The 144,179-nt window shown below is 41.1% G+C and overlaps 1 protein-coding gene across 4 annotated transcripts; it reads left to right on the top strand.

Moving 5' to 3' along the window:
• Positions 1 to 25,657: 25,657 nt before the first annotated feature.
• LOC126259621 (protein maelstrom homolog) lies at positions 25,658 to 126,417 on the top strand. Of its 4 annotated transcripts, none has more exons than XM_049956536.1 (14): positions 25,658 to 25,793; positions 44,487 to 44,625; positions 44,700 to 44,898; positions 55,440 to 55,586; positions 55,663 to 55,796; positions 57,447 to 57,549; positions 76,021 to 76,214; positions 87,951 to 88,118; positions 88,306 to 88,404; positions 89,046 to 89,162; positions 97,097 to 97,178; positions 97,286 to 97,351; positions 108,593 to 108,751; positions 125,324 to 126,417. In XM_049956536.1, exons 2-14 carry the CDS (start codon positions 44,491 to 44,493, stop codon positions 125,353 to 125,355), a joined length of 1,635 nt encoding a protein of 544 aa, XP_049812493.1. In that variant the 5' UTR covers positions 25,658 to 25,793; positions 44,487 to 44,490; the 3' UTR covers positions 125,356 to 126,417. The 4 variants fall into 4 exon arrangements, with proteins under 4 accessions (XP_049812493.1, XP_049812492.1, XP_049812496.1 ...); XM_049956535.1 differs by having other exon boundaries at positions 25,658 to 25,821; XM_049956539.1 differs by lacking the exon at positions 125,324 to 126,417 and adding an exon at positions 108,923 to 109,053 and having other exon boundaries at positions 25,658 to 25,821.
• The last annotated feature ends 17,762 nt before the right edge of the window (positions 126,418 to 144,179 follow it).

Here is a 144,179-nt window from a genome sequence, read left to right as displayed (position 1 = left end):
AGTGATTTATATCGTTATATTCCTGCCTTTGCTTGAACATTTTTGTACTCTTTTCTTTCGTCAATCATTTGATGTATTTCTTCTGTTACCCTAGGTTTCCTCAGAGTTACCTTTCTTGTACCTATCTTACTTTGTCCAATATCTGTGAGTGCTTTTTTTAGAGATCTTCACTCCTTTTTAACTATCCTGCCTACTGTGGTATTCCTTATCGTTATATTCACATCCTTAGCGAACTTCAAACGTGTGTTCCACTGGAATCTTCCTGTGTTCCTGGGCCTTTTCCAAGTATATCTCCTCCTCTTGTGATTCTTGAACAGAGTATTCGCTGTTACCATCTGAAATTAATTGTAGACCTCAGTCTTTTTCCTCTCTCATTCATGTTGTGAAGCCCATATTCTCCCGTAACCCTTTCTTCTGTTCCTTCCTCTACAACCGCTTTGCAATTCTCCAAGATTATTAGATTTTCATCTCCCATTCCATACTGAATTATCCGTTCAATAGCCTCATGTACTTTCTCCATCTCTTCATCAACTGCATCAAATCCCTTAGCATCCGCAAGAGCCGCTTGTGTTTCCCGGCTTCGCTCCTGTTATACGCCGCGAGGTTCCGGATGTACCGGTTTCAAGAGTTCAACACGAAAGGTAAAAGTCGATTGCCAGCGTCTCGTGTTCTTGAAAGAAGGGTGGGATACCCGCTTTGCGACCAACTCAGCAAATTAATGAAAGGCTATGTTCCTGTAGCATTTGCGGCTTCTAGTATATCTTGCATGAAGCAGCGTGGGCCCAATCGGGACACGCTTATCGAAAATGGGACCATATGACTTGAAAGTATTATTCTTAGTTACTTCACAACATAATTTCAGAAAACTGTTGCTACGTGCGTTCAACAAAGTTTTCACTGCAGTGAAAGTAAATTTCAACTTTACAGAGTTGAATGTAATGACCTGTGTTTTTTTCCAGACTGTTAATTTAAATACAACTGCGTCTACAGCACAAGCAGTGATTACTATATATCAAAATTTGTTTTCAAGTTCTCCAATAATTTTTAATGTCAGAAAAACAATTAATTGACGAAATAAGTCGTATGATGGAAACCAACTGAAAATAATATAAATGATGGAAAAACGATAAATGTGGGAATGTAAAAACAGGTTTTATTAATATACAAGGTGGTCAGTAACAGTCTGAAAAGCTTGCAAGGGTGTTGCAGGGTAGGTTATGCTGAGAAATAACTGTTAAGAAAAAAATCAATACTTTGCCCCGTTTCTAGTTAATTGGTATTAAAGTTAGACAATCGGGTCGTTGCGCAAGCAAATTCTAGCGGCCAGCCAGATACAGTTAGTGTCAAAGTTCTCATAGCTTAGGTGATCTCTTGTTTGGTTTTAGGAAACTAAACGAAATGTAAGTTTGACGACACTGTCTCTGGCGGACCGCTTGAATTTGCACTCGCAACGGCCCATTTGGCTAAATTCAATGGTAATCAACTGGGAAATGGTGCTACGTATCAATTTCTTTCTTAACATTTAGCTCTCAGCACAACCTACTGCTGTACCCACGCTCTCATTCTTGTTATACACAACTTTACAATATGATTAGCCACAGCCATTGAAATTAATGGTAAATTCAACTTGAATAAACCGCAAACAGCTGTTTGAAACGTCCCCTTTTGAACAAATTTACAAGACTGTGCTTAACCTGACACACAATATTTTTTAGCGCAACGCAATCTGACTTTCACAAAATCCCTACAAAAGAATGGCCCTGACTAACATTAAACTATACCTTTCACAAATCACTAAATCACTTACCTCACAATAATCTTCGTTTCTCCCACTACTGCAATACAGCAAGCGCCACTACTGCCAGCTAAATAAAAGATTCAAACTATGGAAGGCACTAACTACTGATAGGGATAGTTAGCAAATGAAAGATATTAATAGAGAACAAACAATGTATTTACCTTGATATCATCATAGAGCAGTTTATCACAAATTTCAAAACTCCGCCATCTCTCTCTCCACATCCACCACTGCTGGCGGCTCACCTCCAACTGCGCAACGCTACGCTGTTCACAGCCAGCTGCCTAACACTACAATGGCGAGTATTACAACAATGCAAAGCAGCCACAGACTGCACACAGCACAGCCAGTGATTTTCATACAGAGGTGGCGTTACCAATAAAAAAACCTAAACAGCCTACTTACATAGCCCCCATGCTCCCCACAAAAAATTTTACAAATTGGTTTGGGCAGTGCCCAATACAGATTTGAAAAAATTTTTCATAATTACAATAACAAAGAAATCAAATGCACACACTTATTGATACAATGTTGGTCAAAAGCTAAACTTTCTCACAGTCCATAAAGACAGTCCTAATCGTTCATCACAGTAAAATATCAGTGTTTTTCTCAAAGTCTGAGCAGTAAAAGAAAATGCACACGGAAGTAGTGGATTTCCATGCAGTCTTGAAGAAGTAGTGTTGTCCTTCCAACAGAAAGACAGTGCTGACTCTTGACATGCAGACAGGTAATGGGCCACAACAGAGCAAACCCACAACAGAGTCAGTCGAAGTTTTGAAGAGTATTGGTGGGTAGGTCATCACAGAGCAGACCCACTGTAGTCCTGGTAGAGATTACGGTATTGGTGGGCCACCAGAAGCGCAGACCCACTGCAGTCCTTGCAGAAATAATGGTACTGGTGGGTCATCAAAGATGCAGACCCACTGTAGTCCTTGTAGAGATGGCCAGCAGCCATCTGTTGTGACTGTGCAGGTGCACAATCACCATTGAAGAGTCTTGCGGATAATTTAGCAAGTCCATAACCACCACCTGTGCACTCACAAAGTTTTTGGAATTGTCCTCAGAACCAGCAATGCTGTTATCCAGTCCCTTGCTGAATTATTAACACACATGCAAACACTATCAGTCCCTACTTCTCACATATTGTGCATATACTATGACCAACAGAAACGTGTGCAGTGAAAATATACTTAATTTGAAGACCTGGTGTCAATTACAATTTTATAACATAACAATACAATTACAAAGATACAAAATACATCATTAAAGAACATAACAATACAGATAACATTTGTAGTAAAACAGGCTTTACAAAAGAATAAAAATATATACATCAGTGTTACAGGAATTATGACATAAGTAAACACACAAAGATCAGAAGAACTTCTGAAACATCACCTTCACATGTGAGCAACAAACCAGAATAAATAATGTCTATAAACATTTTTACAAAGAAAATAACATATTATTAATGCAAATTATATTTGAGGATAACAGTATTCCTCGTCATAGTGAATGTAGCTTAGTACTAGAACAGAAAAAAATTTCTATGAAACAGTACACAGAGACAGGAAGAAAAGAAATACACAAGGGTACACAAACACATAGCATAATAACACAGGGGGAAAGGACAGGGTTTGTTTTCAATATAACATTTGGTACTGCAGTATTTTGCGAACAAAACCTTTTTTGTTCTTGGAGATCTCCCTTCATTCATCATTATTCCCAAAAAGTTCTATCTGTACCTCTTTTCTGTATTCTAACCGTATTTCTTTCAAAATAAATATGGCTCATTGTACAATACTCATTTGGCCCAAATCTTTTTCATATAACTTTGAATGCATTCTTTCCATATTCTCCATAGTTAGGTTCTTATATAGTGTACCCCCTCTTAAGCTAACTTAAATCTACTGAGCTCAGATGCTAAACTAAGGGACGAGGCAATGCAGCAGAACAAATCAAGTAACACAAACATCAATGACAAAAATTTCAAGCTGGCAAAGCAAGCTACAGTAAATCTAAATTACCAAGCAATTCAACATTACAACTAATATGAGGCAATGCGCAGCAAACAAGAAAAATAAATCTGGCTTAGCAGAGTAACACAAATTAAAATTCAGTAGCACTATGCCTGGCAAACAGCATAACTTATACCTAAACATGACAAAGTTCAAGCAGAAAAAGTATTACACTAAAAATGGCCAAGTCTAATACCTATGTCACATCTTAACACTAGAGTGATGCATCACGAGAACTTACACCAGCAGATAAGTTACCAAATCGTAAAGAAATTGTTTATGCAATTCCTGTGAAGGGAAATGTCTTTTTATGCTCCCTCATTTTTTTGGAAATATATCACAAAACTATTATTTACTGGATCTGGAGACAGAAAATATTTATATTAGTACATCTATAAAATTTTATTTTAACCAGTGCTGCAGTGCAGCTAGAAACTAGATAATAAACAAAATGAGTAAATAAATACATAAAGCAAGCCATATGGCATTTCTCTCAATTCTCGTAGATAGACACTTGTCCTAATCAGGTGTGCAGATGTAAGAATGTTTCCAAGTTATTATTAGCGTGTCGTATTTACGATGCTTTCTACAAACGAATGTCAATAGCGAGGATAATGGCCTCCCTTTTTTTTTTTTTTACCTGTGCTTCCGGAAAGGCACACCCTAATGGCTTTTTCTCCAGGCGTCGGACACAGCTGTGTGCCCGCGACGCATTACGTGCAGGTGGTCACTTAACTTTCGTACGGAAATATTTACGACAGCAGTTTCCGCTACAGTGGCAGTCTCATATAAAAATATCTCACAGGTCAAGAATTAGCGTTGCAAATCTGTAGAAACAAAATCCTATAAATATAACAGTGTCCAAGAAATTTTCGCCGTCATTGTGATACATTCACGCATTTACACACATTTCATAACTCTTAAAGTACGATTCTTGGTTTCCAACATCCTTTTTTACAAGTCAGAGTCCCTAATTTCTATCCATTATTCATATACATATAAACACGTAATCACATTCCTTATATAGCATCAGCTTATTGATCACAAACGTACCTCAACAGCATAATACACATCGTCGTCGTAAAAATAACATCATAACACCTCAGTCAACTCTCAAAATCGTCGTAGCTTCCTCCAATAATTTCAAAACCTAAAAAAATTCTCTGCTCATTTCAAAGTGTCATCTACCTCAAACGTACCTTAAAAATCATGATCTCATACCAAATACATCATTCAAAGCTCTCATAGTATCACAATGGTTCTGAAAAAATATGAACAGTTCACAAAGTACTGACAAAATACAATTTCATAAGTGTGAAATTATTCAACTGTGTAATTACGTAAACATCTGTCACTAATATAGTAAAAAAATGTTTGTTTCTCTCAGGTAAATAATCAGATAGCTGTGTAATTTGTGTGTTAGAGAAATATGGTACCGATGTGTAAAGTTGTATAAGCAAATACCACATTAGCTAGGGTTCCTTGTGCTTGCCAAACACATGGTACACAAAGTAAGCGTGTACCCCCCTGAGGATAAATGAATAATACCCTCAGGTGCTACAGATTAAAGCAATGGAATGAAATGTATCGCGAAATACCTTTGTATCATTGTACTTCAAATATCTTTAAAAATAAATGTTTTAAGTACAAAATTAATCACTCAAATACGTGTACTGTAGCGCTAAACTGTGCGTCTTGTTGTAAGATAATCTCTGTGGAAGTGTCATAGTTATCGTCCTCCGAAAGCTAAGTTCTGCAGAAGTCAATGTACTTACCTCACGATACACAAAAATGAAATGCTTTGTGAATAGATATCTTAGTTATTACGCTTATTGTTGTGATGAAGAAAGTACTGTACTGTAACGTATTGTTATGCCACGAAAAAGGCTGTCTCATTGTTGCTATACCACAAAAGTTACTACTAAAACATGTTTTACTTTCCAGAATAATACAGAAACACTGTGCAGAAATAAAACAGAAACACTGTGCAGAAATAAAACAGAAACACTGCAAAAGCAACATTGTAAATTGTCACTCATTAGTAGCGTCGTGATAAAATCGTGTAGCTGTCACATAAACTAACCTCTGTGTCATCTGGTATCTCTCAGAAAGCACTTTAATTTCAGAATGTATTTTCAAGTAAACCAAAACGTTGCATTAAAATCTCATTAGCAGTACCGGTATATGTTCTAAGTATGTAAGCCTTATAGGCGTTACGTAATCGTGCAACTAACAAGCAAGAATGTACACACGCAATAACACTGTGTCGTCTGTTCACAATAACAATGCATTAGTAATCTCTGTTTAAAAATGTTTCCTAGGTTCTAAGGTGGGTAGTTAACTTCAAAACATTATTGCATGTTAACAGTTTCTCAGTGTGACAAATTGTACTAGTAGCGTGAAGTGAAAAGTTTTATGGCAAAGACTAAGTTAAAAAACAGATTATCTTTCAATAAACGGTTTTACATGTGAAATGTGGTGTAAACCTTTACTCTTCCTAGTACTCAGAGTTTGAACTTGAATGCAATTGTCATGCGGTGTACGTCGGTAAAGAATACTGGAATTTTTCTCAAGGTTAGCGTCTATGTTATTTTTCTCTGAGCCAGCCGGCGCACGTGGCAGCCTGCGGTGCGAGTCATTGTCTGTCTCTTTGTTGGCGCGCGCTGTTATTGGGATTAGGAGACCTAACTTCTACATATTCACTCTGACGAGAAGGCCCTGCCCTGTTTAAATCCCGCCAGTTCTGATGCAATTCAGGTCTGTCGTTACGAATATCTCGTCTGTCGTCATGTCGGTAGATTTCATAATTTCTTTCTTGTCGGTCATGTGGTGGAGAATTTCTCCCTGAATCGTAACTGCGCGCTGAACTGTTGCGTCTGAAAGTATTCTGTCTCCCTTGATAATAATAGTTCTGGTTACCATATTGTCTGTTTCTCTGGTAGTCTCTGTGATAGTCATTACTATAGAAATGCGATCTTTCTCTGTAATTATTTTTACTCTGCCAACGGTTGTCATACGGGTGGTGTCTGTTTTGGTCACGATTTGCGTTGTAAGAATAGCCTTGTCGTGTCCAGTTATTATTTCTTTCATCGCGGAATTCCGACGGATGTGACCTGTAGTGATTGTTTTCCTGTTTTCGCATCCCGCGACTGTCTGTGTCGATTTCTAGTTCTTGTAACAGTCCCTGAAAAGCTTCAATGTCGTCTTTGCAACGTCCTGCCAAAATAATATGTCGTAAATGTTCAGGCAATTTCATTAAGCAAATGCGGATGAGTTCTGAGGGGCTGTATGGGTTTGACAGGTACTGATTCTTGTGCAACATGTCTTCAAAATATTTCACAAGACTGGAGAATTCAGATTGTTCGAAATGTTTCATCATTATGATGCCATGTTTTACTCGGTCTTGTGTGGCTTGAGACCAATATGCTGAGAGGAAGGCATGGTAAAATTCTCCTTCACTATGACAATCGTGAATGACCGAACGCATTCTTACAGCTGGTTCATTCTCTAAATAGCCACACATAAATTCTAATCTGTGTTCTAACGACCAGTTGGGAGGAAAACAATGAGAGAATTGATGAAGCCACGCTTGTGGATGAATGTCGTTGGCAGAATTCTTAAAAGTTTTGAATTTACGTGTAGTAATGAACAGCTTATAGTCAAAATCATCGTGTCGGCGAGTAGCATATCGGTCATTGTTACGTCGTGTCGGCGGTTCCATCTCAAAATTCGGTGCACATTGCCAATTTCTTTCATAATTTCCGAAGTGCCCTGTGTTATTATTTTGTGGTTGTTCCGTATTTCTATTTCCCTCTTCCCGTGTTGGAGCGCGAGTGTCCTCTGAAATACGTAATTCTTGTATTACCTGTGTCAGCTGATCTTGTACTTCCCGGATTTCTCTTTGGTGTTGATTCAGATTTTGTTTCAGTTTCCTAATTTGTTCGCACTCTTCTGTGTCATTAAAGACTACCGGTGTTGTGTCGTTCAGATTATCATCTACCTTCGTAGATAAATTAGTGAACTGATCCGAAAGTTCGGCTACTTTCTCCGATAGTGTACTTATTTCCTCAGTGTATTTTTCTGAACCAAGTTTCAGAGTATCTACTGTGTCCTTTAAGTTTTCTTGAGTTTTTGCAAGTTGCGTAACCGAATCGGTAGATGCCACTGAGTCAATTTTAGCCGACAAGGTGTCATGATTTTCATGAACAATGGTTTGCAGTTCTTTTATGGCTGCTTCGTGATTCTGTAATACATTTTCATGCCGCGAAAAAATAGGTTGAAAATGCTCACAAATTTGTGTTTTTACATCATTACAGACTTTTTGACATTTCGAGTCAATATTATGTAACTCGGTAGTTAAATCTTCACGTGTTTGTTCAAGCTTATTTTCCACTGAGTCTAACTTTTGAAGCTTTTGTTCCATTGCGTCTAACTGTTGCTGTGTTTGTCTCTGGTGTTGTTCCATTGTGTCTAACTTTTGAAGCTTTTGCTGTGTTTCTCTCTGGTGTTGTTCCATTGTGTCTAACTTTTGTAGCTTTTGCTGTGTTTGACTCTGATTTTGTTCCATTTGTTTCTGATTTTGTTCAAGCGTTGTGTCTAACTTTTGAAGATTTTGTTCCATTGTGTCTAATTTTTCAAGCTTTTGTCCCATTTGTTGCATTAATTGTAATAACAATGCACTGGTGTCTGAAACACGTTCCTCAGTGCTTTTCGGCAGTGAAGTTGCACCGGCAACATTCACATTTTGACAAGCAGAAAATGTGTCTTGACTTATTTGAGAAAACGGTGAGGACCCAAATCCTGAATCCACAGCATTTCCGAGATTGTTTCCTGTCATTTCGGATTCCTGAGGCGAGCTGTCGCCGACCGATCGATCGATAATGCTTCCCTGCTCACTATTTGTTTCACTGTCTACGCCATTGTTTACCGCCCGCTCCATTTCCCTATGCACAGTTATCAAATTACTACTTTGAATATTAATTAATTCATTACACGGTGGCGCTAACACACTGCTTTCGTCTTCGCTGTCATTTCTTAATTTACTTTGGGGCCTAGTGTTACGTTTTTCACACGCCATTATTGTCACAGTATTTCACACGACAACACAGAAAAACACAATTTGAAGAGCAAAAATAAGAGAACACATTAACATAACACTGAAAATAATATCTAGTTAATTGCAGCTGCGAAATACTTGGTGCAAATCTACATGCATGCCACAACTGTTTTACTGTACAACAATGAAAAACTACAACTACAAAGGAGATTCTCTCTACAATTACGCGCTAGCAATAAACAAAATCTACACTAATTACACAAACTATAAGAAAAAATCAGAAGATTCCAGTGAGGTATCCTAGGCTAAGGGTCGACATATGAAACGTCCCCTTTTGAACAAATTTACAAGACTGTGCTTAACCTGACACACAATATTTTTTAGCGCAACGCAATCTGACTTTCACAAAATCCCTACAAAAGAATGGCCCTGACTATACCTTTCACAAATCACTAAATCACTTACCTCACAATAATCTTCGTTTCTCCCACTACTGCAATACAGCAAGCGCCACTACTGCCAGCTAAATAAAAGATTCAAACTATGGAAGGCACTAACTACTGATAGGGATAGTTAGCAAATGAAAGATATTAATAGAGAACAAACAATGTATTTACCTTGATATCATCATAGAGCAGTTTATCACAAATTTCAAAACTCCGCCATCTCTCTCTCCACATCCACCACTGCTGGCGGCTCACCTCCAACTGCGCAACGCTACGCTGTTCACAGCCAGCTGCCTAACACTACAATGGCGAGTATTACAACAATGCAAAGCAGCCACAGACTGCACACAGCACAGCCAGTGATTTTCATACAGAGGTGGCGTTACCAATAAAAAAGCTAAACAGCCTACTTACATGTTAAGTGATGATTTATCAACGCCAGTTTTGCTGCGTTAATGCAGCATCTTACGGTTAGGAACAAAATCAAAGAATGCCTGGGAAAACGCACTTGCTTCACTGTTATTATCAAAATGACAAGGCATAATTACGCCATAAATATTTAAATCTATAATAGGGGGACTTATTTTAGTTTCTGCAGGTGCCTCAGGAAATTCGTCAAGTAGATCTTTCTCAATCTGCCTGCGGCTGAAAGAGTCGCTTTCAGTTGTAATTCCATTTATACTCAGATTCACAGGGTTATCAGTATTCGCAATTGCAGCTGTCTTTTCTAACCTGTCCAATAATTTGAAATCCAAAAACTTGACGAATTTTGTTTTGTTTACAGTACATCAGCTAAACATTCTGAGCAACGGTATTCCATCGCATCATTGCTATATAAATCATCACCCGTCACTACTTCTCTGGACTAGCTATCTCAGCTCTTACCTTCCTCATCACCTACTAACTCCTCCACATCAGAATTTTGTAATACTGTATCTACTTCCTCCAGGGGAATTTTAGCCTGCAGATTTCCATCATTATTGTAAATGTAAGCATTTACTTCATCTTTGTTACCATCTGTTGCAATTAAGCTATTTGGCTTTTCCCTATTACCTGTAATTTTTTATTTTTCAGGCTTATACCACTTTTCTAACAGCCTATATCCAAAATAATGTCAATTACATAACTAGCATGGTTGAACTAAGTATCTGTACTGGTAGTTGCTACTGAAACATTATCCCTGCCATCGGTCTGTGTGTGTTGGTTTACTATTTTGGAATTTTTGTCAGTTACTAGTCAGTCATTGTATGCGCCTGGTAAGCGCCAGTTTCCTCATAGAGGGGAATGAGTTTCTTTCCTGCTGTCCATCATTTTCAATAACCACCTTCTGCTCTCCGCTCCATCTCAGCGGAACGCTCACTTCAGGTCTGTCTTCGTCATAATTTTGAAAACGTGGTGACTGTCAAGCCCCTCTTCTGCCAGCTCTGACACGAAATTAGAGTTTGTATTTCGAACTTCTAAACTTTTAAGGCTGCGGTTACAGTGGAGCGGTGCGGCATTTCAAAGTAGCGCAGTGCGGCGATGACGAAACAAACCAATACTCGACGCTCACCAGAAAGACAGGCCGCGGCGCGTTCATCACGGAGGTAGGCCTGAACTCGCTTGCTCGCTCAGCTCACCAGACAAAATGCGTTTCTAAATCTGTTACCTCACAGCTGGGCGTCTACGTACTAACGAGAATTGTGTCTTCTATTGAAATCTGCTATTATGAAGTCTTAACTGATTAACGGTACTACAGCAAAATTTAATTTAATATCAGTACTCGATACAAATGGTCTAACGGCTTGTTTATAGCATTTAGTCTTTTCTACTTAACAGTCCTTATTTTATACAAGAAGTGGTGCCTTACGCATTTTGGCATAATTTCAATTTTATTGTACCCCAGTGCACCTGTAAGAAATTTTAAATAGGCCTATGGACTTCCGATCATTGTGGGACTAACGACAGTAAGACCCCATAATATCGAATTCTAGTAGAAGATACAATTCTGTTTGCACGTACCCACCCAGTTACGAGTTAACAGGTGTAGAAACGTATTCTGTCTGCTGAGTTGAGACCGAGCGAGGTGGCGCAGTGGTTAGCACACTGGACTCGCATTCAGGAGGACGACGGTTCAATCCCGTCTCCGGCCATCCTGATTTAGGTTTTCCGTGATTTCCCTAAATCGCTTCAGGCAAATGCCGGGATGGTTCCTTTGAAAGGGCACGGCCGATTTCCTTTCCCATCCTTCCCTCACCCGAGCTTGCGCTCCGTCTCTAATGACCTCGTTGTCGACGGGACGTTAAACACTAATATCCTCCTCCTCTGCTGAGATGAGCGTGCGGAGCGAGGTCAGGCCTACCTTCGTGACGTACGCGCCGCGGCCTGTCTATCTCGTAGGCGCAGCCAGTACTGTGATTATAGTGGCGCTGCAAGCATGGCGGCGCTGAGCGAATCGAACATCTGGGATCACACCTTTCGAGTGACTCCGTTTGCCGTCGGGCAACACTGGCGCATTCGGCTGTCCCTGCGGGTAGCAGCGTCAGTACTGTTGCTGGCTCTTGTGTTTATTTTGTTGTTTTGTGGAGAAAATTGTATCAGCGGAAGCTTTAATAGCAGCTGTGTTTAGTTGACGTCCTTTATGGAACCACCGAAACAACTATAACCTTAACTGTTTCATTTTGGACAAGTTATGTAATGAGGTGGGAGCGGAATTATAAACAAAATGCATCTCATTTATCTCTTCTTATTTCTTTCATTGTCTTAAAACGAGAATCTATAATAAAGATGAAGTAGCATAGCTGAGAAACACATGAAAATTGTGTTTTATTATACGAAAAAATGTTTTCAAAGTTATCTCGTTTGGGCAGCTTCATTTGAAGGTGTGTTAAATTTCTGTCCTTTCTGACAAGTGCCTTGTGTAGAACGGTCGATGTTTTATTCATGTTGCTCATCGACAGTCGGTGATGCTTGTAAGTCATTGAAAGTGCTGCGGAGAACATTTATATTACACAAAATCGTCAGCAAATTCTGGTGAAGCTTCAATTCGCATCCTCCAAAAGCACATTCTGTGATCATTGAGATCTGGAGACGTATTTGTTGAAGTATTCAATCTATGGATCTAAAACGCAAGCCATTGGATCGAAATGTGTTAATGTCAGTTTATCATCTAACAAATACCCGGAAGTCATTGTAGAAAAACAAAGTGTATGGCGGTGTACAAAGTTGTAGTAAACACATTGCTTAGATGTGTTGCAACTGAAAAACAATGTAATAAACTGCTTATGAAAGGACAACATGGGATCCCTCTCTTGTGATTGACAGTCTGTTGGATACGGTCTTCCTCCAAAAAATGGCTCAAATGGCTCTGAGCACTATGGGACTTAACTGCTGAGGTCACCAGTCCCCTAGAACTTAGAACTACTTAAACCTAACTAATCTAAGGACATCACACACATCCACGCCCGAGGCAGGATTCGAACCTGACTGTAGCGCCTAGAACCGCTCTGCCACTTCGGCCGGCGGTCTTCCTCTAGTACAGTCGACAAATCTTTACACAGATCTGTGCAAGCAATTTCGACCACTGACCACCTGCTCCAATGGAGCGATACTTGTATATGCAACATGCTCCATGTGAACATGCAGATGGTATTTGTTTTTCGATATATTGGGAGAGAGAGATGTGATAAAATCTTACAAGAGCTTGGATGTAGATAGTTCTCTCAAAACTATACCGCTTTACTCATAAAACTAAAGGAAAAACGACTGCGCCTATTTTCGTGGCAAAAGGACATTTATTATCACAGCAATTGTGTTTTCCTATTTCATAGATTCTCGCTTATAGGAGGTGCAGTGACGTTAAATACAACTGTGACTGTGAAGTGTTTTTCCCCTCAGAACGGCGCGCGCTTGCGGGTGGAGCTACTGGAGGTGTGGGGGCGTGTTCCATAGGACGTCGGAGCTGTCCGTTTGGCACTTTAGATAAACAACCCACGGTCAGGATGGCTGTCAGTTTTATCGCTTTGTTCTGAGGGATGTTGGTATCCCGGTCTATTGTATATGGGTAGCTTGTATCACTATCAATAGTGCTAACCGCCCAGCCATGTGCTCGTTGGGGACGAATTGTACTGCAGACTCTGCCAGCAGATTTGCGGGAGTCTGGTCTAACCATAGGTGGTTGAAGACTCTGTCCCGAGATAGCTTGGGGGGGAGGGGGGGGGGCTGCAGCTGGCATAGGCGGTGGCAGCTGCCTCTTCAACGCGCAGGAGACGTTTTAAAAAGCAATCTAGAGAGTTATCCAGAATTTCGTTGTTGATGCAGAGGGTCCAGGCTTTCCGAGAAGTACATTTTGTCTATCTGTGACTGGTTTCCGCTGACTGGAGACAGTAATCAATGCCACCAGCAGGATCGTTTTGTGGACCATCAGTGACAAGGCCTTACAGTGAGGAGAGGGACGGTTGACGAGTGGTAGGGGGTGCGGGTAAGACTGCGTCTAAGTTGATTAGTGTGTGACTACTCATCGAGGAGGACACAGGTACAACCGTCGTCCGTCTCCCCTGATGTAATATTCTAGGGTCGATTTTTGCAGTAGTTGTGTTAGTACAATATTTCACAATCCCCAGTACATGTGTTGTTATGGGTGTTGGTTTTTTTCACCGCACTTTCGATGTGTAATGGAACAGTGAAGCATTTTCCATTAGTTATGGTAGCGTTTATTGGCCTTCCAGAATTTCGAGCACCTGGGCTGCAGGTTGATTGTCGAACAGGCATCTTAGCGAACTCTGACTTCAAACAGCGATAGATACTGCTCTCAACTGTATGCTTACAGGTAATACACTTATTCAACTCCTCTCTGTCCAACACCAGCATCTCGTCAGTTGAACACAATTCCCACCAAAAATTAAGACAATACCTCCCATTCCTTCATTTTTCCCACCAGCTCGTAGGTGAATGGTAGAGTTTGAGTACATCTGCCATTAGCTTTGAGTGATACTGGGAAATTTTTTTCCGATCAAGATAACACCAGATGTATGGCATCGTCAAGTTTTTAACTGTATTGCGATTTTAGGCACTCCTTGTGTGGTGATATGCATATAATTGTCTAATTAGGACAGATCTTTATGATTAATTACATAATTAGAACCGATCATTACATTAGTTTCCCAAGCACAATAAAGAAAGTACACTAACCTAACCTTCCTCTCCTGCATCTGGACAGTTCATGTGTTGGGGACTACACTTAGGCTTTCTGTCCAGAAGGACCACAGTTCACGTCCTAAAAAGGGAACCGTAATTTTTAATTTCCCATCAATTCCCAGGTGAGGGCTGGGGTGGGACGTCAGCACAGCCCTGGATCAAAGAAATTCCCGTGAAAATTCGAAAGTCCTGCAAATAGGGTAGGTGGGGGAGGTGGAGGGTTGTGGACCCACGTGTCGGCTGAGGAAATGACATGACGTCATCTGGGGGTAATTAATTGATCGATTTAATTAAGTTTCACGTCAATTTGATTTCAAAAGTGGGTCCGTGCCGCCATGTCCCTACTGGTGTGTTTTTGGAACAGGTGCAGTTCTATTCAGGAAAATGCCACAAATGTGGCAGCTAACGCATCCATAGTACTCTCGAAGTCCAATGGAGAAAGAGTGCTGTATAGTTGTTTGTGCCAACATCAAATTCCTGTCGTATTTATTTGGCGAAGAATTCACTTTTGTGATGGACCACCATTCTCCTACCTGACTTGCCTTAAGGACCTGTCGGTTCAAATGGCGAGATGGACACTGAGGCTTCAGGAGTACGACATCAAATGTCTCTGAGCACTATGGGATTTAACATCTGAAGTCATCAGTCACCTACAACTTAGAACTACTTAAACCTAACTAACCTAAGGACATCACACACATCCATGCCCAAGGCAGTATTCGAACCTGCGACCGTAGCGGTCGCGCGGTTCCAGACGGAAGCGCCTAGAACTGCTCGACCACCCCTGCCGGCAGTATGACATCACAACGGTATACAAAAGCAAACACAAGGATATCGACTGCATTTCAAGGAATCCTTTGGCGGAACATAGTGGAATGGAATGAAATCCCATGCTTCTTTACAGTGCGTAGAGGAACGATGCGGGAGACCCACACCGCTTTACTAGGCAAGGTACTAGTTGAGGTGGTTTGCCATTGCCTTCCTCCAACCGTGATGGGAATGAATGATGATGATGAAGATGACACAACAACACCCAGTCATCTCGAGGCGGGAATCGAACTGAGGACCCCGTGCGAGGAAGCGAGAACGCTACCGCGAGACCACGAGCAGCAGACCGGAACATAGTACTGTGGAGAAAATCTCTGTCATCGCTGCATTAAATGAGATAACTACTAAACAGGGGAAGATCCAGAATTGTTGAAAACCTTAGAAACCTTTAAGAATAAGGAACCCTACAACAGGAGAATTCCAATTAATAATGGAGCATTTTATAAGAAGAACTATGGTCCAACAGCGCAGAAATCGATGCTTTCGTCCCAGCTCATCTACAGACAGCTATCCTGAAATATTTCCATGACGCTCCCAACATCTGGTCACCTTGGATTTGTTGACACTCGAAATAGAATGAGACACAGGTATCACTAGCCAGGTCTCTACCAATTCATTAGATACTATTTGAACCGCTATATGGACTGCCGCCAACGGAAGGATGTACCACAGTTGTGTCCGGGGCATCTGGAACCAATTCCACCTATAGCGCCACCATTCCACCGAATTGGAATCGACCTCTTGGGGAGGATCCCGAAGTCGATGAACAGGAATCGCAGATAATAGTCTGCATTGACTACCTCACCTGCCATGTTGTAACCAAAGCTGCGCCAACTGCTGAAGCTCTGGAAATTGCAAAGCTCCTTGTAGAATATATCATTTTGAAGCACGGAGCAACCTGTGTGATGATCTCTGATAGTGGAAACGTTTTGCATACGAGACTAGTATCTGAAGTAATTTCACTTTGCGACATCACTCACAGGACAAAATAGAATGACCATACGGCATTTCCGGCCGGGACACCCCATCTGGCTTATTCCACCACCTGGCCCAAGTGTTTTTATTTGACGCCGATTCGGTGACTTGCGCGTCGACGATGATGAGGACAACACACCATCCAGTCCCCGAGCGGATTAAACCTCCCACCTGGCCAAGAATCGAACCATGACCATGCTGACTATTCAGCTAGGAGACAGACCTCACAGCATGACAACTGCCTAACATCCACAGGAAAATAGCCTCATAACAAAAAAGCTTTAATAAGATTTTGGGAGATATGCTCTCGATGCACATTGATGCTAAACAAAGAGTTTGCTTATCATGACATTCACATACAGTGAAGCAAGACTACAGGCTTCATACTACTTTTTCTGCTTCATGATTGTGAGGCCAAAACGACAGTTGATATGCTGTTCCCGTTCAGTCTGACGACAGTCAGGAAGACTATGTGAAACATTTCGTCAACAGGACCGAAGAAGCTAGGCGTACACTCACTTATTAATTCTACACACCCAGAAGAAAGACCAACCGAAAGTGCTATAACGCCAAGCACTGGCCAATGAGATACAGTCCAAGAGACTTGATATAGATTTTTGCGTTTTTGCAGAAAGTAGGACCATCGCGAAGGTTACTACAGTGCTACTTTGGGCCGTACCATATCCTTTGTCGCTTGTCGGATGTCTCACATGAAGTCAAGGATTATGGCCCTGCATCAAGAAGAAGCAGTCCGCTATGGCCGAGGGCTCTAGGCGCTTCAGTCTGGAACCACGCGACCAGGTTCGAATCCTGCCTCGGGCATGGGTGTGTGTGATGTTCTTAGGTTAGTTAGGTTTAAGTAGTTCTAAGATCTAGGGGACTGATGACCTCAGATATTAAGTCCCATGGTGCTCAGAGCCATTTGATCCATCAAGAAGACAAAAGCGTAAAAACGTCGTCCACGTCCTCCGTATGAATCACCCACAACCTCCCTGAGGCGCAGATAGACGATGGGTTCGTATTGTTCAAGAAAACTGAAGATATACTTGACGGCCACGAAGCTTCGATGAAAGAAACTGTCTTTGATGCTCATCAAAGATACCGTCCTGAGGCGCATTCATCTCGTTCAAGGAAACTGAAGATACGCTTGACGGCAACGAAGCTTCGATGGGACGTACTGTCTTTGATACTCATCAAAGTTGTCGTTTTAGACCGTGGAATTTGTATCAACGCCCGAGGGAAAGGGGTGGTTTCATTGATACCCCTATCCGGCCCTGGTAGTTGAGTTGTCAGCGTGACGGAATGTCAATCCTAAGGTCCCGGGTTCGATTCCCGGCTGGGTCAGAGATTTTCTCCGCTCAGGGACTGGGTGTTGTGTTGTCCTAATCATCATCATTTCAACCCCACCGCATGGTGGTGAACGGTCTACCCGACAGGAGGCCCTAGCCACACGACATTTCGTTTCATTTCATTGACGCCCCTTTTGCCACCACTTTCGGTCTTTACCTGCCAGTTCTGAGCGGCGATGTATTTGGGATGTTTTCCTCAGCTACTCTTAAGAAAACTGCATAATTTCGACGTTGGGTGTCGCAGTTCTACCTCCATTGCAGAGGCGTCAAAAGAAGTAGTGAAATGCAAGAGGCGGGTGTGGCTGCCTTAAGATCGTGTTACATGTCCACAGCAGCATTGGGCACAATTGTGATGAATATAGGCCGGATTATATGCATTAAAAACCTTAAGGGGCTCCGGAACGCCCTATACTTGCAATGTTAAAATAACGCTTATAAATTACATCTTTCCTCACAAAGTATTTGAGGTAGGAAGTTGAACTTTTTACAGATTATTTATTGGAATATGGGCTACAACTTAACACAGGGATTTTACAAAATTTTAGTTCAGTTATTAAAGATGATTTTTTTTCAATTGTAATGAAAATTCACAACATTTTTTTGCAATTTTTTATTTATATATTCAAAACTATACAGTTTTTTGGAAAAAGGCTGTGTTAAATTATGCAGAAGGTACTGTGTAACATTTACTGAAAGTTTGAAACAAATATGTTTGGAAGATCCTTAGAAAACATGTAATTAGTATGAGAAAATAAAAGTTTTGGGAATCGAGCCACAAAGATTGGATTAAATTTTTAGTGCATTCCAGGTCCATAGGATGGATTATCTTCATCCTCTGCAAACTCCTCCTCCAGCTTCCTCTTGTTCCTCCTCCTGTTTACTCTTGCTTGTATTTCTAGACTCTTTACAGCCCTGTCTGCAGCCCGAAGGCGTTCCTTGTCTAAAGCAAGCATGGCTCGTACCATGTTAGAACCTATCTTCATTCCCATATTTCTAAATACCTTGCACCTTACAATGTTGCCATCATTGAAAGTCGCAACAGCATCATACACACCAAAGTGAAGTGTTTCTATTCCAACAAATACAGTCTTGGGGATTCTCGACCATATAACACTATTTACACTTTCATTGGGGTTTTGAGTTTTTCCGTGAATACACTTTTTCAACGTTCAGGTGCTGCTAAGTCTCTGAAAATAGGTTTTATCACCTCCATTATTGCATGAGGCAGACTATGCTTATGAGTGTACACTTCACCAGTTAGCAATCCTTTGTTATATTTACACCAACTGTCTTCTTCTTTGGGACACAAGCCATGTTGGGGATTTTCATCGGTTGAAGAAGTATGAAAAAAAAAGAGCCCAAACAGCCTTCTTCATTTCGTCGACACTTTGTGTATTTTGCCTAATAGCCATTCCATAATAGCTCTGTATTTTGTCAATTACACTGTCAGTTAACCTTCCCTTCCCATCCAACCCTTTACCATCACTGAGTTTTTGTTTTTTGTACGAACCTTTCAGTCGCCGAAGTCTTGTTCCCATTCGCTTCTGTACATGTCCAATACACTCAAATTTCTGCACTACAACATCATCACCATAGGGCTTCAGTCCTTGAACATGTTTGAAACTTTTAGAATCACCGTCACCAAGGTAATTAACATATCGCACTTTATCACACGCCTCAGAACGCTGGAATATACTGGAAACACCAGCCACTTCCATTCCTCCACTACTGCCACTATAGTTAGCTTTGCAATTATTTTCATGTGTACCTTTACATTTTTGTGGACATCTACAATACTTTGATATTACTGCTACATCTAAAACTTTCCCTGTATACATACTGGTGGCAGATACTACACCATGAAGAGATGTGTGTCCCCGTTTATGCCAGGTACCATCGAACGCTGCAGTCAAATCTCTGTTACCATTATTTTCCATTACTGCTTCTTCCACAGCGTTCTTCATAGATTCTATACAGACATCTTCTACTTTAGACCCTATTAATTTATTATAGGTCGTAAACTTGGTTGGGGGATTTGGAAGATTCATGATGCCACAGAAAATTGCACCTGCAGTAGCACCCTTACCAACTGAACGCAAGGAATAAACAAATCTAATGTTGTGTTCATAGATTTTGCTACCATTTTCTTCAGTTGCAGTTACTGCAACACTGTTCCAAAAGGTGGTCATGTATGAACACTTATCACATTTCAGTTGTATTTCACTAGCAAGTCCTACGTGCTTTATTATGTAGAGTTCCAGACCAACTTCACTACAATGAATACATCTTACACAGTTTGAAAAAATTGCTTTGAAAACCGACATATCAAATATTTCATTCACATCCGATTCGCCCATAAAACATTCATAGTTTTCACTCATTGAACCAAGCTTCTTCTGTGAAGTATTTTCTTTCCCACTTTGACTGCTATGGGCAGGTGTACTTGAGAGGTTAGGTTCACTCACTTGGTTATCGTCTTTATTGTTTACAGTAATAACACATACCTTTGGCTTTCCAACATTTCTCCTTTTCTTAAAAGCCTTCAGAGGATTTCTAACAACTTTACTTTTGCTCATTATTATACTTCAACAAAACAGAGACTCAAGAAACAGAATTAATTACGAATATTTTCGAGATAACGACAGAGTAAATAAACATGAAACAATCGACAATCACACCAGCGATATATATTGAACCATCACAGGTTAGCCACAACATATACTTTATCTCACATCACTAAAATGTATCTGATGAACACGGACGTTAATAATAGCACCACTTGACAGCGGTTTAACAGCGCCACAGTGGGTCACGCCCATGTAGAACACATTTCAAAAAAAATTTAAAAATAGTTGTAGTCTTCGGAATTGAATAAATTATATATCTATTTAAAGGTAATAGTCTGCAGATTCAGAAAACGCAAAAAAGTAAAAATTGAACTTTTCATGATTTTGAGACTTTACGGAGCCCCTTAAAATATGAATGCAAATATGCTTGAAAAACTCTTAAAATGCATGAAACTTGTCGAAATATGAAAGATCAAATAATAAATGAACATGATAGTTACTGCGTGTATTATATATCGAAGTTGAACCTGTGCCTATCAATTACGAGGAAGAGCGCCGGCCACCCGAAAAATCGGTGCATTTAGAACGCTGATGTCATTTTCTGAATACTTTCTGGTAGAGGTTAGGAAGAGGGCCTTTCTGGGACTATATTCTAAAAATTTGCAAATTGGGGATGCATACCGTGTTTCAAGAATTGTTCATTCTATGCTGTTGTTGTTAACAAGCGGATGCGATGCGAATGAGTCGCAGCGAAACAGTCGATACGTAGAGGATCAACTTCGAGATATGTCGCACGCAGAGGGGCATGCTCAAGAACTCCGTAATATTTTATTAAAAATCTACATACAATCATGAATTTTTTGAGCAGCATTAACTTTTAATTAATACTATTGGACGAAGGCATCATTTACAATTTATTTTACATTTTTCTACTGTTGTAGACATAAACGACCAAGTACTGTTTCAAATGTTCGGTAGTAAGATTGTGTCTTCGATCACTCAAAACGCTTTTAGAAGCAGAAAAGGACCGTTCTACACCAACTGAGGTAAGTGGCCAGTATTGGAATTTGGGTGCTATGTTGGCACTTATTGTTTCTGGTAAATGTTCATCTGTCCCACTAATAATAATTAACTATCCATTTGGCACAATGGTTATTTTTCTAATACCCTCATTCACAAATCTGGCGATCATTGAATGATTTACTTTTTCAAGTTATCTGCAGACCACTAAATACGAAGATGAAGGGCCTTCGTTTAAAGTACCAACAATTAAATTTGCAATGTAACGGCCACCAGTGTCTGTAGTTTCGTCAACTGAGCTCCAGATAATGCTGTATTCAAGTTCATTGCGTATTTCTTCCGGAACACTTACGTAAATTGTTGGTATGTAATGTTTACGCAGTGTTGATTCATGTGGTATATTTTGATTTAAGAAATATTTGCGAAGGAAACCTTAGAGGGTAGGGTTTAGTTTGTGAAGAGGAATATTGCTTGCAATGAATGCTTCACATAGATCCATGTTAAACCGAATTTTCTGGCTACAGTTGAACAAATCCCTGCTACTGCAACTTGCTGTTGTCAGAAGTTGTTGTCGTGGTCCATTCTTCTGCATTCCTGCGATATGAAGACTTGTCTTGACAAGCTGGTCTGTTTGAAACTTTTTTTTTTTTTTTTGCGCGGTACGTTTTCCTCGCAAACTCGACAATATAAAACAATTCCGTCATATGGAAATGTTCCAGAATGTTCAGCTATCCACGAAACGACGTTTCATTTTCCGGGCGGCACGGCACACTACACGTCGTAAACACGTTCAACTGTGTACAAGCAAATAGAAAGCTAAACTGAAACAATGGACGTGCGACTAAAAGCTTGCGTAGTTTAATTGTTGCCGGCGTGTACGGTATAACGGGGGTGGGGCATAACGGGGGTGGGGCTTCACCAGGGGGGGGGGGGGGCGCGGGCGCAGGGGCATTGACTACGCTTGCCTGTTCCTGTTCCTCTTCTGTAATGATTTCGCTAGGAAGTGGCCTCTCGGTTAATGATTGCACGCAATTCTAGGTCGCGGTCAATCTGTGAGACATCAAACCTAGATCGATTTAGGGACTGCCCGTCTAAGTTTTTAAAATATTGTAAACATAGAACGGAAATACGCATCGTCACTAGTTTTTAGTTAAAATATGCAACAACCAGTGAAAAAGAGCCAAATATGCAAATGCATATACAGCATGCAAATGCATTAATGCGGTCTCTAGTGATGAAATTTTGGGTCAATGTGACATCATTAACCCTCCTTATGAGTCACATGAACTTCTGAGTTGCGGCCTTTTTTTCGCTTGTGCCGACACTTCGTTGTTCGAAGTGTCGTCGAGCCCTATGCTGACGTCGCAGGGCACCACGCTTTTGCAGGGGAAGGTTGTACACACCTTTGAGACAAATTTCGAACTTAAGCCGTCGCAATAGGTGGGAATTAGGAGGCGTCGAAAAAATGTTCCTTTAATTCTGTTGCGCACAGTAGTCGTTGGAGCAATTTTTAGCCTGGGCGGGAAACCATTGTTATGAGGCCAAGTTGTAGATTGTTGTCATTGCTGAAGTCACAGACAAAAATCACGTAAAGCGAAGTGTCTATTTTCTACCCAGTTCAATAAAATCTATACATATTACGAAAATGGATGCATCCATGTATGCTTTTGTGTGTGTGTGTGTGTGTGTGTGTTCGATACCTAAACCACAGGACCGATTTCAACCAAACTTTTACACATATCCCTTACTGTCCCCTAACAATCGCTGTGGGGGTAAGAACCACCTACCTATCATAGTTCAGGAGGTAATATGACGTCATAAACAATGGGATGCATAAAAACTACTGCATTATACTTGACGTTTAAGTGAACTACTTCTATGCCACAAACTGTATTCGTAATAAATTTCGCAGGCAGTATCCACATATGCCGCTAAATGCACATACAAAATTATATCATGGTACCACACTTCAGGAGACAAGACATGAACAATGAGATGCGTGAAAAACTGCCGAATCTTGTATGACATTTAAATTTATTACTTCTTTGTTACTAATTGTAATCGCACCATATATCGCTGGTAGTGTCCAGATACGCCTCTGAATGTACCTACACAAATATATCACTGTACGACACATAGTTCAAGAGATATGACGTCGTAAACACTGAGATACGTGAAGAAATGTCGCATCAGGCATCAAGTTTTAGTGCGTTTATTCTTTATCACTGAGACGCCCCTACAGTCGAGTCAAGTTGAGGAAATCCCTGACATCTGGCAGCTCTTTTGACGCTTTGCGTCTGCGAAGAGCTAACGGCTGTGGACGAAAACATTAGTAAGCTCTATAGCTATGAAGGGGCGTAGCCACAGAGACGTTTAAAAAATGGCATTGTGGACACGCGAAAGCAGCTGCGCCTAGCGTTTAGTAACTGTTCGGGATCTTTCATTTGGAAACTGTTCTTAAACATTTGTACATTATGCATGTTGCTCTGTACAACTGTTTCATAATTTCCAAGGTGTTTTCAGGAATACATGAAAATGATTTTTTTTTTTCGATACGTGACTACAAACACAGTTAATTTTTGGTATTGGTGACAAAATGAAAGCCCAGGCAATTCTGGGTTTGTCATCACTGCGTTTAGCGGCTTACGTTAATAAAGATGAGTCTTTTTTTACAAAATAAATGGTGGTTGATGGACCATTTCTGAATTCATTTTTGGATTCGGCAGATGCAAGTACACAAGAATCAGCTGGAATTATTTATTTAAAATTTTCATTTTTGACCAGTGCAATTTATTTATATCTTTGTTTCAGCTGTAAGCCTTCAGGCGAAAAGCCACAGAAAGAAAAGCAAATAGTATCTGTTCTTAGTATTTCCCTTTAGCGTAACTTTCAAGAAATTGCGTCTCAGAGAAATGCAGCACTTGAAAATCATTCATTCGAAAACTGAAAAGTATATTTGCCATACGATTGATTTAAGAACTATAACACCAACAAATCATCACAAATTTAATGAAGTGATACTTTACTCAATTTAAAATCGTACAGTGTAGTTACTTTTGCCCAGTATTTCACTTAGCACTATGAGTGTGACAACAGTTCTGCGGACGGTGGCCCAGCGAATGTGTTATGAGGGGAATTCTGATTCTTTGTGTCGCTACCAACTACATTCGCGAAATCAGTTTTTTTAAAAGATCTTTTCTTTTCTATGTTACCCTACTCACCTTCTCACGGTTTGCCAGTTCTACCCATAGATTCACGAAGCATGTCGGATTTTTTTGTTGACCACAGGTACGGTCAACTTGTGAATTTCATTTATTTATATTCACCTTTTCCTGGCTGGAATATTTTCTGCAATGGATCAGACCTTAAGTTCATCCAGATGAGCATTGCATGTACTCATGCGCAAGCAACTGAAGAGTACCTTGTGTTAAACATAGTTTGTAATTTATAGAATCCCTTGCCAGTTACGAATTCTTAGTAATCATGTTACATGAAAGTTAACTGACAAATTTGGAAACAAGTATACTAAAAATATAAACTCCTGTACGACAACATTTTCTTTTCGGGTGTGTGGTCATTTTACTTTCATTCTCTCAGAATGGGCTGTTTTCCTATCACCAGAACTAGTTGGTTCGGTCTTCTCGGGTTTTTCTTCCAGGCCAACTCTACACACTTGCTTTCGTCAGTAAATTGTGCAGCAGGAGGATGGTTTGAGGAGATAGCGAGGGGGGGTGGGCGCATTTCTCATACACTTCTATAAGCAATTGGATAACCTTCAGTTCTCTGGAATATAGTACCGTGGTTTTTTTTTTTGCGTCATCTTTAAATGGCATAACAGGTCTCGAAACTCAGTTGTATAAAAAATTTTAGTCTAGCGGGCTGTTTTCCTATCACCAGAACTAGTTGGTTCGGTCTACTCGGGTTTTTCTTCCAGGCCAACTCTACACACTTGCGTTCGTCAGTAAATTGTGCAGCAGGAGGATGGTTTGAGGAGATAGCGAGGGGGGGTGGGCGCATTTCTCATACACTTCTATAAGCAATTGGATAACCTTCAGTTCTCTGGAATATAGTACCGTGGTTTTTTTTTGCGTCATCTTTAAATGGCATAACAGGTCTCGAAACTCAGTTGTATAAAAAATTTTAGTCTAGCCCCCCCCCCCCCCCCCTCGCCGCGCTCCGCCACACCACAGTCGCACAAGACTTTCCAATCGTGACCTTGCTCCCTAAAAGTTTTCTGTCTGGAATATCAAGTTGTGTTATTCCTGCTTCTCCCAGTTCTTCTGTTACCGTACAGATTCATTTTACGATGTTTCAGTTTAAGCTTATTCTGTGTGGTTTCGGTCAAATGCTCCGCGTTTACCAGATACAAAACTCAAATGTTTAACATCCTGGCCGATTGGCGCGCTGCTGTGCTGCTATCGCAGTGGCTGGCTATGGCTACAAACTGGAGCGTCGAGGAGTAACAGAGCGGGAGCTTAGCTTTTTGTGATCTGCGAAGTGTTTGAGTAAAGTGCGGCCTGTTATTGTAGGTGTTTTGTGCGTACAAGTTCGATCTTATTGAGTGAGTGTTAAATAGTTGGATTATATAGGTAACTAGCTTACTGATGTCATTACGACAATGTTTTTATTGATTGGTGTAGTGTAACAATATATATATTGTAGAATGAAATTTGCTACCGTATGGGAAGTTCGCCCATTGTGTTCAGTTTACAGATTATTTTATTTCGAATGATGCAGTAGCCTGTAAATAATTGAATCGATCATATTTATTTATGTGACGTTTATTTGTTTGTGAGAAAATTAGGTCTACCTGTGGCGTCTTCGCATAGAGTACACTCAAGCCTGATTAATTTAGAGTTAAATTAAGTATTTGGAAGGGTAACTCAGCATACTAGTTCGGTTATAGCTTTTGTCTAATAAGCTATAAGATAAGTTTTTGTTAGACGCACTGTTCTGGTGTTGAGCTTTTCTGCACAATTTATGAAAAAAAAAAAAAAACCTATGACGTCGCAGTTTAGAAATTCCACCCGTAGCCATGGAAAGAAATTATGAATGAATGTCTTTTAGATTTCTTAAAAAGTTGAAGAGAAATGAGAACATGAGACCTTATCTACATTATCACGTTCGTAATTAGACGTTATTCTCATGCAGTGCTTGGGTCTAATTGCGAAGGGCAATCGCTATGTTACATGTCACAGTAAATCATCAGTAGCTGTATCCAGAATAAGGCTTTTATACTAGTTTTATTTCAGACAGGTCGCGCTAACGTAGTCTCAGTAATGATAGGCCAAGTATCAGCACATTACAGTATAGTTCAGGTTAGGAAACCCATCTTTACCACCATGTGGAATTTGTAACAGATGTGGCTTATGTGTTCTCCCAATGTAATTACTTACCCTACCATGATTTAGCATTGTCACTATACATTTCTTGGTACTTCAGAAATGGAAGTTTTTTGTTTCCATTGATGTGATTGCAGGAATCTGCCCCTTCTAACATTTTCAAAATAAGTTACCATTATCTTAATTACCATCCAAACAATATAAAATTGGAAGGTTGTATACAGTACACCAAGGGTTGTAGGAAAAAATCTCAACAATCAAGAGAGGTAAAGATGTATACATGCGTTTGAGTTTTTATTTTGCTAAACAAATGTGGTTCATCATCACAATAAAATCAGTATGTATTTTGCTACGTATTGTTTCTGTAAAAAAATTAATGGTTTTTAAATTTTATCTTGTTTGTATTGGAGGGCAGCATGGAGGTTAAAAATCGTAGAGGGAGACCAAGAGATGAATACACTAAGCAGATTCAAAGGGATGTAGGCTGCAGTACGTACTGGGAGATGAAGCAGCTTGCACAGGATAGAGTAGCATGGAGAGCTGCATCAAACCAGTCTCAGGACTGAAGACAACAACAATAATGTGAAATAAACTGTTGAAATTCCAAGGACACTGAATAATATCCTTTTGACGTACCTTATATTTTAAGTGATTGAACTTGTTAAAATAAACTAGTGTTTGTTAGGATGAGAAATGTATGATTGCATAGCCACAGTCAAGTAGGTAGGGCAGATGGCAGAATTGTGTTCACTGGTAGGTTCAGCTAACAGTATTTGCAAAAAAGAAAAGAAAGTTGATTCAGTTTTGTTTTAAGCAATACTACACATAGTAGACATTATTTATAACAGTAACTTTAGCAGATTGCACAAAATCCCCTGCAAATTTGTTAAGTTCTTCCAGTTGTTTTTGGATTATCAACAACTGCAACATATGGGGCATGGGAACTGGGCAAAAAGCCTCTCATTTTGATGAGTGGAGTGACAGCAAAAGTCTTAAAGGATGCATAAATTGTATAGTAACATCAGTTAGTTCAGTAATTATTTTAGATTGCCACATGTTGGGATATTTCCAAAGCTACAAATGTTGATGTGATGTAGACTTGCTTGTTGATTTCACATGGAAAAGTTTAAACCAATGTAAAAAGAAAATACAAATTCAGCTCCTGACTACCCCCTGGCCACTGAAATGTTCTCAACAAAATATTCAAAATACATTTAAGGCATTTAAATGTTCATCATGGAACCACAGAATCTTTACAAAAGAGAAGTGTTTCATAACAGAACCAAAGCCAAACAGGGAGAACTGAAACTTCATATAACTGATCTAGCAATAAATTTTTACCAAAGTGATGGACAGTTTAGTATCGGTACAGATGTTTTAAGCAGAGGGAGAAAACTGTGTGTAGGAAAAAAGTTGCTTTTTCAACAGGTTATACGAAATGTATTCAAATTTTAAAAGCAAATATCCAGAAATTAAATCAGGATTTTATTTGTTGAGTTTTCATCCTAAATTGTATCAGCAGATGCTATTGATACTCCCGCTGAATCTCTCCACAATTCATCAGAACGTAATTTTGTTAGCGAATATAGTACAGTTTGGAGAAAGTAAGAGGTGTATTATTTAAAATGTTAGGCCCTAGAGTGTGAAAACCCAACCTCTGCCTGTATGTTAAAAAGTTGTAATGAGTGCCGTCTAAAAGCAGCACTGCTGTTTCCTAAAACAAAAAGCTTTTAAAACTGCATTGAAGGTGAAATCAACAAATTTCAGCAGGCAGGACACACATGTACTGGAAACCTTGCTAACTTTATTGAGAATCTGCTATTTAAATTGGGAAAATTTAGCCACATTCTTACATTGCAAAGTCTCATTCAGAATATGACACTTAAAGAATAATCTGATGTAAAGGTTGCTACAATATTAATAGACTTCAATGAAAATAACACTCTTACTATCCATGCCAAAGCCCAACAGACATCTGGCTCTTGCACTGTGCATCCTATTATAATTAATCTAAGGAATACGGAAGGTGACAGATTAATTAAGTCTTTTAATGTGATGACACAAAACGTGTCTGCATAGACCAAAAAAAACTCAAGAAACTGTGGCTGAATTCATGGAAGATGCTAAAAAACTGTTTATTTTAGTGCTAGCCAGTTCAATAAAAAATTAAATTTTATAAACCCATGTCTTGTTCTAAATTGTTGTAATATCAGGGTTGACTGAACATTGTTTTGAACTAGCCGTGTGAAAACAGTGCAGTTTCACAGGAGGGACGGTTAAGAGATTAGCACAACAGAAAATTTTTCAAGGCCCCCTAGGAAATAAAATAGCATGTGCATCATATTAGTTTCAGTTTTGCAGTGTTATAACCAGTGCTAAGTTTGTCCCCCCCCCCCCTCCCCCCGCCTTAAAGACTCTGTAAATCACACACACATTGAACCAGGTAGAACTTCATTTCTGGAAGTTTCTTACATTGGGGAACTTGGAAGCAAGGGGGTCACTAGTGATGGAGCCTACTTTGATATATAATTTAAGGAATATAGTGGCATTATTCAGTGAAGAAAATTTGGTTCCATCAAACGTCACTATTTCCAGTCGGGGGTAGTTGAGGATTTGTAACTCTCTCGCAATGGCTAAATATACCAGTCACGAATCTTGCTGCTCGACCTTCTCAATCTCTTGAATGAGACCCAACTGGTAAGGGTCCCATACAGATGAACAATACTCTAAGACTGGACGAACTAATGTATTGTAAGCTATTTCCTTTGTTGAAGGACTGGGTCGCTTCAGGATTCTACCAATAAACCACAATCTAGAGTTCACCTTACCCATTACTTGTGTAATCTGATCATTCCATTTGAGATCATTTCGAATAGTCACACCCAGATACTTGACTGACGTTACCGCTTACAAAGACTGATCATTTATTTTGTACTTGTACATTAATGGGGATTTTCGCCTTGTTATATGCAGTAGGTTACACTTGCTAATATTGAGAGATAACTGCCAGTCATTACACCACACATTTATTTTCTGCAAATCCTCATTGATTTGTTCATAACTTTCGTGTGATACTACTTTCCTGTAGACTACAGCATCATTGGCAAACAGTATAAGGCCGCTGTCAATACTATCAACAATATCGTTTGTGTAAATCGTAAAAAGCAGAGGACCTATTAAGCTACCCTGGGGCACACCTGAAGTTACTCTTGTTTCTGTTGAAGTTACCCTGTTCAGGACGACATACTGCTCCCTGTCTTTCTATCCAACTGCATATGTCATTGGATAGCGTACGCGCGCACTTTTTGTAGCAAGCGACAGTGCGGAACTGAGTCGAACGCCTTTTGAAAGTCGAGAAATATGGCATCAACCAGCACAAAGAGGGCCAGCTGTGTCTTGCATGACTGCTGTTTCCTAAAACCCGCTGGTTTCTGCAGATGAGCTTCTCATAGTCTAGAAAGGTCATTATGTTTGAACACAAAATATGTTCTATGATTCTACAACAAATCGATGTCAGTGAAATTGGCCGGTAATTATGTGCATCCGATTTTCTACCCTTTTTATAGATTGCTGTGACCTGGGTCTTCTTCCAGTCCTGTGGAACTTTCCGCCGTTCCAATGATTTCTGATAGATGACGGATAAGAATGGTGCTATATTTGTAGCATAGTCAACATATAATCTTACGGGGATACAGTCTGGGCCAGATGCCTTTCTGGCGTCTAAGGATCTTAACTGTTATACAATCCCAGATACACTAAACACTATGTCAGCCATCCTTTCATTTGTTCGATAATTGAAAGGGGGAATGGTGCTGCAGTCCTCTATCATAAACGAGTTTTTGAAATCTAGGTTTAGAATTTCGGCCTTCTGTTTATCATCATCAGTTACATTACCCATACTGTCAGCAAGAAAAGGTATTAAATTATTTGTAGCGTTCATAGATTTTACGTACAACCAAAATTTTTTGGGGTTATTTTTAGAATCTGCAGATAAAATATTGCTTTCAAATTCGTTAAGAGTCTCTCATTGTCCTTCTGACAGCTGCTTTCATTTCGCATAATTTCTTTTTGTCAGCGGGGCAGTGACTGCGTTTAAAACGACTGTGCAAAATTCTCTGCTTTCTCAGCAACTTCCTAATATGTTTATTGTACCAAGGTGGATCCTTTCCCTCCACTTACTTTCACTAGGCACATACTTCTCTAGCTCATTGTGGACAATAACTTTAAATTCCGACCAAAGATGCTCAATATCTTTATGTCCCGTGGTGAATGCTTGAAGTTGAGTATGAAGATATTCATTAATAACACTTTTACTTCCTCAAAAAGATCAAGTCTGTTTGTCGCCAAGATATCTAATACGTTCCCATCTCGAGTTCGTTTTCTAACCAATTGCTCAAGGTTTTATGTTGAGAGTGCTCCTAGAATGACTCCATACGAATCTGTGCTTATGCCCCCTGTGATAAACATGTAATGTTCCCAGTCAATGGATGCTAGATTAAAGTCTCCACCTATAACTAATGGATAATTTGGATATTTGCTTCCTATGTACTCAAGACTTTCCCTGAAATGTTCTGCGACGTTTGTTGCGGATGCTGGTGGTCTATAAAAACATCGTAATACGATGGTCAATCCTTGTCTGATTGACTGCTCTATCCAGACTATTTCACAGTCCGATGCAGTATCGATCTCAACTGCGTTTAAACAGCTTTTAACTTCCTGAACATTGTCCAATCAGAGTTCAAAATTTCACTGCTTTTTATTTCTGGTTTTAACCAGCTTTCAGTACCTAATACAATATTGGCATTGCTACTGTTTATTTCAAAGATTAATTTGGGGATCTTGCTACAGACACTTCGACAATTTACTAACATGAAATTAAGCATATTTAAATCCTTTGGAATGACCTGTTCAGGCGAACTAGCAATTTTTACAGTTGTACCACCCACATCAGTGTCGTGAACTGGTAATTTTTCGAGCCAGTGGTTTGTTTCCCATAGGGAGGAACCTAATCTAAAAAAAAAAACCCATGTGCACGCCACAAGTACTGTGCTACCTATGTAGCTGCTTCCTGTGTGTAGTGCACCCCTGATCGATCGAGGGTCATCTTACAACCTTCCACCCCATAGCGTAGGTCGAGGAATCTACAACCATTTTCGTCACAGAGTCGACATACCCTTTGGTTTAGATTCTCCACTAGACTCCAAACTAGAGGACCCCGGTCCACCCTGGGTACAAGGCTGCAGATCGTCAGCTTGGCTTCCACTCCTCGAGAGATGGAGGCTGTCTTCGCCAATTTAGCCAGCCGTCGAAAGGACCCAAGGATTTCCTCGGAACCCCGACGACAGTTGGTGCCGACATGTGCAACAATCTGCAGCTGGCTGCACCCCGCACGCTCAATAGCTGCCGGAAGAGCTTCTTCCACATCCTGGACAAGGCCCCCAAGCAAGCACACAGAGTGAACATTGGACTTCTTCCCCGCCCTAGCCGCTATGTTCCTGAGGGGCTCCATGACGCGCCAAACATTGGAGCTCCCAATAACTAACAAACCCCTACCCCCACGTGCCTGTCCAGACCTTGCTGAAGGAGCAGCCACTATCCTGGCAGCCTGGCAGAAAGTGCAGTCTGATCCGGCTCAGCCTCCACCCCCCGCCCCTCCCCCCAGCATCAGATAGCACGCTGAATCTATTAGCAAAATGCATGGGATTTGGCAGGAGCCTGCGTCCCTCATGCAGCCTTCGCCTTGAGGCTCGAGATCTCGACACAGTCTGCCACCCGCACTGAGGTGAGAGTGGGCCAGCCGGCTCAGTTGCACCTGAGGTCGGCTCAGTGACATAGAGCTGTGACATACCCCCCCCCCCCCCCCCCCTGCACATCTAGTACAGCAGAGGGTGCGGTGCCCCAGGCACCCCATCCCCACCACACCTCAAGGTGGCACTCTGGAGCTTGTTGATTGTGGCCAACAAGGCTTCCAGCTGCGTTTGGACTTTGGCCAACCTCCTGAATCCGCATACAACAGACACAGTCCCTACCCATGCAGCTAATAACTGATTTACTATAAAAGGAAACCTAGTGTCACACAAGGTTAACAGCTACACTCTAGTTGGCAGAAAGTACACCCAATAATGAAAATAAAAATTTATGGTAGAAGAGATCTGGTGCTTATTTTCCTGCTAGGGGCTATTTAGTGAATACTAAAGAATAAGACAGTGGCCTACAGTAAACCTGCTAGGGGCTATCTAGTGAATATTATAAACGAATTAAACAGTGACGTACGGTAAGCTGCACCTACTGATTATCCTTCGTATTTGTAATTTAAACAAGCGTTTATGTACACGTGAAAGTAACCTAATAAAACTATAAAAAATGCTACCTTAAATGTACCGAGTCTTAACGATCACTAAAGCCCACAACAAGCTAAGGAATTCACTGTCAGTATCACTATTCCTAATAAAACGTATAAAAACTGCTACCTTCAATGTGTCAAGTCTAAATGACACTAATAAACGTGACTACTGAGTATTGTACACTAACTTAAACTGATTAACCCTCGTATTGGTAATGTAAACAAACAGTTATGTTCGCGCAAAAAATAACCTAATAAAACATGTAAAAACTGCTACCTTCAATGTACTGAGCCTAAATGACACTAATAATTGCAAATACTAAGAATGGTGCACTGAACGTATTTAATGTCTGTTAAGAATGTAAACAAACGTTTGCATATGCCCGGAACTGTCCTAAATAGAAACTTAGCTTATCTTATTCAGACAGGAAGTATCACAATACAATGAAAGTAAATCCTTGAAAAATATAAACGCAATTATGCTTTTATGAGAATAGGACAGGTGGTTGGCCATGGCCTTGATAAAGGGAACAGTCCCATCATTTGCGTCAAATAAACCACAGAAAACCTAAATCAGGATAGTTGGACACAGCAGACCCCACCTTCCTGAATATGAGATCATTGTCTTGCTAACTGTACTGCTTCATTTGTCTTAATGCCCTGCCTTCCGTCCACCTGAAAACTGAATAAACATCCCCTGATGATGAGTTAGACATTAGAAGTTGCTATCATGCATATGATTTTCTTGTAAAAGCATTGTAATGTGAAAAGGAGTTGTAGTTACCCCCTTCCATTAATCACCTCTAACATTTGATTGTGCAGTAGGCTTGATTGTGCAGTAGGCTTTGAGAGGAATGTCTTTGATGCTGCTTTTGATTTATTTAACAAAAAGAGAAGTTTATGTGCTTTATTCAGAAAGAAAATATGACTGTTGTAAATTATGTCTACTGTACATGTTGTGTTGTTTAAAAAGATTAAGTTTAGGTTATTGAAGTACTGTTGATAGAGCCTGTTCCTTTTATAAATTCAATCACTTAAAATATCAGTTATGCCTAAAGTATGTTATTCAGACACTTGTAATTTTGGTTATTTATTTTAGGTTCTAAAGATTAAAATAAACCATTTGTTACAAAAACAAAAAGTAACAAAGAAGCAAAAAACAGATTATTTTACAAGCAAATTTTGGGCATTATCCTTTTTCTGTATGTGCTGTTTTATGTAATGGTGAACACATTTTTTTAGCAAAATAGAATACAAAATATAAGTAGACCCCCTACATTTTTCCGTATCTTGATGGTTTTAAGTAAAGGCATGAATTTTTTCCCAACAATTCTCATACTGCAGAGTATAAAACATCCAAATTTCACAGTATTATGAAAAGAATAGTTGCTGCTTGCCATATAGTGGAGATGCTGAGTTGCAGATAGGCACAACAAAAAGACTGTCAGAATGTGAACTTTTGGCCAGCAGGGCCTTAGTTTAAAACAGACAACACACACGTTGTGTACACATGAGAGACCACAGTCTCTGGGTTCAGCTGTCAGAGAGATAGATAGAGAGAGAGAGAGAGAGAGAGAGAGTGTATTTTTTTTCACTTTACGGCATTGTGTCTTTCATGCTATCACAATTTTACAAACAACAGAACTTACTTCGAAATATGATAAAATGCAAACAGAAAGATAAAATGCTGACATAAGGTATGATTACTTACCTCCATAGGAAGAAGAAATGAGCCAAATCTGAGACGATGGGTGAGGAAATCGTTTTTCTTTTTTTTCCCCACTGTGTTAATTGAACACCATCTGATAGTTACATGCATACTGTGTCATTACTATGTATCTGTCTTTCCTTTGTTGGTTAAATTTTTATGCATCTGTATTGCACTTTCAGCCACTGTAGCACAACAAACAGAGAAGGAAAGAACGGCTCTTGGATAGATCTTTAATGCACTGTAGCATTGAAACTACACTCCTGGAAATTGAAATAAGAACACCGTGAATTCATTGTCCCAGGAAGGGGAAACTTTATTGACACATTCCTGGGGTCAGATACATCACATGATCACACAGACAGAGCCACAGGCACATAGACACAGGCAACAGAGCATGCACAATGTCGGCACTAGTACAGTGTATATTCACCTTTTGCAGCAATGCAGGCTGCTATTCTCCCATGGAGACGATCGTAGAGATGCTGGATTGCTGGACGTGCAGACCGCGTGAGACGACGCTTCATCCAGTCCCAAACATGCTCAATGGGGGACAGATCCGGAGATCTTGCTGGCCAGGGTAGTTGACTTACACCTTCTAGAGCACGTTGGGTGGCACGGGATACATGGCGGACGTGCATTGTCCTGTTGGAACAGCAAGTTCCCTTGCCGGTCTAGGAATGGTAGAACGATGGGTTCGATGACGGTTTGGATGTACCGTGCACTATTCAGTGTCCCCTCGACGATCACCAGTGGTGTACGGCCAGTGTAGGAGATCGCTTCCCACACCATGATGCCGGGTGTTGGCCCTGTGTGCCTCGGTCATACGCAGTCCTGATTGTGGCGCTCACCTGCACGGCGCCAAACACGCATACGACCATCATTGGCACCAAGGCAGAAGCGACTCTCATCGCTGAAGACGACACGTCTCCATTCGTCCCTCCATTCACGCCTGTCGCGACACCACTGGAGGCGGGCTGCACGATGTTGGGGCGTGAGCGGAAGACGGCCTAACGGTGTGCGGGACCGTAGCCCAGCTTCATGGAGACGGTTGCGAATGGTCCTTGCCGATACCCCAGGAGCAACAGTGTCCCTAATTTGCTGGGAAGAGGCGGTGCGGTCCCCTACGGCACTGCATAGGATCCTACGGTCTTGGCGTGCATCCGTGCGCCGCTGCGGTCCGGTCCCAGGTCGACGGGCACGTGCACCTTCCGCCGACCACTGGCGACAACATCGATGTACTGTGGAGACCTCATGCCCCACGTGTTGAGCAATTCGGCGGTACGTCCACCCGGCCTCCCGCATGCCCACTATACGCCCTCGCTCAAAGTCCGTCAACTGCACATACGGTTCACGTCCACGCTGTCGCGGCATGCTACCAGTGTTAAAGACTGCGATGGAGCTCCGTATGCCACGGCAAACTGGCTGCCACTGACGGCGGCGGTGCACAAATGTTGTGCAGCTAGCGCCATTCGACGGCCAACACCGCAGTTCCTGGTGTGTCCGCTGTGCCGTGCGTGTGATCATTGCTTGTACAGCCCTCTCGCAGTGTCCGGAGCAAGTATGGTGGGTCTGACACACCGGTGTCAATGTGTTCTTTTTTCCATTTCCAGGAGTGTACATATTTGCAGAATAACAAATAAACCACAGTAGTCATAACATGTAAGCTTTCAAGGCCGGCGTCTTCATTAAGTAAAACTTCCGGGCTGAATTGCGGTGGTCTATATATAAAACTACTACTCCTTCCTGACGTTTCGTTGCCTACTGCGGGCAACATCTTCTGAGGTGAGTCACTCTTGGGTTAAATTGCTGGGAGCGAAGCCGTGACTTTTATATTCTATGTTGTTATGAATACTTGTCTGTTATCCCACGAATAGGTCATGACTTCCAGGAGTGTCGTTAAACTGTTTTCTGCTGCATTTTCCAAGTCTTTTGCAATTTTGTATGATGGTGGAAGGCTGGGACATAAAAGCACAGCTTGGATTGGCAGAAAAAATGTGGTTATGGTGACAGATTTGTCTGTAGCATAGCTAGAAGTCTAGGTTAGGTTGGTAGTAAACAGTTTGGCTGTTGGTCGCCGAAGCCAATGAATGTGAAAGCAAAAAACCTGGTTGTGGTGGCAGACTGATCTGTTGTGTAGTCAGAGGTCTAGATTAAGTTGAAATGCAATAATTTGGTTGAGAGTTGGCAAAGCAAAATTTGGGGAAAGGAAATGCAACAAATGCCATGAAATTGTAAGAATTGGGTGTTCAGTGTAACTCAGCAAGGGTTGAAAAAATTTTTCCTTTAGCCTGTTGAATTTTGGACTAAGGAAGTGTTGGTAAGAATAATAAACAAAAAGAGCCTCCCTGGGATGACGATCATTAGTGATTGGTTCAGCTCACACAACACTCAAGGTACTGAAGGTTTTCAGCACCTTAAAGTGAACCACAATGTGAACTTTGTTGATTTGAAAGATTTTTTTTCCTCACACACAGTATGTGGATGGATAGTGACATGGTGTCAGAGCCCCAGAGGTGCATCCCACGATGTGAGAGAAAGACCAAACATTTTGGGTGTTACTTAGCTGAGTATATGTTCCGTAGAGCACATAGCCAGAAAGAAATTATATCACTTTTTTGTTAAAGCTGGTAAATTTTACCCACCCGGCAGAGTTGTAATGTAATAATTCTTTTGAAGAGTGTTAGCAAGCACGGCTAGTTGACTATAATTCCGTGCCTTTTGGGGAAACCGGCTCCTTCAGTTTCAACGTTACAGGGATGTTACAGCACCACTTTGTGTGGTACTGTACTACTTGTACATCACATTGGAATATCTGCTTCATTTGAGTTTCATTCTTAAATGTTGCTGTTGTTGTTGTTGTTGTTTCTGTATTCGCACATTGAAATTGTGATGATATGATTGGCTGATTACACAACGTCTAATGTGCTAATATTCTGTGTTCTGATTGGCTGAGGAGATAGTGTCCTGTGCCCAATTTGTGTAACAAAACACATCGTCTCCCTTGCAGGTCCGGGGTTTAGAATAAGCCCGAGGTGTTCCTGCCTGTCGTATGAGGCGACTAAAAGGAGTTTCACACGTTTCAGCCTTTGTGATGGTCCGCTGTGGGGTTTGACCTCCATTCTTCAAAATTTTCCCAAAGAACGAGCCAATTGGAGAAGGGAGCCTAACAAGGTGCGTTGTGTCCATCGTGCATTGAGATCTTTAGCCCACTTTCTCATCGTCGCATTGCAGTTCTGCTCATTCTCCATCTCTTGAGCGAGGACACCTTCCAGGGTGTTTTTTTCACCATGCACTATGCAGTGTCGATTCCTGCGTTGACGATGACCATGGACTTCTTTGCACCTGATATCCAGCATGGTAGCCAGTCCGTTGTGGTGGGGCCGCCATGTACCATGTTGCTTGTAGCCCCCTGACCACACAGGGATTGCTCTGCTGAAGCCTGTGCCGATAAACCCCCAAGTATGCCAAGGGGTAAATGCCCATCCCCCTGGGGCATCGGGACTCTCGGTTATGGCCATCCTGCCAGGTGGCCTTTGCTGCGGCTGGGTGGCACCCATGGGGAGGTCCCGTGGTCGGAGTGGGTGGCATCTGGGCGGATGATACGTGATGAAGCATAGTCCAACATCTGAACACCAGCAGTCTCTGATCACGAGCTCAATTCAACGCACAGAAGTACGACCCCAAATCGTTCCCCTCCCCGGCAACACCATGGGAGGAATGCCAGGCTAAGGATGGCAACGGATCTTATTCGCCCCAGTACCTGGTATGTTTGAGAGCTGATGGGGAATCTTTCATGATGATGAAGCCTGAGTTTTTTGTTGAGCATTTAGAGGACAAGTTCAGGGAGGTGGAGGGCTGGACCAAAATGAGATCTGGGTCAGTCTTGATCAAAACAGCATCCTCAGCCCAGTCACGGGAGTTACTCACTTGTGACAAGCTGGGGAATATCTGTAACCATCAAGCCCCTTAAGGCCTTAAATATGGTCCAGGGTATCAATATTTCTCAGAGACCTTCTTTTGCAGTCCGATGATGAGCAGCACGCCAATCTAGAGCGGCTAGGTGTACATTTCGTCCGGTGCATCCACTGGGGTCCGGAGGATAATCAAGTGCCACTGGTGGCTTCATCTTGGCCTTTGAGGGTGATACATTGCCTGAGAAGGTCAAGGTGATGGTCTACCAGTGTGATGTAAAGCTCTATATCCCTCCCCCGATGCAGTGCTTTAAGTGCTGGAATTTTGGCCATATGTCTTCCCACTGTACTTCCAGCGTCACGTGCCCAGATTGCGGACGCCCATCACATCCCAATACTCCATGTACCCCGCCTCCCATCTGTGTCAGCTGCGGAGAGCACCATTCGCCTTGCTCGCCTGACTGCAGGATTCTTCAGAAAGAAAGGAAAATCATGAAGTACAAGACCCTGGACAGACTGACCTACAGTGAGGCTAAGAGAAAATTTGAACACATGCATCCTGTGCGTATGAGATCGTCTTACGCCGCCACTACAACAGTTCTGGCACCATCAGCTCCGCCAACCCAGGTCGCCTCTCGGAGCCGGAAGACTACACCTGCCCCACTGATGATGGGGACATTTCCCTCCCTGTTGCCCATGCACCACCTACTTCAGGAGCAACACCTACCCCCCCCCCCCCCCCCCAAAAAAAAAAAAAAAAAACCATCGGCAATGTCTGTCTCCACTTCTAAGCTGGAGAAACGTAAGTCTTCTTCAGCTTCTCTCACTAGAAGTCCCTTGGGTCATTCCCTTCCCAGGTTTCTTCTAGTGGGAAAGACTAAACCCGCCAGTGGCTGAAGAGCCCAAAAGCAGCTGATCGTAGGGCTTCACTCTCATCCTCAGTCCCGGAAACTGAGCCAGTGAAATCCTCCCAGCCAGGGAAACCCAAGGAGCAGCAAGAGAAATCTGAAAAGAAAACCCCTAAGACCAAGGAAATTGCAGTGGCACACACACCACCACTACCTACAAGCTCTGTGGCTGAGGATGGGGTGGAGATTTTGGCTGCCGCTGAGGTCTAGATTTCGCCAGACTCTCAGACACAATGGCTACAGACTGCTCAGGCAATAAATCGGTGGCAGGAGGTGACTATGAGGTGTAAACTGCCTCATTGAATGTTCCATGCCTTTCCAGTCTCACGATATCATCCTCCAGTGGAATTGCAGCGGTTTTTTCCACCGCCTGGCTGAGCTACGGCAACTGTTAACCTTTACACCTGCTTTCTGAATTGCCCACCAGCAAACCTGGTTCCCAGCAATGCGGGCCCCTGCCCTCCATGGCTTTATGGGATATTACAGGAACTGTAGCGACTATAATCAAGTGTCAGGTGGGGTTTGCGTTTATGTCCTAAACTCGGTCTGTAGTGAATATGTGCCCCTTCAAACCCCTCTTGAAGCTGTGGCTGTCAGAATGACGACACAGGAAATAACTATCTGCAATGTATATCTTCCTCCAGATGGTGCAGTACTCCTGAATGTATTAGCTGCACCGATTGATCAACTCCCTAAACCTTTCCTTCTTCTGCGGGATTTATATGCTTGTGGGGTGGTACCATGCTTACTGGCTGAGGCAGAGATGTTGAAACTTTACTGTTGCAATTCGACCTCTGCCCTTTAAATACTGGGGCCGCTACACATTTCAGTGTGGCCCATGGTAGTGTCTCATCCATTCATTTATGAATTTGTAGCCCAGGACTTTTCCCATCTATCCACTGGAAAGTACATGACGACGTGTGTGGTAGTGACGGCTTCATCTTCCTGTCACTGTTCCTGCGTCAGGCACACAGACGACTGCCCAGATGGGCTTTGAACAAGGCGGACTGGGAAACTTTGACCTCTGCCGGCACCGCTGAATCTCTCCCACAAGTAACATCGATGTCATGGTTGAGTAGGTGACTAGCAGTTTTCTACGGCAGAAAACGAGATCCCTCCTCCTTTAGGGTGCCCGAGGTGTAAGGCAGTCCCTTGGTGGCCACCAGAAGTCGCTGAAGCAATTAAAGAGCGTCGGCGAGCTCTACAGCGGCATAAGTGGCACCCTTCCTTGGAGCATTTCATAGCCTTTAAACGGCTCTGTGCCAGTGTTCGCTACCTTATCAAAAAACGGTAGAAGCAGTGTTGGGAGAGTTTCATCTCCACTATTAATTGCCACGTCACCTTCTCAAGTCTGGGCAAAGATCAAACGTCTTTTCGGGTACCAGGCCCCAACAGCTGTCCCCGGTATTACCATAAATGGCGAATTATGTACCGATGCAAACGTGATTGCCGAGCACTTTGCTTGAGCCTCTGCTTTGGAGATTTACCACCCAGCCTTTCATGCACTCAAACAGCGGCTGGAAGGGAATGTCCTCTCATTCACTACACGCTGCAGTGAATCCTATAATGCCCCATTTACAGAGTGGGAGCTGCTCAGTGTCCTTGCACATTGCCCCGACACAGTTCCTGGGCCTGATCGCATCCACAGCCAGATGATTGAACATATCTCATCTGACTACAAGCAGTATCTTCTCGTCCTCTTCAACCGGATCTGGTGCGATGGCGTCTTTCCATCGCAATGGCGGGAGAGCACCATCATCTCAGTGCTCAAACCCCGTAAAAACCCGCTTGATGTGGATAGCTATCGGCCCATCAGCCTCACAAATGTTCTTTGTAAGCTTATGGTATGTCAGTGGTTGGGTTGGGTCCTGGAATCATGTGGCTTGTTGGCTCCATGTCAGGGCGGCTTCCTCCAGGTTCGCTCTACCACTGATAATCTTGTGTTCATCAAGTGTGCCATCCGAACATTTTTTTCCAGACGGCAACACCTGATTGCCGTCTTTTTTTGACTTACTTATAGCATATACATGACTTGGGGAGGACATCATATCCTTGCCATATTGTATGAGTGAAATCTCCGGGGACCACTCCTAATTTTTATCCAAAACTTCCTGCCACTCCATACTTTTCGTGTCCAAGTTGGTGATTCCCATAGTTCCGTCCATATCTAGGAGAATGTAGTCCCCCAGGGCTCTGTATTGAGTGTGTCTCTATTTTTAGTTGCCATTAACGGTCTATCAGCAGCTGTTGGACCCTCCGTCTCAGCTTCTCTGTATGCAGACAACTTCTGCATTTCATACTGCTGCTCCTGTTGCTGAGCGGTGCCTCCAGGGAGCCATACACAAGGCGCAGTCATGGGCTCTAGCCCACGGCTTCCAGTTTTCAGCTGCAAAGGCGTGTGTCATGCATTTCTGTCGGCATCGTACCATTCATCCGGAACCCGCACTTTACCTTAATGACAATCCACTGACTGTAGTGGAGTCATGTCAATTCCTAGGACTGGTTTTCGACACTTTATTGACTTGGCTCCCCCACCTTCATCAGCTTAAGCAGAAGTGCTTGCAGCACCTCAATGCCCTCCGTTACCTGAGCAACACCAATTGGGATGCAGATCACTGTACGCTGCTGTTGCTCTACAGAGCCCTTGTCCAATCCCGAATTGACTATGGATGGTTTATAGTTTGGCAGCACCTTCAGCTTTGCATTTACTCGACCCTGTGCACCACTGAGGGGTTCGATTAGTGACAGGAGCTTTTAGGATGAGTCCGGTTACCAGGTACTGGTGGAGGCTGGTGTCCCTCCACTGCACATCAGATGTGCACAACTGCTTGCCAGTTACGCAGCACACATTCATAGTTCCCCTCAGCATCAGAATTACCATCTCCTTTTCCTGCCCGCGGCAGTCCATCTCCCGCATCGGTGGCCCAGATCGGGGCTAACGATTGCGGTTCATGTGCGGTCCCTTCTCTCCAAACCGGAGTCCTTTTCTTTACCACCTCTGCTTGCGGTCCATTCACGTACGCCTCCATGGTGTACACCTCGGCTGCGGCTTTGTGTGGACCTTTTTCATGGCCCAAAGGACTGCGTTAACCCGCCGCTCTCAGCTGTCACTGCCTCTTGACTCTTGGCGTATTCCGGGGCTCTGAAGTGGTTTACACTGACAGCTCAATGGCTGATGGTCACGTAGGCTTCGCATATGTTCATGGAGGACATATTGAGCAGCACTCCTTGCCAGTTGGCTGCAGTGTTTTCACTGCAGAGCTGGTGGCCGTATCTTGTGCTCTTGAGTACATCCGCTCATGCCCTGGCGAGTCATTTCTCCTGTGTACTTACTCATTGAGCAGCCTACAAGCCATTGAACAGTGCTACCCTCGCCACCCTCTGGTAGCATCCATTCAGGAGTTCATCTATGCTCTGGAACAGTCCTGCCGTGCCAAGGTGTTTGTGTGGACCCCAGAACACACGGAATCCCCGGCAACGAACTTGCCGACAGGCTGGCCAAACAGGCGACGCGGAAACCGCTTCTGGAGATAGGCATCTCCGAAGCTGACCTGCATTTTATCTTACACCGCAGGGTTTTCCGGCTTTGGGAGACAGAATAGCATAATAACATGCACAACAAACTGCATGTCATTAAGGAGACTATGTATGTGTGGAAGTCTTCCTTGCAGGCCTATCGCAGGGAATCAGTTGTCCTCTGCCGGCTCCACATTGGCCGTATGTGGCTAACGCATGGTTACCTACTTCGTTGCAAGGACCCACCTCAGTGTCACTGTGGCTCCCAAATGACAGTTGTCCACCTCTTGCTGGACTGCCCACTTGTAGCCGACTTCTAACTTTCCCAGCACCCTACCTTCGGTGTTGGGTGACAATGACTCCACAGCAGCTTTAGTTTTACGTTTTATCTGTGAGAGTGGGTTTTATACTTCTATGTAGGTTTTAGCGCATGTCCTTTGGCCATCTGTGTCCTCCACCTTAGTGCTTTTAGGGTTGAGGTTTTAATGTGTTGCAGAGTGGCTGCCTTTCCCTTTTTATTCTCATGGTTGGCCAACCACTGTAATCTACTTTCATGTTTTACTCTCTTCTGTTATTTTCTTGTCCTCTTTTGTTCCTTTTAGTGTTCGTTGCCTTCCCTTCATTCTTGTGGCTTTTCCCTTCTTTCTGTTTAGTGTTATATGTTTCGTCCATTTTATTCTCGCACTTGTGACATTGTTTTATTAGAAACAAGGGACCAATGACCTCATAGTTTAGTCCCTTCTCGCACTTTTAAACCAACCAACCAACCAAAAGCACATAATACAGTGCAGTGTAGATTTCATAGTTTCTTAAGCTGTCGTGCTGTATTTGATAGATTACGTGTTTATGCTTGCTTATTCTGCAAATGTGCGGTTCCAGTGCTACTGTGCATTAGAGATCTATCCAAGAGCTGCCCTTTTTTTCTCGGTTTGTTGTACTACAGTGCTTGGAAGTGTGATACCAATATATAAAAATTCTATGCCTTTGTTTCTTCTCGTGGGAGGTAGCTGCGGGCGTCACATTCAGTGAGGAGTTTTATGTAGAAGCGATGAATTTCAAATTGTTACTGTAGCCAAAGATACAAATGTGACCATGTTTTGTGTATATTGTGGAGTGCATGTATATGTTTCTGATGACACATATAAGATGGACTTGATATTATAGATCAATATGTGAACATAAAGCTTTAAACTGCTGAAATTTAATTATATGTTCTCATAAATATACAAGATTAGAGGTGCCTGTAGGAGAATTACACAGCGGTTGAAACTACATTGAGAATTTGTTGACCTGCAATGTTGATGGTAACTTAACAATACAATACTAGACAAGTGTTCAGACTGATGTGGATTGATTACTAGGGAAATGAAGCACAAGGAAAACTGAGGATAGTTTTGCAAGATGAGCTCAGTTGTTGATAGCAGCTGTGTGGATGGAATACAGTAGTCTTAGATGTCTACTGTAGGATCAAATGATATTTTATTGTGTGCATGTTAATTATTTGAAACTGTTGTTTGTTGTAGCAAGATGGGACCGAAGAAGAAACAGCCAAAGAATGCATTCTATTTTTTTGTTATGGAGTTCAAAGACCAAATGGCAAGGAAGGGTGTCATCTATCCTAATCACAAGGAAGCATTTGATGCTGCTGGTCCTGAGTGGCAGGTGAATACAGCCTACAATATATGGTTTAGAAGCACATATTACATTGTTTTAACTGATATTCATTTTGCTTTCAGCGTCTGAGTAAAGATCAGAGGAACAGGTATGAATCAATTGCAAAGGAATACAAATTAGCTGAACAGCAGACAGTACATAAATATACAACAACGGGGAAAACGTTTGAGCAAGTGGATCAAGAAATACAGGAGAGACAAGCAGCACAAACAAGAATGGAGACAGATATAAAAACAACTGTTGCTGTTTTGGATAAAAAAGGCATGATGTTTGCATTGTATTTGCAGTTTCTTTCTTTGTCTTGTATTGTAACTGAGTGTAGAAACCCAACAGTCAAACAGGTTATTGTACCGTAGACAGCAAATCCAAAAGTAAACAATATGTCGAAAGCTAAGTTAGAATCAGCTCTTTGGTTGCGTTTCTGTCTACTGCTCAGTGCTTTCTGTGTACAATAAGCAAGTGTTCGATATATGGATACATGCTCTGCAAACAACTGTGAATGCACGGTAGAGGATACTTAGAATAATACTACACATTTCGGTCTCTCCCCGTTGCGTTCACGTGTCTAGCATGATGAGGAGACTGCTTAAACACATTACTGTGTGCCGTAGTTAGTTGTAATTTTGTCTCCATCTTCCGTTTATGAGTGATACGTAGAATGCTGATGAATATCTATAAGTTTTTCACTTACTACTGATTCTTCAAGTTTTGTAAGTTTCCATGGGATATTTTGTGTCCATCTTAAAGGGCCTGCCAATTCTAGTTATTCAGTATTTCTGTGACGCCATCCCATGTGTCAAGTGAATTTGAGGCCAATTCTGTTGCCTTCCTTTGTATACGTTTAATGTCCCGTTTTAGTCCTATTTTGTATGGGTTTCTCACTCTATTTTTTATGGCTTCGCTAATTGTAATTGTAAATTATTGATGTTTGAGTTAAAAGGTACTATGTTTTTTTATTTTGTGAAGTGCATAATTTTAAGTTTTTGAACATTTAAAGCAAGTTGTGAAAGTCTGTACCACTTTGAAATCTTATGAAGATATGATGGAATATTTCTGTAGCTATTTTCAGGCAATGCTTAGTTATAATGATAGCCTCAGCAAAAGTTATTACATTGATATTAATATAGTCTACCAGGTAATTAATACAAGGTGCAACAATAAAGTAATGAGACTGAATTTCTTTGCAAGATGTGGCAACCATACTGGCTTGCATAGGCACAATATCTTTGACCTTTGTGTATAAGCTGCTTCTAGCCCAAGCGGCACATCGATGCAACTGCTCAGTTGTGAGTTGTGCTGTAGTAAGTTGGGTGTCTTTGTCACGGAAATGGAACCGCATAATATTGCACAACGGTATGCCATTTTTTTCCGTTAAATTGGATGAAAATGCGACAACTTCCGGTAGGCTTCAGAAGGCTTTTGGAGAGGATGTATGTCAAGAGCTCAAATTTTTCATTGGCATAAAATTTTTAGTGAAGGCAGAATGAATGTTGAAGATGAAGGCCACAGTGGACGACCATCAACCTCAAGGACGGATGTCAACTTGGCCAAGGTGCGTGAACTTGTACGATCTAATCGAAGATTATCCGTGAAAATGATTGCAGAAGAACTGAACATCAATCGAGAAACGGTTCGTCTAATAATAACTGAAGATCTTGGTATGAGAAAGATTTGTGCAAAAATGGTCCCCAAAAATCTTACAGCACAACAGCGAGAAACACGGAAAAATGTGGCAGCCGATCTGTTAGAGCAAACGGAAATCAATCCAGAATTGTTGAGCCGTATTATCACTGGTGATGAAAGTTAGTTTTTTCCAGTATGATCCAGAGACAAAACGCCCAAGTTCACAGTGGGATCACCCAGACCAAAAAAAGCTCGCATGTCAAAGTCAAAAGTGAAATGGGCTTCTTTGATTCCAAGGGAATTGTTCATAAAGAGTGGGTGCCTCTTGGACAAACAGTTAACCTATATTACTACAAAGACATTTTAGAAAGACTTTGTAAAAAGGTTCATCGTGTCCGTACCAACATCGGTGATAATTGGATTGTGCATCATGATGATGCGCCTTCCCATACTGCTCTGTCAGTACAGCAATTTTTAACCTCGAAACAAATTTCAGTACTACCACAGCTACCTTATTCACCAGATATCGCTCTGTGCGACTTTTTTCTATTTTCAAGAGTCAAATTGGCAGTCAAGGGACACCATTTTCAAACGACACAAGATGTCCAACAAGCTGTGATGAGGGTCTTGGAGGATATTACAGGAGAGGAGTTCCAGAAATGTTACGAACAATGGCAGAAGCACTGGAAAAAGTGTGTGCAATCAGAAGGGAACTACTTTGAAGGAGACAACACTAAACTTGACTAAAACGGTAAGCAACATTTTTTTTCACATCAGTCTCATTACTTTATTGTCACATCTCGTATGTGTAATAGCAACAAAGGTCTCTATACATTTTCGTGGGGCACACCTGAAGTTAATTCTGCTTCTGTCGATGAGTCTCCATCCATGATAAAATGCTACATGCCATCTACCAATTCTTTTTGTACAGTTATTTATTGTTGATTTCATTTTGTTGTTAATTACACTTGAATAAATTTGGTGGGACACACAGACACTGTGGAGTGTCTGTGGTATCTCAGTTTTCTACTCAGGTTGGAATAGTCCAATTTAATCAATGTGTTCCCCCTCCGGGTCCGGGGGCTAGAATAGGCCCGAGGTTATCCCTGCCTGTCGTAAGAGGCGAGTAAACGGAGTCTCACACGTTTCAGCCCTATAAGTTCAGGTCCCATTTTATGGTTCGACCTGCCACTTTCAAATTCTGCAGAAGTGCGGGCTAAATTGGGAATGACATCATACGTGTTGCACGAGTTGGATTCGATTTCCTGTCATGGCTTTGCATCTCCACCTCCAATTCAACTATTTGAGCGAGGACACTTTCTGGGGCATGTTATACTCTTCCAGTGTCATGGCTTTGCATCTCCACCTGCAATTCAACTATTTGGGCGAGGACACTTTCTGGGTATGTCATCTTCTCCCGTTGTCTCCTGTCCTCTTTCACCCCCATAACAGTAGATGCCTGTCTTCCTGGGGCATCAGGACTCCCGGCAACAGCCATCATGCCATGTGGCCTGTGCTGTGGCTGGGTGGCACCCATGGGGAGAGCCCCTGATCAGAGTAGGTGGCATCAGGGCAGATGACCCACAATGGAGGGCAAGATAGAGTACAGTGCTTACAGATACTACCCTAAATCGTTTCCCTCCCTTGCTACACCATGGGACGAAGTAGGGCTACAGATAGAAGAGAGCCATATTTCTTTCGTATTTAGTCTGTAGCAAAATGGACAGGGACTCCTTCCTCCCTATGAAGCCTCAGTTTTTTGTTGAACATCTTGAGAATAAGTTTGGGGAAGTCACAGCGTTGTCCAAGATGAGAAGCGATGCATGCTTGGTTCAGACAGCATCCCAGCCCAATCCCGGGCGTTACTCGCTTGTGACTGGCTGGGTGATATTTGTGTTTCCCTCACATCCCATAAAAGCCTCAACATGGTCCGGGGGATTATTTTCCATTGCGACCTCCTCTTGCAGTCTCATGACGAGCTCCGTGCCAATCTAGAACGGCGGGGTGTTCATTTCATCCGGCGCGTTTACACTGTGGGAGCAAGCCCCCCCCCCCCCCCCCCTCAAACGCTGGGGACATCGGTCCCCTCCTCCGGCTCCTCTTGTGCAGAAGGGGTCCCTTAGGACCCTCTCTCCCAAGGTTTCCACTAATGCCTCAGCGTACACTTGCCAGTGGCTAAAGGAGCCAAAAGCTGCTCGACAAAGAGCTTCACGGTCTTCCTCCATGTCTGAAGTTACTTCAGAGAACTCCTCCCAGCAAGCCCCTAAAGAGAAGCAAGAGGGCAAGCAAACAAAGAAGTCCACTAAGAAAAAGGACTCACCACCACCACTTCCTACCAATTCTGCAGTTGCAGATGAGGTGGAGATCTCTGCGTCCCCTGAGGACCTGGATCTCACTGATGCCTCATCCACAATAAGAATGGATACAAATACTCTATCGGTGGCAGTAGGTGACTCTGAGACATAACCTGCCTCCTTGTCTCCTTCATGTCTTCCCAGCCTCACAATAACGTCATCCTCCAGTGGAATTGCTGCAGTTTTTTCCACCACCTGGCTGAGCTACGGTAACTGTTAAGCTTTACACCTGCTTTCTGCATTGCCCCCAGGAAATCTGGTTCCCAGCAATGCGCACCCCTGCCCTTTGTGGCTATAGGGGATATTACAAGAACTGTAGCGACTAAAATAGTGTGTCAGGTGGCATCTATCATAGTGGGGTGGCACTGTGCTTACTGACAGAGGTAGAGATGCCGAAACTTTTCCTGTCTCAACTCGACCTCTGCCTCTTAAATACTTGGGCCCTCACATTTCAGTGTGGCTCATGGCACTTTTTCGACCTTTGATTTATCCCTCTGCAGCCCCATCTGTCCACTCGAGAGCCCACGATGACTTGTGTGGTAGTGACCACATTCCCATCTTCCTGTCCCTCCCCCAGTGCCATTCTCCTGGACGTCTACCAAGATGGGCTTTAAACAAGGCAGACTGGAAAGCTTTCACCTCATCTGTCACCCTTGAATCTCCCCCACATGGTACCTTCAATGTGGTAGTTGAGCAGGTCACTAGAACGATCATTTCTGAGATGGAAAACACGATCCCTTGTTCTTTAGGGTGCCCCTGGCGAAAGTCAGTACCTTGGTGATTGCCGGAAATCGCTGAGACCATTTAAGAGCGTCAGCGAGCTCTACAGCGACATAAGCGGCATGCTTCCCTAGAGCACCTAATAGCTTTGAAACTGCTCCGTGCCTGCATTCGCCAACTTATAAAAAGACTGAAACAGGCATGTTGGGAGAGGTACGTCTCGACCGTTAGGTGCCGTATGTCACCTCCCCAAGTCTGAACGAAAATAAGATATGTTTGTGGGTACCAGACCCCCAGACAGGTGTTACTGGCATTAACATCAATGCAATTGCCGAGCACTTTGCTGAGCCCTATATTCGAGGCTCCGAGTCACAGAATTATCCTCCAGCATTTCGCATCATCAAACGATGGATGGAAAGCAAAGCACTTTCGTTCACTTATTGTCACAGTGAACCCTATGATGCTCCATTTACAGAGTGGGAGCTCCTCACCGTCCTTGCCCATTGCCCTGACATAGCTCCTGGGCCAGATCGGATCCACAGTCAGATGATCAAGCATCGCTTGTCTGACTACAAGCGACATCTCATCATCATCTTCAACCGGATCTGGTGCGATGGTGTCTTTCCATCGCAATGGTGGGAGAGCACCATCATTCCGGTGCTCGAACCCGGTAAAAACCTTGATGTGGATAGCTGTCGGCCCATCAGCCATGTTCTTTGTAAGCTGCTGGAACGTATGGTGTGTCGTCGGTTGTGTTGGGTCCTGGAGTCACGTGGCCTACTGGCGCCATGTCAGGGCGGCTTCTGCCAGTGTTGCTCTACCACTGATAATCTTCTGTCCCTCGAGTCTGCCATCCAAACAGCCTTTTCCAGACGGCAACACCTGGTTGCCGTCTTTTTTTAATTACGAAAAGTGTATGACACCACTTCGTGACATCATATCTTTACCACATTATACGAGTGGGGTTTCAGAGACCCGCTCCAGATTTTTATCCACGACTTCCTGTCGCTTTGTACTTTCTGTGTCCAAGTTGGTACCCCACATAGTTCTCCCGTATCCAGGAGAATGGGGCCCTGCCGGGCTCCATATTGAGTGTATCTATTTTTAGTGGCCATTATTGGTCTTGCAGCAGCAGTAGTGCCGGCCGTCTCACCTTCTCTGTAAGCAGACGACTTCTGCATTTCATACTGCTCCACCAATACTGATGTGGCGTCTACATGGAGCTATCCACAAGGCGCAGACATGCGCTCTAGCCCACGGTTTCCAGTTTTTGGCCGCCAAGTTGTGTTACGCACTTCTGTCGGTGTCATACCGTTCATCCGGAACCAGAACTTTACCTTAATGATGATACTCATCGTAGTGGAGGCATATCGATTCTTAGGACTGGTTTTCGATGCCCAATTGACTTGGCTTCCTCACCTCTGTCAGCTTAAGTGGAAGTGCTGGCAGCAAGTCAATGCCCTCCACTGCCTGAGCAACACCAACTGGGGTGCAGATCGCTCTACACTGCTGCAGCTCTACATAGCCCTCGTTCAATCTCGCCTTGATTATGGGAGTGTGGTTTATGGTTCGGCAGCACCCTCAGCATTGCGTTTACTTGACTTAGTGTATCACTGTGGCGTTCACCTAGCGACAGGAGCTTTTAGGACGAGTTCGGTGACCAGTGTCCTTGTGGAGGCTGGGAATCCTTCCATTACAGGTTAGGCATGCGCAATGGCTCTCCAGTTACTTTGCACATGTTTGTAGTTCTCCTGTGCATTCGAATTACTGTCCCCTTTTCTCGCCTACAGCGGTTCATCTCCCGAATTGCCAGCTCAGGTCATGGGCTTACAGTTGCAGTTCGTGTGCGAACCCTTCTTTCCGAACTGGTGTCCTTGGCCTTTACCACCTATACTTGAGGTTCATTCACAAACACCTCCATGGTGTACACCTAGGCCGCAGCTTCCCCTGTACGTTTCATATGGCCCTAAGTACTCAGTTAACCCTGCGACTCTCCGCTGTCACTTCCTCTCGATTCTCAACATGTACCAGGGCCATGAAGTGGTTTACACTGATGGCTCGATAACTGACGGTCACATTGGCTTTTTCCTGTGTTCATGGAGAACATATAGAACAATACCCCTTAACAGATGGCTGCAGTGTTCTCACTGCAGAACTGGCGGCCATATCTCGTGCTCTTGAACACATCTGCTTGTGCCCAGGTGAGTCATTTCTCCTGTGTACTGACTCCTTGAGCAGCCTACGTGCTATCGACCAGTGCTGTCCTCGTCATCCTTTGGTAGTGACCATCCAGTAGTCCATCTATGCCCTGGAACAGTCCAGTCGTTCAGTTGTATTTGTCTGGATCCCAGGTCACGTTGGAATCCAAGGCAACAAACTCGCCGGCAGGCTGGCCAAACAGGCTACGCGGAAACTTCTTACGGAGATAAGTTTCTCTGAAACTTACCTGCGTTCAGTATTGTGCCACAAGGTTTTGCGGCTTTGGGAGGTGGAATGGCATAACCACAGTATGCACAACAAGCTGCATGCCACTAAAGAAATTACGAATGTGTGGAAGACCTCCGTGCACGCCTCTGGCAGGGACTCAGTGGTTCGCTGTCGGCTCCACATTGACCGTACGTGGCTGACGCATGGTTACCTCCTCCGTCGCGAGGACCCACCTCGGTGTTGCTGTGGATCTCGAATGATGGTCGTCCATCTCTTGCTGGACTGCCCACTTTTAGCCACCCTGCGGTGGACTTTTAACTTTTGAAGCACCATACCTTCGGTGTTGGGCGTCAATGCCTGAACAGCAGATGCGGTTTTTTGTTTTATTCGTGGGGGTGAGTTTTACCATTTGCTCCAAGTTTTAGCACATGTCCTTTGCCCCTGTGTGTCCTCCACCATAGTGCTTTCAGGGTGGAGGTTTTAATGTGTTGCAGAGTGGCTGGCTTTTCCTTTTTATCCTCATGTTCAGCCAGCCATTGTAACCTGCTTTCTTGTGTTAACCTCTTTTACCTGTTCCTTGCGTTTTGTGGCTTTCTTGTCCTGTTTTGTCCATTTCAGTGCTTGTTGTCCTTCTGTTGTTGTAAGTCTCATTATCTTATTCTCACCCTTGTGGCATTGTTTTCTTCGGAATGAAGGACCGATGACCTCGTAGTTTGGTCCCTTCCCCCCCTCTTTTAAACCAACCAACTCCAATTTTTTACATTCTGAAGTCACAAGAACAAACTGCAGAAGTATATGTCAGCAAGAGAACTGTGCAGAGAATAGTAAACGAAAGTGTCAAATCTGTAAAAACATCAGGAAATTTGGTTTCATGTCACCTAGAAAGCCTCAAATTGTCAAGACAGCTGTAACACAAGTGAATGGTTTTGACAATGTTTTAAAGTGCAAAAATCAAACAATGGAAAACGCAGGATGGAATGTGATAATATTATGAAAAGGAAAGTTTCTACTTCGCCATATAGCAGAGATGCTGAGTTGCAGATAGGGACAATAATGACAACGTATTTTAAAGTGTTCCTTGTTTGAAATGTGTAGAAATAGTAGATACCAGGCATCGTAAAAACATGTTACAATTATACTTTAGAAAATAGGCTTGGAAGGTAGTGCTTCATGAGTACAAAGAATTGTAAGAGACATTGGTTTCAGATGTTCAAGAAGAGTTTTTGAAAGAAGTGACATATGTGCAGCACGAACCACATCCCATGTAAAGATGCTCGATACAAGAGGAGGAGTTAGTTAAACAGTATATTACCCTGATTAAATGTGGGTGAATCAGAATCATTACAGGAATACGTGCTGGACAAACGAGTGATGTTACGACAGGTTCTTGGATAATTGTTCTGAATGCTGTCTCCTTCTTCTGATTTTGTTCTTGAGAGTAAACTTATACTTAGGTGTAAGAAATGCAGCATTGACCACCAGTCAGAAATGAAAGTTGTCAGTTTCAAGAATTGGTTCACTGAACAATTCTTGTTATACCGTACTTTGAAGTCTGTCAGTCGTAATTACCATGCAAGTTGCCATCCAGCTGTTACACAGAAAACAAGTGTAGACAGCAAGAAAGTGGATATCATGCTCTGTCTAAAAAATAAATATATTCTGCACAGTATAAGTCAGGCTCGTCTGAATTTCTGTAGCTCTTTAATTTATACAAGTCGCACTACAGAACATACAAATTTGACTTTCTTGCACATGAATGTAGCCCAGTTCTGTGTTTACTTACATACAACTGTCAGTATAATCCCATAGAATTAATTAGGGCACAGGTTAAAGACTATGTGGGGGGAAAAACAAAACATTGTAGATTAGACACTGAATCGTGCATGAAGCAGTAAACAAAACACCCCCCCCCCCTTTCAACCTGGTCATAATGTGCGTGGCATGTTGAAAAGTCTCAGAAAAAAAGACTTTTATAGGGAAGTGAAGATGGGTATAAGCCTTTAACCTATCATCCAATCAGATGATTAGGACAGCCTCAGAAAGCAGTTAAGATGGCATAATGTCAACTTTTGAAATAAAATAATAATATTCATGGTTTTAAGGACTAAAGGTTTAAATAATGTTTGTCGACACATCAATTGCATACGCAGTATAAGAGAGATTCCTAGCCTTTATTGATTAGAAGTTTGTATCCTATGAAGTATGCTGATTATGATGTTCAACACATTACACAAGAAGTAGTTAAGCTTTTCCCACTATATTATATACTCTAAATAATTGCGAGAATGCTGCCGGATAAATTCGTCAGAAACTCCTAATTTCAACATGTAAACCACTGTCATTTTCAGAGCACAAATTGGAAAATTCCAGACAAGATATTGGTAGTTTTCAATGTTATCGATCAGCAGTCACTCGAGTTATTCACAGAAAATTCTTTGCTTGTTTCAATGGATCATAAATGTGGTCTCCTACTGTAATGTCAGATGAGTTACGTTATACATACAATGCCTGTTGATAGCAAAAAATGTGGCAACATATTGATGGTTTTTATGATAACCTTTTGCTTTAGTCTTTGCTACCAATAATTATTTTTTACGCACAGCAATTTACACATAACTAAAGTCATTCATACCCCACATACATTAGTTATACACATTATATATAAATATATATATAAAACAAAGATGATGTGACTTACCAAACGAAAGCGCTGGCACGTCGATAGACACACAAACAAACACAAACATACACACAAAATTCAAGCTTTCGCAACAAACTGTTGCCTCATCAGGAAAGAGGGAAGGAGAGGGAAAGATGAAAGGATGTGGGTTTTAAGGGAGAGGGTAAGGAGTCATTCCAATCCCGGGAGCGGAAAGACTTACCTTAGGGGGAAAACAGGACGGGTATACACTCGCGCACACACACACATATCCATCCACACATATACAGACACAAGCAGACATATTTGAAGACAAAGATATATAATTTTTGTATAGAAGCAGTGTTCCAGTAAATGTAATGATTTTGGTTTGAGTTTGAAGTTCATTTTGTTGTATATTACATTTCTACTTATAATACAGTACAAATTTGCAATAAATAGCAAGTATTGCAACCAGTTTCGATGATCGTGTCAGTAGACAATCGTCATTTTGAGAAGAATTGTACTTGATGTCATCACAAAGTTGCTTCAGCTGTTCTCATCTTCCGGCATCATGTGGACAATTACTGTGGAGCAATGGATGCAACATGAAGTAAGATTTCTCTCATGTAGACGACTGATAAAAATTGGTTTTAAAATATAGTATTCCCCTAATAGATTTGGACATATAATATGATATGCCATAGTCAAATAAACCTCATTGTTGTTCGCAGCAACACAGTTTGGCAATGCAGACTTTGTTTGCCTGCTCTCTGCCATCACACATGTACAGAACTCATCCCCTCCTTGCTTCCCTATCATTCCCCCTCTGTATTTTTCCTCTGCTTCAAGAATTTTCATTTCTGTGCATGCATTTTCCGATCAGCAGACATGTAGAAACTCATTTGCAATTATTATTGAAATGTTATGTTTCTGGATGTAGGTCTTTTTGTTTGCAGCAAATAATTTGAAGAACTAAAATTATGTATTAAATATACTATAATTGTGCACAGTGATAACAAAGCTTTTTAACTTTTCAGGTCTTCAGACAAAGATATTTTACTTTATGCACGTTAATTATTACTGTAGAGTTGAAGAAAAGCAGTTCATACCATGTGAACTCGCAATATGTCAATTTAATTTTGCACTGGGAGCTTTTAATTTCTACCATACACTCATCAATCCAGGCAAGTGTTTTGTTAAATCAGAGCGATATCTGAGCAGTAAATTTGCAAATATTTAAATGTGAATTTTCTCTCATAGGTGAGCTTCCACTGGGCTATGCTTTTGAGGCAAAGAAAAGATCAGATGAAACTCACCAGATTCCACTCCCTCCACCATCATCTGCTGAGAAAAACTATTCAAAAATTCTTCTTAATGTAGTGAAATTTATGAAGGTATCTTAATAGCACAGCTTCTCATTTTGTATTTACTGTATATTTTATTATAAATGCTTAAGGTAGTTCATGTGTGAATATCTGTAGTTTAAATACTTTGGGATGATTGGTTTTATCATTTATGTGTGTGATGATACTAGTTGTGCAGCAGAATTTGAGATAAAAGCTGTTGTCTTATCATTTTGTGTTTGACATGAAATATGAAATGTCGTAATGCAATAGTAATAAATAGTTTTTAACTATCAGTTCAGTGACCAGCTTTATTTTATGAAAATGACTTCGTTGGTGAATTTCACTGAAGTATCTGCTGTCAGATGAATAACAGGGCTTTCTTGAAAAATTATTGATCTCTGGGGTACATCAAGGAGCAACTATGGTTAAGCACACTGGGCATTTACTGTATTGGATGCCAGAAAGGCTGTCAGTACAGTAGCCAGATGCAACAACTGTGCGTGGACTATTTGAGATGTGTTCATCTTGGCCAGAGAGGAAAATATGCTGTAGCATAATGAGAGAGGCAATTAGCAAATACATCAAACTCTTCCGTTACTGTGTGGCATCAGTCACAGCTTAAGAGTAGAGTAACGAGAAACTTGTTTCAAGTAAAAGAGCTCATGAGCGAGGTGACTCCAGCATATTCGTGCTGGGAGGGGAATCGGTGAAGTGTGATAGTGAAAGACCTGCATTGAAAATCACGTACATAACAACTTCATGTTCCATACATTTCTTAATCATGGTATTTATATCTTTTAATTCTCTCTTGACCTCTTATTTCAAAGCATTATAACATTAGAAGTGCTCAAACTTGTGTGTGTGTGTGTGTGTGTGTGTGTGTGTGTGTGTGTGTGTAATCAATTTTGGGGAGAGCATAGGCATTGCACTTTCCACCAAAACAACACATTGCCATGCTTGTTGAGGTACCTCACAAATTCATCTTTGTGTTTATAAGTTGATTAATATGAAGTTGGAAACTGTTTTACACAAGAGAGGATTGGATGTTTTTCTCCTGCCACTATGCAGTACAGCTTCTGATGAACAGTTTGATAAATTTGTTCTTTTTTCCCTCACTCAGAACTGTGATGAATGACAGTCTTGTAGTTCACTAATCAATTTCTTTTTTAGGAAGTCCTTTGCATGTTCTTTCAGTTTCAATATTACATCATCATCTTCACTGTGGCATGTATCTAGTATACTAAATACCCATGGTACTAAAAAAAGGCAAGGTCACTTTTGTTTCACCCTACAGGTTGTTTGTAGCTTCTCTTCATTATAACTGGCTAATACAAATTGTAGAGGATGCTCCATCTAGTCCAATATTTTGATGCAATGATTTTTCTAATTTTATCAACAGACCAAATCATAATGTGTAATGTACTGTTCTATCCTCTATGTGGGTGAAGATATACATCGGATAATCCCTCCCTAAGGAAGGTTTGATGCAATGTATACTGTAATGGTGAATTTATGTGCTGTGGAAGTCTGTGATGATGAGTAGCTTTTTTTATATTTGGTTTCTAATCGGTCAGAAATGTCACTATGTTTGTTCCATAAGTAACTTACAGATATAGAACTGTTATTCAGTTGATCACCTCAGAATAACTCATCAGTTGATTTATTTATTTACATCTGTGTAATTGCTTATTGTTACAGGATGATGTTGAAGATGGGAAATTTCCACCAATTTACACTTACGGTACTGATGGCACTTCCGAAGCAGTGAAAGATGTTTTAGATGCTCTGTGTGAATACGAAGGTATGATGCACATGTGGTGTTTTCTATTTTAGAAGACGCAAGAGCTGTTTTTTATTCTTGTTACTTAAGTTTGTTTTATTACTGCATAATAGTGGTACACACATAAGAAGGCAAAAGTCAATGCGCAGCAGTGTACTGCTTGACACTCCAACCAGTAGGATCGTTCTGCTGCTTCTTCTCTAATTTGCACTTCAGAATGCATATGGTACATTTAGAGTTCACTTTCATGTTACAGGATACATATGGTACATTTAGAGTTCTTTTCATGTTAGTTTAGGTATGCTTGAATTTACTTCATCACTGTATTGTTTCATAATGGGTAGCTTGATGCAAACCCAGTTAGTACTACATTAAGAAATGACAGTGAGAGCTTTGCAGGTATATACTTTCTCTAAATGGAGGCAGAAGCAAAAACAGTGGTCTGATGTGGCGCATACCCTTGTGTTGCTAGTTACCATGGTAGGCAACAGCTGGAGTGTGACGTGTAGGACAATGTGAGAGAGCACACTGGTGACTCAGCAAAGTTTGCTCAGTCTCTGTGCAGAACACATCATGCAGCTGTCTTCTTAGTTGCCCATCACTATAGTCACTGTACCTGTTCATTCTAAAAGTCACATTGATTTTGGAGGGAGGGAAGGGGGTAGAGCTGTCATTTGTTGATAATATCATAAGTGCTACATTGCCATTGGAAGAAAATGTTATGGTTGGAGACAGATTACACTAGGTGCTACAGAGAAACACATAATTAAAATAAAAGTAGTACCTCCAGGATACCCTTAATGAACGACTTTCATCAAACTAGTCATAACATAAGACTCGGAGCACAGTTAATATTCAGACTTCAAGAATGTCATTGAATATCCAATGCTTTTAGGTCCATTTAACTAAACTATGTGATCAAAAGTATCCAGACACCTGGCTGAAAATGACTTAAAAGTTCATGGCGCCCTCCATCGGTGATGTTGGAATTCAATATGGTGTTGGCCTACCCTTAGCCTTGATCGCAGCTTCCACTCTCGTAGACATACATTCAATCTGGTGCTGGAAGGTTTCTTGGGAAATGGCAGCCCATTCTTCATGGAGTGCTGCACTGAGGAGACGTACCAATGTCGGTCGGCGAGACCTGACCTGAAGTCGGTGTTCTGAAACATTCCAAAGGTATTATATAGGATTCAGGTCAGGACTCTGTTCAGGCCAGTCCATTACAGGGCTATTGTTGTGTAACCACTCCGCAACTGCATTGTGAACCGGTGCTCAATTCTGTTGAAAGATGCAACCACCATCCCCGAATTGCTCTTCAACAGTGGGAAGCAAGAAGGTGCTTAAAACATCAATGTAGGCCTGTGCTGTGATAGTGCCACGCAAAACAATGGGTGCAAGCTCCCTCCATGAAAAATGTGACCACTCAATAATGCCACTGCCTCTGAATTTTACTGTAGGCACTACACACACTGGCAGATGATGTTCACCGGACATTCGTCATCCCCACACACTACCATCAGATCGCCACATTGTGTACCATGATTCGCCACTCCACATTACGTTTTTCCACTGATCAGTCATCCAATGTTTACACTCCTAAAAATTGAGGTGTCGTTTGGCATTTACTGACATAGTGTGTGGCTTATGAGCAGCCTCTTGACCGTGAAATCCAAGTTTGCTCACCTCCTGCCTAACTGTCATAGTACTTGCAGTTGATCTTGATGCAGTCTGGAATTCCTGTGTGATGGTCTGGATAGATGTCTGCCTATTACACATTACGACCCTCTTCAACTGTGTGTGGTCTCTGTCAGTCAACAGACAAGGTCGGCCTGTACGCTTTTGTGTTGTACGTGTCCCTTCATGTTTTCACTTCACTATCACATCGGAAACAGTGGACCTAGGGATGTGTAGGAGTGTGGAAATCTTGCATACATACGTATTACACAAGTGACATCCAATCACCTGACCATGTCAAAGTTAGTGAGTCCACAGAGGGCCCCATTTTGCTCTCTCATGATGTCTAATGACTACTGAGGTCGCTGATATGGAGTACCTGGAAGTAGGTGGCAGCACAATGTACCTCTTATGAAAAACATGTTTTTGGGGGTGTCCAGATACTTTAGATCACATTGTGTATGTTTCTTTTCTAGAATTAGATCTGATTACCTTAGAAAATGCCACAAGAGTATAAACAGAAAATATTGTCTTTCCATCGCTTTATTATTCAACATTGAAATAAAACCAGTGCGGAACCAAGCCAAATAGCAAATATGGATGTAGCTCCTCTGACATTTGGTATGCTGAGTAATAGAACTGTTGCAATGAAAGTTGCTAAAACTGTAACTGTAAAAACAAGTGGACATGAAAAAATGCACTACACTGTTGTCCTTTTATGTTACGCTGATGGTACTAAACTTAATCCAGTGGTCATTTTAAAGTGCAAAAAAATGGCAAAACTTTTTGAAATACCACCAGGTGTTGTTCACGTACATGACAACGGTTGGATGGATGAGGCTGTTATGAAATAATGTATTAACAGTGTGTGGGAGAGAAGAGAAAGTGCTTTATTGAAGAAGAATGCTCTTCTTGTGCTACATCAGTTTAGTAGTAATTTGAAAAATTCTTTGAAACAGAAACAGACAGGGAAATACAGAGTTGCTTGTTATTTTGGGAGGACTTGCTTCACAACCTCTTTATGTTTTGATAAATAAACCATTTAAAGTGTTAATGCAAGAGGAGTGCATCAAATGGCTGATTGATGAAACCCAACATGAATTCACATCGAAGAGAGCTTTAAAATGGCCTACAATCAAACAAGTGTGTCAGTGGCTAAAACAGTTGTGGTCTAGAGGGAGAGAAGATATCTTTCAAGAAGTGCAGCACGAGCAAGTGAAGACCATCTTATAGATGATGATGGTGATGATTTAGATCACAATTTTCAGTGATTTTATAGGTCAGCTCGGTTTTGTAAACTAAGAATTTGTTTAGGTGCATCTTAGTCAGTTGCATCTTCAAGACTGTAAAACAGAGTACACCTCTTTTCACTCAGTATTATCCAGGTCTTGAGTTTATTAATCAACTACTTTGACAAGGCTATTTCTTCCTGAAATCATGCCCTGAAATGAGGTCCATTCTGTCCAGCATTTTTCCCCACCACACCTAGAATAGCCTTTCATCACGCTCCCAGCATCCTCAATATCCTTGTTGGACACTATGCTCTTTTTGCACCCATTTCCATTCCCTATGGCTCCTACCGCTGTGACTCTCCCTGATGTAAGATTTGCCATATACACCCTCTTATCACCACCTATACCAGGCCTGTAACTGGCAAAACATATACTATTAAAGAGAGAATCATCTGTGAAATGACATGTAGTGTACCAGCTGTTAAGTAAACACTGTCTTTTACATTGGCGTGACTATCACCAAGTTATCAGTTAAGATGAATGGGCATAGGCAGAGGCTGTATGCTGGTAGCACACAATATTGTGTAGCAAAGCATGCTCTGCAATGTAACAGTGTGACCTCATGCCTATTTCACCACATTTGCCATCTGGTTTCTTCTCCCATATACCAATTTCTCACTACTACTAGTGTGGAACTGGCATTACCATATGCCCGTGGTCCTTGCCATGCGCCTGGCTTAATCTATATTATTTTCTTTGGTGTTAATATTTCTTCACAGTAACTATTCTTTCTTCACTCCATTTTAGTTCTGTGCCTCCTTAATTTTGTGACCTGTCTAAGTTTTGTGTCCCCCCACCACCACCTCTGTCATAAGCAGTGCACTTACCTTGTTATTAGTTTGTTGAAATGCACAATTACCATGAATGGATGCAGGTGATCACACAGGGTGCTTACGTATGTGTCACCTGTCAGTCATATCTAGACATATCGGGGGTCCCATATCACTCCAGCTGCACATACCCAACACCATTACAGAGCCTCCACCTGCTTGAGCAGTCCCCTCCTGACATGCAGGGTCCATGGATTTATGAGGTTATCTCCATACCCATACACATCCATCCGCGAGATAAAATTTGAAACAAGACTTGTCCGACCAAACAACGTGTCTCCAGTTGTTGACAGTTCAGTGTTGGCGCTGACGGGCCCAAGTGAGACGTAAAGCTTTCTGGCATGTGGTCATCAAGGGTACACGAGTGGGCCTTTGCCTCCCGAAATCCCATATCGATGGTGTTTCGTATGCTGACGCTTGTTGATGGCCCAGCACTGAAATCAGCAGCAAAGATCTGCAGGATCTTTTTCCGGCCACAATAATGTCGGGTATATGATATTTTACCAGATTCTTGATATTCACAGTACATTCGTGAAATGGTCGTACGCGAAAATCCACACTAAGCACTACCTTGGAGTTGCTGTGTTCCATTGCTCGTGTGCGGACTATAACACCGTGTTCAAACTCACTTAAATCTTGATAACCTGCGATTTTAACATCAATAACATAACCTGAGATTTTAGCATCAGTAACCAATCTAACAACTGCGATAGACACTTGTTGTCTTATATACCCGTTGCTGATTGCGACACCATATTCTGCCTGTTTACAAATCTGTATTTGAATACGTGTGCCTATACCAGTTTCTTTGGTGCTTCAGTGTAGATTAATATACGGGGTGTCTTGTATTTACAGTTGAGTCTTTGCCAGTTAATGTCATTTGCAGACTTAATTTGAAGAATTGAATGTTTGGATGGAAACAGTGACTCGAGCTTGGCTGAACATCAGGATGGATCTGAGGAGGGGAGTGGTGAGAAACCGAAAAAGGTTGTTGTGATGCCAACTATGGAAATGTATACCACATACCTTGGCTTTTTATGAAAATCTATCATGTTTAAACTTGTTATCCTGAATCGATTTGTAATTGGAATTGAGTTTAATATGTGACAAATACTTGTCAACAGGACACATTTCTACAAGGGACAACTTAATGATAACATGCATTTGCTCAGAACACTTCAGCGCAACACAACAAACGAAATACAAACTCTACAATGGCATTAAACCTACTGCTGCTCAATGGTATTGTTGATTTTTAAAGTTCCTCTACTGCCAAAGTAGTAAGAGTTCTGCCAGCTCTGTTGCAGTGTGTCCAGAGAACAATATATTGGTGTCATTCAGTTTGCTGTAACAACTGTAAATTGTAGCAATTGCTAAGGAATGCAAGTACAGTTGTAACTGTTGAGAAACATGGATGTAAGAGTTATCAGTTCATAATTTTAAGTTAATGGTGATTCGTGAAGCAGAGGCCACAAACAACTGTGCGGCAAGAAGAAAATTCGGTGTTGCAGAATTGTTAAAGTCAGTCAGTTCTACATGCCAAACTTTCAGTAGACTGAAGTGGAAAAGTTTCCACAAATTTTATCAGCAAGTAGTTCGCTACATGAAAGAGAAACTTATTGAAGACTTCCCAATTACTTCAGAAGTTATCCAAATTAAGGCTGTAGAGAGAGAGAGGAATTTTTACAACTGCATACCTCACAGAATTCAAAGCAGTACTGGATGTTGTTCGTTGTTGTTGTGTTGTAGTGCCACAGATGACTTGCTTATGCAATAAGCAGAAAAAGCAAGTGAAGATAAAAATTGCGATCCATTCCTTTTTATTTATTTCTCCCTGTGTTACAAAATGTAGAGAATCAGTTAATGGCATAAGCTTAGAACAGGTATAATGTTAACTCTTTAGGCAGATACTTTGTGTCAGTGGGTTAGTCCATACCAAGTTATCCAATATTATGGGTAAAAAAAAAAAAAAAAAACAGGGTACTGGTCTGAGCACGGGGCTCACAACCTGAACCACACGCCACTGTTAAGCACTAATGAAGTACTGGGTATCTTACTTAGATTGCACATAATTCATTAAGGTCAATCCAACACACTTATTTCAAATAACAAATGAAGTTACATTTGAATCTGTCTGACATTAAACAGGAATTAAAAAAACAATATCAATATCAGCTGATTTAGTGCATGAAGCGCGTGAGTTAAGCCAATAACCAGGTAAACTAATCAATTCACCCTAATTCAAAAGAAAGAGAAAAACAAAATTGGATTAATACACGCCTTTGACAAATATCCAAAAAAACTTACAATACTACTCAGAAGAATACATTGAAGTGGGGAGCTATCATTCACCCGACAGAACACTTCAAAATTGGTTCAATAACACAGCTGAGCCCCAGAAAACAGCAAGACATTAAATACACTTCGTTTGACGATTAACAACACTCATTAACATTACGCCACTCCTGTTTGAACTGCAGTGTCTCAAAGAAACAGGCGCTTATTCTGAAAGAACAATTTTTTTTTATATGTTTAATTTACAGAATTAAGGAATTCCAAATCTTTCCCCTTTCTAGGTGGAGGCTGAGCCAGAAAGACAGTTTTACTGTGAAATCGTACAGGACACCCAGAAGCAGTAACAGACAAGGGGTCGGCACCAACATGTAACACAGGCTAAGAGTCAGGCTGGGAGCACATCCTACGAGAACTTGTTCACACTATGCTCACCATAAACTGTAGACATTCTGGCCGAACATCCGCTTGCGGTGGCTGCCAGGACGAAGCAACCAACAGGCCCACGCCGTGCTTCTCACACAGGCACCTCAATTTGTACAAGCATCTAGGCCAACACCAACTCCGGACTCCCCTCTCACTGCGAGACTTGGCTCAGTTTATATGAAATGCCTTCCAGGCAACCAGTAACCGCCGTAGGAGTTTCACGATTAGCAAACAGCCCCAGCGTAACAGTCATCACACATGTGCTTACGCCCGAGCCACAACTCCGCCAGTCTCACCGGCCGCTCCAATCCGACTGCCTCTCGCCATCCTGCACACCCCAGCTGAAAACGCAAGGATGCTCATGCCCGGGGACGCGCCAATGATAACAAGCCGATCGCTAATGATCGACGAGCGATCTGGCTCGGGTACAGTTCATCAACTTTTGATGTGTTGCAAAGATGAAGATAAACTAGTCAGGTTTTGTGTCATAAGTGACCACTTTGAACACAACACTACAGCACCGCATACTTTTCAACTGCTATTAACAAACTATATAAAACGAACTACTCTACTAATCACAGTTTTGCAAGCAGATGTAAAAGGAAAAAATATTAACATTTCCTTTCATGAAGGAGATTTTGGACTTGCTGTAGAATGGCAGTTTAAGGAGAGCCAGTCTGCAGCGGATGTGTGAGGACGAGATATTAGTACCTCAAGAAATCTTTTAATTTTGTAAAGGACAGGTAAAAGAAATTACCTATGTTTTTGTAAAATGTGATGAAATAGGAGAACTCTACGCCAGTGTGTTGGAGGAAAGATTCAGCTCTTTTCAGAAGGTTAAAGACACTGGTACTTTCGATTTTTTATGCCCTAGTCGCACAACTTGCTCAGGTGAAAGTTCACATCAACATCCCCTGGTCGTGAACTTCATCAGAGTGGAGAACTTGTACCACTGAAACATGAAAATAGAAACATAGTGGCTTGTGTTGACAATGAACTGTAGTGGATTGCTGAAGTTGGTAATATTGATTGTCAGCATCAATATGTGCATGTTATATTTTACCTCCCACCAGGATCCAGGACCTCGTTTAAAAAGTTGAGAAGGATTAAGTTTGGAAGGCCAGTTAAATATGTACGAATTGTTTCTGCTCCCCTAGGTGTAACCAACTCTACTGACATGTACTGTCAACAGCTGAGACATCTTGCAAATGCAGTCCATTAAAAATGACCTGGAAGACTGTCGGAAGTGGTGCTTCCCCATGATGATGCCTACTGCCGTTCTTCTGGACTGACAAAAAAATCACTATAGAGGAGTTGGGTTGGGAAGTCATTGTGCACCCACCTTATTCATCTGTTCTTGCGCTCTCAGATTTTCACCTTTACTGCTTTATCAAACAACTTTCGAAGAACTCCTGCCCTGAATGAAAATGCGATCCAAACATGGCTCGACAAGTTATTGGTCTCAAAATCATTTGATTTCTGCAGTTGCGATATTGAAAAGCTACTGCAGCTTTGGCAGTCTTGTAAATAGAGTAGTACAGTTTATTATTGGTGACTAAAGTCCTGTTATGTGTATATCAAACTTACTGAAAAATGCTACAATCTTACGCAATAACCCAATACTTTATTCCATTAGCCTAATATCGCAGATGTTAAAACTCACATTTGTATTTTTTCAGAACATACAATTTAATCTTAGAGTTGAAATTTATATTGAAGTTTGATGTCATAAAAATCTGTTACGTAAGTAATTTACAGATTTTTTTATCGGGTCCACTTACAAAGATATTACAGGCCAAGAAATGAAAAAAATCAAAAAATACATTTTTTAAAATGGTGTATCTTTTTGAATGTAAGCTACTCACCAGTGTACTCTGTAAAAAGTAACTATGTTGTCTAGTGTAGTAGCACAAAAAATATTAAGGCCGAGAAATTACCCCTTGTTTGAAAAACTAGTGTTCAAAAATTGAGGTTTTTGATTTGAGACCAATAACTTTGAGGGTGTTAAAAATATACCAAGGAATATGTTAAGCTAGGCGGTAATGGTTTTAATTTGTAGGCCAGCTTTTTCTGAAATAATTGTTCTTTATTGCAATTGCCTAAGGCAACATATCACTGAATACTATATTTAGCGGACTATAAGACATACCTTAATTTTTAAGCAATGTTTAAAAAATTTTTTTAAGCATTTTTATTATTAGTTGAAAAGCCAAACTAAAAAAATCTTAGTTTATAAAACTGAACTGTCCTCTAAAATCTCTGAAAATCAACTGAACTTTCTCCTACTTCCTCGTCCTCGTCGTCTTCATATGTAAGATGGTCTTCACTGCAATTGACAGGGATGCCGCAGACCACGTCTGTTTTATCCACTAACATGCTTGTTCAATTGTAGGTGGTTTTAAAGCTCCCTTTGACGCAAGTTCATGTTGGGTTTCATCCATCATCCGTTTGTTGCATTCCTCTGTCATGTACACCTTAAACGGTTTATTTATCAATACATAAAGAGGGTGTGAAATAAGTCCTCCCAAAATAACAAGAAGCTCTGTATTTCCCTGTCTGTTTCTGTTTCGCAGAATTTTCCAAATGACTACTAAACTGATCTAGCACAAGAAGAGAACTCTTCTTCAATAAAGCACCTTTCCTTCTCTCCCGCACTCTGGTAATCCATTATTTCATAACAGCCTTGTCCATCCAACCTTTGTCATGTACATGAACAACACCTGACGGTATTTCAAAAAGTTTTGGAATTGTTTTGCACTTGAAAATGATAATTGGATTAAGTTTAATACCATCAGCACAGCTTGAAAGGACAACAGTGTAGTGTATTTTTTAATGTCCATTTGTTTTCATAGTGACAATTTTAGCACCTTCCATCACAACAGTTCTGTTAATCGGCACATCAAAGTCATAGAGGTTTCATCCATATTTGCTGTTTGACTTGGTTCCACACTGTCTAGCTTTCGATTTTGCATAATAAAGCAATGGAAACATGATAATTTCTGTTCATACTCTTGCGACATTTTTTGAGGTACTTTGGTTTTGGTTTGCATGCTAAGTCCTTGATGCTTCATAAACCTATAGCAACAACCAACTCCACCCTTAGTCTGTTCCACTTCAGAGCTAGCTTATGAGCACGTATTTGAATAATTTTTTCCATTACAAAACTAGCTACTAATAAAAATATTATACTGCTACGGATAACTTAAATCACTTTCAATTAAAGTTCACTGGCACCGTAGACTGCAATGACGCATTGTATGCTAGACAGTTTTCTGGGCTTCTGTGATGCTGGGGCAGGAGGGAGACAGTGTCAGCAAGCTTGTGAATCCCCACAACTCGTGTTCATCGCATCAGTGCACTGCTGCTGCCAGATAGAGATAAGTTACCCAAGGCATCAGGTATATGGCCAGTTTTTAAGACTGGTGGGAATTTTAAATCAAACACTGGAAATTTTTATTTTAATTTTGAGTATAAGATGCACGTGAATTTTGTCGGCAGTTTTTTGAAGGAAAAGTGCGCATCTTATAGTCTGTACAATGCGGTGATTTAAAAAATTGCAGATGCTTGTAAATGCAAAATAACTCTTGTGGCCTGAAACAAAAATGGCTGCCATTTATGAATCATAAACAGTAAACATTTTCTGAAATGAAATGTTTTTGAGCTTTCTAAACATTAGGGAATTCACCCAGCAAAGATAAAGTTTTTCTGAGATAGGAAACAATCATTTTTTTTTACCTGGACCACGTGGTTTGGAATGACTCCAATAAAAAGATTATTAGTTTGATCAGTTAGAATATGTTAAAAATTTCCAAAGGAGTTAGTCTTATGGTCAAATAAATATGATACTTGGTGTGACCAATTAAGAACATATTTAACGTTCTCTCTGTCACAACATCTAGCATAACATTAAAAAAGATTTTAGCACTTAAGTCATGAGGACTAGGAAAAAAAAAGGATTGTATCCTTGTTAGGGTGACTAATATCCTTGAAATTTTATGTTGTGCTTATACATGTTGTGCAATAATGGAAGTCAGGTAATAACTGGATCAGCAGAATATTTTTGTGTGTGTTGTTCAAATGGAGAATAAATCCATCTTCTGTGTTGTCATAAAAAAGTCTTAATTAATTTTCTTCATCAAGGTCTCTATTCTGTAAGCCTCTTCAGAGTGGAGACTGCTTCAGTTGCCATTATCACTTTCTTCTTTCATGTCTCATGTGTGATGATGTACATGGAGGACAACTCGAGTTTGTAATTTTCTTATCATGGTTTTCTCCTGGATATGTTTGTGAGAGGAAGTGCTATGTTGCCTGACTGTTTTTAGAATGTAAGATGTCCAAATTTTAACATTTCACTTTTCCATGATGGACAGTATATCAGCAATATAAATTCATCCTAAATGTATGAGAATGTTGGGAGTGAACTCATTTAAAATTCAAGTTTGGTGATGAGATGGAAAACCTACTACTTAATGGTTAACGGTAGAAAAAAATACCAGCAGTAGCTTCCTCAAGGAATGAGCTTTAAAATTGAAACTGGAAATTTTCACAGTGTTAAAGAAACAAGGTTTTTGACATATTTGAAAGCTAAGCTTCAGGTATACAAAATTCAACCCTTTTGAGACAGCACCTGATGCACGATTGAAACTCTGGTGCCACCTCAAAAGAGTTAAAACAAAACTTTTTCCAAAAGTAAATGAAACAATTCTTTCAAAGTACGGATGGACTTTATAATAAACTGTTGTAATTGTCTCTGGTGTACATTATTCAAAGTTCGACTTAATGCCTGATGCCATGACAAGTATATACTGTAGGAAGTATATCAGAGCATAGAATAGCTGGAAAGATGGATGTAAGTAAAATAGTGCCTGCAGCAGAGAAACAACTAGGCGAAATGACAAAGCCCAATGGATATCTTTGGATAACACACTAAATATAAATCCTATTTGATGTAAGGAGAAGAATAAAAATTACAGTAACTTATGCAGAATCGAGGCTGCAGTGGAAAGAGTTGAACACAAAAAGACGGCATACAGTTAAAGGTGTGTGACGGGGTTTTTGCTTACCCACTCACATTTGTCAGTCTTACATTGTTAAACCACTAAAGAAGATACAGAAATTTAGAAAAGTCACAAGTTCAGAAAAAAAAGAAATGAAAACTTTGAAGATTTTGTGATGTAATTTTGTCAGAGGTGGCAAAGGAATTGGTAGATGAGTTGAATGAACTTGAGAACAAGTTATAAAATGAACATTAACAGAAGTAAAACAAGGGCAATAGAGTGGAGGCAAGTTGAAAGGATACAGAAGTAATTATGTTAAGAAATGAAACTAATAGTAGTAAACAAGTTTTGCTCTTCTGGCAGCAAAACTGATGATAGCAGAAGTAAACAGGATATTAAATGTTAATTCACAGTAACAACTGAATCTTCTGTAGAAGGAGAAATATATTAACATTGAATAGAAATTTAAGTATTTCTTCTTTCCTTTCCTGAAGGTAAAGGGCCTTAAAGTAGTGCACCAGTTTTGAATGAAATAATAATTTTTTATTGTGTGCAATTTTGGTTTACATAAACATTGAGATTGTTGCATCAGTTTGAATTTCTCGTATTTCTTCATTCTGTGTCTTTTGGGAATGAGAAAACCCTTGCATGGTTCAGGAGAGGGAAATAGATCCACAGTAAGTGATGGTTTGGTGTAGTTTTTGGGTTGCTGGCATAATCTGCCCTTAATTCTTTTTTTAATATGAAGATGAGGCAGGACAATCTGTGGCAGTTAATGTAGACATGTACTTTGTGTTGATGAGAGAAATTTTTTGTGTCTCAAGGGCTCAGCATTCGTTTGTTGAGTACAGACTTGACGACCCCGGGGTTCCTGAGCTGGGGTCTGGTAAGCGCCACCAGTCCCGTCACTGTAAGCTCTCGTCATACTTCAGTTGACCACAGTGTGGCGCAGCGGTGGAATGTTGTATCTGGCAACCTCTGGGGCACGTGCTGCCCCCCAGTTGTATAAGGCTTGCTCAGGCATACAGGGCTCCGCCTGGGTCGACGATCGTTTCCCGTGTGTCTCATGAAACAACAACAACAACAACAACAACAACTACTACTACTACTACTACTACTACTGCTACAGTCTGGCAGCATCTATAACCACTCCTCAAAGAGAGATCGGTTGGTCAGTCCTCATGAAAAGAAGTCTCTGAATCATAGTAACAGGGCATTAGTGTGTCATAACACTTTCATTGTAATCAAGTGAAAAAGGGGGAAGCTTTGAGAAGATATCCCCTTTCTATATTCACAAGGCATTGGAAGGTATTGCTGTGTCTGAAAAGTGTCAGATGACTTCGTAATGGAACACTTTAAGTTGAAACTGCTAATTCCAACAAAATATCTAAGCGTCTGGGATGCAAGGCCTTAGGTGACTACCCAGTTGAGGCTGAGTTGCATAACACCCTTAACTTTAGTAAGGGTGTGGTTACCTGCTCCGATATAATGGAGGTGGACCCCGCGGAGTTATGTGAAGAATGGAAAAAGGAAAAATACGGGCGTCACAGAAGTGCAGAATTATATGGGGAAAGTCAAAGGCAAATTGGAAAAATCGGCGACATTAATTCTAATGTATAGTACTCCAGAATTAGCGGAACATATCCTTGTGGGCTATATCTGACTTAACGTTCACCCATATGTTCCTAACCCCATGCACTGCTACAAGTGTCAAAGATTTGGCCATACCACTATGGGATGTAATTGTGTACACTCAGCTCACGAGTCAGGAACTTCTTGTACACTTTCTCTAAAATATGTAAACTCCTCCTGGGATAACCGAGTGTGGAGCAGAAAGTTTGGGGTTCACAATGAGGAAAGGAAAATTCAAGAGTTGAAAGTAAAAGAGAGGCATACCCTATGGTGAAGCTAAAAAAGCTTTCAGAGCTATGCAACCACCGGTTTTTGCTACTAGTTTTCTGTCAGCCCTTAAGACACCATTCCCTAAGTGTGATGCCTCCACACAAACTCAGACCACAGATTCAAGTACGAGCACATGCGCTTGTCGATGTACCTGTGGGGGAAATGCTCCACTTGCAACTGATGTCGTTCGGAAGTCGTCAGCAGTAGGCTTGCCACCTAGGCCACATACCACTCCTCGACATCAGAAGTCAACTAAGCCATCCCCGTAACCCAGACAGCCACCTTCTCCTGTCAGTAAAGAAAAACATCCTTCAAAAAGTAGTTATAAGTCCAAGAAAGTGGTGGTTGAACCTTTGGATCAATGAGCTCTCTCCCTTTCTGGTGGGGACTATGCTCTTCAGGATATGGACTTCCAATCAGAGGAACCAGAGAGCACGGAACCGGCTAACTTTCCTCCTGCCCTCCCCGGTAAATCTCCATCTCCAAGGGAGAAAGGAAAGAACAACCATTGCTGACCAGTAGCAGTGGAATTTGAATGCATATTGCTCACATTTGGAAGAATTGCAGCTGCTGGTCCAGGATGAACCTATCTGCACCTGCTTACAAGAAACACAACTTAGTCACACACACACACACACACACACACACACACCTGCACACACCTGCATTACGGAGCTGCTCTCCTGTCCTCTTACCATGACCATGCAAGCTATTGCTGTGAAAGTTCTCGCACCCTTTAATATCACAGTGTGTTCTTTGTACCTGCCCCCCAATTATGCTTTGGATGCAGACGCACTGGCAGACCTCTTCCAGGCACTCCCACGCCCATTCCTCCGTGTGGGAGACTTCAACGCCCACAATGTGCTGTGTGGCTCGGCTACTACTTGCTTGGTCACATGATCAAGTGACTCATCCATTCTGAGAATATCTGCCTTCTGAACGCGGTCAGGTGACTCACTTTTCCACAGCTACAAGGTCTTTTTCAGCTATTGACCTTTGTTTTTGTTCTCCAGCTATTGCAGACTCAGTTCAGTGTGAAGTGGCTACAGATTTACATTCTAGTGACCACTTCCAAGTGTGGATCCGTCTGTTGACTAGGATCTAGGATGGTGGTCAACAGTAGACCACACAGGTGGATGATGCAAAGGGAAAATTGGTTACAGTACAGTCGACAGGCAATTTTTGAAATAAAGGATTGTGTACAGGAGGTGATGGCCCATATCACTCGTGAGATCCAAAATGCTGCCACAGAATCCATTCCCAGGTCTAGTAACCACCTCAGACGACAGCCTGTACCTTGGTGGAATGACTACTGTCGATTGGCAATCAGGGCCAGACGGACAGCTCTGCAGAGCTTCAAACACTGTCCAACTACAGATAATCTACATGTCTTTAGGTCTGCGAGAGCACATGCGAGGTGAGTGATCAAAGAACGAAAGAGGGCTTCCTTGAGGGAATTCGTGACTTCCATTAATTGGTCCACTTCTGCTGCGCAAGCTTGGGAATCAAAAAGACGGATGTCATGCAAGGGTATTACACATCCCCTCACGACCTTGTCAAATAATGGCATCTTGATGGACACACCAGAAGACATGACTCACATTTTAGCTGAACACTTCTTTTCTGTTACTACATCATCCAGACAAGCATCTGCTGTTTAGGCATTGCATTGGACTGCAGAGATGAGGAAGCTCAATTTCTTCTCACACAATGAGGAAATCTACAACCTTCCATTCTCCATATGGAAAAAAAAGAATCAGCTTTGTCCGCAGCCAGAGACACTGCTCCAGGACCTGATTAAAGGCAGTATGCCATGCTTAGTCATCTGGGCCCTAAAACGAAAGGACAGCTCCTCTCTTGTTTCAGTCAGATCTGGTTTGATGGACAGTACCCCATGACTTGGAAGGAGGCAATATTAATTCCATTCAGGAAACCAGGAAAGGACTGCAGCACCCCAACAGTTACCGGAGTGCTGCCCTTACCAGTTGTATGGGTAAGACTCTTGAACACATGGTCAACCGCTGCCTCGTCTGGCTGCTTGATTCCCAAGGGTGTCCGAGCTGTGCACAGTGCGGTTTCAGGCACTACTGTTCCACCCTTGACAACTTGATTCTACTGGAGACGGTGATGCAGGAGTCCTTCTTAGGCCGAAACCATTTGGTTTGTGTGTTTTTTGACCTCGAAAACATATGACTCTACTTGATAGTACAACATCCTTCGCCAACTTCATGAATGGGAACTACGTTGACACCTGCCGCTTCTGTTCCAGTCCTTTCTTGAGGACCGGCGTTTTCATTATCTAATTGGCAATGCCATGTCTGATTGCTATGATCAGGTGAATGGTTTGCCCCAGGGCAATGTCCTCGGTGTCACATTGTTCGCCATTGCTATCAATGACATTTCCTCCACAGTCAGGAGCCCTGTCAAATGCTCTTTGTTGATGACTTTGCAATCTTCTACTCTGCCTCTGATCTTACGATGATGATGAGGCAGCTACAGCTGACCATTATGAGGTTGGAAACCTGGGCCCAGACAAGTGGTTTCCGTTTCTCACCTGATAAGACCATGTATCAATTTTAACTGTGCTCGTCAAAGTTTAAACCAACCAGTGCTTGCAATGGGGGACCATATTTTAAGTTTTCAAAACACTGTGCAATTTTTGGGTTTATTATTTGACTTCAAATTAACTTGGCTACCACACCTGAAAGACCTACGAACAACGGGCTTCCGGTCGTTGAGTATTTTGAAATGCCTTGTTGGAAAAACATGGGGAGCTGACCAGTCCTGCCTCCTGCAGTGTTACAGGGCATTTGTTCAATTTTGCTTAGACTATGGCAGTGTGGTCTATGGATCGGCCCGTCCTTCCTACCTCCGGACGTTAGATGCTGTCCACTGTGAGGGCATTCGGATATTGCCTGGAGCCGTTCGGACCAGAGAAGTTCAGAGTCTGCATGCAGAGGCTGGTGAACCACCACTCTGGATTCGGCGACATATCCTTTTGGCTTTTGTGGGTACACCTACATATTTCTGAGCTAAGAACTGAATGTATGCTTTCTCTTTCGGGTATTAAGGAAGATGTGTTTTGTGTGCAAAACACAATGGTTCAAATCACAAAGTTCCACAGCCCACACATTGCCAACCAAATTTAATTAATGAGCCCAGCATTGTGTGTGTACTAACCCTTCTGTATCTAAAACCCTAACTGCACTTATACTCTTGCCCATATAATGGGCTGAATCTGAAGTTGTAGAAACTAAATTTCTGTATTGAATTTCAAGTTTCTGTTTTACACTCATAATTGCTTGCGCACGTTCTGTAGCATTTGCAATAACTTTCACTCCTCCGACAAATAATTTCTAAACTGCACCATCACCACAACTAAGTACTTTTATCAGAACCACAAACACACACTGCCCTTTTCTGTCTGTCGTTTCATCACAAAGAATTGAAACTCTTTCGTCTTTCACGGCTCCTTTTAATCTTTCCTCTTCTTCTTTGATGATTCGAGCTATGTAACCTTCCCATAGTCTTCCAGCTGAGGGTAAGTCTCCAGCACCTTAAAAATGTCAATAGTACTGCTATTAGAGTAACGGATTAAATTACCACATTACCCATTTATAAGACTTTTTTAAGAGGGTGCCCGAGGAAAATTTTTTAATATAGGCCTATTCTGACCAACAAAAATTATTGGCTATCGAGATTACCTAATCTTTGTTGTGATTAGCAGACGGTAAATTAATTATTACACAAACCTGGTATGTATTTGTTCATCCATTCTCTCAGCTTCGGATGATCAACTTTTTCCATCAGAATGTTAGCCTCAATGGAAGCTCGAGTAGTCGATAAAATGAATTCTTCTTCATCATTTTTTGCTCGTTTTGCCGCTGCAGTGACTTCCGTGAACGTAGCTTGTTTTTTTTATACCTGTAGTTGTTAGCACCTTCTCCTTGTTCTTCTTATGGGAAGAACTGTTATTAATGTGTTTCAGGCACGTGTCCTTCCTCTGCCACTCAACACACACATTGCAGTATTTGCACATAAGTATCTTCCTACTTTTGTCGAAAACGTAAAATCCTTCTGACGAAAATTCCTTTTCTTGGTCGAAAACTGTCACTACCATATTAATCATCTGTAGCATGAAAACAAAACACAAACTACCACAATCAATGCGCCGACGATCCACAACGATTTCCAACACGAAACACTGAATACACCGCCAGAACATTGTAGAATGTTTTTAGAGTGCTCGATATAATATATATATCGAAATGGTGTACAATAGATACCCGGATTGTATTACCATAACTCCAATCGAATTTCCACAGTTAAGTGCAAATGGCGAGATTTTGCAAAGTTTCATCAATTATTTTTCGATTTGGCTTAAAAGTAAATAGTTTCGCGTTTTCAGCAAAATGTGTAAAATTTCGCGATTTTGCACTTTGCGAAAAACGGGTGCCTCTAGCAATAGGCTATATGATAACATCAGTTTGGTAACTTCAGTTGCTCATAAATTACTAGAAGCTCAGTTTCTTAGAGTTTACGTGATGTATGCCTTTTTATTTTTCTCTCCCTCTTTCCTTTTATAAATGACAAAAATGAAAGCCAAAACTTTATTATTAGGAACAGAAGAAGAGTAACTGTAACTAGGTAGCTGAATCAGGGAGTTATGCATTCATAAACTCTGAAATAACAAAAGCTCCCCAACCTCATGTTTTACTTCCACTCTCTCCTAGAGTATAATGGTATGTTGATTACAAGCAAGTTATAAAGCATTGCCAGACTGAAACTCAAAAAAAATACTTGCCCAAGTCTTGTTACCCTAGCATGGCCTACGGTTTAATGAATGCTTCATTTTTGCCATTTATTTCTCCTGATTCTCTATTATCAGCAAAGCATTTAAAGCATTTTCAGGGAACTACTTACTAGTAATGGATATTTTCATAATGTATTTACATGTATAAAACATATTGTGTTATAAAAGTTTTAAGAAAAGATTTACCCCAATTTTTTATCTTCATCTGGAGAAATGATAATCATGCTTCATGTTTGATTGTGACAACACCTTTTCTTTTCTAGCTATGCAAGAATATCCCAAAGTTCAAGTACCAGAGAATTTCAGAGTTTATCCATTACCAAAACTCTTCTTTGAACTAAGAAACAAAGCAGGAGATTTCGCAAACAGGTCTAGCAAAGCATTTCCTGTTGAGAGCTTGGCAGCCAGAGAGCTTGAGAAAAACTTGTATAGTTTCACACCAGGCATTTGTTGTGAGGTAAGATACAAAATACATATAATGCTGCTTTGACATTGTGTTTAAATATTGCCACACGCCATATTGTAGGCATCTGTCTGTAAAATTTGTGACAGATGTCAGCTATGCCCAGTTGCACAAGTTTTATTTTTGGCTTTGATCATGTAAGTACCAGAAGGATGTGTTGAGAAGTAATGCCTCGATTTTTTTACAGGAAAATTGTTAAAGCTTTCTAAATACAACAGACTTTATTAACATTTTACATTTTTATTCTTCATGTCTACATATTTATTTTTCAGCAGTTACCCTGGTGACAAAACACATTTCTCCCAATGAGAGATCAGTTTGTTGATACTGTCATTACAGAATGTTGGTCCTTGTTGATGGAGCCACCACCCACCTCTGCTTGCACCACTTCATCACTATCAAAGTAGAGTCCTGGGAATTTTTTTTTTTAGTTTGGGAAACAGATGAAATTTGGATGCAGCCAAATTGGGACTGTATGAAGAATGATCAGTGACAGTGATTTCTAGGTGTCAGTGTGGCAGATGTCACAGTGCTTTTTATGGGCCATAATTGCCACACTCCATGTGTGGATGAACTCTTAGAATTCAAAACTGTTAAGCACGCTGTTTCTCTTGCACAAACATAATTACATTGCGCACTGCCATGTAACACGCTACAATTGTGAGACCTCTTAGAGCCGAGGGCTGCAAATATGTAAACCTGAAGCATAAAGATATAGAATGTTAAGAACACTTGTTTTATGTAAAATACTTTGAGCTTTCACATAATAAATTCTGTGGAATTAGTTTCCAGCATCCCCTCATAGAATAATTTAAGCAAAACTGCTCTTGGAAGTTGATCATTCATTACATAAAATATTGGTGAATCCAAAAGAGCATACAGCTGGACTTCTTTACACACAATACTCAACTGGGTGTTTCAGAAGTAATTGTTGTTGTTTGAGAGCGGACCTCACCCTCTCTGGCTCCAACCAAATCTCAGTCCAAACAGGTCCACTGACTGTCAAGAATACATGGATTTTGATATGTCATCCCTTCCACACCAAAGAGCACTTCCATACATAGTCTGGCCACCCATGGACAGTGCACCTGTTTGCCAATATTCTGTAGCTATACTAAGGTCTTCACAAACAGGCCTCCCCTAAACCTAATTCGCAGAGAGGTTTTCCATGCCATATCCACATGCACCGCTAATCTTCCAACCACCCTCAGAAACTGTTGCAAAGGAGCGCCTCCTCTCATCACTCAATATTGTCCTGGAGAGGAACAGCTGAACAGGGCTTCAACTATCATGGTGCCCTGAAATGAAGAACACCCAACTCACAATCTTTCCACCTACCCCAAAGAGGTATTCTGCTGCTCACCCAATTTATGCAGACATCCTCATTTATCCACTTGAACATAATATTTCCTAAACCTCTCGTGTCCTGATTCCTTTTTTTCATTACTCAACTGAACAAAATTTCAGAAGTATCAGTAACAGGCAAGATTGTTACTCTCTCCACAGAGGCAGCTGCATCAGCCTACTATAAGCTTTGTTTGCTGCTTTGTGTCAGTGTGCATGCATGTGTTAACTATGAAAAACTTCCAAGGATAAGTAATATTGCCCAGAGCTGTGCTACGTGCAGCGTGGTATAACAGTTGGCATTGGTGGCTGGGATTCTGCGGGTTGCTGGGTCAACTTGACAACCTGTTGTTACTTATCATTTAGTATTTACCAGTAAACTCCCAACCCAGACTAAAAAAGAACTGAACGCTTCTGTATAAAACAGCTTCAGACGTGTGGATACTTTACAAATAAGTTACTGTGTCAAATATTTGCCTTTAAGCTTGTAGGTGGGTAAAGTTAAGTAAGGGTTGAAAATTGTTTAAAATTTGTTGGTCACTAAGTGTTCTCATTATAAAACACTGGATGAATACATACTGGGTAACTTGTTTAATTTTAAGCAAAAGGTATTTTTTCACGCATGTTAATATAAATGACGTTGTACTGCCTGAACTGTGCTGTGCAACAATAAAATTTTGCATGTACATTGCCATATGGATATACTGTATGCAAAATGTGTTTTAAAGAAGTAATAAGTTAAAATGTTATGCCTGATTCTCAAGTTATGCTGTACGGAAAACAAAATACGATAAGCTATAACTTATTTCCTTTCCTCTTTTTATGGAGGGGTGTAAGCAAGAAAAAGTTTTGTGAAGATTTGAAATTATATGAGTAAACATAGTTGGAAGTTGCTAAGTGCTCTAGATATCAAATACTGGATGATGAAGTCAGTGTATTCGTATGCGGTCAGTTATGCAACTTTAAGACAAATACACATTTCTAATAGTAATATTTGTCGTATTGTGTTAAACTTTTAACGTAAGGTTGTAATTCTCAATGAGTAGATTGACAGCATCCTAAATTTTTAAATTTGGTATATAATTTTGCAAAACATTAAACAAATCTTTGCTGTCCCTACACTGCAACTGGCACTGGATTCCGGGATAGCTTTTTAGTAATACAGATCGGTTCAGGAAGGTTCTTGAAATTCAGTATGTTTGTAGTGTTTGTATATAGTGACAAATTCAATGTAGTTTAAATGGTTGTATTCCCCACACAGGAGTTCAGTTCTATTTTGGCTCTATATTTGTGTTTGTTATAAATCTGCTTCAAGTGCTTAGTGTTGTATTTCATGTATGACTCTACTTTCAGATTTGGACTTGATTGCGATTATGGCATGACATTGTGTGGTAGAGATGGCAGGTCCTTCAAAACATGTGCTACACAGAAGTTACTATTAGGCAACGTAAAAATATGTCACGTATAGGCACTAGAGTACAAACTGTACAGTGGTCCTGTGGTCCATATATTCAGGGGACCAGTGGATTCCAAGCCAGCAGCAACTTGGCTCAAAGGCAGGCATCAATGAGTGTGCTCAGGTCAAAGTAAATTGATGAAAGGATTCGACCAAGTCATGAAATTAAAAAGGTGTGATTGTGGGATGGCAAATATGTACTTCTACGTTGATGCAGCTTTACTGTATGATTAAATGATGGCATCCTCTTGGGTAAAAGATTCCGGAGGTAAAATAGTCCCCCATTCTGATCTCCGGGCGGGGACTACTCAAGAGGACGTTGTTATCAGGAGAAAGAAAACTGACGTTCTACGGATCGGAGCGTGGAATGTCAGATCCCTTAATTGGGCAGGTAGGTTAGGAAATTTAAAAAGGGAAATGGATAGGTTAAAGTTAGATATAGTGGGAATTAGTGAAGTTCAGTGGCAGGAGGAACAAGACTTTTGGTCAGGTGAATACAGGATTATAAATACAAAATCAAATGGGGTAATGCAGGAGTAGGTTTAATAATGAATAAAAAAATAGGAGTGCGGGTTAGCTACTACAAACAGCATAGTGAACGCATTATTGTGGCCAAGATAGACACAAAGCCCATGCCTACTACAGTAGTACAAGTTTATATGCCAACTAGCTCTGCAGATGATGAAGAAATAGATGAAATGTATGACGAGATAAAAGAAATTATTCAGGTATGCCAACTAGCTCTGCAGATGATGAAGAAATAGATGAAATGTATGACGAGATAAAAGAAATTATTCAGGTAGTGAAGGGAGACGAAAATTTAATAGTCATGGGTGACTGGAATTCGTCAGTAGGAAAAGGGAGAGAAGGAAACATAGGAGAATATGGATTGGGGGGAAGAAATGAAAGAGGAAGCCGCCTTGTAGAATTTTGCACAGAGCATGACTTAATCATAGCTAACACTTGGTTCAAGAATCATAAAAGAAGGTTGTATACCTGGAAGAATCCTGGAGATACTAAAAGGTATCAGATAGATTATATAATGGTAAGACAGAGATTTAGGAACCAGGTTTTAAATTGTAAGACATTTCCAGGGGCAGATGTGTGTTCTGACCACAATCTATTGGTTATGAACTGTAGATTGATACTGAAGAAACTGCAAAAGGGTGGGAATTTAAGGAGTTGGGACCTGGATAAACTGAAAGAACCAGAGGTTGTAGAGAGTTTCAGGGAGAGCATAAGGGAACAATTGACAGGAATGGGGGAAAGAAATACAGTAGAAGAAGAATGGGTAGCTCTGAGGGATGAAGTAGTGAAGGCAGCAGACGATCAAGTAGGTAAAAAGACGAGGGCTAGTAGAAATTCTTGGGTAACAGAAGAAATATTGAATTGAATTGATGAAAGGAGAAAATATAAAAATGCAGTAAATGAAGCAGGCAAAAAGGAATACAAACGTCTCAAAAATGAGATCGGCAGGAAGTGCAAAATGGCTAAGTAGGGATGGGTAGAGGACAAATGTAAGGATGTAGAGGCTTATCTCACTAGGGGTAAGATAGATACTGCCTACAGGAAAATTAAAGAGACCTTTGGAGAGAAGAGAACCACTTGTATGAATATCAAGAGCTCAGATGGAAACCCAGTGCTAAGCAAAGGAGGGAAAGCAGAAAGGTGGAAGGAGTATATAGAGAGTCAATACAAGGGCGAAGTACTTGAGGACAATATTATGGAAATGGAAGAGGGTGTAGATGAAGATGAAATGGGAGATACGATACTGCGTGAAGAGTTTGATAGAGCACTGAAAGACCTGAGTCGAAACAAGGCCCCGGGAGTAGACAACATTCCATTAGAACTACTGACGGCCTTGGGAGAGCCAGTCATGACAAAACTCTACCATCTGGTGAGCAAGATGTATGAGACAGGTGAAATACCCTCAGACTTCAAGAAGAATATAATAATTCCAATCCCAAAGAAAGCAGGTGTTGACAGATGTGAAAATTACCGAACTATCAGTTTAATAAGTCACAGCTGCAAAATACTAACGCGAATTCTTTACAGACGAATGGAAAAACTGGTAGAAGCGGGCCTCGGGGAAAATCAGTTCGGATTCCGTAGAAATGTTGGAACACGTGAGGCAATACTAACCTTAAGAATTATCTTAGAAGAAAAATTAAGAAAAGGCAAACCTACATTTCTAGCATTTGTAGAGTTAGAGAAAGCTTTTGACAATGTTAACTGTAACTGGAATACTCTCTTTCAAATTCTTAAGGTGGTAGGGGTAAAATACAGGGAGCGAAAGGCTATTTACAATTTGTACAGAAACCAGATGGCAGTTATAAGAGTCGAGGGGCAGGAAAGGGAAGCAGTGGTTGGGAAAGGAGTGAGACAGGGTTGTAGCCTCTCCCCGATGTTATTTAATCTGTATATTGAGCAAGCAGTAAAGGAAGCAAAAGAAAAATTCCTAGTAGGTATTAAAATTCATGGAGACGAAGTAAAAACTTTGAGGTTCACCGATGACATTGTAATTCTGTCAGAGACAGCAAAGGACTTGGAAGAGCAGTTGAACGGAATGGACAGTGTCTTGAAACGAGGATATCAGATGAACATCAACAAAAGCAAAACGAGGATAATGGACTGTTGTCAAATTAAATCGGGTGATGCTGAGGTAATTAGATTAGGAAATGAGACACTTAAAGTAGTAAAGGAGTTTTGCTATTTAGGGAGTAAAATAACTGATGATGGTCGAAGTAGAGAGGATATAAAATGTAGACTGGCAATGGCAAGGAAATTGTTTCTGAAGAAGAGAAATTTTTTAACGTCGAGTATAGATTTAAGTGTCAGGAGTGTAGCCATGTATGGAAGTGAAACATGGACGATAAATAGTTTGGACAAGAAGAGAATAGAAGCTTTTGAAATGTGGTGCTACAGAAGAATGCTGAAGATTAGATGGGTAGATCACATAACTAATGAGGAGGTGTTGAATAGGATTGGGGAGAAGAGAAGTTTGTGGCACAACTTGACTAGAAGAAGGGATCGGTTGGTAGGACATGTTTTGAGGCATCAAGGGATCACAAATTTAGCATTGGAGGGCAGCGTGGAGGGTAAAAATCGTAGAGGGAGACCAAGAGATGAATACACTAAGCAGATTCAGAAGGATGTAGGTTGCAGTAGGTACTGGGAGATGAAGAAGCTTGCACAGGATAGAGTAGCATGGAGAGCTGCATCAAACCAGTCTCAGGACTGAAGACCACAACAACAACAACAACATCGTTGACACAGACCAGCATTGGTTAGAGAACAACGAAGATAAAACACAGTAGCTGGGATAAATTTTAGGCCAACATGAGGTAGACGTTTGGCATCGTTCAGCAGCAAGTTCACTTACTGGAACGACAATTGAAGAACAGAGCCACGCATTACAGTGTCTACATACTGAATGTTGAACACAATGCCCCATTGTGAATCCAAATATGTTGGACATCGACAAAATTTTGCTGTCGATTAGAGAAGTTACAGAAAATATGTACTTGGCTTTTCTGGCAAACAGTGTCCCAATAGAGGAATTGTAGTGGTGCCTGCACTTTGAGGAAAAGCATCGAAAAGAGTCCTGTGAAAGAGTATTACACTCCAGTGTGTGCTCCCTTTAGCCTTCATGGTAGACCACCATGACCTCATTTCTCTTGTGCACCAGGTTGTAGGAGAAGAGAGAAGGTATTTTATGGCAGTCAGAACTGTCGGACTGAGTGAGAGGTGGCAGCCAATCTTGCGACGCCATACGACATGAGATAATAGAATATTGAAGAAGAGGTGTGTTGAACTTCAGCACTAGTTTGTGCCCCAATCAATGCCCCACAGAACAATACACATTTGGCGGGCCAAGGACAACCTGCTGGTACATTTTTATTGTGGATGCCAAGGACAAGTTGTACACTACTGCAAAGAAAGGAGAAGAGTTTTCAATGCCTAGTACTCGTCAGTTGTTGACTATCACAACTGCTCTGTTCACACATTTCAACTGCCCAGACTATTATAGTAGACGTTTGGAATGATATCCCAACATGCCATAGCCATTTCCGTTGCCCTACAGGGATACCAGTTGCTTTTCTAGACACCAGTTGTACTATCTAGGCTTAAGATTTGGTGTCATGATATGGCAGTACCTTGGAAGATACAGAGCAAACGTCATGTGCATTAATTTCAGCACCAGAACAGTTGAAGAATACACACCATAACTGTCAGTCTGAAATTTCATATTGGTAAATCAGTACATGTTGTGATTTCTTGTGAGCTAAAAGTTGAGAGAGATCTGTTTCACCCACAATTCTAAATAAAGTTTTACAGTGGAAACATTTCACTTATAATACAGAAGAGTTATCCTAAAGGACTGCATCATTTGTTTTTCTTGAATAGATTGGAGCTCTTTTAGCATACACTTCTGCAAAAAGTGAAGTAATCTATTGTTAATAAGATAAGTCTCAGTCTAGTGGCAATGCATAGCAGGACCACTACAGCTAATTAAATCAAGAACAGAGACCACAAGATATTTGTAATGTAAAAGTTGTCAAACGTGTCAGTCAGGTAAAAGATCATATACAGAGTGGAATCCGTCATACCTAAACAGAACTTGTCACACTCTTTAGCATCAACTCTGGAGTCATCTACCAAACTCCTGATGGCCTCTACGTGTTCAAAGTTATGCCATTTGCACTACATAATGCTCCAGCCACCTTTTAGCATAAGGACAATCTGATTCGACACCTTAACTGTGTGACGTGTGAATGAAATTGTTTTTTCAAAGACATTCCAAGAACATCAAAGTCACCTGACAACCATGTTCAAATGTGTTCAGACAAGCAGGACTTTCCCTGAATCCGTAAAACTGCCTCTTCACTGCTCAAGAAATAAAAATCTCAAGGCATCTATTGAACAGTGACAGAGTTTATCCTGATCCAGAGAAAATAAAAGTTCTCAGATTTTCCTCTGCACATTTGTGATGTGAGAAGTTTTCTCGGAATGTACTCGTGCTACCAACGATTCATAAAGAATTTTTACATCAAACATGACCACCGAACTTCGGCAGGGAGATCGCAAAATTTTCGTGGAACGAGGGACAAGAAAGATCCTTCCATGTCCTTAACTAGACACTGACATCTTTTCCAGTCCTACTAGTGTTTGATTAGAATGCCCAGACTGAACTTCACAATGATGCTAGCAGTTGTGGGATAGGTGCTGTAAAGCTGATAGCTTCCAGAGTACACTCAAGTCCAAGAGAACTACTCCACAGCTGAGAGAGAGTATCTTGCAGTTGTTTGGTCCATGGAAAAGTTCCAGTTGTATTTATTTGGCAAACTATTCAGTGTGTCTGACCATCTCTCTCTCTCTCTCTCTCTCTCTCTCTCTCTCTCTCTCTCTCTCTCTCTGTTGACTGAGTAGCCTGAGGGATCCAATGGGTTGCTGAAGAGATGGGCACTTAGGCTTCGGCTTCAAGAATACGTTAGTGATATAGAAAAGCAAAGGATTCCTTTAAACACAGTCAGTATCCCTGTGTTTACAGGGGTGCTGACTGTGTTTCAAGAAATCTTGGGGAGGCACACAGCAGTGTGTATGAAATCTGTCATTGCTGCTGAACAGAGGGAAGATCCAGCATTGCTGGAAACCATAGAAGCCTTGAAGAATGAGGAACGAACCACAGAACTCCAAATAAATCAAACATTGTATAAGATAAACTGTGATCTACATCTACATACTACTATGAAAACCACATATGGTGCATGGCGGAGGGTACTGTATACCACTACTAGTCATTCCCTTTCCTGTTCCATATGCAGATTGAGCGAGGGGAAAAATGATTGTATGTCTCCATATGAACCCTAAATTTCATGATCTTATCTTTGTGATCCTTTCACAAAATGTTTGTTGGCCTCTCAGTAGTGTTCTTTGAAAAGAACATCATCTTCCCTCCAGAGATTCCCATTTGAGTTCCCGAAGCATCACCGTAACACTTGAGTGTTGTTTGAAGCTACTGGTAACAAACCTAGCAACCTGCCTCTGAATTGCTCAGATGTCTTCCTTTAATCCACCTGGTGCGGATCCCAAGCACTTGAGCAGTACTCAAGAATAGGTTGCAGTAGCATTCTACATGCAGTCTCCTTTACAGATGAACCACAATTTCCTAAAGTTCTCCCAATAAATCAACCATTCACCTTCTCTACCACACTCCTCACAATGGTGCTCCATTTCGTGTCACTTTGCAATGGTACACCCAGATATTTAAACTTTGTGACTGTGTCAGGCAGGACACTACTAATGCTGTATCTGAACATTAAAGGTTTGTTTTTCCTACTCATCAGCTTTAATTTATGTTATTCTACATTTAGAGCTAGCTGCCATTCATCACACCAACTATAATTTTTTTTTCAAAATCATCCTGTCGTCATACAGTCACTCATCTTTGACACCTTGCTGTACAACACAGCATCAGCATAAAAAAACTGAGATTGCTGCCCCCCCCCCCCCCCCCCATGACTGCCATATTATTTATGTATAAAGAAAATAATAACAGTCCTATGACACTTCCCTGGGGCACTCCTGACGGTACCCATGTCTCTAACACTCTCAATCAAGGACACCGTACTGGTTTCTATTACTTTAGAAGTCTTCAAGCCGCTTACATATCTGGCAACCTATTCTGTATGACCTTACCTTCATTAACAGTGTGCAATGGAGCAATGTGTCAAATAGTTCTTGGAAATTTAGAGATATGGAATCTTCATGGTGCCCTTCATCCATAGTTTGCAATGTATCTCTTGAGAAAAGGGCACGCTGGATTTCACAAGAGCGATGCTTTCTAAAACCATGCTCATTCGTGGACATAATTTATTATATTCGATCTCAATCATCTGTAATGTTGTGGGTCTGTTCTTTTATTCTTCTTATATACGTGAGTCACCTGCACTTCTTCCCAATCGCTTGCGACTTTGCACTGAGAGAGAGATTCGCGATAAATGCAAGCTAAATAAGGGGCTGTTGGCATAGGGTACTTACTGGGATTCCATCCACACCTGGGGACTTCAGTTGTTTCCCTAAATCAGGGATAGTCTTTAACGTGTTGGCCATAAGGGAGTCTGTGTGCTATTCAAACAACATTGTGTTTGTACGATTCTCCTGCGTGAACGATTTCTCAAACACAGAATTTAAAACTTCAGCTTTCGTTTTGCTGTCTTCAACTTTCACACTAGCCTGGTCAATGATATCATGGTAGTAGTTGTTGTATGTTTTGTGCATAGATATTTTCCTTTGGGGTGGAAATGAGTGCTTCTCATTATGTGTGACCAGTTGTCCTGAAATATTTGCACTATGGTATGTCTGATCACCTGAGATTTGTGAAGATCCAATACGGAATCGGATCTAGTTCCTACTGGCCAGGAATCTACCAATCTGTTAGACAATGTAAGGATTCCCACTGATGAAATCGTGCTGTAATTGTGTCCAGGGTATCTGGTACCAATTACGCTGCAGCAGCACCATTACACCAAATTGAAGTTGACCCCTGGGTGAGATTACCAAAGTGAAAAAATGGGAAATGATGGATTATAGTGTGCACTGACTACCTTTCCTGATATGTTGTTACCAAATTAGTACCAACTGCCAAAGCTCCACAAGTTGCAAGGCTCTTTGTAGGAGAGACAAATCTTCGAAGTGTGGAGCACTCTGTGTGATTGAAATTATCATGGAAAAGTTTTCAGCTGAAACTGGTATAACAAGGTGATTCCATGTTGTGGCATCGCACATAGGATTACAAATGTCACTTCCAAGAGATGAGTGTTCTCACAGAATGCTTTAATAAGACAGTGGCAGCTATGCAGTTACGTACGTTGATGTCGAATGGACAGATTGGGTTACAGTATTGCCAGACATGACATTTGCATTCAACATGGCAGAGCAAGAACAGAAGGCTTCACACTGTTCTTTCTGATCCATCACGCTAGGGTGAAGTGACAATGGTCACACAATACTGGAGCAGATTACGTAAAACATTTCATCACCAGGATTGAAAAAGCAAGATGTTTGGCTCACATATGGGCCTCAGGCACCCAGGAGAAAGACTGAGCGCACTATAATGCCAAGCACCAACCATTGGAGTACTATCAGAGAGAATTGAAATCCATTTTTCTGCCTACGTGGAAAATGGGACTTCAAGGAAAGGTATGAAAGCGTTATTTCGGGCCATATCATGTTTTTCGCCACTTGGCGTAAGTAGCACACTAAGTTGAGGATTTCAATCCTTCATCAAGAAGTCACAAGCACAAAGACATCATCCACGTCTTCCATCCGAAGTGCTAAACAGAGTCCTGGGGTGCAGATAGACAATGGGGCCATCTTGTTTGAGCAGACTGAAGACTTGCTGAACATTTTGTTGGGAGCGGTACCTTCGATGCTTGTCATTATGAGAAGGATGTGACAAAACGCCCAGAACCTGAGGATCCGACAGCACTGCCATGCAGAGGTGCATTGACAAGATCTAGTGCTAGGATGCAGTAGTTGCCTCCAGTGAGAACTTCTGAAACAGTGAGTTGCTTTTTGGCTAGGAGGAGCAATGCTCCAAGGTGTGCAGCAGTTCAGTGTGACATATTGGTTAGTGTCGCTGGATGGTGTGCTGCAGGTACCCAGTTCAAATCCTGACATCTGCAGTTATTTGTAATTTAGTACTTGTCAGTTCTGGAATGTTCTCAAAATTGCTTGCATTTGTAATCTCTGCATCTTCCAGAAAATTTTTTGTTTATAAAAACAGCTGCCCACACTGCCCAGGAGCTCAGCTCATTCCTGTTCTTTCCCTGTGGGCCTGGGGGTTAGAATAGGCGCGAGGTACACGCAAGTTGTACACCTTGTATTTATTATTATTTATTTATTTGTTTATTTATTTTTAATTTCAGATGCATGATGGTACTGATGCCAGCCAGTACTGCAGTCTCTCTCTTGTTCGAAGGTGGAGCTTCATAATTTCAGATCACTGCTGTAAAGATTTAGGTATTGAATTGGCACCAGGACAGCATATTCCACCACCCATTACTCAGCAACAACCACGCCGCACTCAAGCTCAGGTGAGAGCACTGTGCTCAACTCGGGGTGAGAGAGAGAGAGAGAGAGAGAGAGAGAGAGAGAGAGAGAGAGAGAGAGTGTGTGTGTGTGTGTGTGTGTGTGTGTGTGTGTGTGTTTCAGAATATGTTTGCTTTTTCGTTTTATATGTAAGCACTTCCATTTCTATAAATGGATACATCTGTATTGCAGATAATGCCTGAGAAAGATGACAAGAAATCACCGGATCCTATAGTTCCCTCCATCATTGATTACTCAAAAATTAGGTCAAGGTCAAGCTCGTCACGTCAGGTATTGTAACTTTTGAGCCATAAACATTATTATTATTTATATGGAAGGTATATGCAAATTTCTTCAGCCTTTAACTTGATACCATTAAGCATATTAAGAGCAATAAATGTAGCTAGAGTGCCTCATGCTTGAGAAATATGGTATGATGCATGATACATGTAGCATGAATTCTTAATGAGAAAAGGCCTACTGAAGCAGTTGTTCCAGAATCCATCTTAATTAATACTCAAACTAGATTACACTTCTTCCTTTCAGATTATGCCAAAATTGTGTCCATGGTAGTATTAATTGCATACATTAATGACTTAGAGTTGGTAACAATTCATATAGTTACAACTGCATTCAGGAAGGCAAAACTTTTGACAGCAATTGGCTTCGTCTCAACTTAGTGCCCAAGCGACATACCTCCATCATCCCCTTCCAACCTTCCACACCCAATCCCTGCTTCCTCCTTCCCTGAAAATGGAAAGTATAGTTTGTTTTTCAGCAGTAGTATGGATTTTGCCTTGTGAAATGGAGTACTGGCTATCAATTCTTCAACCTCATAATTTTAACAGTTTAATCAGTTGATAAAGTAAACTACATTTTCTAAGATAATGGACGTTGCGGTGACAATGTACTAACATTAATATTTCTTGCAGCTAAGACCAGATGAAGAGGAAAAGCAACTTGTGGAGCCCATTATTCCAACCATCATTGATTACTCTCAATCCAAAATGACTCTTGCTTCTGCTGTTGCCTCTTCTGCTGCTTCAGAGGTATAATATTGATGGTCTTGAACTTCAAAACAATGGTACCAATGAGATTTTCTTGTGATTGACATTTTGGAAAAGATTGTTCAAGTTTTATGTGGTTTGAACATCTTTGTTTTTAATTAATTTATAGTTACCCACAAACAAGAATAAACATGTATATAAATACAGATTCTACTGCATTTGGCTAGGCTCAGAGTATTTTGCAGAGACTGTTACATTTGGTGACGGCAGTGAGGTAGAAAAGAGTTATACTCTCCCATGGGCCTGTAGGAGAAACAGAAAAATTGTAGGAGACTAGAATTAGTGCCTTTGGCAGAAAGTGAGAATGTAAAATCCTCCAAATGACAACATTTAATGGAAAAGGAAAAGGGGAGATAGGATTAAGTAACCAGTAAAGGGTGATGGGGAAGTGGGGGGGGGGGCTCCTTCTGCACCACATTGGAAGACTGATGAAAAGAAGTGCCTTATCCAGTTGGGCCCCCAGGGACTCAGCATTCATTTGCCGGGTACGGGCTTGGCGACCCCGGGATTCCTGAGCTGGGGACTGGTAATCGCTGCCAGTCCCCTGTCACCGTAAGCTCTGGGCATACTTCAGCGACCACTGAGCGGTGCGGTGGTGGAACGTTTTGTGTCCCTGGGGATGGGGATCGGGATCTTGGCTTGACCGCCCGGATCACGAGGATGGCATAAACCTCTCTAAATAACCCCTCAATGTCAAAGTGTGCTGCGTGCTGATGAAATGCATGGCTGTTGAAGTGGAACAGTCATTAGCGGGCAACCTCTGGGGAACCTGCCGCACCTCAGTTGTATAAGGCTTACCTAGGCACGTGGGGCTCTGTCTAGGTGGACTTATAGTTCCCCAGCTGCTCGTGGGACAGAGATGGAACCCTCGAACTTTTATTCTTCTCCTCCCAGCAGAAAGGGTGGGCCGCTGGTAGGTTCTAACACCCTATCCAACAAAAGGGCTTGTGTAGCCAGTCCTCCTGATTCAGTTACTGGTAACAGAATGCAGACTGCTTCGCAGAATGTGTTTCTTATAATTAAAAGAAAAGAGGGGAGTTTCGATAAAGTTTCACCATTTTATGTACAGAAAGGCTTAGAAGGCATTGCTGGCACCTTAAAATCTGTAAAGCGCTTGCGAAATGGAGCCTTGTTGGTTGAAACATCTAGCTTCCAACAACTGAAGAACCTTCAGAAGGCACAGTTCCTTGGGGAGTTTGTGATAGAGTGAATTTCACAACACCTTGAACTACAGCAAGGGTGTTGTGACTTGCAGGGATCTCGTTGATATTCCCTAAGACAAACTGAAGGATGGATGGTCCCGGGAAGGAATTGTCGATGTGCAACACGCTATGAAATGGGTGGATGTTGCTCTCGTGAAGTCCGATTCATTTATTCTTACTTCTAACAGCACCAAATTGCCAGAGCATGTGAAGGCAGGTTTCCAGTGTACGGCCTTATTACCCCAACCCCTTGTGGTGTTTTAAATGCCAGCACTTTGGGCACACTACTCTTGTCTGTAGAGGGGAAGACACTTGCGGGAAATGTGGTAAAGCCACCCATGAGTTGGTTGCTCCTCTCCTCCCAAGTGTGTCAACTGCTCTGGGGATCACCCTGTATGGAGTAGGGAATGCAGAGTTATCCTTGGGGAACGGAAGATCCAGGAACTTAAAACCACAAAACGAATCCCGTATGGTGAGGCGAAGAAACTATCCAAGTCCATGCAGCCGCCCACGATCGCTGCCTCCTTTTCTTCCGTTCTGAAACAGCCAGTCTTGAAAACTGATGCCGCTACACAAACGGAGGTTGCTACTGTCATCACTAGCACCTGCGTTTGTCAATGTACGTGTGCTGCTGCAGTTCTTGTGAAGCCTGCTGCGATCCCCCCCCCCCCCCCCCCCCCCCCGGCCTTGTGACCAGGCTGTGGTAGCTGACATCATGGACCTTCCTGCCCCTCCCCAGGTCAAGTCTTCTGCACTGCCCAGCGCTGCTACACCCCCTACCGCTTCTGAGGTTTTGCCTCCAATGCCACCTCAGACCAAAAAATTTAAGCCAAAGCCAAAGGTAAAGACTCGCCCGCTGAAGGAGACTGAAGGTATACAGTCTGCTGATGTTGATGTCATTCTCTCTGTCAATCTCTCGCGACTCCTCTTCAGAGGCGATGGAGGTTGATGTCAGACTGGGGCAATCATCTCACCCCAAAACTGAGCTTCCACCTGTTGTGGGCTCTCCTCCCCGACAGAAAGTGAGGATGAAGGTACTCCCATCCTGATAGATGGCCCCCATTATACAGTGGAACATGAATGGATTCCAGACACATGTGGAGGAACTGAAACTCCTAGCACAGCAATGCCCCCTGTGCTTGTGTTTACAGGAAACACATTTAAAAACCATCTGATGCTCCTGTACTAAGGGGCTATATGTTAAATCGCAAGGATGACCTGACTGGGGAAAGGGCCAAAGGTGTAGTCACCGTGTTTGTCAGTAAGGGCCACCACTCCTCTGCTCTCTCCCCCTGGATACTAACCTGCAAGCAGTTGCAGTTGAAATTCATTCACGTCGGAGGCTTACTGTTTGCTCCCTTTATTTACCACCTCTGGATGCAGTGAACTTAGAGGCTCTCACAGATCTTATCGAACAACTCCCCTGCCCATTTCTCCTCCTGGGCGACTTCAATGCCCATCATGTCCTGTGGGGCTCAACTTCTCTTTGCGCTTGAGGTCGAGTTTTGGAGAGCCTCCTGACATCCCAAGTGTTGTGCATTCTCAACACTGGTACTCCGACTCATTTCTCTGCTACTACTGGGTCATTCTCAGCCATTGACATACCTTTCTGCTCTCCAACCTCTGTTCGCTGGGAGGTCATTGATGATGACCTTCATTCCAGCGATCACTTCCCCATTCGCATTCATCTCCTGGATGGTGTATTGCTGGAGCAGAGGCCGCCATCGTGGATGATTGGCAGGGCTAACTGACCACTGTTCAGTTGGTTGGCTGTCTTTGAACGCCGCAACAGCGTGATCCATCATGCTGCTGACCTGTCCATGCCAAAGTCTTTTGGCCCTCTTAAGCGGCGCCTTGTACCTTGGTGGACAGAAGAGTGCCATTCAGCCATCCGGGACAGGCATGCGGCTCTTTGACGATTTAAATGCCGCCCAACAGCTGTCAATCTTACCGCCTTTCGAATCGCGAGAGCCAGGACACGCCGGATCATTAAAGAGAGCAAAAGGAGGTCATGGCAGGATTTCCTAGACTCCATCAACCGTTCCACTTGTTCCACAAAAGTATGGGAAGCCATCCAGAGGATTTCTGGTAAACGCAGCCGTTTAGCGATAGCTGCAGTCCTGAACCAGGGGTGCCTCCAAACGATACCCAGAGACTTTGCTCAGATGCTGGCAGAGCATTTTGCACAAAGTACTGCCACTGCAAACCAGGATCCAGCGTTTCGTCGCTACCGTGCGACTGTCGAGAGGGCAAACTTGGACTTTCGGTCGAACAGTTCTGAGACCTACAACTCCCCTTTCTCCATGTGGGAACTCGAATCGGCACTTACTGAGGCTTCTGACACTGCTCCAGATCACGACTGCATCCGGTACTCCATGCTTCAACATCTGCCAGCGGCGTCAAAGGAAATCCTCCTCAAATGTTTTAATTTCGTATGGCAGACAGGAGTGTTCCCCACCTCATGGAGGGAGACAATTCTCATCCCTCTCCTCAAACCAGGAAAGGACCACACATGTCCCAGTAGTTATCGGAGTATTGCCTTGACGAGCTGTGTCGGAAAGACCGTGGAATGGATGGTTAACCATTGTCTGGTCTGGCTGTTAGAGACCAGACAGCTCCTTAGCCGCTCTCAGTGCAGATTCCGAAAATTTCAGTCCACGGTCGACAATCTGATCCTCCTAGAGGCGGCTATTCAGCAGGCTTTCCTCCGTCAGCATCACTGTATCAGTATCTTCTTTGATATCAGTAAGGTAAATAATACTACTTGGAGACACTGTATTCTTGCACAACTGCATCAATGGGGCTTTCGTGGCCGCCTCCCCATTTTCATTCGGTCTTTCCTGTCTCAGCGGTTTTTTCGGACCCGACTTTGTAACATACTGATCACTTTGAGCAAGAGAACAGTGTCCCCGAGGGCAGTGTTTTAAGCGTTACCCTCTTTGCCATAGCCATCAACAGTATAACGTCTACAGTGAGGAGTCCAGTACAGTGCTCCTTATTTGTGGACGACTTTGCTGTTTTCTGTTAATCCTCCAGTGTTGCAACCATGAGCCATCAGTTGCAGCTAACAGTGCAGCAGTTAGAGGAGTGGGCTGCAAAGACGGGTTTTCGGTTATCTGCTGATAAGTGTGTTTGTGTTCATTTTAATCGTTCTCATCGTCTTTTTACTTTGCCTGCCTTGCATATGGAGGATACTATCCTATGTTTTAGAGACACAGTGCGGTTTCTGGGCCTAATTTTTGACTTCAGGTTGTCATGGCTGCCACACCTACGAGACTTGAAAGCCAGAACCCTGAAGGCACTTCAACATCCTCAAGTGCCTCAGCCACAGGTCTTGGGGAGTGGACAGGGCGCATCTCTTCAGTTTTATCGGGCTTTTGTGCATTCACATTTGGACTATGGGTGCACTGTGTGTGTGTCAGCGAGGCTGTCTTATTTGCGGATCCTTGACGCTGTCCACCATGCAGGGATTTGACTGGCCACGGGTGCTTATCGGACCAGTCACATACCCAGCCTTTGTGCTGAGGCTGGGGAACCGCCACTTACCATCCAGCGGCAGCTCCTGCTGGTGCGCCAGTCTTGTAAGTTTCTTGCAGCTCCAACCTCGCCTGCTCACTATATTGTTGCTCATTCACCTCTGGACCGCCTTTTTTCCCACCATCCCCAGGCTACGTTGCCGCTTGGGATCAGTGTGCAATGTGTGCTAGAGTCCCTCGGTGTGGAGTCTGTACAACCCCAAATCCTGGGTTTTAACCGCCTGCCACCCCGGTTACTGGTGAGGCCCAGAGTGATTTTAGATTTGGTGCAGTACAAGAGAGATTGCACTCCTACCACCGTTTTTAATGCAGTATTTTCTGCCATTTTATGTGAGCACCACGACTGTAGCTGTTTTTACGGATGGGTCGAAACGAGGGGATTCCGTTGGTTGCTCTGTTGTTTTTCCGGATCGTGTCTTCAAGGTTCGACTGCTTCAGACTTTTACTGTCTTTGATGCAGAATTGTCTGCGATTTTGCGGGCACTGGAGCAGTTGAAACATTCTTCCTGTCCTAAATTTCTTCTCTGTTCCGATTCACTAAGTGCCCTTCACTCATTGCACCGTTTGTATCCAACAGATAAAATAGTCCAGACCATCCAGGATGCCTTCCTCCAACTTCAGTGACTGGGGAAGGTGGTGGCTTTCTGCTGGGTTCCGGGACACGCCGGCATTGCTGGGAATGAAAGGGCAGATCTCGCAGCCAAGGAGGCGTGTCTCGATCCACAAGTATTACAAGTATTTCAGTGTGCTATCCCCCTGCACGCACCCACCTCGCTGTGGAGCTCCCGAGTCATGCGTCGGTGGTAGGATGAGTGGCTGGAAGTGACTGACAATAAGCTCCGTTTAGTCAAGCCCACAACGCGTGTGTGGTGTACTTCCTTTCAGCCCCCTTGGCGGGACGAGGTTCTCCTCACTCGGCTTCGGATAGGCCACAGCCCTATGACACATGGCTTCCTGCTCCGGCGAGAGGACCCTCCAATTTGTGGTGCATATGGTGTCCCGGTCACTGTGCGCCACGTTTTATTGGATTGAGTTTTATTTTTTGACCAGCAAGCTGCGGCTGACTTGCCAGCGGACCTGCCATCTCTTTTAGGAAACACTCGGACGAATGTGGTTAAATTTTTAACGTTCTGTGCCATCTCAAATGTTTTTACAAAGATTTTAAGGAGAGGGTCTTAATTTGCTCACTGTGTGACAAGCTCTCCCATATTTTATGTAAGTGGCCAGCCAATGACAATTTCCTGTGGCATTTCTTATGTAGCATTTTCCTTCTTTTCCTGCTTTCTTTATGAGTGTGCTTCAGTTTTTTTAGGTCTGTCCACATTCGTTCCTGTGTGTCAGGGCACTGATGACCTCGACGTTGAGTGCCCATAAGCCCCACCATGCACACACTCATCCAGTTAGGGAGAAAACTGCAATGACAGACTATAGCTGCAAAAAAGTTGAGAGTTTGGAGAGAGTGAAAACTAGTAACAGCGAGATTTAGATTGGCCGACTTCCGGCAGAAGTGTAAGTGGTAATCAAGACAGAGTGAAATAAAATTATGCAGGATTCATAATTGACCGCATTTATTGAATTGACTGACTAAAATTCAAATTCCAACTATGTTACAGTCACTCGTTTTTACATTGTTTTGCAGAAAGTTACTGTCTGTAATAATTTCAGCCAATCCATCAGCTGCTAATCAACAAATTGTGAATGTTAAAAGTCCCAGCAAAGATTTTTGACACTTAAATCACAACTATTTTTAAACTGCACTTCAGTTGTCTGCCAACAAGTCTTTCTTTCATCGAGCACTGATAACATTATTGTCCGAGGAGTCTGGCAGCATCTCTAGTGGCAAGACTGTGTGGTGTAAAGTGTTTTTCCACTTCTTCCTTGCAGTCTGATGAAAGATGCTCATGTAAAAATGTTGTTTAGGTAGTTAGCACATAGAAAACTTCCCACAGCTCGCGTGCTGGTTTGGTAAATGTACAGTGTCGGAATGAGATGCACGAACACCGAACGTCAGTAAAATCTGACAGAAATTTAGGCATCTTCACCTGCTGTTAAGGGGTTGCGCACGCTTTGGCATCGTGGCTTGGCAGTGTTTTGGAAGGCAGAGAACAATGACAATGCTCAGAAAAAGTTGATAGACATTGAATAGAGATGTCATTCTATTTCGTCCTCTTCTAAGAGTCACTACAGACAGATGTTGTGGTGTGCAGATGAATAAGAGATCTAGTCACCAAACATTGTAATTGTTATATTGGATCAACAAATTTCAGAAGAGTTATTGAAAGTAGTTTACTTCATTTTGTAGCTTGAATACTTGAAAGCACTGTTCCAGCCTTCGACCCTTTGGAAACGGAGAAGTCACATAGCAAGAGTTGATGGCACTGCATAGCATTTCCACTACATTAAGAAACACTAGGAAAGGCGACCATACAAGCAGATAAGTAAGGTAAAAAGTATCATTGGTGGCATCACTGGGGTTAGTCCAGATGCAGAACCAGCCATCAGAACATCCCAGCCACAAACGTCGCATGTAATAACGATTAGGTTTCTGTCACTCTACAAACAGTATTGAGCTGTTATGTTGAATGATCAAATAATTGAGAAAAATTAATTGCAAATCTTTCACCACAAATATCAATGGGATTAGTTCCCAATTAAAATTGTAAGTCATAATCTCTGTGTGTCACATGCATTTGCAGGATGTTCCTCAATTTTGCCACTGTGAGAGCAATGCTTGGTTAACTAGGTATAGCATAAAGGGAGAGACTAGAGGGAGATACTTTGGGAAGTGTCATATTCTTAGTGTGCAACGAAAGTTTCTTCTCCGACTTAAGTGTGATATTAAACTGGTAAACTGGTTAACTTTACATTATTATGAAGTTTCAGAATTAAGTAACCACACGATACTTAATTTAAAGAGTTTGTCCTGAAAATATATTATCTCCCCCCCCCCCCCCCCCAATGCGCATACATACACACACACACACACACACACACACACACACACACACACACACAAAAGGTGGTGGTGTCGACCGCGTGGAGTATAAGGAAACCTTGTAGTGCCAGTGCAAACTGATTTATATTTGAAACAATCTTCATGAATGAAATTCATATAGCTCACAATTTTTATAATGGGTGTTATGTTTCATATTGACTGAACTTTTTTCCTTAATTTCAGAAGATTGAATCTTGTCCTATTGGCAGAGGAAGAACTATCGCACCAAACTTTAGTGGTGTTGTAAGAAGACCAAAATCTGTTGGTACGTAATTCAGGCTTGTGACACTAAACTGAGTGACACTTCATTAGTTTGACACAATTTTATGGTTTGTGGTATGAATCCTTAAATAAAATAACTGTCATTTTCAGGTCTGGCAATGCAGCACAGCTCACCTCCATCAATTTTGTCTGAGAAAGATTTTCCAGCAATTGGAGGTCAGTTATGTTATTACTTCAATTTCCTTAGGTGTGTGTGTGCGTGCGTGCGCGCGCGCGCGCGCTAAGAAACTGGCAAATGGATATCTATTTTTATTCATATTGTATTGAAGGCTGTATTCAAACACACTTTCTGATATTGGATGGATAACTAGGTTTTGTCTGTCCATGTATGTCAGGGACATGGTTCCAAATTTTTCCGAGGTTTGGGTCTGTGGGGAGATGATCTAGGTACGCATGTGCAGTGTGGTTCTTATTAAAATTTACAAAATCCCAAAGTGATGTAGATGACACAGAGCCAAGTAATTTAATATAAGACAAGGGGCTGCAAATGTCGGAAGTACCCCAAAAGTGGATGACAAATGTTGAAAATGTGACATCACCAGATGACGTACCTCACCAAAACTGCAGCAGTTGCGCTGGTTGATCCTATCCTCACCAATAGGAAAAAGTGCAACACATCGCTCTGCTAAACTACTGTTTCCACACAATTTTTGTAAACGTGATTCGATGTAAATGTAGAAATCACAATTGTTGTCCTTCCCGTAATAACCAAGCAAAAACTGTTCTTACTTTGTGTTTCTTTCCTCCCCTCTTTTTTTGCCATGGACTTTTGTTTATAAAGAACACACAGATTATTTACTGGTACTGATGCATTTTGGATGCCTAAACTAATTTGTGATGCTACAACATAGGTTTTTGTCATACTGTACTTCGCAGTTTACCAGCAAAGACTGCGAGAATGATAAATAAAATAATAAATCTTACCTCAATGTAAACACTTAACTGTCTAATGCAGTGCAAAAAGTAGAGTGTACCAGATGCAAGACTCATACCGTGAGCCCCATGCGCTTCAGTTGCACACAAAAGCCCGGTGACACTGGCGTGAAGACTTTACTTGACTTTGGCTGACATTGTCAGGTGCAACAGACAGTAGATTCCCCTGTGCGGCAAGGCTGCACGTGCAACATGATACATCATCTCGTGATCACAGTTTCAACATTTGTCATCCAATTTTGGGGTATTTCCAGACATTTGCACCCCCATGTGTCTTATGTTAAACTACTTGTCTCAGCGTCATCCAAGCCACTTGAGGGCTTTTAAAACTTTAATGAGAATCGCCCAGTACAATGTGTTAAATGTAATTATAATTTTAAGACCATCTTAAATGATTGTCCCTCAGGTTTGCTGCCAGATCACATTTTGTAAATCTGACCGTTTCTTCTAAACAGTTGCTTGACATCATGAGAAGGCGAGGAGGATTGGTTGCTGGTTACTGGTGGTAAGTAGCAACTGCAGGTGTCAACATTCCAACAGTTTTGTTATAGAGGCCTTCTTTGAAAGTTGTCACAAACTGCCATCATTTGGTCTGGATGAAACTCTTACAGGGCTTCCAGAAGAAGAATGTTACAGTTTGGTTACGAACAGTGGCTACTTGACAGCAGTAACCAAAATCAGACCCTTGGCAGTGTTGAGCTGCTGTCTCAAAGAAATAACGTTGAAAGTGTGAAATACTTAAAGAAAGGAAGAAAACGCAACATGTGGGCGATGAGAATGTTGAAATAAACATCCCAGTTCATGTTCAAGATAATCTGAATGAGTGCTCCCAAATCATAGTACGAAAAACACAATTGAAACAACATGGAACCACCTCCAACCTCAACTACATTTATGCCTTGCATAATTTGAAGAGGTCCAAAAATGTGACTTTCTGGCCAACACTACATTCCGCCAGTTATGTGGTGTCCAGTTTCTATTTTATTTGACCCATTGAAGAAGTGCAGGTTTTTGTAATGCTGTGAGTGATGCCCTTGTGCAAGGTACCAAAGCTAGAAAAGTCCATTGCATGCAGTTGGCTTCAGTGTTTGTTCGGAAACTGGTGCAGGTGAACGCATTCACTGACAGAACTGAATGTCATTGACAGCACATGATAAGTCTCCAGTGCTTGTCGCTTACAATCCTTTCAGGATCACTGTTCTTACAGAGTTCCATGGCTGGGAGTGGTGCAGCTGTCCTTGAAGAGGCATTGAATAGTCAGTGTTGATATACAAACTGGAATCGGGCACCTTTATTTGTGATGGGATCATGGGCATGTCCAAACATGATAGGCCTTTTCTGCCATTCTGTCATACCTCCTTATCGACCCATCGTACTGTGCTAATTCCAAGCAACTGTTCAGCAAGTACACACCACTTCATTGCTATGACATCTGTCAGATGCCAGTAGTTTTACTATTGAATTCAACAATATTTTCCCGTGTTTTTGTTGTTTATTGAACTCAGCTGTTGACAACACATACTTACAAATGACAGCTCTTTGATAATCTGTCATGTGGAGCTCTCTTCACCTCTTGCTTAACTGTGGCAGCCTATATCCATTTGAAACTGCTCGCTATATTAGAGACTTGATCTCCCAGTAAAATTTGTACTTTCCAAACTTCCCTCCACTACCAAATTAACTATTTATTGATGCCTCACAATGTGTCCTACCAACTTATCCTTTCTTTTAGTCAAGTTCTACTATGAAGATCTTTACTCCCTGACTTGACTCAGTAGCTCTGTCCTAACTAACATCATATCTCCACGCATAGTCCATATCAATTCAGGCAGCTTAGGAAAAAATCTTACCTTCATAGTGTCGGATGTTATTGAATTTAGCATATGTTAAAGTGAAGGACTAACTAAGGAACACACATTTTTTTTTGTTTTCTCCAAAAAAAAAAAAAAATTCTGCTAAAAAATACAGCCCTCCAAAGAGGACACTGCGCATAGAATTTTGGAAAAAGTTTAAAATGCTTTATCTCTGGAACAGTTCTAGATATTTTGTTGGGGTTTCTTTTATTTGAAAGATAATTGCTATATGATTACAAAGAAATCCTTTATTTGGACATTTGTCAAAGTTCTTTTACTATAGCGTTCTGAACTTTCTAATAATTTATGGAATTTTTTTCTTCAAAATGCCAATCCATAAAATTTTGATTTCTTTTTCTTTTTTCTGTTGATTAGTGCCATATAGTTCTACATTCGCTGAAAAGGATTGCTTCCACTTTTTGGTTGAACAGGTTATATAAACAGTTGAAATTTTTACTATACATAAAACCTGTTTTATTACCATATTATTGCACAAGAGGCTTGTAAAAATCAAAACCTAGCCTTATTTAACATAATTTTGGTTCTGAAAGATGAGTAAGAGACTACATTTTCAAGTACTTTAAATGGTTCCAGAATATGTGTGAAAGGTCCAAAGACTTACAGGTTTCAGTTTATACAACTTCTGTGCATGCTGTTTTGTTCTGAAATTAGCCAGTCAGTAACTAAAAGTATGTTCCATTGCTTCACTATCGTCCTTTGATATAGAGTGGTGCCTTCCTGTTCAACCAATAGAACTGGTGCACTTACTGTCTTCAAAACATTGTGAATAGGAAGTGAGCACTGATGGCATTGTTGCTGTCCTTCAGCTGGAAATGTATATCCAGCAGCTGGTCCATGTGGTAGCATAAAGTTCACTACAGTTTTGTTTAACTCATACCTGGTGTCTATAATCTCTGCAACACTTGTGGTCTTGTTTTGAAAATATGTCACTTCTGTAAAAATTGAAACCTGGTTATTACTTCAATGATTTCCTTGTACTTCTTGTGGCAGAATTACATACCAGTTCTCAGCAAAATCACGGTGAAGCATTAAACATAGTTCTTCAGCCTGTATATACTCTTTCACTTCTGCAATGTGGTGTTGTTGCAATTTCTTCAGAAGCTGGTGTGTTACTGCTTTCGCTGACCATTTACCAAGTTCATCAATGAAACTGTCAAAGGTCACAGTTTTCTTAATAAGTTTATTTTCCTCCCATGTCACATATGTAATTTCAGTAGAGCTATCTACTATGTCTTCCAGGCCAAGTGTCTGTAAAGACAGTCCTCCCTTTCCAGGGCTGTCACCACATTCTTGAAACAAACAAGTCACTCGCTTTATGTCACAGGCTACTAATGACTTCACACGTCCAACCAAGATGTCTTAAGTCACATGCTCCACTAAGTTCTTCAAAGTTATCACACAAAATTCAACATTCGTGCCGTACACACTCAAACAGGCATCGTTAGGTGGGTGTGTAACTACCCACTTAGGTCGTAGTGCATAAAATTTTGGTCTTCCAATATGTGAAGTTGTATAGTTGCACTTTAAAATTGCAAAAGTTTCTTTAAGATTGTGAGTCATGTGCCTCTTCACTTTCACAACTTTTAGACGTACAGTGTCTTTATTGTTGGCACTCTGGTGAGAACAGTCCCATTTATCTACCAGATAAAATGACAGCACTATTTGAACTTTTAAGTGCTTCTAGAGGATGGCCATAATAGGGATCTGGTCTTCCAAAGACTCCTTTTACAGACCTCGTATTTCTTGATTTGTGTACCATGTACTTTGATACTGATGGAACGTAGTTCAAAATTTTCTTTGAAAATGTCTCTGGAATAATAGTTAAAACTAGCACAGGGTGTATACGACCCAGGAGATCTGGGAAAAATGCGGGAATTTTTTCATCCGGGAGAAAACCGGAAAAAACCTGGTAATTTTTCATTATTTTAGTTTTCAGTTAAATTTTTGTAATTTTGATGGTAATAACCGATACTCTAACAAAGGATATTAACTGTATCCCGCTACTGCAGAATAATACTGCAACAATAAAACATAAACGAGAGAAAAAAATGAAAATAACTTGAATTCCAAAGGAAATGCGCCATATACAGCAACGACACACAGTGCTCATGCAAGCGTCTGCCAACAGCAAAATGTGTCAAAGGCTTTAGGAAGACTGTGCAATGCTTCATAACAACAAATTGCCTCCGATGAGCATGAAGTCTCAACTGTTTACAGTAGATTCGTTTTAGCAGTTATGAGCGGGCTCATGCTTATGTGCAGTTGAGTCGCGTTTGAGTAGTAGATTCTCCCACTTCTGGCTACGGGAATGTGGCTGTTGGCTGTGCAAGCAATCGCAGCAAGCAGCTAGATGCTACCGGGAAAAGGGGACGCCAAATTCATATTTCTGAGGGAAAAAACTTGTTTCACAAAGCGCCTAGCATCCAGCGCACGTTGATCTATCGATCATTCATATTATTTTGAAACGTATCCCTGTTGTTTTTTTTTTAACATTTTTGAAAACATTTTAAGTTGATTTATGAGTGAATCATAAGTTGATTTTTGAACGCGTGCGTAGTGTACGCAATGTCTCTGTCAGGAGACTCCTCGGGGACAGGGCTATATGAGCTGAGCAGAGTTAAAGCGGAATGCATGAGTGCCAATCGCTGTCTTATTGTGTGGTTGATTGGGTGTGCGAATGATCAGTGTTGTTATAATTGCTAGCGAAATCTATAGATTCAGACTACCAGAATGGAAATAAATGACTAACAGGAATAACAGGCGAGAAAGATTACGTATTATCTTCTCGGTGTATCCAATAAAATGAAATTTTGACTAAATGTTTGGCTAGATCGCTACACTAGTAGGGACCAGTTACACAGTCCCTGGGTAGCAGCTGCTTAAGTTCTATTCTGGAAGTAATGCAGAAAACGTGTTGTACGAACATGTAACAACGCCTAACCGGAGAAAAATCGCGGGATAACTAAACCAGTGAGTCTGGCAGGGTTAGTGAAGTTAATTGGCAAATAAATTTTGACAGTGGCAGGAACAGTTACAGAATTGGTGAAGACAAGCTTGTTTGTTAGGACGAGGAAGTAGAAGAAACGGGGACATCACACAACTTACGGAAGAATAAGACGATTTCAAATTTATCTAAAAATTTCGTAATGCTACTTTTTGATCTCATGCTTGAGAAACTGGTGCGTATGAATCACATGTGAAACTATTTCCTAACATAAAGCTTTTTGCTTGTAGTAGGCCTAATAGGCATTCAATATTGGTACTTCGTGAATTATATTTTGTCGTGTTATAAAAATGACCATTTGTGCCGAAACAGTCCCGTTTATTTGGTGTGTGTTACAAAAGTGCTGCAATATTAGAAAGGCCTATTTTGTTTTATCTAGCAGACAGTGACAAAATAGACGTAATCAGGTCGAGAAACCACACCAGTCTTGGGTATTATTTGCATTAACAGCTTTTTCAGTATTAGATAACGACATTTTGATTTTTCATGTAGCAAAACGTTTGACGAACTTTGATGAGGTAATAGATTCTTTCGCAGAAATGAAAGCACGCCATGTAAAGCTGTAGCAAGATTAGAGAGAAACAAGTGCTAGGTGCTAAGGATTGAAGAAATGTGTACTTTCTTGCTTGCCTCTTATCTTTATTGGTTTTTTGTATCGTATATTTAATTTTATGTCACACAAAACAGCATGTTATTAGCTAAAAGGCAATAAAGAGTGCAAATTTTCTGAAGAGTTCTTGTTCTTCCAATTACAATAATCCCATCCACTAATTCTGAGATTTCTTTTTAAGAGGGGCAAGGCTGTCAAACCGGCTGACTGGGAGCAGGAGAGCACCACAGGATATTTCAGTTTCCATTATTCTGAATATAGTTTGATGGTATCCATTACAAAATATACACGTTTCAATTCCACAGAGCAAAATACACTGACGTGCGATAGAAGAATGCTGTATGAAGCTGCGCAAGTGGGGTGTCGCCTGTTATGACTGGCTTCCAAAAGCGCATCGCAATCTCAATTTCAATGATTCGGTAATAAGAAAATATGTAGCGTGCATGTTGCCTGCACATCAAAGATATTTTCAAAACGTGACTTTTTACCTGAGTTTCATTTTCTAAAGTGCCAGGAAATTCTACACCCGTGGCTAAAACCATAACAATTCAAAGGATTGATAAATTTTGCAGTTCCGAGGGAAAATACACTGTCGCTTAACATGGAAAAAGTGTGTTTTCACCCGGGAGAAAGTGTATTTTTAACCAGGAAATCCGGGAAAAACCCGGGATTTTTTTTTTTTTCCTTGTCTGTGTATACACCCTGTAGCACATTTTCACTGTGGGATGCACAATATTCAATAGCTGAATTGATATTTGTGAAAAATTCCTGGAAAGAGGTGCAGGAGTGCTTTGGTTCATTTTTTTCTGAAGATGGAATTTCTACTTTGAAGAGTGTGGTCAGTTTTGGTGTAATGTATTCATCCATAGCTTTGGTAATTTCTCTGTGCCTTCTAGATGCATAGAGCTTATGACTCGACTTCACTGACCACGGTTTCTTAACAGGACTGACACCTACCTCTGTAGTTGACTCATTCAGGGTGTTTAATTCTTCCTCTATTGATGCAAAATCTGCAGCATCTGCACCATGGGAGGCTTCACCTTGTTCAGATACTATCGCTGTTGTTCTGTCAAAACATTTAAAACACAAAAAGTCACCACTGGAAACATCTTCACTTTGAAACAGTCTTGTAATTAGAACACCTATTCCCAACCTGAACAAAGTCTGTTTTTGTGTGTCGCTCTTTTATGTATATGCAAATAGTCAGCACACTTCACTCTCCTGTGGCCCCAGCCAGAAGACATTTAAAACAGTCCTTTTCACAAAACACACTGCAACTGTGTCATTTAGCAAGTTCCTCATGAAAAAACAGAACTCACTGGATGGTCTCAGATTTCTTAGTAGCCTCTTCAGTAAACACATTAGCACTGAACAACTACAGTACAGAAACTGGCAATGAACAACCATGACAAAGAAACTAACAAGGAACATCATCAAAGTGAAAAGAAATATCTACAACAATGAAAGTGAAAAGAAATAACTGCAACAAAGACAATAGAAATAAACATTTGTAGTGCTTCAAGAATTTACACGTAAATTCTGGAACCACTCGACCTTCTGCTGCCTCGAACACACAATATTTTAAAGATATGTGTGAGAGTGAGCCTATTTACTGCGCAACACATGTCTGTGTGTGCAGGATGGACTTTGGTCCTGGGAGGACAGGAGCTGCATCAGATGAGCGATGCTGGCAAGTGTTTGCTGCTCGCGTCATAGAAGCTGTATGTGATGTACAAGGAGCGAGTACGCATTATTCTTTGACAGTGTAATGATTGTAATTGTTATGAATAACTGAAACATGTTTTGTCTAGAGACTTTTTCTTAATGTTGGTGTTAGACTTGCGAGAAGAAAGACCTGTTTTTGAATTTCTGGTGGTTATGAAACCCACCACAATGTAATTATTTTTATAGCATCTAACGGGTATCGTCATAGTTGACTTGCAAGAATTTGTATGTTTATGTGAAACTTGTGGAGATGAAAATATACCTGAACTTAACCGAAAGTATGCGAGTATGGAGTTATTTCAAGTGTGTGTGTGAGAGAGAGAGAGAGAGAGAGAGAGCGAGAGAGAGATATTTTTTAGTTCCTCTAACCTGCACTATTTCTTTGGAGAAAAAGTTGTGGAGATTGACGCAGCCGCATATTCAGAGAAAAAGATCGGCTAAATATTTCAAGTAAGTCAACTGTAATAAGAGAAGTGTGAAGTTCGCAATCTAGTTTTGCGCCGCTTCTCTTGTTGCTGATACTGTTAGACATTGTAACAAAGAAATTGGTAAGAAACCACTTCAGTGAAGACCTAGGTTACCGTTGAAAGTTAAAAAAAAAGATGATTCCTTAAAATAAAACCTGTCCTACTTGAAAGTGGAAGATCTCCTTTACAAGATTACTAAATGGTGCTAATCAACAGAAAAAATGTTAACTTTTCTGGATTGGCATTTCTGGAAAATAAATAAAAAAATAAATTAAAAAATCTGTAAATAAAAAAAAAATTCAAAAGGTGACAGTAAAAGAACTTGGACAGATCTGTTCAAACAGAGGATATCATTTTAATCATAAAGCAGTTCTCTTTGAAATAAAAAAATCTCTAACGAAATATCTAGAACTGCTACAGAAATAAAGCATTTTTAAAAAATTTTCCGAAATTTGCATCTTCGAAATGGTGTTCACAGTGTTATCTTTGGAGGCCTGTATCTCGGGGCAGGAATTTTTTTGGAGGAAACAAAAAAATACATGTTTCTTACTTACTTCTCAATTTTAACATATGCTACATTCGATAACATCCGAGACCATGAAGGTAACCCCCCTGCCAGAAGCGATACAATATGCCTCCAGCAATGTTATGCAGTGCCACATTTCAAAAGCTTCAATACTTTTTTTTTTTTATCTGGGCTGCTTGTTGTCCCAGTTTTACTTTTGTATGATGGGTAGCCAAAAAGTTTATCACATGAACAATGTGATTGTATAGAATCTCTTTTTTTCCAGGTACTCATTGCAGTCCTGATACACATCGAAATCCAGACATCACAGTACTGTAGCACTCCTCCAGAAGAGCTGAAACAAAATAGCATTAGCCATTGATAGTTATTCAGTAATTTGTTTTCTGCGGCAGTGGACATGTTGCTTCTGCGTCAGACCAATCCAAATGACTTCTTTAGCTCTTTGTGTTGTTCTGACGTAGCTGCAACATTTCTGCTGCTGCTGAAAATGTTATTCTGCACTGTAATATCTCAGTTCAACTAGCCTTTAGTGACAGGAATCGATGATGTTTTTTTAATCAGCATTATAATAGAATTTATTTAGTTATCATTGAGAGATGTTCAGTCAGCTGGTCATTCATGTAATTTTTAGCTAGAGGAATAGTAGAACTTTTTCTCTGTGATTGAGAAAAGCAAATGTGTCTGTTGTTGTAGAGAACATTTTGCAAGCAATAATGATAAACAGCTATTTAAAAAGCTCTTGTCAGTCTGTATTTTATTTCCCTTTACTTCTGTCACACTAGTAATTTTTTTTAAATAGTCCCAGAAGGTTGTATGAGTGCGAAACATCATCAGCTCTAGACGAGGGATGTTCGAAGCCCATCATGTTGAGTGCAAGTTCAACAACTATGTGATCCATCTCTCTCTTGGCCACAGTTAGACAATGGCTGTTCATACGGACATGCCGTTGCATCTGTGGTGATGAGCAGTCCCTCTCCAAATATGTGAAGGGTGTCATGGAGACTTCTGCAGACTGAAATTACCTTCCCAATATTGTACATAAGCAGATATGTGCCTTTCTGCCCACTCACCTACCACCTCTCAACCACCACCATTGTCTGACCATAAAGGAGCACTCCTCTCGTGACTCAGTACCATTCAGGACTGGAGGAACTGAATCACATTCTCCGCAATGGTTTTGGCTGCCTGTCTCTATGCCTTGAAATGAGTATAATTTTCCTCACCCATCCCACAGTGGTATTCCGCTGCCCACTGAATCTACACAATATCCTCTTCCATTCCTATTACACCTCTTCTCCTATCCTCTAACCCCTTACTTCATGCTTCGTATCACTGCAATAGACCTAGATGCAAGACCAATCCCATACATTCTCCAATGACCACTTGCTCCAGCCCTTTCACAGGCATCTCCTACCCCATCAGAGGCAAGGTGACCTGTGAAAGCAGCCATTTGATGATACAACTAAGCTGCAACTATATGCCACTTTCTGTGTGGGCATGACAACTACTGTCTGTCTGCATGATTTGCCACTGCCTAGCTGTGACCAAGAGACAGCTGGACCAACCAGTTGCTGAACATTTTGCATGTAATGATATGCTTAACTTCAGCAACTGCTCCACAACCTGTGTCATGTGGCTTCTTCCTATCAACACCAGCTTTTCTGAGTTCCGCACATGAGCATTCAGCCTACAATAATTGTTTCTGTAACCCCTTGATCTAAAACTTTGCTAACGCTTGCCTTTTATCTACCTACCCCTTTTGTGCTCCCGCTCTAGTACTATGTATGTCAGTCATGCCAAAACACCTACAAGTCCTTTCCTCTTCTGTAATTCTCTTTCTTCCCTCCTCCTCACCCTCCCATAGCAGAGCTCCCTGATGCAGCACCTAACAGCCGTATCTCGCCCCAGCGCCCCTACCATACCCATGTCCCTGCATGCTCTGCCAAGCAGCACTAGTATCTTCTGCCAGCTGTACACTGCTACCCTTCTTCTTCCCTGCCTCATGCTACCTCCTTACTCCCACCATCCATACCTGATTGCTGCTCTGTCAGACCAGTGAATAGCAATCTTTTCCATAATGTAGTTATTCCATCTGGGACTTGCCATCTTTTAACAATGGTTGTGGAGTTTTTAACTGTTCATGAATGTACACGAACCTCTTGTGCAAGTAATAGAGACACAATTTTGTTTTGTATCGGAATTCAGTTATTTATTCTTGTATTATGTTACAATAAAACGTGTTGTCTGTTCTTTTCCAGGCAGTTCAAGTAGTATTAGCAAGAGCAACAGCAACAGCAACGACAACAGCAGCAGCAGCAATGTCAGCAGTAGTAGCAGTCTTATTTTAGGACAAACTCCACTGAAAGTTGCTGGTAGAGGCAGTTCTGTTGCAAACTGGGGCAATGTTCCATCAAGAGGTCAGTAAAACAGAATGTTACTTCGTTTCGCATTATTATTGATTTTAAAAATTATATTGCTGCTTTAATATTATATCATGCCACTAAAAGGCATAGTATGTGTTCAGAAGTATCCAAAAATTTCTTAGTGGACATTAATACATTGTCTGATCACCTTCACTTTTATGACAGCATGAACTCTGCTGGGGACTCTTTCGATGAGGTGTCTGAATGTCAGTGAAGGAATCACAACCCATGGTGTTTTGATGTTGGATGCTGGGCTCTGGAGTGAAGATGATGATCTAACTGTTCCCATTTGGGTTCAGGTCAGGACTCGGGGTAATCCAGTCCACTTCATCAATATTATTGTCAATAAACCATTACCTCACAGGATTTGCTTTGACAGAGTGCATTATCGCGCTGATACAGTCACCATCTCTGAACTATTCCTCAGCAGCAAGCGGTACAGAGTGCTATAAAATGTGTTCATATCCTTCCTCATTTAGCATTTTCTTAAGAGTAGTACGGGAACCACATCCTAACCATAAAATAAAACTTACCCCATACTGTGAAACTCTGTACTACACTGATGTCACTCGACATGATGGCAGATAATGTTCTCCTGATATTCGCCAAGCCCAAACCCTCCCATTGGATTGCCACAAGTAGTTGGCACGTGACTGATATGGTATTGCTTTTCTAATTGAAACAGTCATTTGCCATCCACTTCTATATAAAGACCACATCGAGAATTCGCCATGGATTGTGGTCTAGAGTTATTATGTGTCCATAATGTGCCACCACTTTTCTAATGTTGTCTACATATTTTCCACGAGGTATCTACATAGCCATTCGTGGAAACAGAAAAGAACTTCCTTCTTGCATCTGCTATGTATCCACCAAACTATGTATGCTTCACTATAATTGAACCTTACACACTAGCCTGGTCTTGTTCAGTTAGTTTGTTTTCTTCAATTAGGATTCTCAGGAAGCATCTTTCTGTAGCTCACTGAAGAATCCTCAGTTATTTCAATTATTTTTAATAAAAGTTGAGGCCTCACTGTCAGTTTAGTTACGGTTTAGTCCAGGCCATGTTTACTCTTTCATTTACTTATGCGGCAGGTTGTCTTCAGCTGCCCAAGTACAAGAACTTTTCAACTAGTTATATGGCTTAATAATTAACTTGTAAAATTTTCTTCTTTTCAATGTCTTGCTTGTACATTCTTTTTGTTTTGTTACAATTGTTTTTCCAGATCTATTTTCAGCCTGTCTGTTAATTTAGAATGCTGAAAATAGTGTTGGTGGTGTGGAATCTAGTGCCTATTTATATTTTAAATTGTGAACATCCCACTATCCCAGTGACATCTAATGGGTTCTTGAGCAGTGATACATACATTTCTTTTGCACACTAACATACGTGGAATCATATCTTTTTGTCTCAAGGCAGTTAACACATATTTTCTTGAAATTGACTCCTACCTTTCCAAGTAATCATTAATCTCAGCCCAAATGGTGATTCATCAACTTGCAAAATGTTCATTGTACTACATCTACCTTTGAAGCCTGTGTGCTCCTTTGCCTATTTAAAATCCAATATTTTTTAGATAGTTGGTGCTAAATTTATTGAATATCATGTACATAATGAAGAGGTGGTTCATAAGTCTGTAGTTAGTCTTTTTCTGTGTTTTCTCTCCTGTGAAGTAAGACATTTACACAGTTATTCAATTTTACGGAATTGTCTTCCTCCACAATAGTGAATATTTTACTAATTCCTTTTCACTATTTTCCTGGAGTTTTCTTCAGTTATTTTTATTGAAACTCTGTCAACTTGTAGTGCCTTCCCTTTCTTTGTATCTCAAATGGCATTGTATAGATCTTTGACCATTACTGATGTATCAATGACAATTGGTTTGTTAATAGCCTGAGGGCACAAGAAATTTTCACTGTGGAGTTGCAGAACAAAACTTTATTTGCATCCGCTGAAGGAACGAGGTGGCGCACAAGAATTGGTGAATATATGTCGGATAAACAAAAAGTTTTACATAGATAAATGTATCTCCGAGAAGAGCATTATTTTTGCTAGACATAACTACAAGAGATTAATAATTGGCTAGAAATAGCAAAAGAACTATTATATCTCAAAACAATATGTACGCTCATAGGTAGCTGTGAAATGTTCAGTGCTGATTTCAGCGTCCCTCCAGCTGCTAGCACTGAAAGTAAACTGAAAACCACGATTATAGCAAAACTGCACTCATACACATTACATGTAACACTTCACTGCACTGACAGAAAGTGAACTTTGTCGCTGCAGGTCATTAGCTAGCTGCTGTTCTTATTTTTCTTTCAAGCTGTACATACGTTAAAAGAAATCTTGGAATCACTGAACGATTTTCTGATTTTCTGTATGTTGTTATCTGTTGTACAGTCTGCCCTCTTAAGTTGATTTATGTCTACCCAGCATAAATTTCTACTATGTCACCTTTATACTCTTGGTTTTTTCCCTTTGTATGTTTATGCATTCCCTCAATATACATTAATGGTTGATATTGTTTCATTCAGCATATTCTCTAAACAATCTAGGAAAAGATAGATTGCTACTTACCATAAAGAAGACACGTTAAGTTGCAGACAGGCACAATTAAGACACTTACATGGAGGTTTTGGCCACAGCTTTCATCAGTAAACACACACACACACACACACACACACACAGTAAGTACACCTCACATACACATGACTGCAAACTCCAGCAGGATGCTGGCGTTGGCAGTTTGTACACAAAGTAAGTACACCTCACATACACATACACATGACTGCAAACTCCAGCAGTTTTTGTGTGTGTGTGTGTGTGTGTGTGTGTGTGTGTGTGTACACCTGCAACACAGTCTTTAGGTACAAATATTCTGACACACGGGCGGTTGTATATGATTGTACAGTTGCAAAGTATGAAGCTGTTGTATCAGCATACTCTGAAGGGACACAACAGGTATAGAATCTGGACTGGAGGCCTTGCCTTAATTAAGTGATATAAGCTGCTTCGCTACTCCGAGGGTGTCTATGTTGCTAAGTTACTCCTGTTGACTGTAGCTCTCAATTTGAATTCTGGTGTATTTACTTTGCCTTCTTTGGTGAAAGGTGTTTATTGTGCCTTCCTGCTGGTGATTTTACATACAACCAGAATCTTGTTGGGTTTCCTGCTATATTTTGAGACAGTTACATTGTGGAAACTATTAAAACTATCTCACATTGAAGATCACAATAAATTTCGAACTTCTGTAAAATTTTGCCAGTCTGGAAGATTTTATGTCCTTTTTAAATTTGACATGCTTTTTTCATTGCTTGTGCAACAGGTCTCTGACCGGTTTTGTGTACAATGAGGGATCAGTACCATCACTTATTAACCTATTTGGTATACTTGTATACCTTCCAATTGTCATTTCTTTGTGTTTTAAACATATCTGGTCTTCACTTAAATAATCAGATTGGAAGAAGTGGAGACTGCCTCTTAGGGAGGTGCCAAGCAATTATCCTTTTTTTTTTTTTTTTTTTTTTTAAAAAAAAAGGTAGCAACACCAGTGAGAAGTTGTGCAACATAAATGAGAGTTGATAGGCATGTTTCTACATGTGGAAGATTCTATTCATATTCCACAGTAGTCACATTAGAGTGGCGCTAATAGTGCCACTGTGAGGATGCAAATCACATTCGCTTTAAATACACACTGTAAAGGTCGTGAGCATTAGTTACCTCTGAGATTGGATGAGGCAAATTGATATTAGTGAAGAATGACTTTAAAGTGGCAAAGAAGCCATTATCAGCACTTCACTGAGGGTGGATGAGGTTGTGTAGTAGGGCTAGGAGAATCTGGATGTTCCTTTTGTGATATTGTTGAAAGACTTGGCAGGAATGTAGCCCTGTACATTATTGCTGGTATTGGTGGTCACAAGAGTGTATGGCCACAAGAAAGTTGGGCTCAAGAGGGCCGCATGGCACTAAAGAGGGGGAAGACCATGTTTTCCATGTGTCTCTGTCGCATCTTTTTGCATTTGCAGCAGCAATTTGAGCATCAGTTGGCTACCACGGGGCCCCAGCCTTTGCAGCATTTTTTTCCCTTCTGTGCTGTATGTCTAGCCTCTTGCTATTCTTTTTCCCCTCCCTTGGGGAACATCTCTGGGATGTTATTGGGAATGTCTGTTGCTGACGTAAAAACACTCTCTCTTTGTTTTTCGTTCTTTTCCTTTCTGTGTTTCACTTCTCCTCTCATTCCTCTGTTTTGGCGTTTGAGGTTCCTCTTTTTCTTCTTCCTCCTTCCTGAAGGCTGGCCCATGCGTCTGATGCGTAACAGGTGACTGGGTAAAGCGTAATTCCCAGCCCCAGGTTGACAGGCAGGATTCGCATGTACTCCCTGGTACAGGCTAGGCCCAGTGTGGGGTGATTGCCTGAACTGCAACCTTTCCAAATTGCTGATTGGTCCCACCGTCAGGTGTTTGAGAGGTGGGACCTGAGGTGTGAACAATCACCTAAGGCGGGTGCACCCCCTTGTGAATGGAGCCCCCAGTTGGAAGCAGTGCGCCATAGGAGATGCTGGCAATCATGGGGATTTCCTCGCAATGAGTCACTCATCTTACTAATCCATGTGTGTGAAACGTAAATGTAATGAGGCTAATGGATCAAAGACCCACTGCACCACTGTTCCTCGTGGTCTCACGTACTGAAGATGGTCAGTCCTTCACCACGGTCAGTCCGTGTTTATTATTCAGAAAGGTGTTGATGCAATTGCCGGCTCTGTGAAATCCTGCTCCCATTTACGGAATGGCACTTCGCTTTTGGAGACCACTTCAGATTCTCAAGCACAGCAACAGCTTGTTGCCTCGCTTCTCCAAGACTACCCTGTTCGTGTCGAGGTCCATAGAACTTTGAATTCTTCTCGTGGTGTAATTAACACCAGGCTGCTCGATGGTCTAACAGAAGCCGAAATCCAGTCTTATCTCTCTGAACAGGGTGTCATTGTCGTCCATTGTGTAGTGGAAAAGGTAGATTCCTCCTTAGTGCCCATCCACACTCTTTCCCACACCTTTGATTGAGTGGTACTGCCGTCCAAGATGACAGCAGGCTATGAAATTATCAGAGTCTGACCGTACATTCCGAACCCGATGCGCTGCTACCAGTGTCATCGTTTTAACCACACTAGAACATCTTGTTGACGCCCAGCCAGATGTGTCTCCTGTGACTGGGATGCACACGAAGGTTATTGTCCACCTCCTCCTCTCCACTGTATCAACTGCAATAGCGGCCATGCCGCCACCTCTTGGGATTATCCCATGTATCTTGATGAGTTGCTGTCCAAGAGATTTGGGTGAAGGAAAAAGTGCCTTGCCCAGTAGCTCACAAGTTACTCGCTAGTCGCAAACCCTGTGTTCTCCTGTCTGGCACCTACAGTTCTGTTCTTGTTACCCCTCGCTCCATGAAGGACATGGCCACGCAGACATGTGATATCAGATTCAGCTCTGAGGTTGTGAAATCGCCCAGTGTCAAGGTAGCATCGCCATTTCCCCGTCCTGCTGTGCAACAAACCGTCAGACTCTTGCTTCAGGGGGCAAAGCCACCAGCTACACGATCAGTCGGCAGGAATGGACAGAAAGTACTCCCATGAAGACTTTCTCCGTCCCTCCAGCCAAACATCATCTTAGTCTTCCTCTAACTGGAAAGGCTCAAAGAAGTCGTCCAAAGGCAAATGGTCTTCTTCTTCGCCAACTCTAAGGTCCTGTCCAACGGTGTTGCCACATGGTACCTTAGCCCAGCTGGCCTCTGTCTCACTGGTGTGCACCACTAACAATTTTTCAGCATCGGACTCCATGGACCAACTGGACAAGTAAGCCGATGCTTCTGCGGACCACATGGAGCAGGATCCTCCTGCTTCTGTGCCCTGTAGTAGCACTTCTGCACCAACTGTCACTCGCAGCCATAGAGTTGACACCCTTCCTCGTCATGACTGTCCTCCAGTGGAACATTTGTGGCCTTTGGTCCCACAAAGAGGATTTACGGCTTCTTTTAGCATTGCAACATCCCCTTGTACTCTGCCTTGAGGAAACGAAATTGCGCCCTCACGACCGCTTGGAGCTTCCACATTACTTACTGATTCGTTTTGACCTTCCCCCTGAGGTCAGCATTCCATCTCACGGGGGTGTCATGTTGCTGATATGGGATGACATTCATAATCAACCAGTCTCCCTGCCTACTCATCTTCAAGCTGTTGCAGTTCGCCCTTTCCTTCCCCACCTGACTTTTATCCCTCTGTACCATTTATGTATCTCCGTCATTCGATGTCACCAGGGCAGCCTTCAGCTTATTGGGCAGCTACCTCCCCCATTTTTGCTACTCTGTGACTTGAATGCACATCATCCCCTTTGGAGTTCTCCCAGGACCTGTCAGAGAGGTGCCCACTTGTCTGCCCTTCTTAACCAACTTAACCTCTTCTGCCTTAAACACCGGAGCACCCACTTTCCTTTCCGACTCCTCACACACCTATTCACATTTGGACCTGTCCTTCTGCACTGCCCGACTCCTCACACACCTATTCCCATTTGGACCTGTCCTTCTGCACTGCCCGACTCCACACACCTATTCCCATTTGGACCTGTCCTTCTGCACTGCCCAGCTTGCCCATCATCTAGAGTGGTCCGTTCTTTCTGACACCTACTTGAGTGTCCTTTCTGACACCTACTCAAGCGTCCGTTTCTCGTGTGCTCTCCGTTTGCTGACTCCTACCCCATCTGCGTGCACGCCAAAATGGCAGCTTACTAAGACTGACTGGCAGCTGTACTCCTCCTGGGCAACCTTCGAAGAACAAGATTTCCCCAGTTATGATGACCAGGTGGACTATCTCACCAACATTATCCTTACTGCTGCAGAATGTTCTGTCCTTCGCATTTTCTCTTTACCGCGTCGTATCCCAGTCCCTTGGTGGACTAAGGCATTCCGTGAAGCAATTCGTCCACAGACATATGCTCTCCGCATTTTGCTGCCTTTACTATGAGGGAGCTCAATCATGCTCTCAGCTCGTTCTGATCCTCTGCCCCAGGGCCAGATACCATCCACATTCAGATGTTGCAGCACGTTTCTCTTGCAGGCAAACGCTTTCTGCTCAACACGTACAACCACATCTGGGCAGAGGGCACATTTCCCGGACACTGGCGTGAAGCCACCATCATGCCCATACCTAAGCCCGGTAAGGACAAAAACCTTCCTTCTAGCTACCGCCCAATCTCTTACCAGTTGTGTTTGCAAGGTGATGGGATGTATGATTCATGCCTGGCTTATATGATGGCTAGAGTGTCGCAATTTACTCACGAATGCACAGTGTGAATTTTGAGCATGGCATTCTGCAGTTGGCCATGTCGTTACTTTGTCAACCCGTGTCATGAATGATTTTCTGTGGAATTCCCAGGCTGTGGCATTGTTTTTCGATTTGGAGAAGGTCTGCGACACCTGCTGGAGAATCGGTATCCTCCATACTCTTTACACATGGGGCTTCTGTGGCTGCCTGCCCTGTTTCCTTCAAGCATTTTTACAAGATCGAATTTTCAAGGTGTGTGTGGGTTCTGCCTTGTCGGACACCTTTATCCAGGAAAACAGTGTGCCTCAGGGTTCTGTCCTCAACGTCGTCCTCTTTGCTATTGTCATTAATCCTATCATGGCCTGTCTCCCACCAGGCATCTCCAGCTCCCTTTTTGTTAACGATTTTGTCATCTATTGCAGTTCTCCATGGACCTGTCTCACTGAGCGGCATCTTCAGCAGTTTCTTGATTGTCCTTAATCCTGGAGCATTGACAATGGCTTTCGCTTTTCCACTGACAAAACAGTCTGCATGAATTTCAGGCGACACAAGTGGTTTCTTCCACCATATTTACATCTTGGGCCTGTTGCCCTTCCGTTCGTTGAAACTATGAAATTCCTGGGGCTCATGCTCAATAGGAAACAATCTTGGTTCTTCCATGTATCTCACATGGCAGCCTGCTGTAATTGGTTCCTCAATGTCCTCCATGTCATCAATGGTACTTCCTGGGGTGCCGATCGAACTACCCTCCTCCGTTCATATTGACCCTTGTCTGTTCGAAACTCTACTGTGGGTGCTTTGTTTATGCGTCTGCATGCCCATTCCTCTTACACTGTCTCAACACTATCCACCAATGTGGCATCCGTTTGCCCATGGGCGCCTTTGACACCAGCTCGGTTGAGAGTCTGTATGCTGAAGCTGCTGAACTACCCCTGTCCTACTGCCATGAGTTTTGACTCAGCAGATATGCATGCCGTTTGTCTGCCATGTGTGGCCACCCATCCTATGCCTCCTTTGATGATTCCTTTGTTCGTCAGTATGGGGCTCGTCCTACTTCTCCGTTACCTCCAGGAGACCGCTTTCGGCGCTTGCTACGGCGGCTTAACTTCACACTATCTACACCTTTCACGGTGTGTGTGAACCATTCACCGCCTTGGCTTTGTGAAGCGGCCAATGTTAACCTTGGCCTTCATTCGCTTCCTGAGGACACTACTCCAGCCTCACTCTATATCCTTCAGTTTCACGAGCTTTGCATGGAACTTCATGATAGTACCTTTGTACAAACTGATGGCTCTCGGACTGACTGGGGGGTCAGGTGTGGCTTCGTCATTGGCACCTATGTCTTTGATATCGGTTTCTGGCACAGTCCTCAGTATTTACAGCCAAGCTCTTCGCCTTGTATCAGGCCATGTAGTACATCCGGCAACACACTTTTCAATTGTGTCCTCTGCTCAGGCTTACTCGGTGCCCTTCAAAGTCTGTGTACTTCACACTGCCCATCACTTAGTGCAGCAGGTCCAGGAAAACTGTCAACTGTTTACTCTTGTTGGAGCCACAGTGATGTTTCTGTGGGTTTATGGTCATGTCGGTCTGCCAGGAAACAAGGCTGCTGACACTGCTGCCAAAGCTGCAGGCCTCGTATCTCAGCCTGCGAGTACCTATATTCCCTCCAATGATCTCTGTGTTGCCGTCTGTCAGGTGGTGGTGTCCCTTTGGCATTGCCAATGGTCATAAGCCTCTCCCAGCGACTTGGATGACCACCTCTCGGCCCTCCTGTTGGGGGGGGGGGGGGGTTATTTTAACTCAGCTGCGTATCGGGCACTGCCTCTTTAGCCATTGTCATTTGCTAAGTGGCGTTATGCCACCACTTTCCACACACTGCATTCAAGTTTTAACTGTCCGCCACTTCCTGATGGAATGTCTGTTTTTTAACGTTTTACATTCCTTTTTGGGTTTTCTGTCTGTGTTATCGGCCCTTTTAGCAAAGGATGCGCGAACCGTTCGACCGCGTCTGTATGGTATCTTATTTTGCCATTTTTTCCACTTGCCTGTTTTAACTGTCTTCTATTATGTCAGTTGGGACTGACATATAGTTTTTTTTTATTTTTTTTTTTATTCCTCTCTGTCTTCCTGTTCTATAGTTTTGACTTGGGTGTGTATGACCCCAGTTGTTTTTGTGCCCTAAAGGGGGCGGGGCGACAAGGACAGCTCCAAACCAGCGCCATTTGCAACTTCAGTGATGTCAAGCGAGCTCATTGGATGGCAGAGTAGAGGTCTGATGTGTCTTCTAATGAAAGCTGATTCTGCCTCAGTGCTGGTGATGGTTGCATGTTGGTCAGGAGACGATCAGTTGAGGACCTGCAACCTGTCTGTCTGCATGCTAGACACACGGTACCAGGAGTTGTGGTCTGGGATGCAATTTTGCTTGACAGCAGGAGCACTCTAGTGTTATCCCATGCGCCTTGGCTGCAAATTTGTGTGTCAGTTTGGTGATTTGATCTGTTGTGCCATTCATGAACACCATACCAAGGGCTTTTTTACAACAGGATAATGCTTATCCACGTACCACTAGCGTTGCAACCCAACGTGCTCTACAGTGTGTCGATATGTTGCCTTGGCCTGCTCAATCGCCCGATCCGTCTCCAATCAATTACATATGGAACATCACCAGCTGACAGCTCCATCATCTTTCACAAACAGCATTAAGTGTCCCTGTAATGACTGACCAGGTGCATGTACGTTACATGCTTGCACTCAACGGTCTGGCAGTTATGGTGGTTATTAAATGTATCAGGATTTCACATCTTTCTTGCAATGTTAATCACCTAAGTATGTTTCCTAGGCAAATGTATTAATGTAGTCCTGAAATTTCATTACTCTGCATTAATTGTTTCTTGATGTTGCAATTTTTTTCTATCAGTGTATTTTGCTTTAATTTTGGTGGATTTTGATGTTACGGTATTTAGTTTTGTTACAACCGCTTCATGGTCACTAATCCTGATATTCTTCATGATGCTCCCTATTTGCTCAAGATGTTGGCTAAGAGGTTGAGTATCTTTTCACAACCATTTACACTTAGTTGGCTCCAGAGCTACTTTTTCAAAACAATTTTCTGAGAAAGCATTCAATATGATTTCGGTTGGTGTTTTATCCCTGCCACTTAAGATGTGTATTTTCACCAACATATTGAGGGTAGATTGAAGTCGCCACCAACTAGAACTGTATGAGTGGGGTAGCTATTTGAAATTAAACTAGAGTTTCCTTTGAACTGTTCAGCAACTGTATCATCCGAGTCGGAAGGGGGCTGGGGTGAAAGGAACCAATTATTCATCTCATTTGTCAAATATAACCTCTATCCATACTAACTCACATTAACTCTCTACTTCAGTTTCACTACAAGGTAAACTACTTCTGACAGTAGTAAACACACTGCCTCCAACTGCATTTATTCTGTTCTTTCTCAACACAGTTATTCCTTTGGAAAAAAAAAAAAAAGGCTGCTGAACTTATTCTCCGGCTTCAGCAGCTTTCTGTACCTGTAACGAATTGAGCTTCAGTGCTTTCTGATAGCTCTTGGAGCTATGGTTCTTTCCCAATAAAGCTACAATAATTTAAAAGTGCCATACCGATTGTTGCCGGGTCTATCCTCTTCCTTTGTATACCTTGCGACCTTTCAGACAGACATACCACCTGTAGTGTCCCCTCAGACCCTCTAACCTAAAAAATAGCTGCTTCCTGTGTGTAGTGGATCTCTGATCTATTAAACGGAACTTGAAAACTCACTGCCCTATGGTGCAAGTCAAGGAATCTACAGTCTATACTGTGGCAGAATCTTCTGAGCCTCATGATTCAGACCCTCCACATGACTCCACACCAAAGGTCAGCAGTCAGCACTGTTGACAATGTTACAAATGGTTAGCTTTGCCTTCATCTTGCAAGCAAGAATGGCAGTCTTTGTTGACATCAGAGAAAATCTCATTTGATCCAAAAAGGACATATTATTGGTACTGACATAACCACTACCTGCAGTTGGCTGCACAGTGTGCACACTGGATTCCTTTCGCTTTTGGTAGCCATTACCCTAAGCCTGGGACCTGAATAAACTGAAAGAACCAGTGGTTGTAGGGAATTTTAGAGAGGGGGAATGATTGACAAGAATGGGGGAAAGAAATACAGAAGAAGAAGAAGAAGAAGAAGGAGAAGGAGAAGAATGGGTAGCTTTGAGAGAGGAAATTGTAAAGGCAGCAGAGAATCAAGTAGGTAAAAAGACGAGGACTAATATAAATCCTTGGGTAACAGAAGAGAGATTGAATTTAATTGATGAAAGGAGAAAATATAAAAATGCTGTAAATGAAGCAGGCAAAAAGGAATGCAAATGTCTCAAAAATGAGATTAAACAGAATTGCAAAATGCCTAAGCGGTGGTGGCTACAGGACAAATGTAAGGATGTAGAGACGTATATCACCAGGGGTAAGGTAGATACAGTCTACAGGAAAATTAGAGAGACCTTTGGAGAAAAGAGAACCACTTGTATGAATATCAAGAGCTCAGATGGAAAACCAGTTCTAACTAAGAATTGAAAGCAGAAAGGTGAAAGGGTGAAAGGAGTCTACAGAGGGGTCTCTACAAGGGTGATATACTGGAGGGCAATAATATGGAAATGGAAGAAGATGTAGATGAAGGTGAAGTGGGAGATATGATACTGTGTGAAGAGTTTGATAGAGCACTGAAAGACCTGAGTCGAAACAAGGCCTCCGGAGTAGACAACATTCCATTGGAACTACTGACGACCTTGGGAGAGCCAGACCTGACAAAACAACTCTACCATCTGGTGAGCAAGATGTATGAGACAGGCAAAATACCCTTAGACTTCAAGAAGAATATAATAATTCGAATCCCAAAGAATGCAGGTGTTAACAGGTGTGAAAATTACTGAACTATTGGTTTAATAAGTCAAGGCTGCAAAATACTTAAACAAATTCTTTACAGACAAATGGAAAAACTGGTAGAAGCCGACCTCGGGGAAGATCAGTTTGGATTCCGTAGAAATGTTGCCACATGTGAGGCAATACTGACCCTACAACTTAGCTTAGAATATAGATTAAGGAACGACAAACCTACGTTTCTAGCATTTGTGGGCTCAGAGAAAGCTTTTGAAAATGTTGACTGGAATACTCTTTCAAATTCTGAAGGTGGCAGGGGTCAAATACAGGGAACGAAGGGCTATTTACAATTTGTACAGAAACCAGATGTCAGTTATAAGATGCGAGGGGCATGAAAGGGAAGCAGTGGTTGAAAAGGAAACAAAAGAAAAATTCGGAGTAGGGATTAAAATCCATGGAGAAGAAATGAAAACTTTGGTGTGTGCTGTTGACATTGTAATTCTGTCAGAGACAGCAAAGGACCTGGAAGATCAGTTGAATGGAATGGACAGTGTCTTGAAGGGGGTATGTAAGATGAACATTAACAAAAGCAAAATGAGGATAATGGAATGTAGTTAAATTACATAAGGTGATGCTGAGGGATTTAGATGAGTGTTAATCATGTAAAACAATTAATCTTAAAACTTCAATTTTTTAAATTAATAATCTATTACTAACTGATTACATTTCTGACTTGGATCATTCCCACCTTGTGATGTGGTCATCAGCATATACAGAATGGTGTAGATATGTTCCTCTGATGGAGTCCTTTAAATACTGACTACGTTTCTTTTGTTCTCTCAAAAGTATTTTCTTCATATTCTGCATCTCAAATGAAATTTTTTAAATATTGCTTTTTATTACTCATAAATTTGATCCGAGTTTAGTTCAAATGATTCACCAAATATTCTCTCTATTCCAGTAGTGAAGAACATCCTTATACTTTCGTATTTTAAGTGATCACTATCATAATGATTCTTTTGATTCTTCTCAGTGCACTCCATTTTACAGTGTCGTTGTTGTTGTTGTTGTTGTTGTTGTTGTTGTTGTTGTTGTTACTCATAGTTTACCATGGCCAGAAACATTTCATTTTTACTAGATAGTGCTCTGTTGCACATTGGGCTTCTCTGTAAGATGTTAAATCCTTTTCTGTAACCATATTTATTTGTGTAATGATAGTATAATCTATTACAGATTGTAATTCTTTAGTATTATGCTGTTGTTGTTGTTGTTGTGGTCTTCCGTCCTGAGACTGGTTTGATGCAGCTCTCTGTGCTACTCTATCCTCTGCAAGCTGCTTCATCTCCCAGTACCTACTGCAACCTACATCCTTCTGAATGTGCTTAGTGTATTGATCTCTTGGTCTCCCTCTACCATTTTTACCCTCCACGCTGCCTTCCATTACTTAATCGGTGATCCCTTGATGCCTCAGATCATGTCCTACCATCCGATCCCTTCTTCTGGTCAACTTTTGCCACAAACTTCTCTTCTCCCCAATCCTATTCAATACTTCCTCATTAGTAATGTGATCTACCCATCTAATCTTCAGCATTCTTCTGTAGCACCACATTTCGAAAGCTTCTATTCTCTTCTTGTCCAAACTATTTATCGTCCATGTTTCACTTCCATACATGGCTACACTCCATACAAATACTTTCTAAAATGACTTTCTGACACTTAAATCTATACTCGATGTTAACAAATTTCTCTTCAGAAACGCTTTCCTTGCCATTGCCAGTCTACATTTTATATCCTCTCTACTTCGACCATCATCAGTTATTTTGCTCCCCAAATAGCAAAACTCCTTTACTACTTTAAGTGTCTCATTTCCTAATCTAATTCCCTCAGCATCACCCGACTTAATTAGACTACATTCCATTATCCTCGTTTTGCTTTTGTTGATGTTCATCTTATATCCTCCTTTCAACACACTGTCCATTCCGTTCAACTGCTCTTCCAAATCCTTTGCTGTCTCTGACAGAATTACAATGTCATCGGCAAACCTCAAAGTTTTTATTTCTTCTCCATGGATTTTAATTCCTACTCTTGATTTTTTCTTCTGTTTCCTTTATTGCTTGCTCCTCAATGTACAGATTGAATAACATCGGGGAGAGGCTACAACCCTGTCTCACTCTCTTCACAACCACTGCTTCCCTTTCATGCCCCTCAACTCTTATAACTGCCATTTGGTTTCTGTACAAATTGTAAATAGCCTTTTGCTCCCTGTATTTTACCCCTGCCACCTTCAGAATTTGAAGGAGTTCTCCCTGACCGGTCTCCCTTGCAAAGGATGCCTAGACCAACCATTAACATATCATTCACAGTCAGATGGACAAATAGTGATGGGGCTTGTATTTCAGACAGACATACATACATTGTTGACAGGAGTGCCTTTCTCACTCCTGGTACACAACTCTTGGTAGCCCTCCCAACACACCCATTGACAGCAGCTTCTAATCACTAGACAGAAGTTAGAGTGATTTCCAACTGCTTGCGAATAGCTGCCAACTCCTCCCCTGCCTGCGGATGGCAAAGACAGTGGGTCTGCATTATGCATGGTGCAGTATTTCACAGAACAGTGAGCGAATGACGAATGGCTGGTGCAGGATTTTATACAGTAGTTAACAAATAACTTTCTTCTAAGCTTGCTGAGTCTCTCTTAATTTGAGTTTGATATGCCATAAATATTACCAGTAGACTTTTGGAACTTATACAACCAAAAATGAGATACTTTTTTATGACAGCAGTATACAAATTGTGCTGTTTCTCTGAAGCATTTTTCAGATTATGATCATTAAGAAAATTTGACTGTAGCATTAAGTTACAATAAATTCGTTAATTTAAGATAAATGCAGACAATATACACTCCTGTAAACGAGAGAACTAATGTGACATGATAAGCTACTGGGTACTTATTTATATTAACTGTAAACCACAAACACTGATGTAGTATGAAATAGGTTATGCAAAACACTCGCAAATTATGAAAACTTTTGCAAGCCTCAAAAATATCACCTAAATATCTTTTCCGTGTAACTGTGCAATGAAATTTTGCAACCTTAATTGTGAATGAGGATACTGTGGCCAAGTTTCTGAAAAGCTCAGTTAACCTTGTAGCTGATGATACAACGTTAAACAATATAACACGTTCGTGAAAAGTGCAGTTTATGTTTAAAATTGATGATTAATACTACACAGTGTATCATGACTCCGCACAAGTTTAGGTAAATTAAGCATGAAAATCACGTTTGTTTTATGTCAAGTTTGTGTATCTTAAGTTTTTGGAAATAATGTGATAACACGTGAGTTTACTCACACAAGTGCCACGAATTCACTTACATACTTTAAATAAATAGATGTGCAAATTGCACTGATTTTTGCATGCTGTTTTTCACGAAGTGCCATATATGAACACTGTAGTTTCAGTACATCTCACAAAAATAATGTGAAATGCTGGAGCACATCAGACGCACAACCCCATGGGGGCGGCTGGCATTTGGTGTGTGTGTGTGTGTGTGTGTGTGTGTGTGTGTGTGTGTGTGTGTGTCACGTTCTGCAGGTAGCACATTCATTTAGTGGAAATACTGTTAACTTTCCGACATTTAAGTATCATTTTCTACCAGTTTTTCACCAAGAATTTCATTATTTCTGAGGTATATTAGATGGGTTTATCATTTTTTTACAAGAGTTAGGAGCAGTCCAACTGCATAACCTCTAATTTTGGAGGATCATTTGAATTATTAAGGTTTCCTGCCTTTATATTAGATTAGATTAATCATTTATTAATTTAAACTTTATTAAGCCAATATTACCCTACATGGCAGCAGCAGCTAGTTTCGGTTCTGCCAGGGTATTATATTTCTTTATATTTCTCTGATACCCTCCATATGTGGTGAGTATTCGCCTGTTCGCCAACTGTGGAGGTCCCAAAGAGAGACTAGCAACTTGATATGTGGCATTCTTATATCTTTTACTCGCAAGCGTCAGTTGCGTTCTTTGTGGTGATTGAATTGTTGCGTTTTGTGATCTGAAACTTTATCTGCAACATCTTTTGTACCCTGTGTAAATACCTTTGTTAAACAACGGTCCATTCCTATTTAATTTTCTTGTTTCGAGATGCTGATTTGTTGCTAAATTTAATCTGGTATAGCTCAATGATCTTAAACAAATTTTCATAATCTATATTTCTGCTTTCCTGTCTGATGAGATTTTATTTCTAGTTCTGTATTTGTTTTCACACTGCTTCTCTCACCTATCTGAACTTTGTAAATTCTTTACTGTTCAATAAAATGTAGTCTGTTTCATGAACTAATTTATTGGTATTTGTATTTCAGGTCGTGGCTTATGTACATATCCTAACAAGTAAGAAGTTCAAGGAAGATAATATACGTACTTACATAAATGGGTGTGTGTGACTGAATTCAGGAACACCGTGTAACTTGCAAATCAGTATGAATTCTTTGTTGTTAGAGGTTGTGATTTGTGCCAACTCTTTTTCTGCTTATAAGGCACATATAATTTCTTTATGAAGAGTAATATTTATTTCATTTAAACTTTGAAACTTCAAGTGACAAATCAGACATGTTCCATGAGGTGCAGATTTATTGAATTTGACTAGTACCTTTCTTTTGGTGCATATGTAGACAGTTAACATTTGTTATACTGCTGCTTTGGTAAGCACATCTAAATTTTGCTTGATTCAGTATTTTTTTCTCTTCTTAACAATTTGCAACTCACAATGACTATTTTAGGCAGTGATTAAACTATCATCACGCTTAAGGTTCCCTATTTTACGAAGAAGATGTGTTTGTTTTTGCTTTAAATATGTGACTGTAACACACAGGCTGTGGTACTTATAATTTTCACTAAAGTCAGTGTACCTGTAAGTAACAGTTACCAATGTGAAGGATAATTCGTGTACCTTGTCATTCAATAGTACAAAGATTTTATACATACAGTGATAAAAGATTTTTTTTTTTCTTTCGAAACCTTATTTGGCTGCTTGAAGCAATAAATTGACTTTCTCAGAAAGAAATAGTTCAACAAATTTCACAAATTATGGGGCTTGTAAGTATCTTTCTTCGCCTCAATAACTTACATTTAGATAGTTGTACATTTGGAGTCCAAATAAAAGAAAAATTTAAAGGTATGATATGATACAAAACAAAACGATCACATATGGCATGTAAGAGAGAACATCCGTTGAAGGCATTTCTGCACAGTCTTGTTTCACTGAAGCTAAACAAGTGATTTTCATGATGGTGCCTCTCGATCAGGGATAATTTATTTATTTATTTATTTTTTAAAGCAGCTCGACAGTGCAACATCCAAAATACAGGGTGTGCATAAAGTCCAGGAACACTTTCAATTATTTATTGCACAAGAACCAAACATTGTACAGATATCATACATATATAATTTTGAAGAGAAACCCTGAAAGTTTTTTTTTTTTGTTTCATGTATACTGCCACAGTTTAGTTTGTTAATATGCCTATAGTCAGCGCTAGTCGCAAACATGACTAGTTCATGTGTGGAGCGAGCTTTCTGTATGTTGGTGTTCGACAAAAAGAAGTGTGCTTCAGCTGTTCTACAGATGTTTAGAACCAAGTACGATAATAAGCCACCAACAAAGAAGGCCATTTACCACTGGCACAACAAATGCGTTAAGACGATTTGCTTGTGCCTGGCAAAGAGAAGAGGACGTGCCAGTGTGAGTAGAGTGAATTGAAGTGGGTACGAGAGACATGGCTGATGCCTCAAATGCAATTGGACTCTCCATTCATCTTTCAGCTGGGTGGGGCTCCACCCCATTTTCATCGTGAAGTTCATGGGTACCAGAACAGGGAGCTGCTGCAGCGATCGATTGGTCATGCTACAGGAGACAGCTATTTCATGAAATGGCCTCCCCGATCACCAGATCTCACTCTCTGTGACTTTTTTCTGTGGTGACACATCTAGTGTATGTACCTCCTCTACCATGTGATGTAGCAGAGCTCCGGGAGAGAATAAGGGAAGCGACTGCCACAGTCAGCGATGCCATGCTGGGATGGGTAAGGCAAGAATTCGATTACCATATATATGTCTGCTGGGTCACTCATGGTTCGCATATCAAATGTTTGTAAAAAAAAAAACTTTCAGGGTTTCTCTTCAAAATGCAGTATGTATGACATCTGTACAATGCTTAGTTCTTGTGCAATAAATAACTGAAAGTGTTCCCGGACTTTATGCACACCGTGTATTGTCATAACTATTTTTCCTTAACATGCTCGTCATCTTTAAAACAGGGCATACAGAACTATTACTGTTTGTATTAAATGTTACTCCAGTTGCATAAAAAAGTAGTTTCACAACTAGGTTTGATCTCTAGGCCATTTCTGAGAGGTCAGTGGCCAAAATAGGAGACATGCTTTGATAAATAATTGACCACTTGATACTATCCTAAGGCCCAAAATCCATGCATGTTATAAAAATGTGTGTGTGTGTTTTCCACATTTCCCAAACCACCTGGTGTAAATCAGCCAAACTTGGTGCACACACATACCTGTGTTGGGCAACAGTCGCTGTGGGGGTAAGAAACACCTACCTATTTGTAGTTCAGGAGATATGTCATAAACAGTGAGATTCATGAAAAACAGCCACATCATGCGTAGTATTTAATTTCACGACTTATCTGCTGCTGACTGTTTTCAGACAGTATTCATTTATGCTGCTGAATGTACCTTTAAAATTGTATCATTGTATGACAGACAGATCACAAGAGATGTCATAAACACTGATATGTGATGTGTGAAAAAACGCTGCATTATGCCTGAAGTTTTTATGCATTTGTTAAGTAGGGTGTGTGTGTCCGAGGACAACCGGGAATTTTTCATAGCTTTAGTTTTCAGTTAAATTTTTGTAATTTTGATGGTAAGAACTGAGATTTACTTTAGCCCACTACTGGAGAATAATGCTACAGCTTTAAAACATGAGAGAATAACAGTAATTTATATGCCAAGAAAATGCACCACTTACAACATAACACAGTGCACACAGAATCATCTGGTGACAGCTAATTGTGTCAAAGAAAAGGCTTTAAGACGAAAACATGCAATACTTCCTAACTACAAACTACTTCCGATGAGCTTGATGTCACAACTCTTTACGTTAAGTTCGTTTGAGCAGTTTCAAGTGGGCTAACACGCACATGCAGAGCTGAAGTTATGTATTAGTGGTGTCTTATCCCGCTTTTGGCTACTTGAAGCGCAGCTGTTACCTATATAAGCAGTATAGCAGCAAGCAGCTAAATGCTACTCAGAAAAAATTTTCTGGTGCACCCAACCTGCCAGATTAGCACATTTGTTGAGCAGTCTGAGTTGCAGGGGAGGGGTCTCCACATGACCATTCTGACGTTTCATAATTCTGGTGATTTCTCTATGATTACAGCTCTCATATCAAATAAGAACAAAATGTATATCTGGGACTGGGAGCTATCAATTGAAGTGAAATATATTGTCTTAAGTACAGAAGACTAAAATATGTTATTAGTTTAAGTTTTCTGGTTTTATTTTACTTCCACCTTATTGACAGTCAAGTGTTAACCATCCAGTGTAGCAATAAAGTTATTATTGTCAGTTCACTAGAGAAATTTGGCTTTTATTATTCTTTTCCACAGAGGCAGGCTATTGACTTGAAATGAAGTGTTTCATTCCTCACTATTGGCTAGGTTCAACTGTTCGCTGAATTTAGAGTGCATATTTTCATTTTCTAGCACATATATCATTATGCTGTAATAAAGAACGGAACATGATAATACAGTACTGATATTCCAAGAAAATTAGCATTGTGAAAACCCCAAGTAAGGACTTACTTCATTGTGAATCTGGACATACAAATATGGACTTTAAGCTGAATTGTGAGATTCAGTATTGTTTACAAAATTCCGATGCTCTTGGTGTATTCTCTGCTGTTATGTTTCTTTTAATGACATAATGTAAGATCTGTTAATGCTATATATGCACAAACATACATAAATGTTCACTTGAAGATGACTAAGCAAGCAAATTGGCCAGTAATATTGAATAAAATGTTCTGTTTCAAATATATTGACAGCTTTGGCAGAATTTTGAAATCTACCATCCATGAAACATGGTTTTTGATCACAAGGCAAATAAACAAATGTTTCAACATTTGTTTGGTACTTCCTCTAGGCTTGATGTTATTTCTTGATTTCTGTTGTTTACGCCTTAAATTTGCCAAACACCATTCCTTGGTAAATTATAGAAGGGTAGCATGCTGTATTTATCATTGTGACTCCCCACAAGGGTTTATCATTACTCCTGGAGTCAAATAAAAACTGCCAGTTATACAGTTTCTTGATTTCACAGAGAATGTTGTTAATTTCTTATATATATATCTAAAAACAAAGGTGATGTGACTTACCAAATGAAAGTGCTGGCAGGTCGACAGACACACAAACAAACACAAACATACACACAAAATTCAAGCTTTCGCAACAAACTGTTGCCTCATCAGGAAAGAGGGAAGGAGAGGGAAAGACTAAAGGATGTGGGTTTTAAGGGAGAGGGTAAGGCGTCATTCCAATCCCGGGAGTGGAAAGACTTACCTTAGGGGGAAAAAAGGACGGGTATACACTCGCGCGCGCACACACACACACACATATCCATCCACACATATACAGCCACAAGAGGTCTTTAAATATGTCTGCTTGTGGCTGTATATGTGTGGATGGATATGTGTGTGTGTGTGTGTGTGTGTGTGTGTGTGTGTGTGTGTGTGTGCGCGTGTGCGAGTGTATACCCGTCCTTTTTTCCCCCTAAGGTAAGTCTTTCCGCTCCCGGGATTGGAATGACTCCTTACCCTCTCCCTTAAAACCCACATCCTTTCGTCTTTCCCTCTCCTTCCCTCTTTCCTGATGAGGCAACAGTTTGTTGCAAAAGCTTGAATTTTGTGTGTATGTTTGTGTTTCTTTGTGTGTCTGTCGACCTGCCAGCACTTTCATTTGGTAAGTCACATCAACTTTGTTTTTAGATATATTTTTCCTACGTGGAATGTTTCCCTCTATTATAACCATATCATTAATTTCTTATATAGTTTGAAAGAGTCATAAAGAACTTGCTGTCATTAGTTGTGGTGTGTACAAACAGCTGTTTTTATTTTTGCAAGAAATTTGTATTCCTTCTCACTAGCTTTTTGTAATACTGTGTGGGCGTAAACCTGATTGGAAATGCTACATAACAGTATTGCAGAGGAGGAATAAGGAAAAAAAATCTGTTAGTCACCACATGGCAAAATGTTAGGGTTCTTGAAGTTGTAGAGTCTAGTTTTGAAATAAATATTGTGCCAAGGACTGCTTTCTTATGTTGCATTCCTTATCTGGATGGTATACAATAAAACAATTGCTCTGAGTACAGTAACTCTGCATCCCCCCTCCAAAGAACATGGCGTAGTGCTGCACATGGTCAAGTGATGCCCCAGTATGCCCAAAATTCCAAACAGAAATGCGACAAAAGGCGTTATTAGTAAGAGTATGTCATTGTGAGCTGTAACATCTGTTTTCTGGTGCTCTGTGGCAACTACTCAAACGAGCCCATTTCTAAGAGATCGCAGGAAAGTATTGCCAATGATGGTTGACGGAGTGTTACTTTCAAAGTAAATTTCCTTTCATGCAAGAGGAATTATGTTACTTGTGAGAACGTGCAATGAATTTCTTAAATGACAGAGCCTTTGACTCCCACTCAAAGCTTAGCATTTTGAGGACCAGAAGACCAGCAGCCCAAACACATTATTTTACTGGCACATTTGTGTTCGATATTTCTTAACGATTCAATTTAAGGAAATCTCAGGCACATGGCAGTGTTTTCAAAAGTTCCCAACTGCAAAGTGCAAATGGCTGTAGGCGAAGTAGTAGTCTGTAGAGTGTAAAACGTGTTGCTGTAGAGACGTTAACAAAATTACCTAGAGAGGTGAAGCAGCTGTGCCCAGGGTACAGAAACTGTCCAGAACACTGTACTTACACTTTTGTACATTATGTATATTCGATTCTATGGCTGTTTCATAATTTCAAAGGTGTTTTAATGAATACCTAGAAATGAAATTTTTTGGTGTTACCCTGCACAGTTCATTTTTTGCGTTTGTTTATAATAGAAAACTGGCGAAATAAATACCGAGGCAATGCTTTGTTTGTCTGCTAGTTGATCATAAAAATCACACATTTTTATGCAGTTGTAGGTAACATTAACCCTTTCGCTGCTGCATATTTGCTCTTTGAATATCATACTGAAATGGCTTTTGTTATGGTTGTAGTGCTCACCAAATCCTGGTGCCTATGTTGAGAGATGGTGGTCTGGCTGATTTACCTGATTTTTTGAAAACTATTAGGTGAACAAATTTGATTTTTGCACATTGTAGTCCAAGGCATTACTGGTGCTTGTCACTAAATAAAGAACTCAAGTTTTTTTTCGTTAGCAGTCATACTTGCAGCACTCTTCAAATTAAGTAAAACACTGCATGAATTTTAAAGAGCTTGCAGAGGTAATAACATATTGCCTAAACTTTGCATATGTTGATTTTAGCTCATACATTGCAGCAAATGAAATGTAGATAAGATATAAAAATTTTATGTAATAGTGGGAGCAGGATGTTCTCGAATTACTGAGTTTCATATCCGAAGGATGGTCACACGTGGCATGCCTATTTGCGGCCTTGGACATCGCGAATCATGTGGTCATAACAATCATTATATCTCATAAATGATTCAAGAAATCAAAAATTTTTTTGCGAATAATAGCACACAATTAGGCAGATGTGTTGTCTGATAAATACCCAATATATATATATATATATAATTATTATTATTATTTTTTTTTTTTTACTGAGATAAGGAATTGATGTGTCCGCAGCAGTGAGAGGTCGGTGGCTCAGGATGCATTCAGACATCCACAGTTGTAGGAAAATACAAGGTGGTGAGCATGTATACATCATACAGCACTTGAGGGAAGGTGTAGCAGGACCTGTGTACACGCCCACAGCAGTGAAAGGGTTAAAGAAGTTGACCCATTCACCTGTTTAGAGATAAGTACCATGTTGTGGCATTCATACAAAAACAACAGCAGCATGTATGTTGATGATGAGATATCAGGTTGAAGAAAACTTTGTAGTTATATTTAATTTCTTAATGTGTAAGAAAAACATAAAATTTTACAGAAAATTTTCCCAAATGTAAAAAGGGAGAGTGAAGCTAAATCTTTTTTATGGAAGTTATTTCATCTGACAGTCTCTTGCAGTTCCATTTTAGGTGTTTATGATAAAGTATCTGCTGTTCACCATACAAAATATCTCGGAAAATGTTGGTGTACAAGGTGCCCAAGGCCCCGAGCGTTACCTTTCAGCTGATGTGACAACAGTCAACTGATTGACAGTGGTTCATGTTATGTACCTAGAAATTCAATGAAAAGATTGTGTGTGTGTGTGTGTGTGTGTGTGTGTGTGTGTGTGTGTGTGTGTGTCAGTACGCAAGATCAAATAATAATAATAATAATAATAATAATAATAATAACATGGAAGTTACTGCTTGCATTACCGTATATCTCAAATTCGAATTTGTGCACATCAGTTATGAGGAAGAGTGCCGGCCATTCGAAAAATAGGTACATTTAGAATGCTGATATCTTTCTGGTAGAGGTTAGGAAGGAGACCTTTTTGGGATTATTTTCTAAAAAATTGCAAAATGGGGATGCATACCTTGTTACAAGAATTGTCCCTTCTTTGCTGTTGTCTGTAACAAGGGGATGCAATGCAGGTAAGTTGCAGCAAAACAGTTGATATGTACAGGACCAACATTGCACGCAGAGGGCACGCTCATAAACTTCATAATATTTTATTTAAAAAAAACATACAACCAGGAATTTTTTTAAACAGCATTAACTTTTAATTAATACTATTGGAGCAAAGCGTCATTTACAATACATTTTACATTTTTCTACTATTGTAAACGTAATTGACACAAATACTGTTCCAAATGTTCAGTAGTAATATTGTATCTTCAATCACTCAAAACATTTTGATAAGCACAAAAGGACCATTTCACATCAACCGAGGTAACTGGGTGGTATTTGAATTTGGGTGCTATGTTGGCACTTAACTGATCCTGGTAGAAGTTCACTCGTCCCATTTATAAAACTGTCAATTTGGCACAAGGGTTCAAAGCCTGGGTTATTGCTTAAAATGTTTTCAAACTTTACTTTCTGGGAGTGCCTCCAGCAATGAGTTCATTATTATTCATTAACTAAGTAGATTCATTCAATGCCAAACCTTGAGTTTCAAGCTTTTTAATACTTGCATTTATATGGGAAAAATGAGTGCTAATCACAGCAATCGCTCTTTGAATACTGGTACCATTAAAAGCTTCCTTGCACTGGCAAAATGCCAAAGCCTCTATTGGTCTCAAAATGTTCATTGTAAAACAACACAGTTTCGACATACGTACCCCAACGAATTACCACTGGTTTGGGAGGCAAAGGCACATTTGGTAGTTTTGTCTTGATGCAAGCAGGAACCTTTAGAAACACTTTCTTTGTGGATGAAATCAATTTGTTTACATTCATAAATGAGGAACGTACTTCTTCAGCAAGACAATGTACTGCATGAGCAAAAATGTCGCATGAATCAAATTGGGATAAAATACTCTGAGGGCTTTTCCTTCTTTGATAATATAGGGAGCAGTATCTGAAATAAACACAAACACCCTTTCATCTGCAGAAGGTTCTAGAAATATTTTTCTAATACCCTCATTCACAAATCTGGCGATCATAGAATGATTTACTTTTTCAAGTTCTTTGCAAGCCACTAAAGAGGAAGGAGGCGGCTCTTCTTTTAAAGCACCAACAATTAAATTTGCAGTGTAGAGGCCACATGTGTCTGTAGTTTTATCAACTGAAATCCAGATAATGCTGTCCTCGAGTTCATTGCATATTTCTCCCAGAACATTTACATAAATTGTAGGTATATAATTTTTACACAATGTTGATTCATCTGATATATTTTGGTTTCAGCAATATTTGCACAGGAATCCTTTAAGGATAGGGTTTGTAAGTTTGTGAAGAGGAATATTGCTTGGAATTAATGCTTCACATAGATCCATGTTAAACAGACTTTTTTGGTTACCTTTGGACAAATCCCTGCTACTTCAACTTGTCAGAAGTTGTCGTCATGGTCCTTTCTTCTGCATTCCTGTGATATGAAGACTTGGCTTGACATACTGGCCTATTTGAAACTTTTTTTTCATTTTTGTACAAAACTTTTTTCTCGCAAACTCAAAAATATAAAACATTTCCATCATATGTAAATGTTCCAGGATGGTCAGCTAGCCACGAAACGTTTCTTTTTTTCAGACGGCATGGTGCACAACCCATTATACACTACGTATTGTAAACACATTCAATTGTGTACAAGTAAATAGAAAGCTAAACTGAAACAATGGACGTGCGACTAAAAGCTTGCCGACTCGTACAGTATGACAAAAGAGAGGATTAACCAAGGGTGCGGGCACAGGAGCATTGACTCTGCCTGTTCCTCTTCTGTAATGATTTCACAGTGGCAGTTCTAGGTTGCGGTCAAGTCTGTGGGACATCGAAACTAGTTCGAGCTAGAGACCGCCCATCTAAATTTTTAAGATATTGTAAACAAAGAGCAAAAATATGCATGTCACTAGTTTTTAGTTAAAATGTGCAATAACTGGTGAAAAGGAACCAAATATGCAACATGCAAATGCATATAATCCAGTCTCTAGTAATAACCTTTATGAAGATAGTAACTTAGCTTTACTGAAACCGGTTATCTACAGTAAAGTTTTTTATAGCGATCTTGGCTAAGTTTTCCTCCTCCTCCTCCTCCTCCTCCTCCTCCTCCTAAGTGATATGGTTTCTTTTCTAAACTTGAGTATTGCGTGTTAATTACAAGCCCATACTGCTTTGAAATCTTGACTCCAACCCGTAGGCACTGTGCATTTCACTATAATTCAATAGATACGGCAAGGGTAGAATATCCCTTTAATCATTGATATGAGGGAAGCTTTTTTGTAGTGTAACTTATGTGCTCAGACTGGCAGTTGTAAGATAGCTAATGACTGGATTTTTGAGCCTGAAACGTGTGGAAATAAGGGGTTACAGTATACCTGCTACTCCAAAATATTAGAGGACTAAAAATAAAATGAACTCCTGATTTGTGCAGATGAATGTTACCTTATAAATAACATAGATATACTAAATTTATGTGCATGTGAATATCATTTGACTACTCATACAGAAATGCTGATGATGGCTAGGAATAGGGTTGTAGCTTATTATCCACTTAGGCCTGCAGCTGCGCAGGTACGTAGAGTGGGGTTGCCACGTACATTAACCTTCCACATGCGTATGTAACGCTAGTTACATTGTTACCGTGCCAGATACTGTTTGTTCTTCAGAAGTTGCTATTTTTTCATCTAATCTTTTTCTGTTGCTGGGAAACATCAGGAGCTACATTTTATACACTCTCAAGCCTCACCCACACTTACATGTGTGATGGCAGTTTTTTACTTTTCGTGCCAGCAATTTTGTAACCATTTTCATGAACTTTTGTGTGGAACCTTACAACAACAAAATAATAAATTTTAAAAAATATATTTGTATACCGGTAGATAAAAAGAACCTACTCACCAAGTGGCGCCAGAGAAGATAAGTAGTGTTAAAAGGGAAGGAAAAGAGATGAAGGAAAGAGACTGGTGAGGTTTAGGAAATGGAGAGAGTTTTGTGATTGAGGTGGCACAGTGGTTAGCACACTGGACTCGTATTCAGGATGATGACAGTTCAAATCCCCATCTGGCCTTCCAGATTTAGATTTTCCATGATTTCCGTAAATCACATCAGACAAATGCCGTCATGATACCTTCAAAAGTGCATGGCCAATTTCCCTACTTCCTCTTCCTTAATCGTAACTTGTGCTCAGCCTCCAGTGACACAAGAATTACAGGACCTGACAGTACCATTACTGATAACCTTTATATAAAATCATAATGCAAATTCTGTAGGCAGTTGTCATTCTGTTATCGTGATGCTGAACTGCTGGTGTTTAATGTCACAGTACATGACAAATAATGAGTGGGAAAGCTCAAGGAAAAAGTCAATTCAAGGAGGACTGGGTCTGGCAAGGCGACCTATGGTATTTCAGAAGGTAGTTACAAACAAGCAAAGATACAAAGAAAATAAATTTATTTGTGAATAATAAATACTATGCCATTTTACTTTAGTTGGTTTTAAAAATTATGTTTGATAAATGGTGTCCTCCATTGTTGACGTATTGACAAAGCCTTACCTGGTAGTTGTCCATACTTCGTGTCATATTTGTAGAATGGCAGCCACTTATTGGGTGATTGCCTCCTTATGTACTTGCAAGGGATGTGGGGTGATGTCTGTACTCTTGAGCCTTTAAGTATCTCTGAAGCGAAAACATCACAAGGTGATTAATCAGGTGGCCTTGGGGGAGGGGGGGGGGGGGGGGTTGGGCAGACAATGTCTCCTAATGAAAAAAAGACGATGTCCACGAAACAACTCCCTCAAAATTTATAGAGAATGCAAGAAGTGTGCAATGTGGTGCATCAGACTTGTACCACTTCGTGGTCCCCAACTAACCCGCGTAACTTGGGTTGAAAGAAGGTCTATTCATGTGAAAGTAGCAGTTTGAATTAACAATTACAGTTATGCCATCTTCGAAAAAATACCCCGAAAAGCAATTTCAGCAGCAACAGTCCAAACTGTCATACTTTGGCTGTGAAGTTGTCCCTGAAGTTCCGGAGGGTTTTCTGCTGGCCAGTAGCATATATATACAGTACCTGACAGGTGGAAATGGACTTCTTCAGAAGAAATCAAAATTGCACCAGGGGGAATGTTCTGAAGAATATTCTCACTAAGAGCACTGCAAGTTTCAAAATAACTTTCTTTAATTTCTGGGTAACCATCATCTCGTATGGGTGCGGATTCTTCTTGCACTACCAAACAGTCGCAGTTCAGCTGCATGTTTGTGCTCAACACATTGGTGATTATTGGACAGGTACTCCCACCTGCACTACATTTTCTGGTGTCACACATAATTGGAGGTTGGCCTGAAGGTTTCGTTTTGGTGCAGAATGTGATGCTCTAAAGTTTGATAACCAAACTCAAATAGTTTTTCTAGTGGGAACAGAGCCACATTGGCAAAGTTTAAACCAAATGCAAAATGCTCGCTGAGTAGCAATCACAGATCCACCATTGTGAATTTTCTTCTCCATAAGAAATGCACTATGTTCATCTAACCAATCATTGCACCTACTGAAAATAGCACGTACACTAATACTGATTGATACCCCTTTCACATCAGTGGCCTTTCCAACCACGGGAGATCTTGTCAGACCTTGCATTTGCGAAGTGCAGACTGAAACAAATGTGTCTGGACTTACTGCAAAATGTAATGAACACAGTAGCATAGGCCTTGACTTGCGTGAAAACTGCCATATTTTTTTAAAATCTATAAATATATTAAATGCTTCAAAATACTGGCATACAAAAATCAAATGTAAAACTTAAGAGGAGACTATAGATATCGATGATGATGGGGAAAAAATCAAAAGAATTTTATAGTAACATTCTAAGCAGATTAGTGAGCTCTTCAGAATGTGTATGGCTCCCGCAACAAAATATTTGTGTACAGCATGGTAGAAATTGAAACAGGAAGCATGAAGTGAGAATATTATGAAATTTCTTTAAAAGTAAATAGTGAAAATCCAGCCCCATAATGCAGACATATTTAAGACTTCCTTTTGCAGAGGTAGAGTTTTAAAAAACTTAAGTGGGTAGCATTAAAAAAGTCTGATAAAATTATACTGCATTCTCTATCACAAAAGAAGTTCTCTTAGTATTAACTTTCTTAAAAATTTAATAATGAAGTGGTTACACTAAATGAATATAAGATAAATGAGTATTGTTCAGTTGAGTAAATTACTAACATATCAAAAATGTTTTAGATGATCATGTACAGTAAAATTGATAAACACAGAGAACAGAAAAACATTCTTCATGGCAAACATTTTGAAGTTGAATTCCTGTCAAATGGACAGTCTACGTTTACCTTGTCAGACGAGACACTTTTGAATCAATGCATCAGAAATTGTCAGTGGAAACGTGTGGTGGCTTTGCTACGGCATTTGTTTGTGTGAACAAGATATTGTGCTAAAGTTAAAATATTATGGAGTGATTCATGGCTTTTTTTTTTATCTTAACGGCATGACAGAGAAAGCAGTGTGTGTTACTTCCATGGCACAGTCACGTAGTCAGAGGCATTCAGTATTTGAAGCAAGTCATACAGAAACTACAAAGGGGCTCTATATTTTGCCCTTGTTTGCAGATTAAGTTTTAGCAGTACTCAGTACACACGATCTGATACTTCTCATAGAACTCCACGAGGTACAAAAATAGCCTGTCTAATTTGTATTTCATTGTTTGAACAATTTGAAGTTGTTGGGATTTGACTTAGATCATAACTGTAACTGTAATACCCACACATAAGGATGGCAAATGTGTGTTCATATTTTGAAACTCGCATTTCTAGATCCATTTCTCGTAATGCAGCTTAACAAGACTTGGGAATGCAAATATGTTTCTTAAATCACAGTCCTGGAGCGCTCTTAAGAGTCTGAGAACAATAGCCTCAAATGACATTGGGAATGGGCCATTTAGGCTGAGTCATAAATGTGGGGGTGGCCACCTTTTCACAGCAAATAGCATACATGCAATCAGGTCAGTCTGCTACACCAAATGTCTGAAGAGAAGTCATTTGTTTCATTTGAATTGATTCATTTGTTGGGATGGGCTGTACTGAATGTTTAGTAGTGCATACTGTCAGCAAAGTGGGCCTGCCATGGATGGCCCAGAAAATAAAGGACATTGTCATATTTGTTCCTAGAATATGAATTTCAAAAGCAAAAATTAAAGATGCATCAGCTAGTAGCTCTAATTCTTTACAGGATACTAAGATACTAACTGTGACTAATAAGAAACGGGCATATGGGTGGGGGTGGGGCGGGGGGGGGGGGGGAGGAGAGGAAGTTAAAATGTACATGAACTCCTACATATTTCAGCTTTGGAACTTGGTTACAAGATGAATCACCATCCTAAAAGGCATGTGCTTTGTGGATTGTAAATGCTGTGGTATTTATTTTACGTGTGAAGCATGAAAAATAATTAAAAACATAACTGAGTCAAATCATATAAAACATAAGCTGTGATCTATTTTAGGTGTGCAACAAGTATTTGGAGATTAGTGGTTTTGTTTCTTTGTTTGATAGATCCTGTTAACAAATTAAATTTGGCTGTTTTTCCTGAGACACTCGAGTAAGACAAGTCTTCAGCTTTAAATACAATTACCTGGCCTTTATACAATTCCAAGCATATCTTGATTAAATGAACTAAAATAAAAAAAGCTTTTAAAGAGAGTGGTAATGAAATTGATGTAAAATCCCCTTCTTACACTTTTAAGCAGACTGACCCAAAAAAGTGTAAAATGGCAGAAAGTGTAAAATACAAGGAAGCATAGGAAACACAAGAAACTGTAGATGTTTTGCATCAGAAAAAAACACTGAGCTATTGCCTTCATGATAAGTCACAGAGGTGCAGGCAGTTTGAAACGACTCGTCCGACCAGGCTACATGTTTCCAGTCATCAATTGTCCAAAGTTGGTGTTGATGGGCGCAGGCGAGGCGTAAAACTGTGTATCGTGCAGTTACCAAGGGTACAAGAGTGGGTCTTCGGCTCCGAAAACCCCCACCAATGATGTTTCGTTGAATGGTTAGCACGCTTACACTTGTTGATGATCCAGCATTAAAATCTGCAGCAATTTCTGGAAGGGTTGCACTTCTGTCACATTGAACGATTTTCTTCAGTCGTCGTTTGTAACGTTCTTGCAGGATCTTTTTCTGGCCACAGCGATGACAGAGAATTGATGTTTTACTAGCGCAATGCAATGAACAGAAGGAAGACCGCTACTAGAGTCATTTTCATGAGATTGTGTTTATCATTAACACTTTCGGTGCGGCATCGGTGCAGGCGCGCAACTCTACAGTGCGACTCGGCAACGTGCGAATGCGGGCAAGTAACATTCTGAAACGGCAGGTACCGCTCGGAGCCGACGCTCCGAAGCACACCTTAGCTACAGGCTGACGTCAAGACCTAGTAAGATCTGTAGGATCATGTTCAATACTGACTTAATGATCACACCTTAGATGCATTACTTCAAATAAGCTTCGACTGTATTGTGATCATGTTTTAAAGTCTGTTTGCAGTCCGACACCTATAGGGGTCACAGGCGTCATTCAAATGTTCATGATTTGTTGATAACAAAAAATACAATTTAAACAAGCAACAAATCCACTGCATACAGGAAAAATTTGGATTCCAAAACGCAAATTCTTAAGAAGGAAACGGAAGCTGGATTCATTTGAAATTATATTTACTTCAAATGCGCGTTTTTAAGATTGACTCTGATAGTGGTCGTCAACTTAGTAGCATGTTTACTCCTGGCGTGAGAGAATAGACGCCCAGGGGACGCCCGGATGTGTAGAAATTAGTAAGCGAAGCACACCCTACGTGGAGGCTTCTCTCGTGTCCCCATCCCTTCAATTGCGGTGCTAGTAAAACAAATTTAGCACAACAAATTCTTTTGCATAAAACTGAAGTGAACACTTTACAACGCAATAAGAAATAAGTCGACTTAACACAAAAGAAAACCTCATTTTCTGAGTACTCGTGAAAAAAAGTTCTAACCTTTCACGTCATTAAAAAGAAACCATGCAATGTCAAAAGAAATAAAAGTTGTCTTTGATAATCGGAATTTCCCCGATATTATCGCTTTTTTGCTACTTATGGGAAATTATACAGCAGTTCAAGCAGTATCCAGTAGGGGACTGATGACCATAGCTGATAAGTCCCATAGTGCTCAGAGCCATTTGAACCATTTTTGTTGAGTTGTACATCTTAATGCCATATTTATTACGTTTGCTTTTTATGTAGTCTAAATGACAATCTTCCCCTCCAAAGAATCATTGACTCACCTATTGATAAATCTCTTCCCGGGTAATACACTTCAGACATTCTCGTGTTAAAATAATCCAATATAGGTCGTATCTTATATAAACGATCGTCTCGTTTCGAGTTTCCTGGAAGTGGATTTTTTGCAAAGTGCAGAGAGCTAGTATGATCAAATACCGGTCTCTGCTAATACTCATCGCTATTCCTCTATTCTCAAACAGCGGTTCTTTCTTCCAGTAGTCTTGTAATCGCGGATATTTAACGTCACCTATATGTAACGAAACACCCAGGAAAACTAGTAATTCGCCTATACTTAGAGGTTTCCATTTACAGATCCTAGATCCCTATTTTGTATTTTCGTTCAGCAATATGTTGACTTCGTTATCGTTCGTTTCATCAACTACAAGTTGCAACAAACAATTCGTCTGTTACCAATAATCTGAAGAAATCCACAGGAGAATTGCCAGCAGGATGAATTTGCAAAATTTCTTCCTTCGTGAATGGGTGATAATGCATATTATGTGGTTCTTTATGCCAGGAATCACCTGGATTATCTGCGTGTGACAGGTCGGGCTCTCTTTCGTCGTCGATTTCCACACAATCGTCGTGATCCGTATCATCAGATTCGGAACTGTCACGAAACAGATTCGAAAGCTGTGCTTCCACGCTTATCATCATTCTGCAGTTCTTCTGCAGCCTCTAAATGATAATCTCCGTGGTATGCCTCGTCCTCACTACACAGAAAATCACTGTCGTCTAGTACACTAAGTAACTGTTCCTCTGTCAATTTAACACTTTTCCTGCTCCTTTTCACATTGGAAGGTCCAGGTGTCGGTTCATTAGCCGTCATTACGAACAATATACGTTCGATAACTGACCGACTTGGCATACTTCCCCACCCTTCCAAACACTGGGAACCTATAATATTGGCGGCAGTGATCCAACACGCCAACAATGAAAATGTTGCTTATGACACTAATGCTATGTTACACAATTAGTAATTCTGTGTATAGTTTGTATTTTCTGGATTTCTTCCAACGCTGACTTGGAGTAGGAATACGATGCAATTTTTTGCATTTTTGTATGAAAGTGTTTAAGGTCGTCAAAGGAAACTTAAAATGTGGGAAACATTGTAACAAGGAATAGTTCATGATGGGGAAAGCATTTATTGAGAGAACAGGATTTCAGTTGGGACTGACATAAATGAATGTAAAAAGCAGGAACACACAACATAAAAAGAAGGTTTTACTCTGTCAGTCAAATGTTACACGAATGGCTGTTGAATTTTGAGTAAAAGGAATATGAGTTCTGCCTAGTATTGGCAGTTGCTGTCATGTATTTAATCATCAATAAAACCTGTTAGTTTCGCAGTTGTTTGGATGTTGAAGTTCAGAATCTCTTTGATGATGAATCTGTAATTGAACTAGTACAATAGTCACGTCAGGAAAATTATTATGTTGTGTATGGGCTCTGTATAAAAACAGTAGTCATTGTACCAGAGAAGGAAAGTTGCTACCCACCATATAGCGGAGATGCTGAGTCGCGATAGGCACAACAAAAAGATTCACACAATTATAGCTTTCGGCCATTAAAGCCTTTGTCAACAGTAGACACACACACACGCACTCACGCAACTTGCACACACGTCTGCAGTCTCAGAGAGCCAAAACCAGAAACTGCGGACGTGTGTGTAAGTTGCGTTTGCGTGAGTGTATGTGCGTGCGTGTGTGTGTGTCTACTGCTGACAAAGGCCTTAATGGCCGAAAGCTATAATTGTGTGAATCTTTTTGTTGTGCCTATCGCGACTCAGCATCTCCGCTATATGGTGAGTAGCAGCTTTCCTTTTCTGGTATTGTTACATTCCATCCTGGATTTTCCATTGGTTGATTAACAGAAGTCATCAAAATATGATACGAATATTATTGAAAATTTTAAAAGGACTCAGCTTGTTCAAATACTACAACACTAAAATAAGTTAGTAAATCTAAAAAAAAAAAAAAAAAATTATGTTGAAATGAAAGATGACAAAACTAAGGACTGCGTGATTCTACCCTTGAGTATAGATCCTGTTATGTTGACTACAACGTCCTAAGAGAAGTGATGATGAAAGCTATTCCAAAAGGTGAAGAGGCTTATTTAGTTTAAAATTGTAGGCTTGCATACATTTTATATGGGCAAGCTTTAAGTGCAATTGCTACTACACTGTTATTGCACACTACATTCCTTGACAGACGAGTTTAGCAGTTGTTGAACACAACACACACGTTTATTTTTTATGAGTCTTCTGTGGTTCTTTGGGTAAGTGCCAGACCTCAAATATAAAAAGGTCTGGGTTCCAGTCCTCACTAAGTATTAAGAGCCTTTTTTCACATATCACTTCTTTCACATCTGATATGATTTATTAACATGGAAAATGCCAAATGCTATTATGGTGTGCAGTCTGCATTAAACAGAGCCTCACCCTCCCCTGCCCCCCATATGTGGCTCAGTGAGCTCAAAGAACCGAGGAAGGCAAGGGCATACCACTTTAAAAAAGGGGCAATGCCTAGTAAAGCACTAGTCTTCAAACTAACATTTGCATGACCTTTTGGAGAGGGGTGTGTGAGATGTGGAAGGTCCTCAAGGATGCACAATTTTATTTCAAGTACAGGGCTATTACAAATGATTGAAGCGATTTCATAAATTCACTGTAGCTCCATTCATTGACATATGGTCACGACACACTACAGATACGTAGAAAAACTCATAAAGTTTTGTTCGGCTGAAGCCGCACTTCAGGTATCTGCCGCCAGAGCGCTCGAGAGCGCAGTGAGACAAAATGGCGACAGGAGCCGAGAAAGCGTATGTCGTGCTTGAAATGCACTCACATCAGTCAGTCATAACAGTGCAACGACACTTCAGGATGAAGTTCAACAAAGATCCACCAACTGCTAACTCCATTCGGCGATGGTATGCGCAGTTTAAAGCTTCTGGATGCCTCTGTAAGGGGAAATCAACGGGACGGCCTGCAGTGAGCGAAGAAACGGTTGAACGCGTGCGGGCAAGTTTCACACGTAGCCCGCGGAAGTCGACGAATAAAGCAAGCAGGGAGCTAAAC

The sequence above is a fragment of the Schistocerca nitens genome, chromosome 5 (genome assembly GCF_023898315.1).
Source record: "Schistocerca nitens isolate TAMUIC-IGC-003100 chromosome 5, iqSchNite1.1, whole genome shotgun sequence".
Lineage (NCBI taxonomy): Eukaryota > Metazoa > Arthropoda > Insecta > Orthoptera > Acrididae > Schistocerca > Schistocerca nitens.
The sequence above is the reverse complement of the archived record's forward strand: the minus strand, read 5'-3'. Positions and strand labels throughout refer to the sequence as shown.

What these genes read in the sequence shown, in the direction of transcription:
- LOC126259621 (XM_049956536.1), top strand. Translation starts at nt 44,491, where the DNA reads ATGGGACCGAAGAAGAAACAGCCAAAGAATGCATTCTATTTTTTTGTT. An exon ending in CTGCTGGTCCTGAGTGGCAG is followed by an intron (nt 44,626 to 44,699) that starts GTGAATACAGCC and finishes TTTTGCTTTCAG; the next exon opens with CGTCTGAGTAAAGATCAGAG. An exon ending in AAGAAGACCAAAATCTGTTG is followed by an intron (nt 97,179 to 97,285) that starts GTACGTAATTCA and finishes TGTCATTTTCAG; the next exon opens with GTCTGGCAATGCAGCACAGC.